We start from the raw sequence: 135294 nt of genomic DNA, 5'->3' as shown, positions 1-135294 counted from the left end.
ATTTCAGCCCAGCTGCTGAGTTGGCTTTATCACATTCTTCCTTATCTTGTGGGTTCTGCCAAATGTCCTTGTGTCTATAAATTCTGCCTTGTGTCCACCATCAGTGGTACATCCTTCTTTACAAGCTTCCTCAACCTCCCTGGGGTCTGAGGTCATTGAAACATGTCCAGCCCTAAACTTTAGCAAGGCAATTCCAAGTAATTTGTCCTTCTAACACCTGGACATCACTTAGAGCTTGTTAGGTGCTATTTGTTCCAGGGATTAAATCTCCCTTCTTGTTGATGTGGCTTGAAAGCATACAAAGATCAAGCACCAAAGAACACCCTTCTTTATTTTTAATTCATTCCACATTCTGCAACAATAAGGCAGCACCCTGTTTCATAACGCCCTTCTCATTCCGTGTTACACTCTGGACAAACTGTTAACTATTTATGACTCATGAAATGTCAGCGTTATTAGCAAGGTCACTCTACGCAACAAGTAATCGGCCTTTGAACACCTGGACATCACTTAGAGCTTGTGAGCTGCTGTTTCACGGACACACCCTTCTGGTTGATTAGGCTGGAAAGCAGACAGAGATCAAACACCGGTGAGCACCCTTTCTTCAGAGATGTTTTACATATTCCACATTTCGCAGAGCAGGACCCCCCGCGCCCCCAGTGCCCACACGGGACCTCCCGGCCGGGCGGCGCTCTGCGCGCGCTCCATGGCGGCGGGGCCGCTCTAGCCGCGCTCTATGGTGCTGCTGCCGCTCTGGCCTCGCCCCGTGCCGCCCGTGCCGCCGTATCCCCTCTCCGTGGCGATGCTGCCGCTCCGCCCGCTCGCCCTGTAGCCGCCCTTGTCCCCGCTGTCCTCTGTGTGCCCGCCGTGCCCGCAGTCCCGGCCCGCCGTGCCCCCGCCGTGCCCGGCCGCCCGCCCGTCTCTGTGGCCCGCGCGTTCCGGCGGGGCGGGCGGGATGTGGCGGCTGCTGCTGCCGGGCCGGGGCCGCTGCGCGCCCACCCCCGCCCGCCCCGCCTGTGCCCCCGGGCTGGGCGGCGGCCGCGGCCGCAGCCCCGAGCGGTGAGTGCGGCTCAGGTGTCCCCCGCCCCGGGGCCGGCGGCGCGGCCCGGCCTCACGGCGCCCGTGTGTGTGCGCTTGTTGCAGGGAGCCCGCGTGTCAGGATGGCCCGGAGCGACGAGGACGGCGGCAGCCGCTGCCCGGCCTGCTGCCCCGCTACTCCGTGCGGGAGGCCGTCACCTGGGTGAGGAGCAGCGCCGGGGACACCTCGGGGGATCCCCGAGCAGAGCCGGGGAGAGGGGCCGAGCGGGAGCGGGGCCGTTCGCTGACCGTGTCCCTCTCCACAGGGAGCTGTGGGCGCGCTGCTGCTGCAGCTGCTCCGGCAGATCGCGGGGCTCAGGTCGCTGCAGGACGCCCGGACAGAGCGAAGGCTTCCCTGGCGTTCCTCGCTGCCCCCCCAGCCCGCAGGTCAGCGGCTGGGCCTGGGGAGGGCGGCGCGGGGGCTGCCGGCTGGGATTCCTGCCTCGTGGTGTGCTGGGTGAGGCTGGGAGAGGCTGGCACCGCTCTCCGGCCCTGGGGAGAGTGTCAGGAGAATCTCTGCTTCTTAACGGTTTGCTGCAATCCCACTCTGTGTGCCCTTACCTTTGTTTTCCCTTCTGGATTCTGCTGCACGAACTTTCCTCCTGCTTGTCTGTGTGGTGAGAGGACACTGAGTGCCTGCACAGACCGATGTTGTCACCTGGAGCAGACACAGCCTTTGTGCTCTGTGTTACAGTGGTGACTGAAGCCTCAACCAGCTGTCCTGGCGAGCAGCTGGGGTCCCAGCTCCTGCAGAAAGCAAGTCCAGAGGCTGTAACAGAGAATTCATCCTCAGGCATCCCCTCGGGGCAAGGAGAGAGGCAGCCCTGGGCAGAAGCAGGTATGTGCCATGTGCTGCAGGGCAGGATACTCCTGGCAGAAGGACCTGGGACTTCCTCCAAGGCAAGCTCGGAGCCACGGACTGTGTATCCATTTATTGACATTAGAAGAGGCAGGTGAGAGTGGAAAGGCAGAATTTCAGAGAGATGAATCAGAGTCCAGAGACAGGAGGAAAAAACCTCCTGAAGGCAGAGACAAGGCTGTGCTGTAACTGCAGGTGACAACAGCTTTCCCAACAGTGCTCTGCCTTAGCAGACTGATTGCAGCATCCAGTCCTGTTCTTTTATTGTGGACAGATGTTTGCAGCCAGAAGGATTCAGGAGGATGCTGCACCATTGATCTGGGAGACTGGTGTACATGGTGTGAAACTGGAGGAATTATTCTCTTCCTGCAAGATGAGGATGCATTTCTGAGCTCTTATGCCATAGATAAGACAGTGGAAGGAGGTATCAAAGACATTATTAAAATGAGTTTTATAAAAATAGAAAGATAGACTCCAACGAAATTGAAGTCTCGCCCAGGAAAGTGTGTCCTACATAGGGAATTTAAAGTCACACCAAGGAAGATCAGATGAGGCCTGCAGCTCACTAGATATAGAAACACTGATAATGGCCTCAGGAAAGTGGTTGGAAGCAGGAAGCCTGCTGGAGCAGGTGGTAAGGGGACAACATTCAGTAGTGGTGTAGAAGAGGCACATCAGGAAACCAACCACAGATGTAGGCTAAATCACAAGATCACAGACTGGTTTGGGTTGAGAGGGACCTGAAAGCTATTCTTGTTCCCTGCCATAGGCAGAGACACCTTCCATTATCCCAGGCTGCTCCAAGCCCTGTCCAGCCTGGCCTTGGACACTTCCAGGAATCCAGGAACAGCCACAGCTTCTCTGTGCCAGGGCCTCAGCACACTCACAGGGAAGAATTTAAATAATGAAGTGCTGCAGAATAGGTCAGAGCTGTTCCCCATTTTCTGCTTGCTTTCAGAATTTTGGCTTCCTTCTGTGCTGATTTCAGCTACTGCCCATCACTGCTTATCAAACCTTCTCCTGCCAGAGGTTACCATTCCCATCAGTTGGCAAATGGAGCATTTTGTTTCCATGTCTCCTAATTAACTCCAGGAAAGCAGCCAGGTTAATTTACCTAAACTGCCAATTAGACTGTTTAACCCATCTGCTTTAGCCTGGAGCATATTAAGAAGCACTCCAGCACTGGCAGGTGACTGGACATGGACCTCTGGGAGGAGTGGTGGGAAGGAGTGGAGACAGCAGTGCCTGCAGTTGGCACAGCTGAACGTCCTGGAGTGACTGTGTGTCTGACAAACAGCTCCTACTGAGAGTCAATAGGAAGAGCTTTTGGGCAAACTGATAAATTGAACAGTGACAAGGCACAAAGGCCATGTGGCCTTTGTTCAGATGTTCTTCAGAAGCTGGGAGATCACTGAGCCTCCAAGGATGATCTGTAATCCCATGCTCAGACCTGCTCTGTGGCCAAGGGAATGAGCACTGACAGACTGCACAGCTCGACTTTTAAAAAGGGGTGGGTGGCTGTTGGTTTGAGGCACAAAGCTGCAAAAAAGGTGATTCTAATTTGGTAGAAACTCTGTTACAGGAGAGAGGTGTTAGATGCTGGGATGAGTGGGCTGTATCAAAGGTCTTGGAAGGATTTAGGAAGCCATTTCTCAGGCCAGTTTGCTCCCTTGCAAGAGACTTGAGAGAGTTGTAAATCTATTAAGACTTCTTTGGAGAAGTCAACAGGCATGTGGAGCAAGATAATCCAGCTTTTAGCTTTCTGAAAATCATCCAGACAAGACCTAAACCAAAGCTGTCTAAAGAATTAAAGCTGATGTAAGGGAACATGGAGGAGTTACTCTTGGGCTGGTAACTCCTTAAAGCACAAGAAAGTTTTCACAGTGAAGAGCCATTACTGTAGGATTCCCCTGTCCTTTGTTAAACCTGCTCTGTTCAGCAGTGGTTTGGAAAAAAGAGGTGATGAACGAGGCAGCAGAAGCAGCAAATGGTAGAAAATTCTCCAGGACAGTCAAATCTGAAAGTCACAGGCAAAGGCTGCACGAGAGGCAAAGCCACGGTAATCCCCAGGTGGGTTAAGCGACTGTGCACAGGGGAGTGTGGCTGTAAATACACATGCAGAGTGAGGAGTGTCAAATTAATAATTGTCTTGCAGAGGGAACATTTAAAGTCACTGTGGATGTGCTTTTGATAAGGTTAAGTCAGTGCTCGGCAGCAGTGAGGCCAATTAAATGTTAATTATGGTGAAGGAAGGATCTGAGGACAAGGCAGTGCTGTGGGTTCATGTGAGTCTGGGATGCAGCCACGTCTTGAGCACTTAAGGAAAAGACACTGCCTGAAACACAGGGACAAAACTGCAGAGAAAAGATGACAGGGAGACAATTACATCCAAACACAGGCTGACTCTTCCTCTTAAAAAAAATGAAGTGGCAAAGAATGTGCTGGTGCTCTGTGAAACTGAAAGTGTTGAGAGAAAGAGAATAGGGACAGTCTTTTTCATAATGCTGATATAAAAATGCAGCACAGAAGGGTCAGGTGGCCAGTTTGGAAAAAAGCAAAAGGCATTTTGTGTTTGGCCAGTGCCCAGGTAAACTGTGGAACTCGCTGCTACAGGCCAGAAGTACAAGTGGGTTCCAAGAAGTGATTAGGTAAAATTACACATTGAAATGAGACTTAATTGGTCCAGCCAAGCCTCCTGCTCAGATCACAGAACAGCTGATTGCTGGAAAGTTCTGCCAGGGAGAGCGTGACTGTATAATCCCTGCTCCTCACCCTTTCTGCCCAAGCATCTCCAACTGTCACTTGTCAGAGATAATATATGTCAGAAATAATTTGATTTTGTTCTGTACATAAGTCCTCGGGTTACATTCCACATTTTGTTGTGCCTCCATTTTGTGGGAATTTATGGAGAAAAGTCAGGGGGAAGAGATTTGGTAATCTGCACTGAAGAGGGGTGAAAAAATGCAGGGTTTTGTCAGGTGAGAAGTCCTGGGAATCTTTCCATGGAAAGTGAAGCTTGATGATTGCTTTCTTTCACTACATTTTGCTTTCTACAGAAAAACCTGCCTGAGGTACAGGATTTTTTTTTTTTCCCTGGTGTTTAGCTACTGAAAGAGGGTGAGGCGGGCAAAATGAGGATGCAGCAGGAAGCTGGGGAGAGCAGAAGGAAGGGAAGGACAGACGCCTGGCAGATGATGGAGGGGAATCTGGTAGCAAAGCCTTGCCATGAGAGAGCAGAGCTCAGAGTGCAGCAGAATGTGCCTTCCCTGCTCCAGTTTGCTGCTGCCAGCAATGGCAAGGGATCTTCTGGAGAGAATTCCATGTCCTTTCCCTTTCTCCGGGTGTTTCAGTTCATTTCCACACTTGCTGGTGCTGGTGTCCCTGTGCAGTGACAATCTGCTGTTGTGGCAAAGATCTGTGGGATGGATGCTACCATCTCAGCTTTCCACAAGAACTATTCCAATTTTATTGGAGCACAATAGGATCAAAAGCTATTCCTTTGTTTAAAAAGAAAACTTCAGGAAATTAACTTAAAGCTTGCTTTAAGTAGCATTCTGGATATTGCTACCAGCAAGTCCTCAGCTCTGTGTTCACATCTTACTTTTTCCATGCAATTTCTGCCTCACTCAGAGGCTTTTTGCTGCAAGTTAAAGGCACAGAGTGAGCAAGCAGGTGATTACAGCCAGTCTCAGTGTTACAGCAGCTGAATGATGCCCTGGGGAGTTGTATTTTACCCCTGGCAGAACTGTAAAATTCGTTATTTCAAATTTGAGATTACAGACATTGCAAAAGTGTGTTTTCATTTCAAAGCACAATGAAACCAATTGGAAACAGTGAAATTTTCCATGAGGCAGAAATGCTGGATTTTGGCCAGCTCTTGTTGTGACTTCGTTCTCATGGATGTTTTGGGATGAGCAATCTAGGCTGTCTAGGAGAAGATTATTAATTCCTCATTTGGAGCTAGCTGTGAGCAACACTTGATTAGTCCAGGATGAACAGTGGAGAGAGACAAAAATATTTATTAACTGCTGAAGATGTGAGCGTTGGGCATCCAAAACACTGAAAGCTGCAAGACTGCATGGAAAAAAAGAATGTGCAGTCATGTTGCATCATAGCATGGGTTTGAAGAAGTAGAAATAAAGTTGCACAGAAAATTCCAGCTGTGATATTCCCATCTTTTAAACATAACCTGAAGAACAATTTAGCTTGCCCAGCCTCAAAGGTGATTCTAAGGGAATCCAGGTCTCCCAGAGCAGCTGTGGCTGCCCCTGGATCCCTGGAAGTGTCCAAAGCCAGGTTGGACAGGGTTTGGAGCAGCCTGGGATGGTGGAATGTGTCCCTGCCCATGGCAGAGGTGGCATTGGGTGAGCTTGAAGTTCCCTTCCAGCCCAAACCATTCTGGGACTCTCTGATCCTTCAGGACTGGGGCTGGGTATCAGGTTAAGTTGTTCCCTGTGCTTTTTTCCAGATGTTCTCTGGGATTGGTAACCCTGATCTGTGGAGATTGGAGTGAGGAATGGTTTCCCATGGTAGAGAGGCACAAGGTGCTTCTGCAGGCTGACAGAATTCAGAATTCGTGGCTGTTTATTTTTCATGGTTCAGTGGTTTGTCCAAATTGCAACATTTTCCCAGTAAACAAGGAGTCTCTGATTTAGGAGTAGACACCCATGCAAAATGTACAGTTTCTTTAAAGTGTGGATGTACTAATGCTGTTTAAACAAGTAGTGGGAGAATTCTTAATACAGACCATTTTTTTCCATGGGATTTGCAGTTGTTTGTGTGGCAAAACCCCAAATTACATCACAAGGGAGATACACGATAGAGCCTTACAGTGAGAAATATCAGATAATTTGATGCCTGCTCTGCAAAGAAACAGAAAGCACAACTAATAAATTCACAGATTATACTACTTTAGGTGGAATGCTGCATAGAAGTCATGTTTGCCACAGTGATGTTGCTTGTTGGGTGAATGGGGCCTGTTCAGATAACACACATTTGAATACAGCCAGGGGGGAATTGTTTGTCTGGGAATAATGAGGCTGCAGCTGGCACACAGGCCAGGGCTCCCTGCTTGCTGTACAGTGCAGGCACTGCAAGGAGCACTCCTGCCTGCTGCACACCTCATTGCTGCTGCTCCTGGAGCCAAACAGTGCCAGCAGTCAAGGAATCAGTCCCTAAAAGGACATTTTGTTTCACTTGTGTTGGCTCTCACAGCTTGAGAGGGAGTCACAGGGAGGGCCCAGCTCTGGCTCAAAGTGGTTGAGGCTCCAGCAGCTGGAGTTCAGTGTTCAGTGGGATCCAGCTGCTTGTGGTGACCCAGGTTAAAATCCTTGGCCTCAGGCTGTCTCCTCTTTGTGGAGGTCATTGTCCTCTTACACAGTGGCAGGAGTGAATGCCACTGTAACCACTGCCAGCACAGTCCTGCTCTGAGCAAGGTGGCTCAGCTCAGGCTGGAGATGCTCTGTCAGATAATTCTGATTGAAACTAGTGACAAAGTGCTGAGCACATGGCTGTCCAGTGTGCCTGAGAGGGCTGACAGAAGCAGGGCTGTAGCCTGCAGAGGAGTTACCTGGAGAAGGAGATGGTGAGGCGGCACTTCACCTGAGGGTTGGGTGTGGTGCCCTGGGCAGCTGAGAGCTGCAGCAGTTCTGATCCAGGCAAACTGGGAATGAGGAGGCAATGTCACCCCTCCTGTGACACTGCTGAGGGGCTGCACCTCAGAACCCTGTTGGAAATTCAGGAATAGTAGCAAAAAGTCATAAAATTAACCAAGGCTGGTAGAAAAGTGCTGCAGTTGAAAGATGTGAATGGTGCAGTCTTTTTAGAATCACAGACAGGAATCAAAAGGGGCTGATTAGTCGTGTCAGGAGTTTCAAAAGGAGGAATTGGCTTTTTAGTAAAGAAGAAAAAACCTAGAAGAGCCAGTGCCTGGGAGCAGAAACCCAGAGTAGAAGTACTTTAATTTGAAATGAAGCACGGGGGTTTAAAGCAGTGATTACAAGTTACTGGAACATTTAGGAGAAGCAGAAGATTCTCTACTTTTGGTGTCTTCAGATCAAAACCAGGGGCCTTTCTGGAGGAGCTGCAGCCACAGGGCTGTATTCCAGAGCTTGCTTTTGCTCCAAAGGTCAGATTGGTTGGGATTCCTTCTGTTCCTGATGTCCTTGACTGAATGGGAGATCAGATCCTTAGAAAAGAGCTGTGGAATAGAGAGGCTAAGAAGAGGCAAAGATGCAGCACTGCTAAACTTTGCTTTTTTGTTGGATTTTTTTTTAATGCAGGGGAGTTCCAAATCCCTGTGAGCTCCAGGGTGGGGCCAGTTCTCCACAGTGCAAAGGTAAGGTTTCATTTTCCACCTCCTCTGTCTGCACCTTCCCTGCAGGAACGCATCCCAAAGCTACCCTGAGCACAGGCTGAGCAACACTCACACACAAGACTGGGAAAAAAAAGGGAGATGGGATATACTGACCTCTGCTATAGCCAGAAAATTCCAGGATTTACAAACTGCCATTCCCATCCTTTGATGTATCTGTGTAACAGGGCTGCTGGCAAGGAAGCACTGAAAGAAAATGGTGAGAAACACCAAACCAAGCAACCAAACAAAAAAAATAAATTCAGCAGCACCAGTGTGTTGCTGTGTATATGCATTTTGATGCAATCTTTCACTAGGTGATTACATGCTGTTGCTATTTTGGTGTTTACCAGACAACCCATGACTGAGGAAGGTGGTGTCACTCCAAACGCTGCAAATCAGGGCTGGCTCTTGTCTGGTAAAGAGGGAAGCACTTGGGGCGTGAAGAGAGTGCATCAGCTCGAGAGTCACAAGGCCATAAATTATATTATTGTTCTTGTTGTGATTAAACCTGCCAATTTTTTGCAATTCACATCTTAGATGCAAATAATTCCCTTTTTAAGATAATCACTCGGCTGAGCAATCGCTCAAGGACATTGTGAGCAGAGTGAGGTAAATTCAGTTTTTAGCAGAGTGAGTTCCTGCAAAAGGCACCAAGGAGGAATTTGCTTGATCTGCTGAGGGGGTGAGAATGGATCTCTCCATCCTGGGAGGTGCCTCTTGTGCAGGGCTGGAGGAAGAGCCTGTGGCTGGGTCAGGGAGGGGCCTTGGACCTGTCTTGGCCTCTTGGGAGTAGCCCCGAGCTCAGCAGTGGAGCTGTGAGTGCCAAGGGGCATTTTCCTGATTCCCTGTGTGCACTGAGCTCTGCTGCCACTCGATGGCACTCGGGGTGTGGGGCTGGGCTGGGCTGAGCCTCCTCTCACATCCCAGGCTGTTCATTGTCCGGGAGGAAAGGATTTGGCTGTGCCCTGCAGGGTTTCAGCAGCACTGGGCAGTGCTCAGTCCAGCTGAGGGGCAGCTCGGCTGCAGCTGGGTAAAGCAAAGGTGTGAGGGTGTTTTGGCAGGGACTCTACTCTGAGCACGATGTGGGAGGGGGAACAAGGGGTAATGTTATTTTTGGAGGGGGGAGCTATCTTAGAATCATGAAATATCCTGCTATGGAAGGGATCCATGAGGATCATCAGTCCCAGCCCTGCCCAGACCCCCCAAACAATCCCCCCTGTGCATCCCTGGAACAGTGTCCAAATGCTACTGGAGGTTTGGCAGCCTCAGGTCCGTGCCCATTCCCTGGGGAGCCTGGGCAGTGCCCAGCACCCTCTGGGGGAAGAAACTTCTCCCAAAATCCAGCCTGGCCCTGCGCTGCCCCTCGGGAGAAGCTGCAGACTGCTCTGAGTAGGATCAAGTGCAGACTGCTCTGAGTAGAATCAGGGATTTGCTGAATTCTGAAAGGCTGCACCAAGCTCCCTGGCCAGAGGGCAGAGGAGCAGTGTCTATACAGCTTCCCCCACGAGGTGGCTGTGTAGGACAGGGAGGGTTTTGTGTGTACACATGCCCTCACCCTTCTGATGACTGAACTACCATACAAACAGGTCTCACTGCTTGGTTTCCAAGCCAGAATCTCCTCTAGGGTTGATATGATTTAGCTGTCTTTAATAGCTTTTCTCTCTGACTCCTCAGGGTGACCCAGCTCAGCGAGGGCATTTGGAGGAAGCCGCTTTCCAATTGCAGCAGATTTTCCGAATTGATATTTCCATTGCATTGAATATCCTTGGTAATGTGGAGTTGGTTTTGTTTTGCCCTTAAACCACAGGTTTCTCATTTTGGAGGACCTCCAAATGGTTGCAGGTCCTGTGAGAAGGCAGGGATGGCAAATACCCAAGCTGAAGCCTCCTTTCAGCAATTTTAACTGTGCTTGGAGAGATTTATTGCCCTTTGTCCCATCGTGCCACCTGATTTATCTCAGCATATTTCAATCCAGACCTGCTTGAAGCCTAGACTCTTGTCCTGACATCTGTAGCTGGAAATTAAGCCATCTCTGTCTTTTTTGCAACACGAGATGTCATATCCTTGTATCCTTCTTTTATTGTCTGAGCTCACAGTTTTCCTGGCAAGCTGAAAAAGCAATTGCAGGATTGCAACTCTAAGAAAAGCAGAAGGAAGATGCAATGAGCTAAGAAAAGTCCCTGCCCTATATACACCACTAGTTGCAGCACTGAAAAGCAAGTTGTTTCTGTGTGAGCCATACGTTGTGTTAGCCTGTGATCCCTCTCTGCCATGAGCCCAGAAAAATCCCTAAAATGCAGTGTTGCCATTTTTCTTACGGAAACTGTGGAGGGAGGATTGGTGAGCCAGCTGGAAGTGGCCCAGAGCACTTGGCGTGAGCCAAGGAAGGCCCAGTGGCTGTGGGGGAGGTTGCTGCATTGGAGGCTGGGTTGTGGCTGTGTGCTTTTCCCTGTTTTCCATGGTTTTAGGCTGTGTTTTCCTCAGGGATCGAGAGCATGAGGGCGGGGCACTGCCGGGTGGCCTTCACCTGCTTCAAGCTGGCGGCAGATCGGGGCTACAGCAAAGCCCAGTTCAACGTGGGGCTGTGCTACGAGCACGGCAGGGGCACGGAAAAGGACTTGGAGAAGGTATCCAGGGCCTGCCTGGGGGCTGGGTGTGGGCAGCACACATCAGGAGAGGGGTCTGTGCTGGGTGCTTGGAGCTTTGTTCCTTTTAGGGTCTGGGAAAGTCATAGAATGTCCTGAGCTGGAGGGCACCCCCAGGGATCATTGGTCCAGCTCCTGACCCTGCACAGACACCCCAACAATCCTCCCTGTGCATCCCTGGTGTCCAAAGGCTCCTGGAGCTCTGGCAGCCTCGGGCCGTGCCCATTCCCTGGGGAGCCTGGGCTCTTGAGACTCAGTAGAAAATGCTGGAAATAATAAAATTGCAGCTCTGCAGAGCTGCTTTCAGTGTCACCAATCTCCTCAGAGAGGTGTTCTGAGATCCCTTTCCCACAGCTTCTGAGGGTTCTCCAGGTGCACAGGCTGTGCTACCAGCACCCAGCGGGGTTCCAAGGAGAAACCTGTCATGTCGCTGTATTTAAGACACCACTGCACATCCCAGCGCTTCTCAGATCTCCAGCTTGGCTCCCGTAACTCCAGCCTGCCACCTAGTGCACGCTGGCCAGCGGCTGCTGGAGCTGGGAAGAGCTGCAAAGGCAGCTTGGTTTGAGTCATGGTTGGCCCAGTGCCACCCCCTTCAGCTCGGGCAGGGTGCTTCCAGGGCTCTGGGGTACTCACAGCGCAGTGTCTCACCTGACCCAGCTGATGTTCTGCTGTGGGAGGGCTCTGGGATGGGATGCAGCTTGTGATGGGTCTAGCCAGAGAGGTGAAGCTTGAAGGGAGCCATGTCATGTTGAGGGCATGCACCAGCTGGGTTTCTCTCTCTCTCTCAGGCAGGTTTTTATTACTGCCAGGCAGCCAGCAGCCGTCACCCCATGGCCCAGTACCGCTACGCCAGGTACCTGCTCCAGCACGGCCCTGGCAGCCTCCAGGACAGGCACCACAAGGCTGTGGCACTCCTGGAGCAAGCAGCAGGGGCTGGCATCACAGAGGTTGGTGTCCATAGACTGAAGGGTTGGAGCCACATCCTAGACAGCACTGGAAGGGAAAGCCTTCCAATGTATTTATCCCTGCTCACAGCACAGAGGCTGGAACTAGAGGATCTTTAAGGTCCCTTCTGACCCAAACCATTCTCTGATTCTCTGTTTATATTCCTGACAGTGTCTGGGAGACAGCCCTGCCTGCAGACAGAGCCACTGTGCCACACTTTGGCTCTTGTCAGTAGGGCTCTTACATTAAACCTTTGGCTGGGAGAGCTGACCTGTGCTTGAAAACACAGCTCAGTTTTCATCTCCTCTCAATTCCAACAGTACAGGTCACTGTACCGGAGGAACTTCCAGTGCTTGAAGCAAGAACAGATCCTCATTTTGTATCTGTGACTTTCTGAGATGACTCATCTGTGCAGATCTGTCTCCTGCCTTCCTTTCCAAGTCCAAGAGATGCATTTAGGCATGTGCCATCTCGCCCTGGGAATGCCAGGCTGGCAGTGCCTGTGCCTCCTGGAGCTCAGTGGCCAGGGGGTGCATCTGCTGGATCTTGGGGACAGGACACAAGTGGGAGCCATTCCCTGGCCCTGATTCCCAGAGGGAGTTTGAAATGATACTCTGGGTCTCGAATGTGAATTCTTTGTGTTTACAAAATCATACTGAATTTTCTTAGGGCAGCCCTGCCTCTCCTAAGAGCCCCTGCCACAGTAACCCCAGCATGTGAACAGCTTGAAAATCAGTAAAAATACCAAATAATTAAAACCCTGGCTGATCTGGACCATATGGTTTTGTTGCAGGCACAGGCTTATCTTGGAGTGTTCTACATGAGGGGGCTGCAGCCTCAGGAGAAGAGAGGTCTGAAGTACCTGCTGCAGGCAGCAAACAGTGGGGTAAATAATCCTTCTGCCAGGGATTGTCCTCAGCTTGGGATCTGCAGGTGGAGGATTGCAGGGTTTCTTGGAAACGGGAGCAAGTGTCAGGATTTTGCTGCCCAGTGTAAAGGGACAGAGTGGAGCCTTGGTGCCTGTTGGAGAGGAGATAGGCCCTGGGCACAGACCCTACAGAGACAGCAGGAGAAGTTCCTACAGCACCAGTGCCTGTATCCAGCTTCCAGCATAGTACAGCTTTCCCATTATGGAGCATCTACACCCTCTTCAGTCAAAATCTTTCACTACTGCATCATTTGGAGAACTTCATTGTGTTTATCTCAAATCTGTTCTTCAGAATTAGCCCATTGTTTCTCTCCTTTTATAGAGAGGATGGAAAGGGTGTTTCTGGATTTATTTTTAAATTCAGGCACCTTTAACATATTTAATCACTTGAATCTCCATTCAGCCTTCCCCCATTGTTGCTGTTTCTCTTCACAAGTCATGTTAGATCCCCAAGAATCTTCTTGTATGCACTTTCCCCAAGTGACCCAGGCTTCTCTTTCTTGAAGGGCAGTGCCACAGTGTGGGCACAGCACCCTCCTGAACTCCCACCAGCATTTAGAGGAGAAGTGTGGATCCCATGTCTTGCAGCCAGGTTTCTGCATCCCACAGTTCTGTTTCTGGCCATTGTCTCCTTGTTTTCAGCTGCATTGTAATGGCCAGGGCTTTTTTTTTTTTTTTTTCCCCTGAAGAACTTGTTCATTTTAACTCCAGTTCCCACAGCTTTTGTGCAATGGAAAATAATGAATAGCTATTGCCTGTTCTGCTGGCTAATAGTTGTGGTTGTGGTGCCCTTTAGTGTGTCCTCTCTGAGTCATTCCTTTTGCAGGCTGCAGAGTGCTGGTTTAGTTTGTGTCTCTGTGTAGTTAAGCTGTTCTGCTTGGCTTGTCAGTCTTCTGTCTATTTTTCTAATTCTCCTTTGACCATTTTAAGATGCTTGGACTAAAAGTGGACTCAGGATGGAGGTATGCCATGGATCTCACATAATGAGCTCCTCTGCTTTGTTCTGCATTCCCTTCCAATAATTCCTAGTCCTGCTTGCCCTTTGCCTGGCACTGAGCAGTGATGAGATGGTCTCAGGGAACTATCACAGTGTGATACCCAAATTTCTTGCTATCAGCACTACTTTGCATTTGGCAATTCTTTTTCCTCTGTGATTGTATTGCCCACTCCTTAGGTGTGTGAGATCTTCTTTAATTAATTCTTTATAGTAAGTTTGACCATTTTGAATGGTCATTTTTACATCATTGTAAACTTTGCTACTTGGGTTTTCACCCTCTTTCCAGCATGGAGACACTCTCAGTCTGGTGGGACAAGGCCTGACTTGCCACAGCAGCTCAGACATCACAGTATTTAGTTCTAAATCTGCTTAAGATCTCTCCTAAGCTTCATCCTTGGCTCCTTTTTTCCAACCTGGAGTCAGAAGTTTATGCTGAACAGTATCACATTGATCAATCCCATTAAATAGATGATTGGCATTTACTGGTAGTGCCTTAACAACACAAAATCTGTCAGGTAACTGCAGGTCCTCAGGTGCACCCTTGGTATGTTTTGGTCAGAGTTCTCTGACCCCCAGCATCCTTCCCCATCTCTGCTGCTCAGAGGATGCTGTGGATGCTTCAGAGCCTCAGCCTTGAGGGCAGACATCCCAGGCTCCCTGGGATGTCCCCATTTTCTTGGGAGAGGGGCTCCATAGACAGGTTCACTTCCCATTACCCTACAGTTGGAATTTATGTTTAGTTGGCTGAAAGAACACTGGGCATGGATAAAGCAAGGACAGCATAGTTTAGTACAAATCCAGAAAAAGGAAAATAGTACAAAAAGTCACGGATTCAGCGTTTCTCTGGTTTTTCTCTCTGCTAGAGCTGAACTGAGAACTGACAAGTGTTTTTCCAACACCAGAACTGTGTTCTGCTTTGTTTCCCACTTTTTATCCTCCCTGATTTCCTACATGCAGCCACAGAATATAAGCCCCTAATAAAGAGTTCTGCTGGAGAACTGAGCCTGACCTGCAGATTTCCAAGGGTGTCGCAGTCACTTCTGCCATGCTAATTTGGGGATCTCCCCTCGCTGCAGTCTTGGCTCTGAGGTGTTCATCCTGTGAGAGATGGTGGTGCAGCTCTCCTGATTGAACCCTATCTCTTGTCACAGCTGAAGTGCCAATCCTTCAATGTGTTTATCTCATCTCTAAAGGAGTTTATTGCTATCATAAGCTGAGACTTGCAACATTTTGCAAAGCACCCACTCACCGGCTTCTTCACTTGCCTCTACCAGCTACATCCTAGACAGCAACACTTGCAATATGTTCTTTTCTAGTGGCTTTATTAAAACTTGCTACTTACTTGGGTTTTTTTTTTCTTTTTCTTCCTTTTTGTTTTTGCAAAGCCTTGTTTAGATTATGTTTCTAGCAGTCACACTCTTCAGGCTGTGCTGCTGGCTTTGTTGCTGGAAAGGTCTGTGTGACCACAAGTCTTTTTAATGTCTTCAGGAGTGTCATCCTGCTTTCCTGCTCTCTGAGACCCTTTGCCTTCCATTGGATCTCAAGGATAAAATGCACAGCTGACACATAAACATGTCATGGGTTTGCATTTGGCTTCACTGCAGTGCCAACCTTTGCTTTCCAGTTTGTTCCCAGCAGTTACATATGTCTGAGTGTTTCAGGTGCTTTTTCTCTAGTGCATATTTGCTTCATTTACTTCATTTCTGCTGCCTGAGATTTCTTCTGGAATAGAATGAGGTGAGGCTGAGCAGAAGAGTGCTGCACTCTTGTGTTAAAGGGGAATTTCCCAACCCTTGGCAGCAAGTATCTCTGTGCCATTTGTGATGTTTTCACAAGACTTGGGCTTGAACTCTCTTAGGACAGTCTCAGGGCATGCTCGGAGTTTGGGTGGGATCAGGATGTGGCACAGTCAGGGCTGCCCAAGATATCTCAGCTCTGACCTCTGAGGCAACTGGGATGCTCTGCAGAGCCAGCTGCTCCTTTGTTCCCCAGCCACAGCCCTGGGTGTTGAAGGGAAATCAGTGAATTTAATTGGAAAAGGATGGGAAGGAGCAGAGCCAGAGATTATGCTTCTCTCCAGGGGACTAAACTACTGAAGATACAGCCTGAGGGATGGAGCAGTAAACTTAGCAAGGTGACCAAAGATAGAGCAGTAAACTCTGAAGAAGGTGCTAAAGACTCTCTGTTTCCTTTCCTGCGTGCTTGCTGTGCCAGGATGCCCAGAGCAGGTTCCACGTGGGCGTTTGCTACGAGCAGGGCCTGGGAGTGCAGCAGAACCTGGCGGAAGCGCTGAGGCACTACCGGCAGTCGGCAGCCGCGGGGAACAGGCAGGCCCGGGACAGACTGCGGGCCTGGCAGCAGGAGCTGCAAGGTACCAGGGCCAGCAGGGCACCAGGGGCTGGGGGACTGCATGGGCAGGTGGCCCCGTGCAGGTGGGGCCTGTATTGCCAGAGGAGTGCTCACACAGGGCCATGGCACAAAGGAGTTCTTTGTGCTGAAGGGAAGGCACCACTTTTCCTCCTCAGTTCTTTCCAGTCCAGCTGGAGAAGCTGTTCCCATAGTATGATGTGTCACAGAATAATTTCTGTTGAAAAGACCAACTGTGTCCTGGGGGACACCAGGCCCAGCATCACCAGCTGGGCCAGGAGGGGATTGTCCTCTGCTCTGCGCTGCGGCAGCCTCACCTCTAGTCCTGCGGGCAGTTTTGGGCACCACAGTATAAAAAAGACATTGAGCCATTAGAGAGTGTCCAAAGGAGGCCACAAGGATGGGGAAAGGTCTGGAGGGGAAGCCTTGTGAAGAGCAGCTGAGGGCACTTGGTTTGTTCAGCTGGAGAAGAGGAGTCTGAGGGCAGAGCTCATTGTGGTTTTCAACGTCCTCCTGAGGGGCAGCACAGGGCTCCAGTATCTGCTCCCTGTGACCAGGGACAGGACCTGAGGGAATGGCTGGAGCTGTGTCAGGGGAGGTTCAGGCTGGATACCAGGAAAAGGTTTTTCACCCAGAGGGTGGTTGAGCAGTGGAACAAGCTCCCCAGGGCAGTGGGTACAGCACCAAACTTGTCTGAGTTCAAGAAGCATTTAGACAATGCTCTCAGGCACAGAGTGGGATTGTTGCGGTGTCTGCGCAGGGTCAGGAGCTGGACGTGATGATCCTTAGGGGTCCCTTCCAACTCAGGATGTTCTGTGATTCTATGGTTGTATGATCAAGTCCAGCGTTTGCCAGTGTCATTAATACCTTGTTTTTCTGTACTTTCAGATGTGCACACAAAGCATCCATTCCCTTCAGGATTAAGAGCCTCCTCCTCCAGCCCTGATTTCTGGACTATTGAGCCTGTGTCTGCAGGTCTCCACAGCAGCCAGCCAGGACAGTGTGGCCTAACCCTGCCCCACTCCTGGAGCACAGGCACACTGCACATGATGCTGCTCAGCAGTGCAGGGTGGAGCTGTGCCTTCAGAGCCAGGACAGTGCCAGTGGAGCTGCAGGGCTGGGAGCCCCAGCACTGCTGGCAGTAGAGCAGGCAGTGACACCAGCAGGCAGAGGGCAAGGCAGCCCTTGGTGTGGGCTGGAACCAGGCTGGCAGTGAAAGGAAAGAGAAAACTCTGTTCATGGGACAGGAGGCATTTTTAAATACCTGGGCTTTGAGAATTAACCTTGTGATATCTCCTACACCACCAAGTCCTCTACCTTCCACACAGGGATGTTGCTTCTGCACCTGCATTTCTGTATTAGAGCCAAGCTGTGGCTGCCCCTGGATCCCTGGAAGTGTCCAAGCCCAGGCTGGATGGGGCTTGGAGCAGCCTGGGCTAGTGGAAAGTGTCCCTGTCATGGCAGGGGGTGGAATGAGATGAGCTTTGAGCTTTTTTCCAGCTCAAATCATTCTGTGGTTCTGCACCACAGTGGTTTGATCTGGGGTTCTAATTACAGTAGCCCTGCATGTCTTACTCATGGTCCCCCAGGGAGGTTTGCAAGCCACCATATGGGGACGTTGGCAACTAACCCTGGGCTTGTCCTGGCCCTCACCCTCTGAGGCAATTTCCTCTCTCTTCAAGGCAAGTCCCCACAGTGCCCCTGCTACCAGCACAGTGTAGGCTGGCTCTGTGTTGCCATTATGGCAGTTTAGTCTGCTTTCAGACCTGGGCAAGAAGAGAGTGAATTCTCATCATGGGGCAGAGTTTTTTATGGGATGTGACAGATCCACCTGTAGCAGTGAGGTGACAGCTGTCCCTGGCCGTCCTGCACCGTCAGTGTCCTTCTGTCCCCACTCCTCCTCCTGCAGCTCTGGCAGGGAGCTGCTCCCATGGGCACACCTCTCTGAGATACAGTGAGCAAGGTTTGCTTCAAAATCCATCGTGTCCCTGTTTGCTGAGCACGCCAGCTCATTTTCAGCAGAGTGGATAAGGGATGCTCCCAGCGGGAAGGCACCACTGGCAGGCAGCAGCAGCAGGCAGCTGGTGTGATAATTTCTTCCACTGGGGCAGCTGAATCCGGAAAAAGGCATTTGTTCACACCAGTTTCAACTGGTTCAAGGGCATCTGTGCAAGCTGCCCAGCTTCCTGTGGCCCTGCTGCTCTGTGTAGATCAGGCTCTGCAAAACAAAGGCAATGGCCCCATCCTGAACTTCTGCAGCAAGGGAGGGGCGCAGCCAGCCCTCAACACATCTGATTGTTCTTCTGGTCTGCTCTCTCCTTCTGCTCAGACCAAACTTTCTTAGACCATTTCCTTTATCAAGCAGGATACAAGGAGCAGGAAATTCCTGGGGTGGATTTCCTATGCTGTGATAATCCAGAGCGCGCTTACGCATCGGTCAGGATGGGAGAGGGGCTGGAGGGGCTGAAAGCAGTTTGCAGAATCAGGAAATTGAACCAAGAGGGAGGAATTTGTCTCCTTTTAAACCTGCTTGTTATAAGGTATTTTTGTGTAAGGATTTTCCTCTGACATGAACATCAAAGCAACTGTGCAGAGGGAGATGTGAGGTTGTGCTGGCTGTTTGTCCCTCTGCCTGTGCTCCCAAGGTGCAGAGGACTCCCACAGGGCTCAGTCACAAATGCCTCCCTCATGGTTTGCACAGCTGCAACTCAGTTAGAATCTGGCTCTCTGACATTGTTTTGGTGCAAGAACCTGTTTTGTTTGTACAACAAACCAGCAAGAGATTTGTGTTAGCAGAGGAGCAGCACGAGCAGGCCAGGCCAAACCCATCCGTGGATCAATGCCAGACACAGGTTCATGTGCACAAGCATTTTGGAGACTCAAAATAAAACAAAACATTTTGGATATTAAAAAGTCCACCTGGGGAAATCTCACTCTATTGCTCTTGTCATTTAGCCCCAAGAGCAACAGAAAGGGGCAACTTTCTCATTTACTCTGTTTTAAATGATCTGTGTGATTGTCTGGTGCCGTGGCTTGGGTGTGTACACACCTGAAGCTGGGAACTGTCACCTCCAAGTATGTGGAAAAGAACAGGGGTAGGATACCTGAGATGGTCCAGGAGAGCCCAGAAGCCCTTACCTGCCACCCCCACAATGCTGCATGAGCCCATGGGTCAGCACTGCCCTTCCCTTCTCCAGGAGTGCAGAGGCACAGACACCTGTGTGCTTCTTCCTTTGCCACCAATATCTTGGTTTTCCTACCCATGCTATTATCTCAAAACTGTCTTACAGCTCCCAGACAGACAGATCAAAGTGAAAACCCATAAGAAGGGTGAAGCTTGTGACTGAGTATTTCAAAACAGCATTTTCACACTTCCTTTTTCCCAGGTTACCTTTGGCAGACTCCAGCCATCTGGTGTCTGCTTTTGGATAAGGACTGTGCTCCAAAATCCAATGGCCTCAAAGGAGAGAACAGAATAGAATGGAATCATTAAGGTTGGAAAAGACCTCTGAGAACATCAAGTCCACCCTGTGATTGATCCCCACCTTGTCACGCAGCCCAGAGCACTGAGTGCCACATCCAGTCATTATGGAGAAGGAAGTGGTGGGCACTTAGAGCAGCCATAGGAGAGATTCCAGTGCTGATTTTGGGGGCTTTTACAAAATGCCAACTTCCCAGTGGCAGAACCACAGAAGCTGGAAAGACCCATGGGAGACAACAGGCTCATCTCCACTTCCCCAGCTGCCACTTCAGGCTTTCTGCACATATATTATGTCAGCTACACTGCTGACAGAGAGGGTAGTGTTAGAAAAAAACGCTTTTATTTAAATAACTGAAACCCTGGAGCCCAGCTGCAGCAGTGTCCGTGACAGGTACTTTCACAGTCTATGATCACATGGATGTATCTCACTGTGCTGTGGTTGTTCTCACAACCCCCTTGCCTGGGCCTGTCCTGGGAGGAAAGGGCCCTCCTGCTGCTGGGTGGGATGGGAGGCTGGCAGAGCACTGGGAGAGGGGGGGGGGAGAGGAGGAAGGCAAGGACAGGCAGGTAGAGGGGAACTAAAGGTGAAATCAGCTGTGGAGAGATTTGGTGGAGCAAGGCAAAGGAAGAAATACACCTGTCTAGGCATGGATCATACAGTGACTCTGCTGGGACTGGGGATAGGGTTGGGTACCCCAAATCTCTGACTGTTCTCTCCCTGCCACAGCCACCGAGCTGCTACAGCCCTGGAGCAGCGTCCCCCAGGCCGAGGCTGTGCCCGCGGGCCGACAGCTGCCGCAGCAGCCCCGCTCCCGCCTCGCTGTGCTCCTGCACCTTCTGGGACAGGATCATCTCAAACAGGGTGCTCATCTCCGACAGGAAGGTGCTGGCCAGCCTCGTCCCACTGCCCCCGGGGTCAGCACCAGCACCTTTGCCAAAGGTCTCAAAGGTCCTTGGTTTCTCCTGCCTTGCAGCTTCCTCATCCTCGGGGGAGCACGGCGAGTCGGGGCAGAAGACGTTGTCCTTGTAGCTGTTGGTGAGGGGCAGGGACAGCCGGGCCACCCACTCTGGGTCTGCAGCTGTCAGCCTCTTGAGGGCCAGCTCTGGGGAGGGACAGCACAGCAGGGAAGAGAGGGGGGGAAAATAAATTGATAAAAATATTGATAAATGAAAATATCTAAAACCAGATGAGAGGCATGATTGTGAACAGATCACCGGTGACACCATGCAAACCAGCAGCTTAAAAAAGCCAAACAAAATAGAACTGGTTTGAAACTATTGGGGGTTTTGTTTTGTTTTTAATATAATAGCCATCAGAATCACTGTGTTCTCATTTGTTGCAGTCTCAATTGGCACTTCACTAAATCGTTAGCAAAGCCTGAGAGAGGGAGGGTTTAGTACTGGGTGAAGGGGAGCAGACAATGAAAAGCTTTCCAGAAGGAAGTGTTGGACACAAAGATAGTGGACTTCCCTTCAGGGTCACTCCAGGGTGGGAATTTGCTGCTAAGGAGGCAGATTGAGACCAAAAAGAAATGGGTTACTGTGAAAACAATAATACCAGAATGAAATTCTGGATTATAAAATGCACAGCTGGATGGCTGGAGACTGGGACCGAACAATTGAGCGCTAAAGTAGTTGCTCCTCGATTGGAAACAGCTGAGGAGCAGGGGGAGCCTGGGCTGGGGGCTGGGGCAGGCTCGTTAGTGCACCAGTAATCTGATTGTGGCCCACAGTGGGCAACTGGAATCACACAGAGGACTCAGGGTATTCCCGGCTGGCAGGGAGACACAGCCAGGGTGGATTGTTACTGGGTCTGATTAGGGGAATTACACACAAATCTGATTATCCATCTCTGGGAGAGGGAGCTGAAACGACACCAGCAGGGAAAACTCTGGAGATGAAACCAGGAGTGATCCAGGCTGACACAATGGAGACCCCAAGAGCTGGGGGTTGCTGCTCCCAAGGAAGCAAGTGCTCTCCAGGGATTTGACTGCAACCTGTCATTATTTTGAGGACATATGCGCCAGCAGAGGAAATCTTTATGCTTAAAATAGTGTTGGCAAGAGAAGAAGTGATTATAGCTGTCCATGAATAAACATCTCCTGGAAAATAAAGGAAGGACCCCATAGCAGGGAGAGCCTGGAATAGCTTCCTCGTCAGACAACAGGAAGGGGAACAGGGATTCTTGTTTTTTGAGGTAACTGGTAAACAGGAGTCCGTGCTGTGGTGCACAGAGGCTGCATTCCAGCCCCTCATTGTTCCTTCCCAAAGCACATCCCAGAACCTCACGGGCGTTCAGAGCAACCAGCCAGTTTAGGAAAGGTGTTGGGAGCAGCAAAATCTCACTGGTAAAAAACCCCAGCAGTCCCAGAGTGGCAAGGACTGGTGTCACTATAGTAATAATAATTGTGTGGCTCTGACTAAGAAGTGGCATCTGAAAGGAGGGTCCCCATTCCAATGCTCTCATCCTGCTAATTCCAGAGGGTGGTCAATACCCTGCCACAGCTGGGACCTGGGATCTGCAGTCAGTGACTGAGACAAGGCTCCTTCCTTAGCCATCCAAGCAATTGCTCCTTCTTCTCTGGAAAACAACTGCCCTGGTATGGGCTGGGGGCAAGAGCTGGGACTCCAGCCTGGTAAGGAGAGAAAGGCAGGTACATCCCTTAGATTTTTGTTTCAGCTGGAGCCCCAAAATTCTTTTGTGTTGCTTCACATCCAGGGTTTCTTTCTGCAATCTCAGTATCTGAGTTGCAGTAACTGTTCCTTGAGATATCACCCAAGTGTGCTGCAGGTTTAGCTGTAAAACATGCAGTTTTCTCCTCCCCAGTCTGCAAGAAGCCACCTCATTCCCTGAATATTTGGCTGCCTCAGCTCTGGAGCAGGGCGCCACTGGTCTGCTCTCTGCAGGGAGAGCTGGGCTGATGGTCCTGTGGCCATGAAAACCTCATAATTAGGTATGTTTAATTTGACCAATAACTCTTGACTGCCTTGTTTTAATGGTGTTTGGGGAGCAGGGGTTGTTTTTATCATCCATAAAGTTCTATCTCTCATCTGCTGCTGGGAGTGCTGTGCTGAGCTGCTGGGGAATCAGAGCTAACAGACGGCGCTGGGAGTTCATCCCACAACATCAACAATCCCAGAGCTGCCTGGGATTGCAGTCCCCCCGCTGGGAACAGCACAAAGGCCCAGCCAGCCTCAGCCAGCTGTTAGGATGCTCCTGAGCACCAGCAGTGCTTCCTTCCTCCCTCTCAGGATGCAAGTCCACGGCTCTGTTTGTGTCTGGGAGAGGAGGAAGGAGCCCAGCAGCTCCGGCAGCTGCGCTCGGCCGCCTGTGCGGGCAGGTCTGGGCTCCTGGGGAAGCTTTGGCAGGTCTGGGACAGATCAGCCTCTGGGCATGGCCAGCAGGAATCCACACAGCCTCAGCATTCCCTGCTGGCATGGAGCAGGCTGCCCAGAGAAGTGGAGGAATCATCATCCCAGGAATGGGATGTGGCACTGGGGACACGAGTCACTGGTGGACATGGCAGTGCTGGGGAACAATGGTCTGGGAGGACTTTTCCAGCTCTAATGATCCCATGGAATTCCAGGACTTTGGCCAAAAGGATTTTTTTCCTGTCAGATCCAAGGATCACGGGAGATGGCGTTTCATGGATCAGCCTCACCATAGCCCCGATTTTTGTGTGGGCAGGACTGGATCCAGAGCTGCTGGGCAGCTCCACCAGTCCCTTTTCTGGGATCAGGGCGTGTCAGTGCACCTGGGATAGAGCTGGGCTCCTCTTTGCTCCCTGCTCTTGGCTGCAGGACCTCAAAATCCAAGGAAACTTTTAGGTCTCAGCCTTTCCTTCATTTGTTTCTTACTGGAATAAAAGAGAGGGGAGGCAAAGGGGGAGAAGCAGCAGATTCTGCCCCAAAAAAAGGGCACCAAAAATGGTGGCCAGCTCTGGTATTCAAACCACCAGTTTTGAGCAGCAAAGCTCATTGAGTTTCTCTTCTGTGGAGGAGCACAGAGGCTCCACAATGAAATTTCTGCTACAGGACATGAGTCAGCCCAACTCTTTCAAATTGAAATGCCAAGAGAGGAGATTTTTAGAACAAATCAATAAAAGGAACATGTAGAAAATGTCAGGCCCAGATGGTATTCACCCCGAAGTGCCAGAGGAACTCAGTTATGAAATTGCCTGGTTTATTAGCTGCTGTTCATTAACTACTGCTTCAAATGAATGCAGGATCAGAGAGAGGGGAGGTGGAAATGGTGACAGGAGTTTTTAAGCATGTGAAGGTGAACCCAGCCCAGGCAGATTCAGAGAAATCCTTCTGTGCAAGGCTCAGCAGAGAGAGCCATGGAGCTGCTGCTCCCAGAGGAACCACATGACATTTTCACATGGGGAATTGTGTTCTGGAAATTTGGAAGGGCTGCATGGAGAGTCCTGGATGACTTTGGACAAGGGTCTGGAGTGCCAGGACAAGGAAATGGCATCCCAGAGTCAGAGGGCAGAGATAGGTGGGATATTATGAAGGAATTGTTCCCTGGGAGGGTGGGCAGGCCCTGACACAGGGTGCCCAGAGCAGCTGTGGCTGCCCCTGGATCCCTGGCAGTGTCCCAGGCCAGGTTGGACACTGGAGCTTGGAGCAGCCTGGGACAGTGGAAGGTGTCCCTGCCATGGCAGGGGTGGGAACGGGATGGGCTTTAAGGTCCCTTTCAACCCAAACCATTCCAGAATTCAGTTCTGTGAAGGCAGAGGTCACCTGAGCTGATGGAACAGCACCAGCCAGGCTTGCAGGGGACCTGAGCCATGCCTGAATTTACAGCCAGGTTCTGTAGGGACTAATATGTGTTAAAAGCTGGGAAGTGAGGGTAGGAATAATTAATCTTCCTCTCCAAGGGAGGTCATTAGCAGAGTCCCAAAGTATCTGCTCAACACAGTGATAAATGATATGGCAAGGGGACAATGTTGGTGTTGACTCCACTAAAACACCCAGAAGCAGAGGGTTGCTGAAGGACCTGAGAATGCTGAGTGCTATGAGCAAAACATGGCTGGTGAATTTCTGTGTCACCAACTGTCAGATAATTGTCCCATGGAACAACAACCTGTCACGTGTTGATGGCTCTCCCACCACACAGAGGAGGGATTTGGGAGTCACAACAAACAGGGCTCAGCATGGAGCTTGGGCAGGACAGGAATGAGGAACACACCAGAAAACCTCCTTGTACCCCCAGCAGATCCTAAACACTGTGCACAATTCTGATCATACATCTCAAAAAAGATAAAATTAGCAGCAGGTTGGTCACAGGAGATGAAGAGGAAGGAGGACCCAGTGGGGCTCTGAGGGTAGATAACATCTTGAGGGGTTTGACAAGAAGAAGTGTCCACCTTTCTCACTCTGCATGGACCAGGAGACCACAAAGGGAGGGCTCAGCCAGCGTGGGAAGCAGTTCACCAGCTGCAATGTGAAACTGGACCTCATCCCTCAGCAATGACAGAGGCCAAGCCCACACATCACTAAACCCTAAACCTCAGCATACACATCCATGGGAGGGAAGAGCAGCCATAAACACATGGCAAAATCCAACGTGAAGCTCAGCAAGTCCCTTGGCCTGCTACCAAGAGCCTGGGATGTTCCAGACATGCTGCCCCAAGCGCTGCCCCTGCCAGAGCCACTCTGGGAGATGCAATGTGCCCTGGCTGCTGCAGGCCAGCAGGACCTCCTGGATGGGGTTAGTGTGGGTTACCTGAGGAGGAATCACTGCTGGAGCCCCCAGCCCCACCCTGTCCCAGCAGCGAGGTCACCTCACCTGCCTGTGGCTCCAGGAGGGTCTCCAGCTCCTCTCCCACGAGCTGCTGCACGGAGAGCTCGAAGGCGCTGTCGGAGTCGCGGTCCCCGGCCTCGCTCTCGCCGTGCCCGCTGTCCTTGGTGCTCAGGCAGTCCGTGTCCAGCCCCGTGTCCAGCCCTGCAGCCCTGCCAGGGGTCACAACACCCAGGTCACTTCAGCCCCAGTGAGCCCTTAGAAGGGTCTCTATCTCCCCAAAATGTGCCAGAGAGCGGCTCTGGGCACCATCCCCATGCATCACTCACAGCACCAAAGGCATTTTGAGTGCCCATCAATTAATGAGTTTTGGGAGGTTGCTCCACATTTCTTGCCTGAAAGGGTTTTTATCCTTCTGCAGCAAGATCAGAGAACCACAGAAGAGTTGGAAGGGACCTGAAAGCCCATCTCATTCCAGCCCCTGCCATAGGCATGGACACCCTCCATACCATCCCAGGTAATCCAAGCCCCATCTAGCCTGGTCTGGAACATTTCCAGGGATCTAGGGGCATATCCTGAGCAAACAGGGGCCTGCTGTCCTCCCCATTAATTCAGAGGATCTTCCCCCTGCAGGACCAGGTGAGGAGCACCCCGGATACCCTGGAGCTGCTCTCCTTCCCTCTCCATCCTCTGCAGCTGCAGGTGAGAAAGGTGGAGAAACTTGTGCCTGCCCATGGCCTGGCCAAGTGGAGACAGGAGGATGAAGGCAGTGATGAAGACTCAGCATCCTCAGGAGTGTGCACCCAGAGCACACAGCATAATTTAATGGGAACACCACGAAGCTCGGGGATATCTTTGGCACACAGCTGGGATATCTCAGTGCCTCCAGCCCTGCTGCAGTTCCTCGTTCATCTGCCCCCTGGCACAGGGTCAAGTGTCCCAAACTCATGTTGGCCAGCATTAAGAAAGCGTCCAGAGCCATGAGAACACTCATCCTTGTGCTGCTGCCTCCAGAGCTGGGCCCCTCTGTGCTCCTGAGCACCCAGAACCATCGGAGTCCTTGGCAAGGATGGTTCATGGCCATGGGGGAGCTCAGGTAAGTATGGAGGGACCTGCTAAAGGTACCCCGGGAAGGAGTACCCTGGATACCTTTGGGAGCCAAGATACCTGGATACCTTTGGGAGCCAGGACCAGAGGAGCACAACCTGCCCCTGAAGGGAGAACCTCCACTCTCACAAGATGAGGCTTTTCCTTGTGTGTCTCTGCCCCCGGAGGTTTTGGCCTGGTGGGGCTGGAGCAGGGGAAGGGGGTGTGGGGAAGGGAAGTGCTGGGAGCCAGCCTTACCTGCTGCCATTCTTGGCCGTGTACTTGTTTCCCCTGTAGTTTGTTTTGGGCTGGAACTGGCCCTGGTGCAGCAGGGAGAGCAGCTGGGAGATTTGCTGCAAGGCAGGAAAAGCCTGTTGAGCCCCGGGCTGGCCACTCAAGCTGCTTCCTGCCAGGACGTCCCTCCGAGCCCCCCGGCCTTTTTATAGCGTTTCCTCCTCCTGCAGATGGCTCAGCATCCCCACACCGGGGAAAAAACAAACGCTGGGCAGCCCACCTGGGCCTGAGCTAGCCCTGCACCCTTCCTGCTGTTCCCTGTCCCTGGGATTGTCCCCTTCTCCCTGTGACAGCCCCGCTCCCGCCTGTCCTGCTGGGGTGACCCTGCTGGGTGGGGGGGGGGTTGTTCATCCTACCCAGGCCTGGGGGAAGAGGCAAAGCAAAAACCCTCAGGTTGCACATTCCCACCACCCCAGGGTGGGCACGGCCCAGGCAGGAAGGACTGCGGGTGCCCACACTCCGGGAGCGCCCGGAGCCGCTCCTACCTGCACTGGGGGCGACTCCATGGCAAACTCCCCGGTCGGGCTCTGCTCCGCCAGGGCCACCAGCGACAGCCGGACCAGGCTCCTGAGGATCTGCTGGTGGGGCTGGGGCTGCCCGGCTCCCCCCGCACCCACGGGCTGCTCGCCTGGCACTCGGGGCTCTCCCATGGGTGGCTTCACCAAGCTCTTGCCGTGCAGCGCTGCCTCCGGGGGGCCCACAGCCTCCTTCACCGCGTGTTTGGGTCTGTGGGGCTGGCAGGGCCGGCGCTGCAGGACGGGCAGCTCGAAGGTGCCCTGCTGCTCCTCTGAGCCTCTTTGTGTCCTCTGATTCCTCAGCGTCCTGTAGAGAGTGGGGGTGAGGTGGAGGGGAGCCTGTGGGGACCCCCCGGCCGCAGGGGTGGCTGTGCCGGGCTGCTCCTCCTGGCAGACCCGGGGGGGCTCGGGCTCCCGGGGGCGGCCCCGGAGCAGCGGCACCAGGTGGATGTCGGCCTTCTGGATCTGCCTGTGCGGCTTCTTGAGCTGCTGCTGCCTGCGGGCGTCCTCTGCCTCCCGGCAGTTGTAGGCCATGCCGTCCTTCTTGTCCTTCTTGCGCAGGGACAGGGTCAGCGCCAGCAGCAGCACGCACCCGCCCAGGAGAGCGGCCAGGCAGATGAGCAGCACCACGGAGAGACTGGGCCAGCCGGGATCCCACGCTGACATCTTGGAGAAGGCCCCGTGCCGCCGGAACAGCAAGCGGAGCCGGGCCAGGGTGTGCAGGGGGGTGTCCCCTTGGTCACTCACCCGGACCAGCAGCTCCCGCTGGCTGCCGGCCAGGCTGCTGGCATTGCTGGCGTTGAGGGACACCTGCCCCAGGAGGGGGTCCAGGATGAAGAGCCCGGCATCATCCCCACCCACCAGATCATACCGGAGAGCCCCATTGATGCCGGAGTCCACATCCTTGGCCATGACGGTGAAGAGGAAGGGGTTGGCAGGGCACGACACCAGTGTGGAATTGGTCACTGCCACAGCCCCCTGGGTGCTCCCATTCCCAGGGACCACCCAGCAGCACCCGGTGTCCACATTAACCAGGACAGAGAGCGTGGCCACCCCTTCCACCAGCGCTGGCGTGGTGATGATGGGTGTGTTGTCATTCCGGTCGAGCACAGCCAGCCTGATGGAGATGTTGGATGCCAGCTTGGGATGCCCTCCATCCTCTGCGGTCACCAGGAACTCCAGGCTCCTCACCTGCTCATAATCAAAAGCTTGGAGGGCAAAAACATCTCCAGTGATGGGATCGACTGAGACCAGCCCCAAAGCAGAGGGGTCCAGGATCCTGTAGGTGACTTTCCCGTTGGAGCCCAGGTCGGGGTCAGTGGCACGGACGGTGAGCAGGAAGGCAGGTGCTTCACTGTTCTCATCAACAGCAGCCTCGTAGGCGGCCTTCTCGAAGGCTGGAGCGTTGTCGTTGACATCGCTGATGCAGATGGTGAGGTGTTTCAGCACGGCCAGGGACAGGTCCCCCATGTCCCGCACCACCAGCGTCAGGTTGTACTCAGCGCGCCGCTCGCGGTCCAGCGAGGCGTTGGTCAGCAGCGCGAAGCTGTGGCTGTTGGTCCTCTTCAGCCTGAAGTGCTCGTACCCCTGGCTGAGGGAGCAGAGCACTTGCCCGTTGGTTCCCGAGTCGGGGTCGCTGGCTGTCACCAGGGCCACAAAGCTGTCCTTGGGGAGGGCCTCGGACAGCACGGGCTCCCGCGCGGCCCAGGTGACGTGGACGTCGGGAGCATTGTCGTTGACGTCCAGGACCCTGACCAGGACCTTGCAGTGTGCCGGGATGGGGTTGGCGCCCAGGTCCCGTGCCTGCACGTCCAGCTCATAGGTGTGGGTCTCCTCGTAGTCCAGAGGGAGCCTCAGGAGGATGCTGCCCGTGCGGGCGTCGATGCTGAAGGTGCTCAGCACCTCGGGGGGCGCGTGCCTGCTCAGGCTGTACTCGATCTCCCCGTTGGGACCCTGGTCGGGGTCAGTGGCTGTGACCGTCACAAGGAGGGTCCCAGGCTGGGCATCCTCCCGAACCTCCACCGTCAGGGAGCTCTCTGCAAACACGGGGCTGTTGTCATTGGAGTCGAGGACAATGACTTTAATCAAAGCAGTACCTGATTTTGGTGGCTCCCCGTGATCAGTGGCTGTCAGCACAAGGTCGAAGGAGGAGTGCAGCTCCCGGTCCACCTCCTTAACCACGACGAGCTCCGCGTGCCTCGTCCCATCAGAGCTGGAGACGACCTCCAGAGCAAAGTGCTCGCTGGGGGAGAGGGCATAGGAGCAGCGGGCGTTGGGGCCAGCGTCAGCATCCAGGGCTCGATCCAGCGGGATCCGCGTCCGCAGGGATGCGCTCTCTGAGATTTCCAGCTCCAGCTCGGGCGTGGGGAACCGCGGCGCGTTGTCGTTGACGTCCATCACCTGAACCTCCACGTGGATCAGGGCCGGGTTCTGGGCGGCCAGCACGTTGAAGGACACCCAGCAGGGATCACTGTGGCGGCACAGCTGCTCCCTGTCCACCCGCCCGGCCGTGCTGAGCACCCCATCCCCACTGCCCACGTGCAGCGGGAACCTCCCGGGGGTCTCCATCAGCTGGAAGGTCTCGGCCGCCTCGCCGCTCTCGCCGCCCTCGAAGTGCTCGGCCAGGCTCCCTATGACAGTTCCCGGGGGCACCTCCTCCAGCACCCGGTACTGCACCGTGAACGTGGCCACCTCCTGAGCATCGGCGCTCAGGAACAGGTACCACCACCACAGCGCCGGCAGCCGCAGCGCCGAGTGGCTCAGCCCCAGCACGCTGCTGGCTGAGCCCCCGCGGCCCCGCCGCGCTGCCATGGGCTGTCCCGCCGGCCACCGCATCCCCGGAGAGTCCTCAGGGCCACCGCAGGGCCTCGGCATCCTCTCCCATCTCTGAGGGCCGTGGGCTCCAGCCAGAGCTTGGAAAGGCGGGGAAATCACAAGCAGGGCTGGTGGTTGACCCCCGCGCTGCCATCACCGGGAGCTCCCCGGGCCGGGACAGCCCGGAGCGGAGGGACTGTCCCCGGAGCAGCCACCGGCCGGCTGGCCGGGCTGGGACGGAGCTGCCGACATCCTATGGAAACCCCACCTACAGGAAAAGGGAGGACCGGACCGGTACAATGCCGGGGCGGGGTGGGGGCTGCGAGAGGGTGTGGAAGTGCCCTCCGATCCCAGCCGGGGGGGACCGTCACCGCTGTCACCTGCAGAGCACAATGCCCAGAAGGTGGGACTCCTGCAGGCCCTGACCCACCACAAACCTCTTGTGCTTCAGGAAGAGGTGATGGACTCCTGCTCCTGCATTGACCCAAAGCCTTGTTCCCCACACTTCTACATCTCAGGCTTCGACATGTTCTCATTTTGTCTAAATCCAAGTGCAATCCCTGCTCCTTGCTCTGCCTTTGGAGGGCGATGTGCCCGAGTCACCTTTCCCAGTACAAAGGTGATGATGTCACCAGTTCCAGCTGGACACACCAAAATGAGCTGATGAATCAGCAGGAGAGTGACCACACCAAACACAGCCGGGAGGGCACGAGGGAAGGAGGGAGGTGCTGGCAGACACAGCCTGTGTCCGTTCAGGCCTCTCCCCATCCGCGCATCCGTCTGTCCTGGCTGCTCCCTCTCTTTGCACGTGCTCCATCCCAGCTTGGCTCAGTACTGATTTCCCTGGCATCACTCCTGCACCATCAAATCCCTTCTTGGCCTTATTTCAGCACCTCACCCCGAGCCCCCACCTTCAGGCTGCCCCGCTGTTGCACAGTATCACCACAGCTGGCCAGCTGTGCACACACGGGTAGCACAGCCTGAAGGTGTTCCATGTATTCCTCCTGAGCCTGCAGAGCCCCCAGACCCCAGACTGGGTTTGATTTGGTCTCGAGGTGACTGAAGGCATTCAGGACAGGGAAGGTCACGTGGAATTTTCTTTGGCTGTTATGGAGTATCCTCAAGGTGTGGTTGGAGCCCCACCAGCCACGTCATCTTTGTGTCTCCACACCTCCCAGGCAGCCTCCAGCAGCCTTTGGTGTCCTGTGCCCACCTCGCCCTCCCCTCCTGCTTTTCCAGCCTTGATGGGCACCCCTGTCCCCCCAGCCTATTCCCATCCCCCCAGCTCCCCTCATCGCTCTGGTTTTCCCAGGTGAGGCTCTGCTGTCATCACTTTCCTTTGTCATGGTGAATTTTGATGCCCCAAAGAGCAGCAAAGCCCCAGTGCCACAAGCTGTGCCCTCAGCACAGGGAGGAAGGGACGGTGCCACAGGGGGTGGCCAGAGCCCGGCACTATTCCTGGGCTCGGCCCCAGCTCCAGGTGACCTTTGCCAAGTCATTTCCCTGCTTTGTGCTTGTGCTTCCTCCCGCGCAGCCCGGGGCTCTCCCAGAGGGATGATCCCACTCGCTCCCGGTCGCTCCCGCTGTCCGCAGAGCTCCGGGTGGAGAAGCGGATGTCTCGCAGCCCGTGCCCGATTTTGGGAGGGGAGGTGGGAAGGCCACTTCCTTCTGCTGGGACTGTTACCCCTTCACCTCGCGTTTTTTTAATGCTTTTCCTTTTGAGGAATGGAGCGGAACAGAAGAACCGCGCTGGAACATCACAAGGGAAAGGGAATAAATATGACACCCCAGGACTGTGGGGGTTCCCCGAGGAGCCCTGCGTGGGGTTTCCTTCCCCCATCACCTCCCAGTCCCACTGCAGAACAAGCCACTCTCCCCGAGTGCCCCGTGTTTAACCCATCAGTGACACCACAGGAGGTGAATTCCCCCTGACTCCAGCACCCACCTGCCAGACTCCACTTGCTGCCATCCCCACCCCTCAGCTGGGAGGATTCCAAACCTCCAAACCACTCATTTTCCTCCCCAAAGACAGGGACCAGATGGGATTTTGAGTATCAATTTATTCAGGGAAAGGCTGGGAGGAGAAGTCACTGTCACCAGGCTGTGAGCCCCCTGAGCACTGTCCCCAGTCTGGCTGCCCAGATCCCAGCACTGGCGATAGGTCTGGCCTGCCCTGGAGGAGCTCCTGCATGAATTATTGATGATTCTTCAGGAATAAACCCCTACAGACCGGGCCTGTGACCCCCTGCCATCAGAACACTCCCAGCTGGCAGGAGGATGCTGCAAAAGCATGGCTGAGCTGCAAATCAGGGCCATGGAGGGAGATGGACAGAATAAAGCTGCAAGAAAATAGGAAAGAAAAACGGGGTCGAGCTGAGACTTGCCAGAAGCACAGGCAGGGAAATGAGATCTGGTGCTAAAAAGAAAACATGTTTCCTCCTGTTTCCTGTTCACACCCCGGCAGGCTCCCAGCGTGCTTCAGGACCTCCATGGACACTGCGGTGGCTACAAACACAAAATTCCCCCTCTAAGGTTTAGACTGCACCTGAACCCTTTCATTCAAAGCTCAGGAATTCTTAACAGCAATGTGTGAAATATTTTCTTCAGCTCCTGCCCGATGCTGTCCATGCCCAGAGCAGCTGGAAATACCTTTTTCAGGAGTGCAAACCTGTCTCCTCTGCAGCTCAGCTGCTCTCCAGGCTCCACAGCAGGACACGGGCACACCCTGAGCTCCCAGGGGTGCAGAGCTGTGCTGGAGGCACCACTCTCCCTGTCCATCACCTGGCAGAGAGCAGCACCACCAGGTTATTTCGAGCTCCACTGCACAGCTGGAGGTCTTCAAACTTTGTCATTTTGGGCTGACACGGTGTTAGCCTGGGACCAGGAGCTGTGCCATAACACAGCAGGGAGCAGAGGGCAGCTTGAAATGAGAGTGAAGAGGCTTTTTCACATCTAATAATTTCCTCTGATGAAGACAGGCTGAGAGCTGGGGATGTTGGACAAGAGGAGGTTCCAGGCAGACCTTGAAGCCCCTTCCAGTGCCCAAGGCCTCCTCCAGAGCTCCAGGAGGGTTTGGGCACCGCTGCCAGGGATGCCCAGGGTGGGATTGTTGGGGTGTCTGTGCAGGGCCAGGAGCTGGACAGGATGATCCTTGTGGGCCCCTTCCAGCTGTGGATTGATTCTATGAATTCTGTTGTGAGTCTATGAATTTTCTGCCCTTCAAAGACAGCCTTTGCTCCTCTAGAAGCGTCACTCCCTTCTCAGTGGGCCAGCAATCCCTCCCTGAGCTTGAGGTGTGTGAGGTGCAGCTGCACAAGGGAGCCCAGAACCTTCCCTGTCCTCAGCTGCCTGCAGGGACCTGGGAGGCTCCTGGGGGCCCTTTCTCAGGAGGAAGATTCTCCCTCTCACACCAGGTATGGAGCTCTGCAAGAGCTGGAGGGACCTTCCCTCGGGGTGGCCTGGCTCTCCCTGAGCTCATCTCCGTAAACCCAGCAGGTGACACCGGCTGAAGGTGACCTCCCCGTGCCACCCGCTCCAGCCTGGGCTGGGCTGCTTATCCTCCACCACCATCACCAACCACCCGGGTGTCCTTGCGGGCCCCTCCAGCGGTGCCTGCCGGGGCCGGGGCGGGCCGGGGAAGGCGCAGCCCCGGCGGTGCCTGCGCTGTGCAGTTGGATCCCTCCACCACGAGAGCCCACTGCTGCTCCGCGCTGGGCTCCGCCGCTGTCCCCGCCTGTCCCCGGCGCCGCCCGAGGGGCTAGGGGTGCTGAGCCCCCCAAACTCTCCCCACAGCGGGGCTGCGACCACCCTTCTCCCTGCGCACGGTCCCGGGGGGCTCCGCCGCCCCCAGCCCTGCAGGGAGGCTCGGGCGATGCTGCAGCTGCCTCCCCTCCATCCTCAGCGGGTGCTCTGGGTACCTCCCTCCGTTCAGCACGGTTTTCGTGTGCTTCCCTCGGTTTCACACGATTTTAGGTTGTTCCTCCGGTTTTGCACAGTTTCAGGGTGTTTCCCTTGCTTTTCTACGATTTTAGGGCGTTTCCCTGGGTTTTACACGATTTTAGGCAATTCTGCATCACAAGCAGAGTCTCCCCCAAACCCCGCTGTACCCCCCACTAAACTCTCCTCTGGGGGATTACAAAGGTGCCTCTCCTCCTGCAGGGCAACACCTTAATTAGGGGGGAAATAAAAGGGGGTGCAGGCGATCCCTGATGAGGACAGAGTTAATTATTGATGTGGCAGCTCCTGAAAGCTTCCCCAAGCAAAAACCTGGTTTTGAGCAAAGCAGCTCCTGCCTGCCAGGCTCCAGGAGCTGCCCTGCACAGAGGGGACGATAAGGAGAGGTATTGTTGCTCCGTGCTCATAAAAGGATTATTATTAAGGAGGGGAAGAAAGTTGTAAGTGAAGTAAATTGGGCCAGGCTGGGTGTTTGAATAGACAGGAATAATGTTATGGTAATTTCATGCACGGCTCTGCTGCTCCAGGACCCTGACGTGTTTTATAAAGCCCGGTGCTACAAAAAGCAATTCTGTGAGCAGAGAGGGGGAGAGCTGGCCAAAGAGAAACGAGGAGAAGATGTAAAAAATGATGTTTTATTGTGTGGGAGAAAGCAATGAGTCGAGATCTAACCCTTGATGTCCTTCTGGAGGAGAAAGCTGGCAGCATATTGTCACTCGCTTGTATGATTCAATTTGCTATTCTAAGTCTTACAGTAATTTCTTTCCTGTGCTCCAAAAGCTTGTATCTAAATTTCCGTTTGCAAATGAAACACATGGAAGAACTCCCCAAGGCTGGGGCTTCAGAGCTGGATCTTCCCAGAGTGCAGAGGCTGCTGACAGGGTGGGGGCAGGGGGCACCCAGCAGCACCACCTTCCACTGCCACTTTGATTTGATTTTAGTTTGACAACCCAAAACACCTGAACAGCAACCCGGGGTGGGCTCCCTGTGCTGCACAGGGTAAGTGATGGATCCAGCCCCGACACAGTGTGACATCAATCAGACCTTTACGAGTCCCCAGCGGCTGCAAATCAATAAGTGCCAGCAATAATTACCCATTTTGTCTTTCTCTTTATTAATATTTAGACGTTTTTAATCTTTTCTCTCTAAACGTGACGTTTCCCTGCTGTGGGTGTCCTTCAGAGGGAGCTGCCAGGAAAGCTCCTGTTCCTCTAACTAAAGGCTTTGTGCTGGATGGAGCTGCTCCCTGAGCAGGAATGACACAGCCACCAAAGCTGGGGACGACTCTGCTGCCTCAGCCTGGGCAGGTGACACCAGCTGATGTCCCCAAGAGGAGGGTGCAGCCTCTCTGGGTGTCACAGTGCAGATCTCGTCATGGTCACAAGGGGGTTTCTCCAGCTCTTCGTGGGGGTGACCACAACCCACAGATGTTATTTAAAGAGATCATGGAATGGTTTTAGTTGGAAAGGACCTTAAATCCCATCCAGTGTCACCCCCTGCCATGGCAGGGACACCTCCCACTGTCCCAGGCTGCTCCAAGCCCTGTCCAGCCTGGCCTTGGACACTGCCAGGGATCCAGGGGCAGCCACAGCTTCCCTGGGCACCCTATGCCAGGGCCTCAGCACCCTCCTAGGGAAGATCTCTTAATTAGGAGAAGTCCCTAGAGGTGATTATCTCCTCAGGGGTGCTGTTAGGGATGTAGACATTGCAAACAAAGCCCTCTTTTGACATGGAAAGGGGCGCAGGACTCCACGATTTTCAATGGAAATGACAGCCCTTATCTCCTCTAACACAAGTGTGGGAGAGCTGACAGAAGCCCTGTCAGCCCTGGAAAACAAATGGGAGCAAATTCAAAACAGAAAACAACCGTCCCTAAAAGTAATATAAATTATGTTTTTTGTAGAAATAAAAAGTTTCCAAAGTCCAGCTTTAAAGCAAGAGAAGGGCTGGAAATAAGTGAGAGGAGGGATCCTGGAACATCTGGCACATCGGGAATGCCTCCAGCACCTGGAGGAACAGCTGAAACTCATCTCTTGTCGAGCTGTGCCCACAGGGAGATGTGCCAGGGATCTGAGGGCAGACACAGACCTGCTTTTCCAGCGTGGGAGAGGTGGAAGCTGTATCCTGACTTTGGGGCTGTCCCTGAATAAATCCTCGGGGGGATCTCAGAGGCTGCTCCCTCCCCAGGCACTGCAGACACCGAGGTCCTGCGACCACCATGGGAGAAGAAACTGGGACTGCAGAGATCCCGGTGCTTCCAGCAGCAGAGACCCCAGGGCTGAACAGGAACCGTGCTCTGACACCCCCAGGAGCCTGCAGAGCTCAGGTTTCACCTCTCCTGATCCCTCTGTGTCGCCTCAACAAGGTTCTCCCCAGGGTGACAGAGCCACCTCAGCATCACCCCACTGAGGGTGACAGTGCCAACCCCACCATAGCTCCTTCCTTGGGACAGCAGTCAGGGATGGGGACAGACAGATGACCACAGTGAAGGTGATCACAGCGAGGGTGACCTCAGGTGTCCCCATCCCTTTGCACTGAGATGCTGCAGGCTCTGCCCAGAGTCACGTGAGCTTCCCCTCTGGTGCCAGCACCTCCAGATGTTCAGCCAGCTGTGATGTGCCATTATCACCTCTTGCCTCTGCTGTGTCACTGCTCTTCTCTCACCCACCTCCACTGGGGACAGGACACGTTGTCCCCTGTCACTGGCTCCACCCAACACAGAATCAGGAGCTGCTTCCTCTGCCCTCCTCTCCTCTGGCTGTTTGCCCGAGAGACTGGGGGGGTTGGCAGAGGCAGGACCATGTTCCAGCCCCCCAGTGTGGGAAAAGGGGCTGTGGCATGAGGCAAAGAGCAGCTGGAAGCCTCTCATATAAACAGTGTAACGAGGACACCGTGAGTGTGGAAACACCTTTCACTGGAAAACAATTCCACATGATGCAACTTCCAGCTACTGCCAGGGAGCTGAGCACAGCCCCAGAGCTCCCCAGATGAGGCAAGAACCCAGGCAGCCCTGCTGGCCACTCCCAGGCAGTGTGGGACAGGTAAAACCAGGGCAGGTAAAACCAGAAGAGATGCTGAAGCTGCCCCACGTAGGCTGAGCCAGCCCCAGAGCCCAGGCTGGGACCCAGCTCCTGCCTGGGGACAGTGGCACCCCTGGGCTGGACTTTTGGGGGCTGGAGATGGGTCTTGAGCCTCCTGGCTGAGCATTCCTGAGGCCAGACACGGGTTTGAGGAGGTGCAGCCTCTGCGTATGGGCAGCAGCGAGTCCCGGGATACACGAACATCCCATCCCAGCTTTTCCAGTGGGACGCGTCCCTCGAGCCCCGCCCGGGTGGCCCCGGGCCATGTCACAGGTAGGTGACCTCGATGACATTGGGCTCAGCACTCCCGTGGGGAAGGTGGTGGTTGCAGGAGCAGTGGAAGGTCACTCCAGCCGAGTCCATCTTCCCGTGGGCATCCAGGCGCCTCCAGTCCGTGAGGAGCACACTGTCCATGTGCTGGGCCATGGGCTCGTGGTGCAGCGTGACCTGCACCGTGCGCAGCTGCGGGCCGTAGTGCACCACCAGCACGATGCACACGGCCAGCAGCACAAAGAGGACGACGATCACCGAGATCACGGGCAGCGCGTCCGATTTCTTGGTCACGCTCTTGACGATGGAGACGGGAGTGAAGGCGGCCACGTCCTGGGGCTCGGGCTGTCTCAGCTGGCTGCCGGGCACTGAGGCGTTCATGGCTCAGCGGGGTGACCTGGCACGGGGACACGGGCGGTGACCACCGAGCCGAGTCCGTCCCTGTCCTCATCTCCTGCCCTCGAGCCCGCAGCTCCTGCCTGCACGTGCAGCTGCCAGGGAATGGGACGATCCCGTGAGCGTCCCCTCCCTCGGGCTCGCAGCACAGGAGAAGTTTTGGTGTTGAAGCCTGGGGCTTGCAGGATGAGGCAATCCCTGCATCCCCCTGTCGTGGGCACCTTTGGACACTACACCTGGCTCTTGTGGGGTCCCTCTCTGCCCTCCCCTCTCCACCCCCAGCCCCACGGTGCTGATCCAGGACCAAACCCCACGGGAACCTCCCAGGGGGACCCAACCCCGTCAGTCGTCCCTCGCCAGAGACAAGATCGCGTGGAGCCAGCACGGGTGGGAGCAGGGGGCAGTGGGAAAGGAAGGAAGGAGAGCCCTGCCAGCCCCACAGGGTACCTGGGCGTCCCTGCTGCCTGGGAATCATCATCTCCGGCGGCGGGGTTGGGAAGCTGCCGGCAGGGCGAGCAGGACGAGCTGCGGCTGGTTCTCCGGTGAAGGTGCAGCCGGACTCACCTCGGAAGTTGCCACGTCACGGCCCGGCCCCGCCGCCGCCGGGACTCCCCGGGGCACACGGGGAGCGCCCATTCATCCCGCGGGCAGAGCTGCTCCCGTTCCTGCCGCTGCCACATCAGCGCTGCTGCCCTGCGACCCTCCTGTCCCCCGCTGCGGGACAAGGGCCCTTTTGTCTGCGGAGAAGGACCCTCCCTCCCCCCTTCGGCTGCAGGAAACCTCCCGGCTGCCACCAGCGGGGCGTGAAAATTGAATGTGGTGAAGGAACGGGTGTAAAAAATCCCCTTCGGCATGTGAGCTGTTTGCACAGCCCCGCACGGTGTCCCCACGCCGTGCTCCGGGCTGGAAGGGCCCTGTCCCCAGGGGTGGCACAGCCCCGGGGATGATGGTCCCTGCCGGGGGTCCCACTGCTGCAGAATTTGCCCATTTGCCAGCATGGCTGTGGGGTGAGTCCATGGGGAGCTCTGGATGCTTTGGGCCTCCAGTTCAGTGGTTGGACTCAATGATTTTGGAGGCTTTTCCATCCTAAAGATTGTGTGAGCTGCTGGGGGTCACAGGCAGCAGCCAGAGCCAGGTCAGGGCTGGCACATCCCTCCCCTCACACGTGTCATACCCCTGGCCCAGGGGTGCCGTGTGTCACACCCTCTGCCCCAGGAGTGACCTTGAGCACATCGCAGGGCAGAAAATATGGATCCCTCCGAGTTTCGGCCATTACAAAATGCATCTTCCCATCCTTCCACCCCAAAACACCACTGCTCTTACCTGCAGGCTCTCAGCAGACAGGCTGGGGTGAATATCTGGGCTCTGTTCTTCCTGCACGTGGGGAGGACACAGTGGGAAATGCCTTTTCCCATCCAGCCGAGCATCCAGAAGAGATTCAACTGTGTGTGAGCTTCTGGGTATTTGCACTCATTTCAGGATTCAGTAAAACCTTAATCTACAGCATAATCTCTGAGCGTCACATCTGTGCAAGGGACAAAAGGATGGGGGGGCTGCTGGCAGGGGGTTTGTCCCAGTAAGACTGCTGTGGAAGCCGCCAGCCTTGGGCCTGGTGGTTTTCCTGGGGGGTTTGGAGGGGTTGGAAGAGACCCACAGAATGTGAGGAGCTGTGCCATGCATGGGGGATCATTCCCCCCAATGCTGCTGCTGTCTGCCAGCTGTGGGAACAAGGATTCTGCTGGCAGCACAAGACACTCTTGATGCTCTCCATGCGGTGAAGGAGAATCTCCTTGGCCTTTGGCTGAGGCTCTGTGGCTTTTGGGGGCTGTGGGAGGGGGCTGGACACTAAAATGCTTCTCCTCCTGCAAATCCCCACTGACAACCAGCACAGGATAAAGCAGAACCTCTGGGGTTCACACTGTGACAGGCAGGACCTGCACGGAGCAGCACAACACAAGGTCAGGGCCAAGAAACCAAATGCCTGAATCCCTCGGGCTGGACGGGGGCAGAACCAGGCCAGCTTTCCAGCTCCTGCCCTTCTCCAGGAACCGGGGATGGGGTAGGTCCAAGCCCAGTATGTGCTGTGTGTCCTGCAGGGTGCTGCCTGAAGAGGAGCATCCCAAAGCCACCATCCCAAAGCCACCATCTCAAAGCCACCATCCCAAAGCCACCATCCCAAAGCTGGCATGTCCCAGTGCCCAGACTCACTGGAGCTGCCCAGGGAGGCACAGGGTACAGGGCAGGCCCAGCTGCTGAGCTACCCTGGCCCCACAAGGAGCAGTTACTCCTGAATTTCTCACGGATGTGTAAGAAACCCCCTCTCAGGTGGCAGGGAGGCTCCTCCAGCAACTCTTACCCCAGGGAGGCTGATGTGGGGGGGGATGGGAGCTGGGGCACATCACACCACACACAAAACACCTCCCAAAAGATCCCAGCACCGTAAGGAAGCCGCTGAGACCCAGAGCAGGGCATCCCTCCGAGCGGGAGCCGAACCCCGGCAGAGCCCAGCGAGGTTTCCTATGCCGCCGGTGAGCGATGTCTCACATCCTCCCCGGCCATAATGGGCTGAAAAACACAGTTCCCCTGTGGATTGAGCCCGTTTCCTCCTATTCTTTAACAGGAAGCTGTGCGAGAGTCAGCCCAGGCAGGCGAATCGCTGCTCGCGGTCCCTCCCGGGATGGCCAGAGGCTCCGCGAGCCGCAAACCAGCGCGGAGATGCTGCTCCCGTCCCTCCATCCACTGCTCTGGCTCCTCCTGCTGCTCCCAGGTGAGCTGCTCCGCACCCCGGGGAGCACGAGGCTGGACGGGGGGATTCGGGGGGCCCGGCTTCACGGGGGGCTCCAAAGGCAACGGGGCAGAGGCTGGGAGCTGCCACTGGAAAGCTCAGCCTTGCAGCTCGGCCGGGCTGCTGGGGAAAACGCGGCTTTGTCAGGTTTACAGGCTTTGTTTGGCACTGCTGGAATACAAAGATTTGTTTGCAGGTTAATGAAAGGAGTGTTTCTGCTGAGGCGTTTGCAGTAAGTGACTTTTGTCAAATAAGAGTCAAGGTGGAATGTTTCAATGTACAGGACATTGTTTTCCTCAAAAATACTTTTTATTTTCACTTTTTGCTCTCATTAATATCAATACCAAGCCCATGTGCAAGGCTCGTGCAGAGCACATCTCATCCTTGCTGTAATAATTCTGCTGCTTTGGGGTAATTATTCTTTAACTTCTCTTTCCCATCTGAGTCGAGGTGTGGGATGAAGGAGCTGATTTCCTGCTCCAAAGGATGACAGGTTGCTTTTCCATGCATTGTCAGGCCCCTCTTGCCTTGCTGACAGCTGTAGTAGCTGGGAGCTGGAATACATTCAAAGGAATATAAAATAATGTGTCTCCAACTCCGAGGTTTTATCATTAAACCATAGAAGCTGCCTCGGGTTACAGCCACTGTGCTGGTAATAATGGGATTTTTAAAAGGCAGAGGATCATAGAATGGTTTGTGTTGGAAAGGAAAGATCATCTCATTCCACAGAATATAGAAAGCAATTCAGTTTGTAGCTGTATCATTCTAAGAAACGAGAGCACATGGATTGGAAATTTTGTCCCTTCATTAGAGGCCAACACTGCTGCCTTCAGCAGAGGGGGGATTTGTGCCTGGGATCAGAGCAAGGATCACATCAAGGGGCTTTGAGCACCTTGGCCACCCTGTGACACTCCTTAATGCCCACCCATAACGCTGCTTTCCCTTTTAAAACTGCTTGGAAGGGCTCTTATGAGACAGCAATGGCACAGAGGGGGTCAGGCCCCTTCCCTGGCTGGGCTGCACCACACCAAGATCCACAGAGTGAGAATCCCAGAGGCACTGCCCAGAATTCCAGAATTCCAGCTCCCAGCAGCACCTAGTGCTGCAGCACCAGGTGGAAGAGATGCCATCCTCCATCCTTCAGTCTCGACAGCATCACTCTGTCCTCTCAAAAGCACCTGTCTAAAATCAGGGACAGGGACCGTCCCCCTCCATGGTCACAGCACCGTCACACCTCTCCCACCAAACCGGCCTTCCCTGGGATGTCCTGCCTCCCTCTTCTGCGCTGATCCAACAGCCCCAAAATGGCTTTTTAATTTCATTTTTAATTTTACAGCAAGTCCCAAAGGTGGTGCAGCCCCTGGGGGAAGCCTCTGCACAAGGCAAAGCGGCAGCTTAGTGAGAGGGGCAGTCGGGCTCCGTGCTGGTTCCCCAGCACACCAGCAGCTGGAAAAGGGAATTAGGGGCTCTGGAACAAGGCTCCCTGCCCTGGGAGAGATGGATGTAACCTTGAGGAGACAGAGAATCAGCTTTGGCTGGACACTAACACCTGCCTGGTCCCACACAGGCCTTTCTTGCTTTTGCTTGGTGCAAATTCAGTATTTTACTAATTTATCATTTCCTAAATTAAAATTCTTCATTCTCATGGTTATTTCTGAAGGGAGGTTCAAATAAGGGAAGTTCAAACTGTTATTTTGAAATTGCTGAATTGGGAAGGTCTGGCACATTTCCAATTTGGTTTTCCTTCCCCTAGAAACACTTAGCAGAAAATTTGTCCAAACAAACCTCTTCCTATAGACCCTTTCCATTACAATGGGCAGGCGTTTTCCAGACAAAAGATTTCCACTGAAAAAATTCCTCCTCAAAGCTGATGAAAACCCAGCAGGATTTCCCACTGTTGTTGTTCCATCCACTGCTCTCCTTATCAGTGCCACAGCCGTGGATGGATAATGCCACAAGAAATGTGGTATTTCAAAAGCAGACATGTGTTTTGAGATATATTTTTGATATAATCAAAAAGATGGGTGCAGCTAAAGGACAGGCACCCAGATTCCAGACTTGCATCCTCAAACCAGGGCATCCTAAAGCAGATTTCTCAGGCAAGGGCGAGGCCAGCCCAGCCCTGAGGTGGTGAACAAGGAAGAGAAAGCAGGAGGTGGTTTGGAGAAATGTTTGCTCACACAACAAACTGCTCCCTTCGGTAACACGAAACCCCTCGGTGACTCTGCAGATCTGACTGCAGCAGCTTCCAGGAATTCTGTCCCATTTACAATAGGTGAGTCAACAACAGGTGTCCTTGCAGGAGGTGCTGCTGGTGTCCCAAAGCCAGGAACGTTCCTGCTGGGAAACCAGGCTGGAGAAGGGAGCTGGGGCTTCTGCAGCACCAGCAAAGTCCCAGCTGGGAACTCTCCTGGCCCCAGTTCCCAGAGGAGCCCACCCAGCACAACCCAACCACCTCAAGAAGGGAAGAGCTCCCATCTGAGTCCAGAGCAGGCACCGGGATGGTCAGAGGGATGGAGCAGCTCTGCTGTGGGGGAAGGCTGGGAGAGCTGGGGGTGCTCAGCTGGAGAAGGGAAGGCTCCAGGGAGAGCTCAGAGCCCCTTCCAGGGCCTAAAGGGGCTCCAGGAGAGCTGGAGAGGGACTGGGGACAAGGCCTGGAGGGACAGGACACAGGGAATGTCCTTAAGCTGAAGGAGGGCAGCTCTGCAGGCGGGGTCTCAGCTGAGTGAGGCAGAGGGGCAGAACCCCCCTGCCCTGCTGCCCACACTGTGGGGATATGAGATGTGGGGGGATACATGAAGAGTTAGGAAATGTGGGAGTAAAACCGGGGTCATTCACCCAAAATCTGGACTCAGATGAATTGTCAGGCCAAGATGCTTTACCTGACCTGTAGCTGTTGCTTCTGTGAGACTGGAACCTCTTCCAGGCAGGGTTATCCTTCAAGTGGTCCCCTGACACTCAAGCCAGGAAACTGAAGAAAAGCAGGTGGAAAGAACAGGATTTCTAAGAAATCCCTTAGCCACCAGCCCAGCCCCTTTCACACCTCATCTCCTGAACCAGTCTCAGCAGATCACATTCCTGCTTGGTGGTTCATAAACACCACAGAGCAGCACTCAAAGAAACCTGGGGAATCTCAGAATTACTGGAAAGAATAATCAGTTTGGGAACAGACTTGGAAAGTCTCCTCTGTAAAGTGCTTTGAGCTCTGCTAATAAATAATATTATTAAAAAACTGTAGGTAGGCAAAAAGCACTGGATGGGCTCCGGGTCCCATCAAGCCTGGATTAGTGGTGCCCCCATCTTTCATTTGCACTGGGCATGGAGTGATTTCCCCTCCAAAATCCCAGACCCAGCTCCAAACCTGAGGAGCAGCACGGCCAGGAGAAGGACAGGACCCACACCACCAGGAGCAAACCCAGAGCTGTAAAATAAGCAGGGTGGGAGGAAACTGGAACCAGTGAGCAGCTGCGAGGGTGATGGAGCAGCAGGCTGGTGGAACAGTGGGGGTGCAGCCAGGAGAAAAGTCAGGCTGCTTTTCCTTCCAGGAACAAGCCCTTCACATGGAGAAACCAGCCCTGGGCAGCACAGGGGTGCAGCAGAGCCACTCTGTGCTCGCAGCTTCCCCACATTGTTTGTCTCCCGGGTTGTTTCTACATCCAATTGGGTTTTAATTGCCTCCCACTAAGATCTGCTTCCAGACCAGCTCACCAGAGAGGAGCAGGGAATGTGGTGCTTGGAGAGGATGCCCAGGCCCAGCCCTTGAGGACAGGCAGAGGAAGGCAGCGATTAATTTTAATTGCTGATGAGATCCGGGATTAATTCCCGGCTCTCTAAACTTTCCATAACACTTTGACTGAGTCATTACAATTCAGAACAACTTGGCAGCCAGTTGCCAACCCCCCCATGCCATTTGGGAATTAGGCACTTGAACACTTCTGTGGATCTGGCCCTGATTCGGGCTGTCAGTTATCCACCCTGCAGAACAACACTTTTCCTCTCTCTCCTCCACAATTCCCACCCCACCTGTTCTGCCGTGAGACCCCCAAGGCAGAGACACCTTATTTAGCCATTTAATAAAACAGGACCTAAGCTTTGGCAGAACTCTCTGCTTTCCAGGTTTCCTAAAAGAGAATTTCTTTCCATGTGGAAGTCCTAAGAAGTGGGTGTTGCTCATTGCTGTGTTTCACCCAGGAAACAGCTGCACCTGTGTTAAGTGGTTGTTATTGTTTTTTTTTTTTTTTTTTTTGTCTTGGGTCATCTGACAGAAGTGCCAATATCTGAGTTGCAAAGCCTATTTTTACCTTGCTGGATCTCTTTTCTGAAAGCATTTTCAAGCACAGGGTGACACAGAGGTGCAGCACTGCAGGTGGGACATCCCCCAAAACTGCCAGGGAAGGGATAAGTCCAGGGTTCCTTGTCACTGGGAATAGATGCTCCCTCCCATTCAGCAGTTGTGAGTGGACAGGAGCAGTCCCTGTGACTCCACACCAGTGCCAGAGGTCCTCGCCAGTGACTCCAGCCCCCCATGAACACGGGATGGACACCACAAGCCTGTCCTGAGCCTGATCTAAACTCTGCTGAAACCTTTCCAACAGCTAGCTGAGGTCTCTATAGGAGGGCCTGGCAAAGTTTGGGGGTTTAAAGTAGTCCCTCTCTTTGGTCAGCAGCTGGAAAAACCATGCTTTAAATGTCTACAATTGCCAAAAATAATACTAAAGCAGAAATACCTAGAATTCACCCATCTTTTGGTTGACATCTCCCTCTTTGTGCTGAGGAGTGAGTGGGGTGAGCTGCTGACTTTGGAACATCTCAGCTGCCATGAGAGAAGGCTCCAGGTCAGTCTAGACACACCTAACCCCACAGAAAAACAACTGCCAAAAACAGGAATCCAAAATTCTCCTGTTTACCCTTTGGAAAAATTAACGGGGAAGCAGCAAGCACCGAGTGCAAAATGCAGCTGCAGCCCCGCCGCGCTCCTCTGCAGCCCCGCAGCTCCGGAGGCGAACTGGGGCTTTCCCATGACAGCACGAGCACAAAGCCGTATTTCCCATCGTAAATCCCTCAGCCAGCTCCCAGTCGCCACCCAGGACTGCACAATCCAGCTGTAAATCCTTTGCACCCAAACACGCAACGAACTCCTTGGCAGTGCTTGCCCTTGTGGAAGGGCTTTGATGTTTATTGCAATTCCAGCTGCGCCAGCCGTGTCCTGATTATTGCTGGGAGCTGTTTATACAGCCAGGGATCTCCGTGCTGGCAGCAGCCCTGGGAGGGAATGGTTTCCAACTCCAGAATCCCCTGGGATATCTGCAGGGAGCCGCGACACGTGGCGCGTTGTGTTCACCCCATCCTGCTGCCCAGCCCCACAATGGGAGCTTGGTCTCATCCTGGCTTGCACAGATCCATCCCTCTCCTGTGGGAGATGCTGAGCACCCTCCCCAAAAGAAAACACCCAGCAGAACAGGGCTTTTGCTTATTTGAGTTGGCAGGGAAGGCACAACAAGCAGCAGCGGCCAGAAGCCGGAGCCAGGCCTGCTGCACTTTGAAGTGAAGTGTGGATGTGTTTAGAGAAGGCAGGGCCGTTTATTCCGGAGCAGAAAGCCAGAAGGGATCTCCAGCCCTCAGCCTCTCCAGAGCAGGGCAAGCATCAGCCCAGCCACAGGAACTCTGGGAACTGAGCAGTAGGAAAAAACTGCTTTTTCATCCTTTTTACAATAACCACAATGTTTAGGTTTGCAGAGAACTTCAGAAGGCCTCCAGCATGACCCTAGTGACAGGATGAGATGCAGTGAAGAAAGTGTTGAGTACAATCATTTCCTCCTGTCCAAGGGATGCTGGAGCTGTCCCATGGATGGTCCCATCAGACATGGCAGAGCAGGGCAATGTCACCTCCCTCACCCTCAACTTCCTCCCACCCCCAGAGGCTCTGTTCAAGCTCTCAGATTTCTCCTCATCTGCACCAAAAATGCTGGAATAAAGGTCCAGCTCAGCACCTTCATTTCCCCTTTCCCTTTGGCAAAGGCTAGGTGCAGACAGCAGCTCCTTCCCCAGGGATTCTGGGTGCTTCCAGCATGAAAAAGTACCTGGGAGCATTTCCATAAGTGTGCCACAGCTACTTCTCCCCTCAGGAAAACATGACAATGGGTCCTGCAAGGGACGTTTGGAGAAAGGGGAGCTGTTTGAGTCTGGCAGCTGCTGGAGGATATTGACCCTCATGATGATCTCAGCACTTTATTTTTTGTGCTGAATGTAGAGAGTATCTTAAGGCATTTTCAAACCAAATCCAGAATCACACCCTTTCCTCAAAAGAAGCATCTCTACCTCTTGAGGAAGGGCAAACATATGCCTAAAACATTCTTTTTTTCCCATTATATTAATTGATTTAGTAGGTGATGGTACAGCTGCCCATAACCCTGTCTCTTACTACCCTTGATGCCTTGTGAAGGCTGACCTAGAACAGAAACTAGACAGAGTTAAAGAATAAAGTAGGAATTTATTAAAAGGCCTCCATGGATCCACCTTGGGCAGCACCAGAGCCCAGCCAGGGCTGTACCCAAGGTGAACCAAAATGGTCCCAAAATGCACGAGCGCTCCCGGGGGCTCTCACTGGGATCAGCTCTGCTCCATTTGCACCTTGCAGTTCATTGTCCCATTCCAGCTCCAGCCCATGCACTCCCATCCTGCTTGTTTTTCTCTCTCCAGCCCACGCTGTTTGTGCTCTTGGGCCTGAGATTTGGATCATTTGTCCTTGGTCCCCAGCTGGAGAAGGAATTGTTTTGTCTCCCTGCTCTGTGCAGAGAGCTCACCAACCCATAATATGAAGCCCAGACCCACACACTAAAGCAGCACAGAATGTGAAAAATAGAAAAGCTGAAAACTGAGGCATCACCCTGATGCTCCTTTAAGTTGCTCTTCAAAACCCACAGGGAAGGATATCCCATGAATTCTCCAACACAATCACTCCTAGCACCTCACCAGCCCTGTGCTAAGGCTGGTTCCTATTTCCCAGCCTCCCCTTTCCTTGCTGCACATAAAGGTCCTCATTTCCTGATCCTGCTCCAAACAGAGTTAGAAAATCAACGAGTCCCTTCCTCACTGTGTGATTAAAGACCTGATCTTGTCTCTCTTTCATGGATTGAACAGAACAGTTTTCCCAGCCTGCTGCCCAGTGAACCAGAACAGAAAAACATGGAAAAGGTCTGAAAAGTCCAGTCTGATTTTCACAGCCAAGCCGTGTCTGGGAATAAACCACATTTTATTCTGTATTCACCATGGGTTACACACTTCCTGTCTGGCTGGGATCATTGTCATAAAGCCTCAGACACAAAAACAATTATGGCTCCAGAGCAATTCCATGAGGAAAATGAGATCAATCAGGAACTCGCTACACCCAGAGGGTGCTGAGGGTAAGTCTGAGCCAGAACCACACTCAGGGCTCAGGGTCTCCTTCCAGACACCCCTCCCTGGCCGGGCCCTCAGCCTCCCCCAGGCACCAGCAGCTCATGGACCTCTCCCAGAGCTCATCTACACCACCCCTACAGCTCCTGGCATCAAATCCTGGAATCACAGAATGGTTTGGGGTGGGAGGGACCCTAAAGCTCATCTCATCCCACCCCTGCCATGGCAGGGACACCTTCCACTGTCCCAGGTTGCTCCAATCCCTGTTCAGCCTAGCCTGGGACACTTCCAGAGATCCAGGGGCAGCCACAGCTGCTCTGGGCACCCTGTGCCAGGGCCTGCCCACCCTGCCAGGGAGAATGTCCTTCCAGGAGAGCAGGTTCTGGCTGAAAACAGGCACTGCCGTGCCCAGGCTGATGCTGCCCTGGCTGGACCCTCCCCTGCAGCCCCTGCAAAGGGACTGCTCCCATCACAGAGCCCTGAGGCATCATCAGGGGACAGTGTGCTGGAAGAATGCAACCTTCCCTGCTGTCCCTCTCTGCCCAAATCCTTTTTCTCCCGTGGGACTCTGGTGAGATGGATCACCAGGGCAGTCAGATTCAGCTGCTTTCTGAACATGTAGTGTCACTTCTGTCATTAAACTTAACCACGGAGAGCACCAGGGTCACCAGCAATAACCATTTGAAAATCCCAATTAGGATGTACATTCCAGCAATGACAGACTCAAAGTCACCTTCCCAAAGTTAAACCAGCTGGGTTGGATTTGAGCATTTAAAGGTTATTTACATTTTCCAAGACTTGTCCTCATGTGTGGGACATTTCTTTCTCCCATTTTCAAAGGCAGTATTTTTAATTGGCATCTCATCTAACCCTTGGGGTTGGACTAGATGACTTTGAAAGTTCCCTTCCAAACCAAAATACTCTGCTCTGTGACTCCATGAGCACTGGACTCCGGGAGCCGGGGCTTACAGGAAAACATCACAGATGCTGAGAGTGGAAATGTGAGGGATTAGGGCAGGGATGCTTTGTCATGAATCCAAAAGAAAAGCAAACAAATAAACCAAACAATGCCACCTCTCAGTTGAGGAACTGGGGACCCAGTGAACACCTACAGCCTTGTATGGACCTGCAGGACTACCCAGCCCTACAGGGAAGGCAGCTCCTGAGGGCTGCAGCTCCCTGCAGACTCACAGCCCCAGGCTTCAGCTTCCCAGGACACTCAGGACAGGAAGGAGAACAGTCCCATCAGCTCCTGGAAGCCTTTACAAACCTCATCCATCCATTCCTTAAGGTCTCAAGGGAACAAAGTGTTCAGATGTGTGTCTTACCTCTGAACAGCTCCACAACACAGGTCACACACCCTTCTGTGCCAGGGCTGGGCTGAGGCAAACAGCTCATGGGCAGGGAATGACCCCATGGATTTATATGGACCTCCAAAGGGGAGGAGGACAGTTATCCTGGCTGGATAAACTCCACTACTAATTTACTCAGAGCCTGATAGTTTTACACTTAGTAAAACTTCTTTGCTACTACTTCTCTGCTAATGCTTTTGGGGCAATCCCATATTTCAAAGTTATTCCAACATAAGATAAGGAAAACCCAAACCCCACAAGGAACAAGAACAGCAGTGTTAGTGACCACCACAGATCAGCACCACTCACACTCTGCTCTTTCTTTTCAGGTTCTACAGCTTCCACAAACTCTTCCACCCCCGCTGGAACAGGTACCTCTGCCTTGTGATGTGCTTTATGTATCTGTTTGGATGTGGATGCACATGGAAATGGGGGGATGCAAATTTAGGGAGAAGCCCCACATGGGACCCTGATTCCAAACTCCCATCTGTTGAGTGATCTTCTCCTGGGATCTTGCCTCTGCCCAGATCTCCAGGGCACATGGAAAGCACTGTGCCCCAGAGGGTGACCAGGCTTGGCTCCCTTTTGTCCAGAAGGGAGCGAGGCTGTGTTCCAGGAAGCCTGGGGAAAGCAGAGGGATCCTGCCTCATCTTTGCTCCCTGTTCCCCCAGCTGTTCCCTAGCAGCAGTGGATCCATGGAGCTGGTCCCTACAGCCACACCAGGGGCAAACCCTCTCCTTGGCATCTCTTGTTCCCCTCACCCTTTCTGCTCTCATTGGCTACCATGGCCTCTTTCTGGCCCATCCTCCAACCCTCCCTGTGGGATCCCACCAGCCTGGAAATGTCACTTCCGTGCCTCTGCTTGTGTTCCAGGTCCATCCCAACCAACAGCACCCAGCCCTGAAGCCAAGAACCACAGCTCAGATAACGCTCAGCTAGAGACCGAGGAGGCTTTGGGGACATCCCAGTGGGGGACTGGTCTGACCTCAGTCCAACTGGGCCACCCCACAGTAACTGGGCTGTGCAGAGGACAGTGGTGAGGAGGAAGGAAATTCTGTGGTGTCAGGGCTTCTGATCCAGCTAACTCACCCCACAGAGATCAAGGCATGGGTGTGAACAAAACCAGGAGGAAAAAAATCACTGAGTTGGATAGGGAGAATGAGATGATCATAGAGTGGAATCCCAGAATGGTTTGGCTTGGAAGAGACCTTAAAGCTCATCCCATTCCCCATGGGCAGGGACACCTTCCACTATCCCAGGTTGCTCCAAGCCCTGTCCAACCTGGCTGATCTTTAAGATCCCTTCCAACCCAAGCCTTCCTATGATTTTTGACATGTACAGATGTCGCTGTCAAGCAGGACGGGAACAGAGAACTCCAGATCAGAAGGCTAAGAAAATGAGCTCTGATTTATTTCAAATATACCATTCTATATATAGAGGACATTGAGAAGACTAATTTCATTGGTCTTAGAGTAAAAACATGTCACACCATTGGTGTACAGTGAATGACGCACAGTGGCAGAGCATATCTATAAACAATGTGAATAACAAGATAGATTAGAGAATTATTTATATTCTTTCCCAACTGTTTCCCAGGCTCTTGCCTGGTTAGAAAACCTTTCTCTTTCTCTCTGACTGAGCTGAGAATATCCACATACAGAAAATTGATTACACAAGAAATTATCTCTCCAGCTCCATACCTGTTAGTGTCCACTTGAATCTTTGGAGACAGATCTCCTGCTACGGTTCAGGAAACAAATAAATCTAAGCATAGCTACCCTTCCAGAACGACCCCAAAAATATCAAGGAATAAGATCTCAAAAAGATCTCTGCTTCTGCTTCCAAGCCTTGCAAAAAAAAAAAAAAAAGAGAAACTTAATCCTAAATTCTAATATTTCAGTGAAACATTTGGATAAAGGGGAAAAAACCCAACCACACTAACCTTGAAACCATTTCACCATTTTCACAATTTATTGGAAAGCCAAGAGCAGTCTAGACAAGGAAGTTGCCTATAAATTCCCACCTGGTGATCCACTGTTCCTTGCAGAGGGATTATTGAAAGCTTTTCCCCTCCCATATTGCTCTGGATCAGGTACTGTTTGGAGCAGGTTGAGGCAGAGGATGGAGCCTCCAGACCACTTCAAGAGCTGAATTGTTTGTGCTTGGAGGCTGTCAGTGAAATGAAAGGTGAAAGCTGCATTTCAGAACACACAGAAATGATCATGTGGTGCCAGGCAGGTCAAGTGTCTGGTGACAAAAACACCTTCACTTTTCACAGCAGGGAAGGAAGCAGTGGCAAACCCTGACTTTCTCCACGTGTTTGCTGAGCTCTGCCAGCTCAGCATCTCCTCACAGTGCAAAGAGCAAAAGGAAATTCCAGACTACAAGAGCTCCTTGACTCTGAGCAGGATGAAGGCTTTCTCTAGCAGATTATTCCTAACTCTTAAGAAATGTGAGGGCTCTGCAATAGCTGTGCCCTCTTCAAGCTGTTTCTGAGCTGAACCTTTTGAAGTAACACCACAATTTCCCTACAGAGCCATCAGTAAAGCCAACACCACTGACTAACCTGAGCCTCACCTCTGTGGGTCAAACTACTACAGCCAAACCCTCCCCCACCACTACAACAAACCTGACAGCAACCACTGAGCAAGGTAAGGATGGAAAACTCAAATATTTGCTCAGGCAGGACCTGTTTGTGCCTCCCTCCTTATCCAAGCCAAACTGCAGGCACCAGAATATTTGGCCTAGTCTACACTATGCTGGTTATTCAGCAATTCTGCAAATATTGAATTTCTCAGAGTTTTTTGCTGAAAGAGCAGCTCATTCCAGATGGACACAGACAGGCCAAGCCCATATGAAAAAATCCAGATCATGCTTTATCAAATATTGGAGCAGCTCCAGTCTCCCCAGGCTCCCTCTCCCAAGCTCACCTGTCAGGTCCACTCTGAGCTGACTCCACACCTGGCTAACTGGGCATCCTGATGTCTGCCTGGAGGGAAAGTGTCATGAAAATAAAGATTTTTACTTCATGGACACCCAGCAGCTCTCCACAGTGGAATTTGTAGTGGCTTCCCAAGTTAATTGTCCTTTCCCATGTTTTCTTTATCTAGATGAAAAGTGGAAACAGAGCACAGCAGCTCCTTCTCCAACACCTCGAGGTACTTTGTCCTTTCAGAGACTAACAATAAGATCACATAATTTGATGGCAATCAATGGCACAGGTTCTCTAAGCATGAGTCTTTTTTGGGTGGTAAGCCATCCAAAATCACATCTGGTGTCTTTATAAGCAGTGATAAAACACAAGATAAATGCTCTTAACATCCTCTGCTGGGATGAACTTTAGCAGCCAAACAATGGATCTGTGTTTAGGAGAGGGGAGCCCTTTTAAAATCTTTTAAAATAAATATAATTTTGCTTTTGACAGTTTGCTTAACCCAACCTGTAAGTACAAAATAGAGAATTCAGTAAAAGTTTTCTCAGAATAAGGGCAGAGTTCAAGTGACTGGAAAACTGAAATCTGACAACTGAGCTGATTCTCCATTAAAAATTCAGCCTCAAAAATCTGCAATGGTCAAGAAACTGCTCTGCTTCTCCAAGTATCTCTCAGATGTCTAACACAAGCAAGGTGAGGAAGCTGTGGTCAGCTGTGCCCACACAGATGCCCACCCAGCAGGGCTGTGCCCAGCTAAGCCAGGAGCCCTTTGCTCAGAACAGATTGCAGACTGTTCATTCCAGCCCCGATTTACCACTGAGGAGCTCCACACGTCTTTGAATAAAGATGCTGATGCTTCCAAAAGCCAGCTCTCCCATTGTGAGAGACCCAACATTTCCCAGGGATGGGGTATCTGTGCCAGGCTCAGCAAAGCACAGCTTCTGCCTGTGGCTAGAAGAACAATTTCAGAATTAAACAAAGAATTTGATGAGTGGGGAAAAAATGGTACAGCAGCAGACCTTGCTTCTCCAGACTGTTCTGCTCCTTGTGGCTTCTGAAATGGCTAGATTATTATTTCATGCCTTTTCCCCTTTTTCTTCTGGCTTTTGGCAAAATGCCATTCCAAATCAGGGATATTTGCTGTGGGACAGGACCTGGGTTCAGCTGCTCCCCGGGCAGTGCCAGGAGCTGTGCACACCTCTCCAGGCACCACATCCCCTTGGCCAGCGATGGTGCTGGGAACCTGGGCATGGGAAAGCAGGGAAGAAGATCCTACTTGACCTACAGATGATCTTGTGAAGCTCTGAAGTATCACTTTGAGTCTCCTGATGGGGCCTGTAGCTGCTCATTAAGGTCGATGCAGACACTCTGGCTGTTCAACAACAGCCTGGAGGCAGCAAAGGATGTTTTTTCTCTGTACAAGTGAAACACAAGGGCTGGCTTTACATTTCCTTGCACAGGCACTGGAAGCAGCTGTCATAAAGCAAGCAGTTCACACAAGCCAGTTTATCCCACTGAGAACAGGAGTCCCTGCTTGGACAAACCTCTGTGCTGCTACAGCTAGACTACACATGGTGCACAAGTTAGTCCAACTCAAACAGGTTAATTACTTCTAGATAACCCAGCATAGCAAATCCACTCATTTCAAGTCCAGGGACAAGCCAAACACTCAATCCACACCCACATTCTGCAATATTTTTTCCCCTAATCAGACTTTATTTAAAAGTCTCAATGTTTATGACCTACAACACATCTATAAGCTCAGCCTTCCAGCCTTGCCTTGCTGTTTCTGTCCCAAATCTGTACCTGGGACTGCAGGCCCTAAAGAGTTCACAGAAGGGTATTTGAATTTTGGTTCCCTAGGTTTCCATTTAGACATGGAAAACAGGACAAAGTATGTTTGGTGGGAAGCTTTTAGTATGGAGGTGGGAGTATTAATTGCAGATTTCCCCAGATATCACTGGCACTACAGTGAATCCATTCTCCTCTCCATCAATTCCTTTGGTTCTTGAATGTCACGGGAGGTCAAGACTCACATTCTGTGTCTCTCTGTGCAGGTCAGGATCCCATGAGGAATGAGAGCACCACAACATCAGTGACTCGAGGTGCTTCCTCCTCACAGAGAGGTGATTCCTGCTCCATATTTTATATTCCTCTGCACAGCCAGCAGCAAGGCCATCACACAGCTGTCTTTAAGGCAGCATGGACACCAAGGATTTCCTGAGGGGTGCTGAACATCCCATCCAACCCTTGAAAAGCCTGTAACACTCTGCAGAAACAGCACTGCAGGGCAACTTCTTGAGCCTGGGAACAGCAGGAAAGGTACCATTATGACAACAGGTTGTAAAAGCAGGAAGGCTGGACAAATTCCCTCCTCAAACGCAGCGCCAGCGCTTACTTTGACCTTTCCCCACTGGGGTCCCTGAAGGAAACCCTGTGGGTGCTCTCAGCTTGTCCATAAAAGGGGCCCCACCAAGACAATGATTCCACACAGGTCTTGCTCACTTTAATGTTAATATTGATGGACCTGGCCAGGATCCAAACTTGGTCTCTTCAGTGAAGTACAAGTGAGAGTTAGGGCCTCTAGCATTGCTAGGAATCCTCTTCCCAGGCGTGGAAGAATGACTTTTATGTAAATCTACCTTTCTCCCCTCTGCAGGCGCCTCAGAACCCATCACCCCAACACCCAACTTCTCCAGCCAATTGCCTGAGCCCACCCCGACAGACGAGAAATCACCGCTGACAGTGGCAGCTTTTGGTAAGGTCTTGTGCCACCTGGGACAGGAGGGCGTTCTCCTTCATGCTGGTTTGGACACTCAACTTCATGAGGCCCTGGCACAGGGTGCCCAGAGCCGCTGTGGCTGCCCCTGGATCCCTGGCAGTGCCCAAGGCCAGGCTGGACACTGGGACTGGGAGCAACCTGGGACAGTGGGAGGTGTCCCTGCCATGGCAGGGGTGGAATGGGATGGGTTTAATGTCCCTCCCAACCCAAACCATTCCAGGATTCCAGGATTCTAAGTCCGAGGGATTCTTAGCAGGACAAATTTCCTGTGCAAAGAATTGTCTGATTTATTGAGCCCTATGTCAGTATCAAATCTACACTTGATTTAAAGTGCCTAAAGATGGTTTATGGGGCAGATAACATCACCCACAGCTCTAGCTCGTCTCTCCCTGTTACATTACTTATTTATCTGGCTTTACACACTTTCGGTATAAGATTTACCAACTGTAGCAGGAACATCCGGACTCTTATCAATCCCCAGTGTAATCAGCTGACTTCTGCCTTCCTGGCACTGCCTTACCAATTAATTATTTATTGATTAAGTATTCATAGAAGCCCTTTGAGGTTAAAACACAGGAGAATAAAGCTATTTGTTCTAACAACTGTTTACTTCTTTGCCTATTATGAACCATGCTCACATTAATGGAAATATTGATTTCCTAGCCAAGTTTTGATGTCAGAGTCTCTCTGCTACTCAGACAGTTCTTTCCTCTATCCCCAGGTGTCATCAGCTTTGTCATCATCCTGATAGTGGTGGTGATCATCCTGGTCAGCGTGGTCAGCCTGAGGTTCAAGTGCAACCACTCCAAGGATTCAGAAGGTATTTGTCTGGGAGAATCTGCGCTTCCCTAATCAACAAGTCACCAGTTTCCATGTGGATCTGGCAATTCCTAAAAGATGCATTTGAAAAGCTTACACCTTGGTGGGGAGGTTTGGAAGTCAGACTGGAACATGGACTGAGCAGTCAGGAATGCAGTGTGACCTCCTCGCTAGAGCCCCAGCCCAGCCTTATCTGGATGCAGCCTCAAATTTCCTGCAGCCCAAATTCCAAGAGGTGGGCAGCTCTTCCATCAAAAATCATGGAGTTTGACTCTCCTTTTCCTTAGGAATCCCATTTCCCACGAAGCAGTGCCCAGCAGAGGGCAAGGCTGCTCTGCAGCAAGGCAGAATCCCTCCTAAAGCCCGGCAGGACCAGCAGGTCCTGCCTGTACGTCCCCTTAGCTGAAGGGTTTTCTCTAATCAAAGAAAGAGATTTTCTCTCCCAAGTTTCCTCCACAGTGTCTCCAATCTCATTCAAATTTCATTTATATCCCTGCATGAAGTGATTCAGAATAGAGCTGACTTATTTTATGACTTCTCACCTCTACATCACCATGTGCTTTTCTCCCCCCAGACAAACAGAAACCAGGAACCTCCATGGTATCAGAGAGGTAAGGCTGCTCCTGCCACCCACATCTGATTGAGAGTGCCTGTTTTATCCCAGAGCTAATTTTAGCAAGGAAAAGAGTCTGATTTGGTTATTTCAGGTGGAAGGAAGCTTGTCAAGACATCTTTGAGAGAGTTAGAAAAGCAAAATCAGCTTTGATAGCACCTCATGCTCTGATAGAGACATAGATAGAAGATCAATATTTAGGGGGCTCATCTCAAAGCTGCACTGAGAGAAGACTCCCCACCTTCCCAAAGCAGATTGATTGTCTTCTTTGCCTAGATAGAGCCTTGAGGTCTAAACTCTAGTTTCTGGATCTCAGAGCAGTCTCAGATACCTCCCAAGATGCCCATTACTGTTTCCCAGTGAGAGCAGGACAAAGGAGCCCCAGTTCAGAGACTTCTGGAAGAGAAGCATCAAGCAGAGAATGGTCCATCAGAACCCCATGGTCCGTCACTGCTATTCCAGAGGAGAGGCTGAATGTGGGAAAACAGCAGGAAACAAGAGCTGGAAGGGACCAAAACATACTGCTGTTATTTTTCCATCTGATAGTTTCCTAAACCCTGCTTTGGAAAGGGACCAGGGACACAGGGAGCAAAGTCTGTGACTATTTAGGTGCCAAATTTGCGTCAGCATCACTGGTCACTAAATACCCTTAATGATCATGATCCAAGAGATCTGAAGCCACCGAGGCAGAACATGCCAGAAAACAGGACAGTGCCCTAGGTTCCCTGACCCCAAAGTCATCCAGCCTCCACTGGCAAGGAAAGCACATCCCAGCCCTCAAGGTAGGAGAAAGGGGGAATTCCACCTTCCAAAGCCTTGTAACTCCCTATAGATGGGCCTGAACCAGGACAGCAGCTCAGTGGGTGGTGGAAACCAGACCTGGTCCCTCACACCAGCTTCAGCCTTGCCTGTTTGTCTCCAGCTCTCTGCAAAGAAATTTTGTCCTTGGAGGTGTCCAAGGAACACGTCGACGTGGCACTCAGTGCTCTGGTCTGCTTGACCAGGTGGTGATTGCTCAAAGGTTGGACTCGATGATCTTGGAGGTCTTTTCCAGCCTCAGTGACTCTGTGATTCTGTGATTCCCTCTCTTGTTTCCCAGAGTAATTCATTATCTCCTTTCCTTGGCAGCTGCTCAGCAGACACAAGCCAGAAGGGAAACAGCATCACTCTGATCTCCATGAAGAACATCAACACCAACAACAGCATGAGCTACCCCCCATCAGAAAAGGTTTCCCTTTTCAGCCTTGCTTTTTAGGGAATCAGCTGGGGATCATTTCTCTGGCTAGATAAGAGCATGCCTTGAGGTATTTCTTTGCTCTTTTATTCCTTCAGAAATATGACAAAAACCACCTGCCACCAAACTTCTAAAGGTCCAAACTGCTTCCAGTGAGCCTGGTGAAAATTTGAGTGCCCATCTCAGGTTTGCCTGGGCTGGCTGAACTTGAGGTGCCAAGTTTAGCTCATGTACACAGGTGACATCACCTGTAGCCAGCTGCAAAGCTGGAGGGGTTTGCCATTAAATGGAGAGGTCTATGAGAAATCGAGGTTGCACCCTCCAGCCCAGCTTAGCTGCTCCTGCCCCACAAGTGGTTGAAGCACATCCCCATCAGTGCTCTCAGGTCCATCCCACATGAGGAATTCTTATCATTTTCAGTTGTTTTAAAGCTGGGACTGAGTTTGGGAGAACACATTGCTCTACTGCCTTTGTCAGCCCGGCCAGGCCACTGATGAACCACATTTTGTTCTTTTGGCAGGTGTTATGAAGCCAAGAGCCCAGAGCTTGAAGCTGACATGTGACAACCAGCAGTGGCTTTCTAGGTTCCTTTTTTTTTTCCTTTGGGGAAAGAGCAAGGGTGGACTTTATATATAAATTATTATGTCTTTTCTGATCAGTACATTTACAGTAGTGTCCTACATAGCTTCCCCACCTGGGGCCTAAGGGCTTTCTCCAGTTACAGCCTGCCACTCTCAGTGGTTGATATCTAACTCTATTTTTGATATGCCTTCAAACACTCAGATCATTCCAGCAGCAAGAAGCACCAAGGCACCATCCACTCCACTAATAAACCTCTGCCTTAGATGAATGGCCTTTATAGTCTGTGCCAGGCAGCCACGGGCTCATTAATCAGCATAGCCCCACGTGGAGCCAGACCCGCGCGTTGGGAAAGCCTGATCCGAAGCTGAAGGCCTGATGGGACTTAAATGCCCGAGTTCTGGGTCAAATCCCAGCACGACTGCTCCAAGCCCCTTATGCCCTCATTGTCCCCACAGCAGTGGGATGGTGACATCCCCCTACCTCACAGGGTTGTTGTGAGGCCTCATTAATCCCTGTCTGTAAAGCGTTTGGAGAGCCGTGAATTAAAGATGCTGCTGAAATGCAAATTGCCATCTTAAACACTTTATTATTATTATTAAGAACAACGGAGCTTCAGGAAGGCAGATCGTGATCTCTCCACGTGCTCAGCTGAAGTGTAAGGAACAAAGTCCCTGCATAGATCAGGGTTTATCTCAGTGTAAAATGAATGGCCACAAGCAAAATGCTGAGCGCCTTCAGCTCCTGGAGTGTGGCAGCCCAAGTCTGCCAGGAGAGCTTCCAAGAGAAATATAGGTTGGATATTAAGAAAAAGTTTTTTACAGGAAAGTGATAAAGTTCTGGAATGGGCTGCCCAGGGAGGTGGTGGAGTCACCATCCCCGGGTGTGTTTAAAACAAGACTGGATGTGGCACTGGGTGCCAGGGTTGAGTTGAGGTGTTAGGGCTGGATTGGACTCGATGATCTTAAAAGTCTCTTCCAACCTGGAGATTCTGTGTGATTCTGTGTGATCTCCACCACTGCTTCCCCAAATCTTCCTGGGACCAGGAAGAGCAGCATCCCCTTGTGCAATGCAAGAGGCAGCTGTGCTTTGCAGCTGGCAAGGAAATGTTCAGAAAAAAAAACAAAAATGCAAATTTTCAAAGCTCCTGGTAAGAGCCAACACACTTTTAACCTCCAACATCTGCACTGGGCAGTTTGCTAAGTTCTTTCTTAATAAATGAAGCTTTTCTGGTAACATTCATGAAAAGTAAAATGTCACTCAGCCAGGCTCCACCAGACTGGTGAATTTCCTTAACACAGAGTCCCAGATAATTCCCAATTAGATGGACCCAGACAGCTCCAGTTCCCAGAGACCTGTGACTCCACAATTCGAGCACAACAAGTAGATTTTTAGCGGAAGTAAAGCTTTAACAAATCTCCCTGGACCTCTGAGATTCCATAGGATCTCACCACTGCTTTAGTTTTCCTTCCTTTGACCTCCTTCCCACAGGTTCTTGAAGGTCTTAAATTGAGGGTGGGCAGGCCCTGGCACAGGGAGCCCAGAGAAGCTGTGGCTGCTCCCGGATCCCTGCAAGTGCCCAAGGCCAGGCTGGACACTGGGGCTTGGAGGAGCCTGGGATGGTGGAAGGTGACCCTGGCAGGTCACCAGGATGAGGGGAAACCACCAACAGCATTAGCAGCGATGAAAGCAACCAGGAAATGTCTTGTAGTGAGGGGCCAGACCAGGACACAGCCCTCGAGGTCCCTCAGCAGTGCCAGCACAGGGGATGGGCACTGCTCTGGCCTTGCTGCCACCCCGGGGCTGGCACAGCCCAGGGGCCATTGGCCTCCTGCCCACCTTGGGCTCGTGTCCAGCTGCTGTCACCAGCGCCCCCGAGGCCTTTCTGAAGCTGTTCCAGAGTGTCCAAAGGAGGGGCCGGGCTGGGGAAGGCTCTGCAGGGGCCACCCGAGGAGGGCTGAGGGCACTGGGCTGGTTCAGCTGCAGCAGAGGAGCCGAGGGCAGAGCTCAGGGAAGGAGGGAACGGCTGCAGGGGGAGCTTTGGGATGGACATCAGGGAAAGGTTCTTCCCCAGAGGGTGCTGGCACTGCCCAGGCTCCCCAGGGAATAGGCACGGCCCGAGGCTGCCAGAGCTCCAGGAGCCTTTGGACACCAGGGGTGCACAGGGGGATTGTTGGGGGGTCTGTGCAGGGCCAGGAGCTGGACTGGATGATCCTGGTGGATCCCTTCGTGCTCGGGACATTCCACAATTCCATAACTCCACAATTCCACCATTCCACGAGTCCCGCTCCCCTCAGAACCCCTTAATGACGTCACCGCCCTTCGCCGTGACGTCACGCGCCGCCGGGTCCGCTCCCAGCAGCCCCCGCGCACAAGATGGCGGCGCGGGGCGGCGGGCGGTGAGCGCGGGGCGGCAGCGGCCGCGGGCCGACATGACCTACACGGCCGAGCAGCTGGACGGGGTGCAGCGGTGAGCGGCAGCGCGGGGCCCGCGGGAGCACGGAGGGCGGCGGGGAGGGGGAGGGTGGAGCCCGGGGAAAGGCGGGGAGCGGGCCCGGGGCGCCCCGGCATAACCCCGTGTGCTCCCTCAGGATCAAGCGATGCCGGGATTACTACGAGATCCTGGGCGTGAGCCGGGACGCCGGCGAGGAGGAGCTGAAGCGGGCGTACCGCAGGCTGGCCCTCAAGTTCCACCCGGACAAGAACCGCGCGCCCGGAGCCACCGAGGCCTTCAAAGGTGAGGGGGCCCGGGGGGCGCCGTGAAGGCAGCGCCGCTGCAGAGGGGCCGGGTGGGGTTACGGACACGGCAGCGTCCTCACGGAACCGTGCTGCGGCTCGGCAGGGTTTGCATTTCTTTCTGCAAAATGCACGTCTCCCTTAGAAACGATGGGAAATGCATCCCAGGTCTCATTCCCAGATACTTCGGAGGAGCTTTACAAGGGTCTGGAGGGATAGGACAAGGGGGAATGGCCTCTACACTGTCAGAGGACCGGGATGGATGGGATATTAGGAAGAAATTCTTCCCTTTGAAGATGCTGAGGCCCTGGCACAGGGTGCCCAGAGAAGCTGTGGCTGCCCCTAGATCCCTGGAAATTTCCAGGGCTAACTTGGATGGGGCTTGGAACAACCTCGTCAAGTGGGAGCTGTCCATGCTGGTGGCAGGGGATTGGAATGAGGTGATCTTCATGGCTCCTTCCAACCCAAACCATTCTGGGATTCCATGATACTGAAGAAGGTTCAGAACTTGGAACTGACACTGCCCATGCAGGAGAATTGGGTGTTTGTCATCAATAACTACTCCTTGTCAGGAATAAATTTTTATTATATATATATGTATGGGAATATGAAATTGAATCCAGTGTGCTGTATCTGTTATGCTGCAGTGTTACTGTGTAAACTCATACATATTTCGCCTTTCCATGCAGCCCAGCACAAAGAAAGCCAGTGATTCATTCAGTCTGTTAAAACAAGGAGCTTCTGGAGGGCTTTTCTTTATTTGTTTGTGTTTGGGTTGTATTTATCTATGAACTTGTTCTGTCAGAGATCAAAGAAGATGAGCCGAACAAACCCTTCTGAGTGGTTGGATGTGAAGTGTGAGACAGATGTGCCACACAGCTTCAGGAGCATCTCAGCCAGCAGGAAAAACTTGGGATAGCCCTATGCATTTTATTTGTGCCTGCAGTTATTAACCTTGCGTTAATTGTCTGTGGGATATGGAGGTGCACTCAGACCGAACTTGCATTTGGCTTGAGCTGATAAAATGCTCCATTCTCACCCAATTTCTTGGCTGAAGTGAACTCTCATGTCAGTTTTACAAATATTTCAAGTCTCTACATATACTTGGACCCTTTGTGTTTCTCGTGGCATCAGTGACAGCAGGAAGTGGTTTCCATCACAGATAATGGCAGGGCTGTTACACATCTTTTGTAGAAGTGTCTCAATCTTTGGTCAAGCACAAATTTCCTAGGCTTGTTTGGGCTTTTTTTGCTGCTCCCCTTCCAAAAGTGTGAGCTCTGGGAATGTAACACTGGTTTTAATTCCCTCTCCAGCAATAGGCAATGCCTTTGCAGTTCTGAGCAACCCTGAGAAACGGCTCCGCTACGATGAACTCGGGAGTGACCACGAGCATGTCAGCACTGGCCAGGCCAGGCACTACAATTACTACACAGAATTCGAAGCAGACATCACACCAGAAGAAATATTCAATGTGTTTTTTGGTGGGCACTTCCCTACAGGTCAGTACCTGGCTGCAGTGGTTTCAAAGGGCAGTGGACTGACTAACCCTGAGGGAGCAGCTGGAGCTGGGCCAGGGCAGGCTCAGGCTGGATTTTGGAGAAGGTTCTTCCCCCAGAGGGTGCTGGCACTGCCCAGGCTCCTCAGGGAATGGGCACGGCCCCGAGGCTGCCAGAGCTCCAGGAGCCTTTGGACAGCTCTTTCAGGGAGGCACAGGGGGATTGTTAGGGGGGTCTGGGCAGGGACAGGGGTTGGATGATCCTTGGGAGTCCCTTCCAACTCACCATATTCTGTGACTCCACAAACCATGAGGAAGTTCAGCTTCCCTTGGGACTGCTCAGGGAGTTGATGATACATCTGAAAAGAGCAGAAACCTTTCCACATTTGATTTCTGCCTTTGTTTTATTCCCTCCATCATCTGAAGCCAGTAATGGTATGGGAAGTAACACAAGGTGTGAATGGGAAGGGATCAGAGTTGTTTTCCATGATGGTTGGACTCAGTGACCTCAGAGGTCTTTTCCAACATGAACAGTTCCATGCCTGGGTTGTACTTGTGGCATCTGACAGCATTCCAGGCCCAGCTCCTGGAGCTATGGTCTCAGGGGAAACAGGAGCTCCTGTGCCTCACAGCAGGCTGTGCTGTAATGGAATTACAGCCTGGGAGCTCAGCAAGTGCTGCCTGCCAGGAAGGGAGCCAGGATCCAGGGGGTGTGCAGGATCAGTGACACAGCAGTGAGAGCTGCACCTGGAGTAGCTCTGCATGTCTCAGCCCAGCCTTGGCATTTGTATTTGTAGGAAAAATAGAAAGATCCTGCAAGATCAGTGGATTAAAAGGAAATCTGAAGGTTATGAGGACTTCAAGGGCCTTCCTGGCAGCATCTAAAGAATTGCTTTAGCACTCCTGGGAACTTTTCACCTCCAAGGTGTCACAAAAAGCGAGGTACACACCACTTACTACAGCCTGAAGACACACAGATGAGTAGTTACCTACTAAAGCTTGCTGTGAGTGGTGCATCTTGCAGCTAAGGGGACCTCAGATCCCAGACTTGCACCAGTGGATATGCAAAGCCAACCCCAGCATGGTGTAATTCTAGCTGGAGTCTGCAAGTTTTCCATCTCTGACTGTGCAAGGAAGTGCACCTGGATGTGCCCTGTGTGGGACTTCACCTTCGTGGAATGGGCCTGTGGGGGACAGGGATGATTGGAGGAAATTGAGGAGCTGTGGGAGGATTTGGGTATGGAGCATGGCAGGTTTATCAGGGAGACTGGCATGAAGGAGAAAATGGGAATTTTTGGCAAAGCAGCAAAGAGTAAGAAAATAAAAACATAATTTTGTAGTAGTGGATGTTGGTAGTAAACAAGAGTTTCCTCACTGGCTTTTGAGGGCAGGTTTATGGATTTATTTTAACTGAGCAGTTTTCCTCTATGGCTATTCCATGGAAAAATAGTTAAATTTAAAATGTTAAATGTGATAAAACTCAAAGGACTTGACACTCCACTTGACAGAGTGTTGCAGTTGTAATGAAGAGAGGCTACAAGTTCTTGACATAAAAAATAAATGCACATGGAACAAAAGAAACTGCTGCCAGAAATCCTTGGAGAAACTTAAAATTTGGGAAAACTTTTTCTAGGCATCCCTATAAAAGTCATTCTTCTTTTCCCACATTGGCTGCTTCTTTCCAGAGCTTGATAAAATCCTGTCTGAGCAATGTTGAAGGATAGAAAGAAACTTGCTTTTTTCCTAAAAGAAACTTTCCTCCTTGGAGCCAGCCTGGCTTGGCTCACTGTTGGAGCTCTGACTGCACACGTGCCTGGAGCTTGGAAAATCCTTGAACAAGCAGTGGAACAGGGGTTTTGACACAACAGCAGAGGTCACCTTTGCCCAGGTTTCTTGCAGAATTCTTTGGGAAACTCAAAAAAAGGACAGGATAAGAGTATAAAATAATGTGACATCTTTCCCAAGGCTTAAAAATAGTTTTGCATTTCTGTTGTGATGATAAGCCACAGATTTCAATTCTCTAGCACAAAGATATTCTGAATTTCAAAAGAGGAGAGCACAGCTATTATTAAGATATTCATATGGTGATAAAATCAGATCCTGAGCTTCAAATTGAGGCAGCAAATGCAATTCTTCCCTCATTTTAGATTTTTTAAAAATAAATCAACTGCATTCCGTGTGCAAGAAAGAAAATCTTGAATTGTTCTCCTTTTTTACTCTTCTTAAATTCTTTTTCTTTATTATAAAATAATTAAGTGAAATTATTAATGGTTTGAAGGCAGAGGAATTAGAAATTAGGGTAGAAGACCACATTCAGTAATTATGGGAGACTATAATTCACAGCCTGAGCCTGGTGAAGCAAATTCATTTTCCTGCCACAGCCTTGCAAGTGAATGTGACACAAACAGCATTAAAATATGAGATACAATCATACAAATCAGAACATGTTTCTGCAGCTTGATTTAAATTAAGATGGATTGGAGCACACTACAATTTCTCTGGTAGGCTTTTTGGAATAACATTGTGGTGGTGTTTAATTCTGAGGTGGTTTGTGCTTTTTTTCTCTGAGATCTCCCAGCTGTAATTCAGGCTGTGGAGTATAAACCTGGATAATTCAGTAGAAGCTGAGGAATCCAGGTGAGTACCAGCAGCTGGGTGAGACATGAGTCTGTCCTGGTTTCTTTGCAGGGAATATCCACATGTTCTCCAATGTAGCCAGAGATGCTCACTATTACCCACGGAGGCACCGGGCTGAGAGGGCATGGACACAGGAGCCAGAGGAGGAGGAGCACAGGCCACAGGTAGCCAGGAGAAGAGATCTCCTCAGCTTAAATATTTAAACATCTCAGCAGGGTGAGGGATCCTCTTCCAAAGCCAGGACAAACCCTCCCATGCTTGAGTGCTCAGTGTTTGTCTTCAATGGGCCACAGCCACAGTGGATGCTTTCTTTGTCACTGGATTGGCTTTTATTAACCACTGCTGTAAAGATCCATGGTATTTATAGCCTCTCAGGCCCTCCAGTTTCTGTCACTGAGGGTTTTGCTTCTGCTTGCTTTTTGCAAGCCCCAGTGCTTGGTAATCCAACAGCAATGACTCCAAATGGGGACTGGTGGTGGATGTGGAAGTAGTGGTTTGTCCTCAAGGTGTATTTAATTCTTCAGTAAATGTGCACCCAGGGGCTGCACAGGCCTCTTCCAGCTGGGGACAGGATGGGCCTGGGACACATTTCTGCCAGCTGAGACTTCCAGATGAGACACAAGGTGTCCTTTGTTGTCAGTGCACATACGCACCTGCCACCTGCCTTGGCAAGATCTTCTTCTGGAGACAGGCTGTTAACCTCCAGGGATCATTCTCCAAGGAAAATGAGTTTTGCCTTGTGAGTCTCAGGCTCAGGAAAAAAAAAACTGGTACAGCTGACAGACAGCTAAGCTGGGGGAAGTGAATCCAGCCCCTCATTTCAAGAAAGACACTTGAGGGGCTGGAGTGTGTGTCCGGGGAATTGTACAGAGCTGGGAAGGGGCTGGAGCCCCAGGAGAGGCTGAGGGAGCTGGGAAGGGGCTCAGCCTGGAGAAAAGGAGGCTCAGGGGGGACCTTGTGGCTCTGCACAGCTCCTGACAGGAGGGGACAGCCGGAGGGATGGGGCTCTGCTCCCAGGGAACAGGGACAGGAGGAGAGGGAACGGCCTCAGGCTGGGCCAGGGCAGGCTCAGGGTGGGCAGCAGCAGGAATTTCCCCATGGAAAGGGGGGTCAGGGATTGGGAGGAGCTGCCTAGGGAGGTTTGGAGTGCCCATCCCTGGAGGTGTTCTGGATAGGACTGGAGGTGGCACTGAGTGCTCTGGGCTGGGGACAAGGAGGGGATCAGGCACAGCTTGCACTCGATGGGCTGGGAAAGATTTTCCAACCTCAGTGATCCTGGGATCCTGTGAATCCTACCTACTGCTGCATCAGGAATCCTTGTTGCTATCCCAGGGCAGAGGGCTCTGTGCCTAAATAGCTGCATATTATATTTTCCTCTGCATAATAAAAGGCATTTTAGAAGCCAGTTTAGAAAGAAATGGAAGAGTAGAAGGAAAGATCAGTGTTTTCTCTTTGATAGTGTTTCCACTCTTTTGTTCTGCTAAATGAATCCAGTGAAAAGCCCCAGTGCTTGCATCTTGTCTGAAGTTACACTGCATGGGAGCTCTTAACCCTTTACTGCTCAGGCATTAAATGCAGGGCTTGGGCAGAGGCTGAGGTCTTTACACTGGAGAGCAAATTCAGAGGCTGCAGGAAAGCTGTAGGCACACAGGAATTGCAGGGTGTTGCTGCAGGCTGGATTGGACACTGACAGGTACATTAGTGCAGTGGGTGCTGTGAAGGAAGGGGCAGAGGAAAAGATCATGGAAAGAAAATTGTCTTCAAGAGTGTTCTGATATTATTAATAAAGGTTATTTAGAAATTACAATGTCTTCCCTCTCAAAATCCCAAAGTACTTCCTCTTTTTTCTTCAAAGTTTACAGGTAACGTTGTTGATCTGTGACTGATCACAGATCAGTCTGTGAAGAAGCCTGGCTTCTGTGAACAGGTGCTTTTTTCCATCTCTGTATTTTCTTAACTGCTAATCTTTGTACTTTTCAGAATTCATACTCTGCATTTATCCAGTTGATGCCGGTTTTCATCATCATAATAGTGTCAGTTATAACCCAGCTGATGGCCACCAACCCACCCTACAGCTTATTCTACAAATCGTAAGTCCTTTAAAACCACATTTTTCTGCTGCTGCTGTTTGCAGTATGGAGGCAGATGGAAGTTGGGTTTGATAGCAAAATGCACATTAATGTTCTGCTCTTTATAGGAAATGTTACCAGTTTGTAAATAAGGAAATACCAACAGCCTGCACTGGTGAGTTCTGAGCACTGTGAAGTTACCTGTGGGGAGATTCAGTGCACAGGGTGCTGAACTGTGAGGGTCAGAATCCTTCTTCAGCTGACATGGAATGGTTTTGCACAGTGATACAGGATGGGGAGTGTGGATGTAGATCAGCCTCTCATCTGACCAAACCCTAGAATCTGTGGACCACCCCTGAGGTTCCTCTGGAAAGCAACTAAAAAATGAAACCTGTGGTTTGCAGTACAAATCCAAATCTTTTCTGGAACATGAATTCCACTGGAAGCTCCAGAAATCGTTAAAGCCTTGAAATGCCCTGGTTTAACCTCTCTAGAGAAGCAGGGCCCTGGGGGCTGGCGGGCTCTGGGAGCAGAAGGATCCCACCAGAGCTGCTGTGCTGGGAGCTGGTGGGGCAGAGGAGTACCCACATGCTGCTCTCAGCTTCCAGGGCTGGAGGAGGGAAAGAGCTGACCTGGGCTGGCCCTTACTGAGAGAGGAGTGGGATTGGCAGGTTTGGGGCAACTAACAGAGTGCTCCAAATAGTCCCCTTGTTCCCTTCTAGGAGTAAAACTGCTCAGGTCCAACTTTCCCCTCCTCTCCTCTGCCAGAGCAGCCCAACACCCCTCATTGTTTTACCACATTATGTCAGTGTGAGGCCCTCAGTAAAGAACAGGAGGGTGGATGTTTTTTAGGGTTTTTTTTTTTTTTTTTCCCAGGGAGTGTTTTTGCTATCTGCCAGTCCTATGTGAAACCTCCCACACTGCCCCCACAGCAGCTGAGCTGCTTTTCTTCTCTACCTCCCCTTCTCCTGTGATGGGAGATAGTCAGGCCTGAGCCTGGTTCAGAGTTGGGCTGTTTATCTAGATCACAGCCTTAAAACACTGAACAGCCTAAAAACCAAAAGAAACTGGGGACACCTCTGAGACACAGGGAGAAGGAAAAGAGGAATCCAGGAAAAAGGGCCAAACAGGATTCTTTTGAGTGTAACCTTTGTGTTTTGGCTGCCTGCCTCTCTCTGTGGGCAGTGATTTGAGCAAAGGCCTTGGGTATCTGCTCAAGTAAGGAAATTCACTCCAGGAGTGTGGTTTAACCCAGTGACTCTGTCAGAGGGGCTAATTCTTCCTACAGGGTATTTTCCAGCCTGTTCCATGCCTCATTTTGCTTACTTATGATTATAAAACCCTGAAGAAAAGTGTAACTAGAATCCCCCCTGCTAAGTTTTATTTCTACTAAAGGATCCAAAAAATGGGAAAATCCAGATCCAGCTGCATTGTGCCCTAAGTTTTTATAGACTCTGGGATATTTTCCTGTGGTTGTAGCAGGAGGGTGGATTCTGTTTGTACTGCACAGCGTGCTGTCCCTGAGATTGTAGTTTCTTGACTGGATGGTTGAGGGAGCCATAATCCTGCAGAAATGAACTGTACAAACATTGCTGTAAATGTTTTCCTCTGGAAATGCTAATACGGAGAAATAGCTCTTGATATTTTGAGGTCTGAACTGCTGAAGCATCTGACTTCTCTCTGCTGCTCCCACAGGTCCATAGGCCACGTTGTCAGCAGAGAAACAGAGAACTTGCAGGTGCCTTACTACGTTGATAAAAACTTTGAAAAGAATTATCAAGGAGCAGAACTTCAAGAGCTTGAGAAAACAGTTGAGAAAGATTACATAGACTATATTCAGACCAGCTGCTGGAAGGAGAAACAGCAAAGTAAGTTATTTCTGTCTCAAGGGTGTTTCAGGGGCTGGAGGGTGGCTGTGCTTCACAAATCTCTGCTGTTTTTAGCCTCAGTTTCCAAGCCTTGTAACATATTGGCCTTGCACTGGTTTAAGGTGTCTCACATCTGCTCTTAACACCGAATTTGCTATTCTTGAGATCTGTCAAAATAATTTTAAGTGGTTCTGAGAGATGAGTGGAAAGTAGTCTTCACCATTTGAGACAGTTTTTTCCGCTCAGGTTTTATGCTTGAATAATCCTTAGTGATGTTTTAAACATACAACCCACCACATTTATCTAGCCCTGACAGATTGCTAGGCTGGAAAAGATCTTGAGACAGCACCTATTCCATGTTTCCTGTGCTGGAGCAGAATCAGTTTTGCTTTGACTGGCTCCACAAAAAGTTTCTGTAACTTTTTCCTTAAAATTTCTCCAGGAGAGTCCAGAGTGTGTCCAGGTGCTTTTGGCTCCCTTGCAGTGGGCTGTGCTCCTGGTATCGGTTTTCAGAGCATGCTTCTGTGGTTTGGGTGTTATTTGCATTTTCTATCTTTAACTGAGTTGGAGATCATGTTTTTCACAATTTTCAAGTCTTTCGAAAACAAGAATTGAATGCAGAAAGGAAGAACACAGATGTGAGCATTCAAAATCATTATTCTCACTCAGCCCTTAGTGGATCAGTGGCACAAATAAAGGCATGTTAACTCCATATTTTATTGCTTGTTAATTGCTACTAATCTGGTTCGTTGAAGAGACAGCAAATTCCTGCTGTTTGCAGAATGATAAGAAATAACAGAAGTCAAATCACAAGGAGTAGCTTAGGCTGGGATGTCGTGACTGGTTTTATTCACTGATTTTATTCACCTAAAGAGCTCATCACCTTCAAATGAGTCAACACCAAATAGTGCTGTGTATAAAGGAAGTTGGAACAAGTTGTGTGAATGTACAGTAGCAGCAGACAAGCTGCTTTCACACACTGCTTTTAATGGCTCTGTGCAGAACAGTCCTCAGCACACTACTAAAAAGTATCTTTGCACTTGTTTTCAGTTTCTTTACCAATTTATCTAAAGAAGGCTCATTTAATCTTAAAGGAGAGGTAACAGTAGTGTTGCTGACTCCAGGCTCTTTACAGGTGTTTGATGGGAAGGCTTGTTTTGGCTTACTTTATATAAAAATTGCCAATCCTGCTTTTAAAGAGAGATAAAAATATGTAGGCTCTGAAGTTAAAAAGGAAAAGAACATATAATATAAGAGCATAAAAGCCCTGAAGTTTTTGGTGTGTTTGATATGTGAGCTTTGAGTGTCTGTGTCTCCAGGGATAATGTGGATGTTCATACTCATAAATGTACGCTTGCTGAAGGGGAGAGTTTATTTCTCACAGAAAAGTCCCTTTAATTGAACTCGTGCAACTGAAAGCCACCACGCTGTCTCTTTCACAGGGAGCTGGAGCTGAGGAGAGCCCAGCCCCAAAGAGGGGACAGGGTTTGTGAGTCTGAGAGAGCCCAGGAGTCAGGGAGGGGAGATGATCCAGCCTGGAATGCCAAGTGCCTGCCAAGCCGTGCTCCTCCAGAGCTTTGTACACTCAGGGTTGTGTTAGTCACCAGCTGCAAATACATTCACAGCAGCCACAGTAAGCATAGCCTGAGGCCACTGCTGTCATTAAAAACTCACCACTTTCAGAGTGCTTCCCGTCCTGGCCATAGCTGAGACTGGGCTGACCTTAGGACAGTCATGTTTGTAAAAATAAACTCTGAATACAGGATGGACTGCTGGGGAAATGTTCTGCAGGTGCTGAGGCAGTTCTTAGTCAGCTGTTGCTGCACAGTGTTAGTCCCTTAATCCTTGCTGAAGTGTTGGACTTGATGTGATGAGCTTTTTGTCAGTTGAATGTCTATTTATAGTACATTTGTTGTGTTTACGGAGGGCACGTTTCCCTTGAGCACCAACAAAACAGACAGAGATGAGTAGTTCAGGAACAGCTTGGGTTTTAAAGTCCTTGATTTTAAGACTTGAAAAAGCATTACCTGGTGTCCAACAACCCTAAGGAAAACTTTTAAAATAATGGATTGGTTGTGCATTGTTCAGACAGTCAGTTTTACAGTGCTGCAGCAGACTCTCAGCAGAGCAATGTGTGAAAGTTGGGTGTGCTGTGGGTTTGGGTCTTCTGAAATCTGGGGCACAGTTAAGCTCAAAAAGCACATGCCAGGTTTTACAGGAGATGGCTCAGTTGTAAAGTGAGGCTGCAGAGAGCTCAGGGTCACAAAAAGGCAACTGAAAACCAAATCAGGATAGTGTCAGAGAATCATGGAATGGTTTGGGTTGGAAAGGGCCTTAAAGCTCATCCAGTTCCACCCCCTGCCATGGGCAGGGACACCTCCCACTGTCTCAGGCTGTTGCAAGCCCTGTCCAGCCTGGCCTTGGGCACTGCCAGGGATCCAGGGGCAGCCACGGCTGCTCTAGGCACCCTGTGCCAGGGCCTGCCCACCCTCTCAGGGAGGAATTTCTTCTGTATATCCAGTGTAAATATAGTTGGAATGCAATATTTTAGAATCTCCTTAAAGAAAAGGCTTCAGAAGAGCTACTCTGCAACAGATTGAAACCCACAAGGAGCAAATGTGATGGAATGAACGCTGTCAAAAGTGCAGGGAATAATTTTCCTCAATTGGATAAGTGTAAACTGAGATTCTCCACTGCACAACTCCAGGGACTCTGGGCTCAGGGACAACTACCTGAGCCTGTTTTTTACTGGAGGGTTGACAAGGCTGTGCCTAGCACTGCTTGAGTAGCATTTTGGTTATAAACCTGTAAATGTATTCCTGCTCTGAAATGAGCTGTTCCTGCCTGTCAGTTTGTGAAGCTTTTCAGTGAGTGGGAGGAGGGTTAAATGGCTTTAAATTTCAGTGGGACAGGGACAGAGGACGTAAGGCATGAAAGGATCTATTGAAGTTCTTTCCACTCTGAATAATTTTGTAAAATGAGGGGCTTGTAAGGTGTATAAAAGCTCTTTGAAAAATTGAGTGTCATCAGGTAGCCTGTGCTTACGGAGATGTTGACCTTTTCAGGAGTAAATTACTGCTGTTCTCCTCGGTGCATCTAATCCTGCAGCCAAATTATTCTGCAGGGAGAAACCTATATTAAGACTTCCTCAGCTAATCAGCAAAAGAAACTTCTCTGAATTACTGGGAGGAAATAATTTAAACAATGGGATTATTTCAGTTTTATGTGGCTTTTGAGAAGAAGGGGAACAAAATGCAAAGTACATTTGAGATTGTTAATGAAAGGGCAGGGAGGCCTTTCAGAGGAGTCCCTTGGGTAGCTGTTCACCTCCCTGGCTTCAGTACTCACCAAAATTAAAATTTAAACGTGCCACAAGGATAACAAAGTGCTTAGAAGCAGTTCTTTAAAGGAGGCTCAGGACTTCATCCTAACACATCTGTTTTTTTCATCTTTCAGAGTCTGATTTGTCCAATTTGGCCAAGCTCTACAGAGATGAGCGGTTAAAACAGAAAGCAGAGTCCCTGAAACTTGAGCACTGTGAGAAGCTCTCCAGTCTGATTGGGATGCATAAAGGGGGCTGACCGGGACATACACGTTCCATACTTTTATTTATTGGTGTTTTAACTTATGTTTTTATTTTCCTCCATGTGAAAAGGAAGGAGTCTGTTGTAAAGAGTCTGGATATTGGAGTCCTTCTGTAGGCAGTGCAGAGAGGGGCCGGCACGAGCTGCAGGGCTGCTGTTTGCTGTAATATATCCTGTACATTAGATTTGGTTCCTAGGACCAGTGGCACTTTGTAAATTCATTTTCCAGGACACACTCTGAGCTCGGACCCCAGCTGCGTGGGTGGTTTGTCTGCCATCCAGGCTGTGTGTGCTTCCCAGGAGAGCAGGCTCCTCTCTGCTTCCCGTGTTTCCTGTGGATCTGCAGCTCTGGATCCCCGCACAGCGCCGTGCTCGGGGCTGGGTGTCACCTTCCCCTGTCCCTCCGGGCTGTGCCACAGAGCTGGGGTGGTTCCAGTGCAGGAGGGACAGTCCCTGCCTGAGGGGGGCCCCGAGCACATTCCCAGCTCTCCCACTGTCCCAGGGATCAGGCCAGTGCTGCTCCAAGGGAGGGCTGTGCCCGTCCTGACACCAGCATGGGGGTCTGGGAATTGTACCCATCCCAGTGTCTGCCAGACTGCTGGGAAAGCAGAACTCTGCTCATTCCCTCCTCTGTTTCCAGTGGCATATTTTGAAGCTGGCTGTTCCATTCTGGTTTTTATCTGCACACTCCCCCAGCTCTCCCAGGATCCTGCATTTTCCGGTACAGTTCTCATGTAGCATATTTTTACTCTGTTGAGCAACTATGAATGTTTCACTATAGACATGATATTGCAGAGAAAAAGATCCATGTGGCAATGTCCTGTTTTTTCTTGATCCTCCTTCACACAGCCAGGCCTTGAAGGGCAGGTTGATGCTGGGTTGTCCTGGTGAGCAGCAGACCAGTGTTAGACCGGTGTTGCTCCAGCTGAGCACCATGAACCCCCCGAGGCACTCTGGTGTGTGCCCTGCATGGAATGAGCTGCTCTTCCAGGGAGTTCCTGCCCAGGGTGGGGGCTCAGAGCAGCACTGCTCCCCTCTGCCCTGGGAATGGGAGTCACTGACACCTGAGCAAGGCTCTGCTGTTGCCACGTGCCTGAAACTCGAGTCACACAGGATGCACAGGTGGCCTTGGCTGAAACCTAAGGAGTAAATGCTCAAAAGCTTGGGAAATGTCAGGATTAAACCTGCCTTTAAAGCTCAGACTGTCCATGTGCTGGGCACTGGTGCAGTGGTGTAGGAGTCCCACTGGATGGAACTGGGAATGTTGGTGCCACAGTGTGTCCCCTCCATGTCCCTGTCCCATCCATACAACCCTAGGAGGTTTGGCAGGAAAGGAAGCTGGGAAAAAACCCTTTTCTGTGGTCTGCATGAGGATGAGGGGTTGGTTTGAGGCCCGGTGCTTCTGCACACGAGCCCTAAACATCCCAGCTGGGAGGAGAACATGCCAGGGGCAACAACAGTGCTGTGGTTAGATGTCATAAAAAGGAAAAAAAAAATGACACAGTGACTCTGAATTGCATTTTTATGCCCCATTTGTAGGAAGCTTCGTAGGAATGTGGGGGAGTTGAGTAGAATTCTTGGGACACCTGGAACAGGAAAAGCACCGGTGAAAAGGGCATTTTGAGAGAGTTGGTGTGGAACATTCTTAGTGCCAGGGTTTAAGGGCAGGAGTGGATGGTGATTCCAGGTTGGTGGCTGGCAGCCCTAATTCTGATATTTCCCACTTTTGAGCACATGAGTGTACAAAAAGTTAAAATAATGTTGCTTTTTATATATTAAATAGCTTGTAGAATATATTAGAAATCTATTTAAGTGGTTGGACTTTATTCCAGGGTTGGGATCTTCATTCCTGTAGAGGGATGCAGGTAGGGGGACCAAATCCGGCGACTTCCTGGACTCACAATGTCCTGCACGGAGCTTGAACTCCTCCACAGCATTTTGCACTGAAACAAGATTGTACCTTTCATCCAAAGAGCTCGAGTACTTGATGGAGACCTCCTGTGGGAAGCACAATCAGCTAGGAAACGCAGGAGGGAGGTAAAACATCCCCAAAAGCAATAAGTGTTCTGTTCCTAGCCAGGGTCAGGGTGCTGTCCTGGTGTGTGCTGTGAGGGAGGGCGTGTGGCTTGAGACCTCCGCGGTGACAAACAGGACAAGTTGTGTTTGTTGGGTGCTCCTCAGGGAAAAGGAGAATCCTCTCTGGAGCCCCTGATGTGGAAATGCATCGCTGTCCTTCTCCAGAAGGTACTTGCGGTTCTTTGTGGGGCTCTGACGGGAGGAGAGGGTGTTCCTGGGTGCACCAAGCACTTGCACATGGGTTTGTGTGTGTATATATATTTATTTATTTTTAAATAAAGACGTGACATCGCTGTGCCTGTCGTGGTGGTCCAGCCTGGCGCCGGGAGGGTTGCGGGGCATGGCGGGGACGGGCCCTGGGCGGAGGAGGCGGCTGCCATTGGCCGCGGGGTGCGGGACGTGGCCTCGGATCGGGATCGGGGACTGAGCCCTCCCCCGTGTCTGAGGGGCCGCAGTGTCGGTGTGGGCGGGGCTTGCGTTCCCTCCTTCGCTGCAGGGGCGGGGTCTGCGCGGACCCCGCCCCGCGGCCTGCACGTGACGTAGAGCCAGGCGGGAACGGAACACGGGATCGGGATCGGGAACGGAACTCGGGAACGGAACACGGGATCGGGATCGGGAACGGAACTCGGGACCGGGAACGGGACACGGGATCGGGAACGGAACACGGGATCGGGATTGGGAACGGGATCGGGAACGGAACACGGGATCGGGATTGGGAACGGGACCGAGGGCTGGGAACGGGGCTTGGAACGAGACAGGTGCTGGGAACGGATCACAGAGCTGGGAAAGGAACAGGGAACGGGGCAGGAAGAGGGAACTGGGAATGGGGCAGGAGCAGGGAACAGGACAGGCTTGGAACGGGACAGGGGCCGGGAGCGGGGCTTGGAACGGGACAGGGAACTGAGAACGGGACAGGGGCCGGGAGCGGGGCTGGTCCCTGGCACGGCGCCGTGCGGCCGCAGGACGCCCCTGCCCCGCCGTGTCCGGCCCGGCGCCGCTCTCTGGCCCGTGGCTCTGGGGCGCACAGCCCTGGCACCCACCCGGGCATCGCCCCTGTGCCACGGCCCCGGCGCGGCGGTGCCGGGGAGCGCGGCTGTCCCGGGACACCCTGGCACGGGGATGTCACACAGCACCCCGGGGTGTCCCCGTGCCTGAGCTCCCAGGGGCTGCCCCGTCCCGGATGCCCACATCCCTCCTGAACCCGAGGCGGCTCTGAAAGCCCCCGCCAAGCCAGGCCGGTGTTTCCTGCTCCTCCGGAGCTGCAAAAAGTAGCTCCAGCGTGGGAGAGGCACAACCTGCTTTCAGCAGCCACCAGCAGCCTTCCTCGTCCTCCTCGCTGCCTGTGCCAGGCTTGCCAGCACTGAGGGGAGCACGCACCGAGCTGGCACGAAATGCAGGTTAATAAGCAAATGCAGTGGTGAGGCTGCAGGCAGTATCACGCTGGCTTAAACATAAATCAGTGTTTAATTAGCAAGTCTGGCTCAGCCGGGGTCCACCCACTGTTCTGTAACGTGTTTGTGCCCCACAGGCACAGCCCAACCTGCTCTGGGTGCTGGGAGCTGCAGGTTGGGTTTCAGGTGGCAGGATAAGCCCAGGGGTCTCTCCATGCCCTCCACAGTGAGGGCCAAACCCGGGAGCAGCAGGAGGAGGTGCAGGTGCTGCAGCGTGGCTTGGCTTGGTGGCAGCCTGGAGCTGCAGCCAGGGCAGTGACAGCAATGCCTGGCCAGTTCTGCTGCTCCCACAGCACCCCCAGAGGGGCATCCTTGGGATCCCAGAATCACAGACTGGTGTGGGTTGGAAAGAACCCCAAAGGCCACCCCCTGCCATGAGCAGGAACACCTTCCACTGTCCCAGGCTGCTCCAAGCCCTGGCCAACATGGCCTGGAACACTTGCAGGGATCCAGGGGTAGCCACAGCTGCTCTGGGCACCCTGTGCCAGGGCCTGCCCACCCTCCCAGGGAAGAACCTTCCCAAAATCCCACCTAACTCTGCCCTGTATCAGTATGAAGCCATTCCCTGTGTCCTGTCTCTCCATCCCTTGTCCCCAGTCACTCTCCAGCTCTCCTGGAGCCCCTTTAGGCCCTGGAAGGGGCTCTGAGCTCTCCCTGGATCCTTCTCTTGTCCAGGTGAGCACCCCCAGCTCTCCCAGCCTTTCCCCTGCCTCGCTCCAACACTTGTGCTTGGCACAGTCCTTGCTGCTGCTGTGACCCAGGTCACCCAGGTCCTGCTAAAACCACAATGGTCACAGTGACAACAGCTGTGACAAGTGACACAACACCACCGGAGGCTGCGAGGGTGGCAGGAGAGCAGCACCGGACACCCGGCTGCGGTGTCCATCCGCTTCCCGCACCCACTGGGAGTGCTGTGGGGGGTGGGATGGCCCCTGGAGCTCTGTGGAGAAGCAGGGCCAGGGATGGCAACTCCAGCACTGCCCTGGCAGTCTGTGCCTGTGCCTGACCTTGAAGAAAGGGATTTGGGGGTTTGAAATCCCACAGACACACTCCTTCTTGCACAAGGCCACCACACCAGTGAGTACTGCCCACGGCAGGTCCCCTGCAATCCCTGTGGGCACAAATGCCACCTGCAAGCCCAGCCCAGCTCAGCAGTGAAGGGTTAAGTGCCAGCCCAGCTCTGCGGGAAGCTTTCCTCTCCTCCTTGCCAAGGTTTAAATTTAGTCCCTGCATGAACGCAGAGGACGTGGGCATCGGGTTGCTCTGGGATTGGCAGTGCTGGGGAGCACCTGCTGCTGCTGTTTCATAGCAAAAATTCCCCCAAAAGCTGGGACTGGGCTGCAGCAGCGCTTGGGGTGGGCAAGCTGCAGAGACCCTTGTGCCATCCCACCACTGGCTTGGGGTGTCCCCAAAACAGACACATGGTTGCAGTCCTTCGGTCAGCTCCTGTGAATCCCAGGGGTGCTCCATGCCCGGATTGATCCCAAGCCTTCAGTTTGCTCCTGGCTGCTTGGATTGGCTATGGGGGAGCCCCTGCTTGGGGTAGGGTGTGTCTAGGAGAAAGCCCAGCGTGGACACACCATTGCTGTGGCGAGGTGAGCAGTGGCACCGGGAAAAGAGCCGTGGTGAGGAAGGAGCTGCAGCTCGAGATCCTGCCGTGCCCTCAGCACCAGGGATGGGACGTCCCCAGAGGAGTCTGCAGGTCTCCCCCGCTCCGGGGCAGCCCAGGCCGTTCCATGGGGTCACACACCCGGGAGCTGTATGGGATGCCCTGGGACCTGTCCTGCGGTTTGGGGAGAGCAGGGCGGGATGAGGGGCAGGGATGAGCCGGCGGCCCCCCGGCAGGTCCCCGAGGCTGGGGGCGGCGGTGGCATCCCTGCAATGCGCTTGGCATCGGCTGCCCCGGCTGGCGCTGCCCTAGTCCATGTGATCCGGGACTTGCCCTGCGCCGCCGCCGGGTCCAGCCGCCGGGACGGCGAGGGAGCCAGAAGGTCGAGCCAGCGGCTCCGGCAGAGCGGCCCCAGCCCCGAGCAGAGTTCCCCAGCACCGGCTGAGACCCCCGGGCTCCTCCCTGCCACCATGCCCCGCGGGAAGAGGGACCCGGTTCTGCTGTCCCCCGCCGAGCTGCCCGGCCCCGAGGGCGAGGGGCCCCGCGCGGCTGGGGACGGCCAGCGCTCCGCGGAGGAGGAGGATGAGGACGGACACCTCCCGGGGCTGCCCCGCGACGACCTCACCAAGAGCATGTCGAGCTCCTCCGTGTCCTCCTACCACTCCGCCCTGTGCTCGGACGGCACGGAGACCTTCAAGGACTGCCTGGAGTTCCTGGACGAGGAGGGATCGCCCGGCCGGGCTGCCCCGGGCCGCTGGGCTCCGGCGGGGGCCCCCGGCGTGCCCCCGCCGCCCGGCCCCCTCGCCCGCCCGCAGCGGGCTCAGCTGTCCAGCGCGGCTAAGAATAGCCCAGCGCCGGGCCAGGGGGGCAGGATGGGTCCCCTCGGTGGGGACCGGCAGCCTGTGCCGGCCGCGGCCGCCGGCGGGGAGCCGGCCGTGCCCCGGCAGCCCGCGGCGATGCTCGCCGGGGCTCCCAGCGACTCGGACGAGGTGGACGGCGAGGTGCAGGCGCTGACGGCCAGGGCTTTCCGCAGCCTCTCGGGGCTCCCCGGAGCTCGCCTCGACATGTGCAGCTCCCACACTTCCTCCAGCCTCTCCAACTCGCTGTCGGAGGACGGCGGGCGGCCGCGGCGGTGGCCGGCGGGCGCCGGGGATCCCCGGGGCGCGGCGACAGCTCTGCATGGCAGGGTGGGCTGGCCTTTCCCCGCCGGCGTGGACGGGGAGCTGCTGGGCAAGGAGCAGTTCGAGTGCGTGGACGTGGAGCTGGAGAGCTGTGAGGCCAGGAAGGGACACGGCAAGAAGAGGACGGTGCCCAAACGCCAGATCCTGCTGAAGAGGAAGGAGAGGAAGGAGACGGGCTTTGGCCCCCGGGGAGATGGCCCAGCGCCCCAGCCCCCTGCCAGGAAGGAGCCCCCCAGCAAGGGCAGAGCCGTCGGCGAGGACTTCAGGCTCAACTACCAGCAGTTCATGAAGGCGGCGTCCCTGGAGGCCGGCACCGACAGGACCAGGGCGGCCTCGTGCCTGGTGAAAAACGTCCTGGCCAAGAAGATGCAGTACGAGCAGCGCATCAAGATGGAGCAGAAGGGGCTGCGGGGCAGCTCGACCTCCTCGGGGCCGTCCTCCGCCGGCACCGACCTGCTGGGGGATGGTCTGGAGGGTAAGTCCAGCTCGCTGTCCCGCTCGGACTGCAGCTTCTCGGCCGAGGACCTGCGGAGCGGCGGGATGCCGGCGGCCGCGGGGAGCACCGCCACCACCACTCATCCCACCAAGGGCGTGGTGCTCAGCGAGGAGACGAGGGAGACTGTCTGCAACCTGAGGAAGACGTTCAACGAGCTCAACCAGAGGATGAAGTACCAGGAGGTGCTGGAGGGCCGCTGGCTGCCCGCGGCCGCGGAGGAGCACGCGTCGGAGAGGATCTGCTACCAGCGAGCCCGCGCCTTGTTCGAAGCTCAGCCCGGGGTGGGGAAAGTGCTGGATGTCGCCCCCCGGTTTGCGAGGGCGCCGAGGCCGTGGCCCAGCTTGAAGGAGCGAGCCATCGGCCCCATCCATTCCCAAAGCCTCCCCTTCAAGGCCGAGAGCCGGGCGCTCCCCGCCACCCCGCCGCGCCGCCCCTTCGCCTCCTCCCGGGCCCAGGAGGCGAGGACGCTGCCGCAGAGCCAGCCAGAGAAGCCACCAGCAGTGCCCCGCCGGCCGCCCAGCCCCGGCACCATCCCGGCACCCCGAGGGTCCCCGCCAGCCGCGCCCCCCAAGGCAGAGGAGAAGGGGAAGGGGCGCGTCCCGCAGCCCCGGGACGTGCGCAAGCTGGTGAAGAGCAGCTACAGCCTCAAGTTCGGGACTGCCGGCGCCTCCCGCGGCACCGTGGCACCGGCGAGCAGCGGGGAGCCGCCGCCAGCCACCCCTCTGGTCATCCACTGCACCTCAGTCCGCCGGGAGCCGGCGCCGGAGCCGGCGGGTGAGGAGGCGCTGGCAGCCCCCGGCCGAGAGCCAGCCCCGGCGTGTGCCGAGGGGCCCGCAAAGCCCCCCGGAGGCCGGCCCGCAAAGCCCCCCCACAGCTCCCCCATCAACATCACGAGGGTCCAGGCCACGCGGAGGGGCGCGGCCCCCACGGAGGAGCCGCCGGCATCGCCCCCGCGCCGGGAGCGGAGCGAGCTCAGGCTGCCACCACGGGCCCCGGCGGCCGAGCGGGTGCCGCACGTGGAGACCCATCTGCACGTCCTGGTGGGCCGGCCGGGCCCCGCGGCCGGGGAGGGCTCCGCGGCTCAGAGCAGCGCGGTGCTGCGGGCAGAGAAGACCGTTCTGCTGCCGCCGCCACCGACGAGTCCCGCGGAGGGGAAGGAGGTGCGCGGCCGTGGCAGCAGCAGAGCGCTCCCCGCCGCCGAGGGGCCGGAGTCGCTGGGGCGGCGGCCCAGCAGCGGTGACAGCCGGGACCCCCGAGCCGGAGCCCCGGGCGGCAGCAGTGCCCGGCCGCGGCCTGCGGAGCCGGCGGCGAGGAGCGCGGCAGAGCCCGGTGCCAGCGAGCAGAGGCAGCAGCAGCCCGGCGGCCGGCGGCTGTCGGTGGGCAGCGGGGCCTCTGCCGGTGGTGCCGGCCCCGCCGCCCCGCTCCGAGCCCCGGACAGCAGCGAAGGCCTCCCCGGGCGGCTGCCGGAGCAGAGGGAGACCTGGGAGCACTCGCCGCAGTGGCCGGCAGCTACCGAGCCGTACTACCCACCTGCTGCCCCGGCAGAGAACTCCAACTACTTGGCAATCCCCGAGAGAGCCTCCAAATCCACGCTGATGCCAAAGCTGTCCTCGGTCCCCAACCCAGGCAGTCCATCCTTTGGGACCCCCTTTGTCCCCAGCTCAGCCAGCGCCTCTTTTGGGGCTCCATCAGCCCCCAACCCAGCCAGTGCCTCTTTCGGGACCTCCATGGTCACCAACGTGACCAGCTCATCCTTTGGCTTCCCATCAGCCTCCAGCCTGGCCAGCACATCATTTGGGACCCCCTTAGTTTCCAACTCCAACAAGTCTTTTGGGGCCCCTCTGGTCCCAAACCTGTGCAGCACATCCTTTGGGAACCCCTTGGTCCCCAATCCATCCAGCGTGTCCTTTGGGTCCTCCTTGGTCCCCAATCCATCCAGCGTGTCCTTTGGGAACCCCTTGGTCCCCAATCCATCCAGTGTGTCTTTTGGATCCCCAGTGGTTCCCAATCCATCCAGTGCATCCTTTGGGAGCCCCTTGATCCCCAATCCATCCAGTGCATCCTTTGGGAGCCCCTTGATCCCCAATCCATCCAGTGCATCCTTTGGGTCCCCTTTGGTCCCCAATCCATCTAGTGCATCTTTTGGGTCCCCGTTGGTCCCCAATCCATCCAGTGCATCATTTGGGTCCCCTTTGGTCCCCAATCCATCCAGTGCATCTTTTGGGTCCCCGTTGGTCCCCAATCCATCCAGTGCATCATTTGGGTCCCCTTTGGTCCCCAATCCATCCAGTGCATCATTTGGGAACTCCTTGATCCCCAGCCCAGGCAGCTCATCCTTTGGGTCCCCCTTGGTCAGCAACCCAGTCCCCACTTCCCTTGGGCATCCATCAGTCTCCAACACGGCCAGCTCTTTCTTTGGATCCCCTTTTGTCCCCAACCCAGCCAGCGCTCCACTGGGAACCGGTGCCTATCCCCTTCCTGGTGGGGAAGTGCCCTGGAGCAAGCCCAGCCCTGAGCCCCCCCTGCCCCGACCCACTGAGGGCTCGGCTGCTGTGGGGCCCCCAGCCCAGCCCCACCTGGAGGATGCTCCTCATTTCCTCAGGGGGACCGATGGCCCCTCGCACAGTGGGAGGAGCAGGCAAAGCCCCCCCAAGCCCTTCTCCGCCGCCGTGCCCACCCAGCGGAGGATGCTCGTGGATCCCAGCAGCGGGAAGTGCTACTACATGGAGCCGCCGCGGCAGCCCCAGATGAAAACGCTCTACGACCCCGAGACCGGGCAGTACCTGGAGGTGCTGGTCCCACCGGTGGCATCACACACCGGGCTCTACCAGGCACCTTTCAACCCACTGGTCATGGCCCCGGGAGTCTATGGCCCACCCTACGCACCCTACGGCGGCTTCCCGGGGCTGCCGGCACCGCCGCCCTCCGCCCCCTCGCCGCCGCACCCCTCGCTGCCGGCCGCCGACAACCCCGGGACCCCCGGCTCCACTCCCAAGGGCGAGGGGCCGTCCCCTGCCGGGGGTGCTGACTGCGGCTACCTGGAGAGCCTGTACTACATCCCCACGGGCATGCGGGCCAGCCCCGGCCCCGAGCAGCCCCCGGCCCGCGCCAGCCCTGCCGCGCCCGAGGGTTCGCTGCTCCGGATGTGACGGGATGGACCCGCGGGGATGTCCCTTCCCTTGGCCCGGCTTAGCCCTAAGTCAGCATCACCCCTGGCACGGGAGAGCCTCCCTGGCCACGGCTGAGCTGGCAAAGTGCCGAGGGGTAGCGGGCGCTGGTTGGACTTCACTGGCTTCTCATGGAAACGGGGTCAAAAAGGGTATTTTCCGGTGTGAGCACCTGGCAGCCCTAGGGGGACATGGAGTGTGGGCCCCAGCAAGCAAAGGGACCACAGAAGCCCTGCTTCCCCCTGTCCTGCCTGTCCCATCCCAAGGATGACCCAGGCTGGTTCGCACAGGGGGGTGATGGCCTGGCCACCCCCCGCACCCACAGACACCCCAAAATAGTAATAAAAATGCTGAAACAGCTTTAAATCTGCTTATTCATCCTGTGCTTGTGTGGTCTGTAAAGGGAGGCGAGGGGCTGAGGCACTTGGAACCTGCAGTCCTTCTGTCTGTCTCTCTGCCAGAGAAATCCCAGTCCCGAGGAGCTGAAGGGGACTCTGCAGCCATCAGTGAGCACTAAACCCCAAACCCCAGCCCTCAGCGCCAAACCACAACCATGAGCCCCAACCACAACCCTGAGCCTCAAACCCCAGTCCTTAACCCCAAATCGCAGCTCTGAACCCCAAATCCTCACCCAGCCCCAACCCCTGCAGGTCCACACCATCCCAGGAAGGACTGAGGTTGAGGAGAAGGGATCAGGCTGAGTTACAGGATTGAGTTACTGCAAAAACCTCCTGGAGAGGGGGCACTCGGTCGGGGACACCCCATGCACAGCCCCCTTCCTGCCGCGACGCCCGGGTCGGACGGGCTGCCCCAGCCGGATGCAGGTGTGTGCTGGCTGCGCCTCAGCGCCGCTCGCCAGTCCCGGGGGGTTTATAGCCCGCCCCGGGGTTTATAGCCCGCCCCGGGGGTTTATAGCCCGCCCGGGGGGTTTATAGCCTCCCCACGCCTCCAGCCCGCACTTTCGGAGCGCGGCAGGATGCGGGCGGCGCTGGCAGCGTGGCTGGTGCTGAGCCTGCTGGGGGGGACAGGGGCCGAGCACACGTGCGGGGACCCCCCCGCCGCCCCGTCCCGCTCCGTCCCCGCGCCCCAGCTCAGCCCCGAGGAGCGGCTCTCGCCCCACATGCCCGAATCCCTGCGCTGTGACGCCTGCCACGCCATCGCTTTCCAGGTGGGGACCGGGGACACGGCACCCCAAAAGCGGCAGTGAGAACCCTTGTGGAGAGGCTTCTGCCTGGGGAGATGCTGCTCCTCTGGGGCACGCCCCTGATGGATATTTCCCGTCGGCACCTAAAAAAAGTCTTTTGGGGCTCCTCATGGACCCTCTGACCCAGATGTGCTTCCTCTGCCGGGGCTGCACAGAAGGGGGTGCAGAGCCCAGCCCCGCTCGGGAGCAGGGTCAAGGACAGGCTGCCACTCTCACTGCCCGGATTCTGCCTTTTCTCACCGCAGATTGAGGAGCAGCTGCACAAGGCAGAAGGGAAGGTGGGCAAGAAGGCTCTGAAGGAGTCGGACTACATAGAGGTGCTGGAGAGGAGCTGCTCACAGGACTGGGAGAGGTGAGCAGGGTGTCCCTGGGATGGGGGTGTCCCTGCGATGGGGGTGTCTCCGGGGATCAGGATGATCACAGCTACAGGCGAGTCCCCAGGGGTCAGAATGTCCCCAAGGACGGCGGTGCCCTAAGGAACAGAGTTCTAAGGAACAGCGGTGTCCCCGGCGACCATTTTGCCTCCAATCCCCCTCTCCCCGCAGTTACGGGGTGCTGGAGCTGGACGGCGAGAAGCGGCTGTCGGGGCCGGGGCTGCGGACGCAGCAGCCCCTGAGCGTGCTGGTGTCGGGGGGACCGTGGCCGGGCAGGTGAGTCGGGGTTTGGCGGCGCAGGGGCCCGGGCACCGTCCCCTCGCCGCCAGGTGACCACCGCGGCGCCTCGCAGGCTCTCCAAGCTGTGCCACGGCTACGTGGGCGAGCGGGGCGAGGCGCAGATCTACGGCGCGCACCGGCGGGGCCCGGCCGCGCTGCGGCAGCTGCTGTGCCACGGGGACAAGGGACCCTGTGCCGGCCGCAAGGAGCGCCCGGACCCCCGCAAGGCGCTGCAGAACGAGCTGTAGCCCGGCGTGGTTAATGCTTAATGCCCCGGTGACCTTCGGAGCCGACTTCGTCCCCAGCGGGAGCCGACACGTGCCGGGAGGTGGGCGCCTTCCCGGTGTCGCCTGTCACCGATGTCGCCGCTGTCGCTCGACGCCCTGCCCGGCCGTGCCAGCAGCAGCGCGGACTCCGTCCGGGCGAGTTGGGAATTACTCTGTAACCCGCGGGCTCTAATGTTTCACCTCGGCGCTGCTTCGGGCGGGTGCAGCCCCAATTAAAGGAGTTAATGGCTGATCCGTGCCGGGGCTGCGCTCGCCGGTTTCACAACCCCCAGCCAATGGCCGCCCTCCCCCTGCCACCGCCACCGCCCGGCCGGGGACTAAAGTCCTTCCCACGGCCATAAAACCCCCCGAGCGGGGACAGCGCCTCCGGGGACGCGTCGGAGGATGGGGACCCGCTCAGGAGACCTGGCTCAGCCCCAGGTGAATGCAGGCGCCGTCCCTGTCCCCATCCCCATCCCTTCCTCGGTGTCATCCTAGGGCGGTGGGGAGGGAGGTGGTGGCCGGGGACACTGACCCCAGCGATGGCCAGCTCAGGGTCAGGATGCCCTGCTGGGGCTGGCAAGGGCCAGGGTGAGCCTGGGAACTGCCATGAATCGCGGGACCAAGGGGACACGCTGGAATGCTGCGGCTGGGCCTGGCTGTGACACCTTTCCCATCACCTGCAGGGGGGATCCCCTTCCAGACTTTCCAGGAACAGATACCACGTAGGGATGGGTGGGTTTGGAATCCCAGACCCCTCCTGGGGGTCAGAGCGGGCAGCGGGTGGGACTGACAGGAAACACGCTGGGCCATGGCCTGGTGTCACCCGCATCCCTCAGAGCAGAGCCCAGCCCCTCTCCCGTGGGACGCCTGGGTCCACCCTGACCCAGCTCCCCCCTCGTCCCGACTGCCAGAATGGGAACTTGGCTCTGGCCCCCGCGGGCTCCCTGCACACCCCTGGGAAGGAGCTGCCTGCGGCGGGCAGGGTGAGTACCGGGGCACCCCGTGGGCAGCACCACACCCCAAATCCATCTGTGACACACCTGCGGATGGAGGTCAGTCAGCCAGGACCCCTCCCATCCCTGCGGGCACAGGGGCTCCCATGGGGCAGGTTGGGGTGCCCGTCCCTGCACACAGCCCCAGGGTGAGACAGGCTGAGCTGTGTCCCCACAGCAGGACCCTGGCACGGGCACCAGGCCCCCCCGGCCAGAGGTGGACATGCTCTACAGGATCGAGGACGTGCCCCCCTGGTACCTCTGCATCCTGCTTGGCTTCCAGGTACAGCCTGGAAAGTGCCAGACCCCAAATCCCCGTTCCCCGCAGTGTGGGGCACCCCCAGCCCCGCTGAGCCCCCCCTCGCCCCGCAGCACTACCTGACCTGCTTCAGCGGCACCATCGCCGTCCCCTTCCTGCTGGCCGAGAGCCTGTGCGTGGGCAAGGACCAGCTCACCGTCAGCTACCTCATTGGCACCATCTTCACCTGCGTGGGCATCACCACCCTCATCCAGACCACCGTGGGCATCAGGTAGAGCCGCGGCCCCGCAGGCCCCCTGCCCAGCCCCAGGCCCGGGCACAGGCATCCCTCTGTCCCCGCAGGCTGCCGCTCTTCCAGGCGAGCGCGCTGGCTTTCCTTGTCCCCGCCAAGTCCATCCTGGCCCTGGAGAAGTGGCGATGCCCACCTGAAGGTGAGGGCAGGGGGGTGCAGGGGGTGTCCGGCTGCTCCCCACCCCCCGGGACCACCTCACTGCCCTTCATCCCCAGAGCAGATCTACGGCAACTGGTCACTGCCGCTCAACACGTCCCACATCTGGCAGCCCCGCATGCGAGAGGTACATCCTGCCACCACCCTGCCACCACCCTGCCACCATCCTGCCACCACCTTGCCACCACCCTACTGCCACCCCAAGGCACCCCGACTCCCTGGCAGGCTGCTGACACCCTCTCCATGCCCTGCAGATCCAGGGGGCCATCATGGTGTCCAGCCTGGTGGAAGTGGTCATCGGGCTGCTGGGGCTCCCTGGGGCACTGCTCAGCTACATCGGGCCGCTGACCGTCACCCCCACCGTGTCCCTCATCGGACTCTCCGTTTTCCAGGCGGCTGGTGACCGGGCTGGCTCCCACTGGGGCATCTCTGTGCTGTATGGCATGGGGACACAGGGGACACAGGGGACAGGAGGGCAGGGTTGTACAGCACAGAGCCAGGAGGATGTCAGAGGCACAAGGTGATGCCTTGTGGAGGCTGACCTAGAACAGAGACTAGACAAAGCTAAAGAATAAAGTAGGGATTTATTAAAAGGTGTCAATGGATCCACCTTGGGCAGCACAAGAGCCCAGCCAGGGCTGCACCCAAGATGGATGCAAAATGGTCACAGAATGGATGACCACTCACGGGGTCTCTCACTTTTATAAGTGATGGTCCATTTGCATATTGGGGTTAATTGTCCAATTACAGCTTCAGGATATAATGTCCCATCCTCTTTGTTTTTCTCTTTTCATTCCACGTTGTTTATGCTCTTGGGCCTGAGATTTGGATCATTTGTCCTTGGTCCCCAGCTAGAGAAGGAATTGTTCTGTCTCCCTGCTCTGTGAAGAGAGCTCAGCATCCCCTAATATGAAGCTCAGAACTGCACACTAAAGCAGCACAGAATGTGAAAAATAGAAAAGCTGAAACCTGAGGCATCAGAGGGATGCCTTTCTGTCTTTCTCTCCAGGACCATCTTCCTGATTGTCCTGTTTGCCCAGTACCTGCGGCAGGTCGCCATCTGCCTGCCTGGCTACCGGCGGGGCCACGGCTTTGTCCTGCTCCGCATCCAGATCTTCAAGATGTTCCCGGTAGGGACTGGCTGAGAGCATCCTGGGGCGGCCCCAAATTCCCCCGTTTACCCCCACGTGGGCTCGGGAGAGGTGCAGGAGGGTCCTGGTGTGTGCCCCGCAGATCATCCTGGCCATCATGCTGGTGTGGCTGATCTGCTACGTGCTGACCCGCACCGGAGTCTTCCCCAGCCAGCCCGAGGAGTACGGGTACAAGGCCAGGACGGACGCCCGCGGGGAGATCCTGTCCGTGGCACCCTGGTTCCGCGTCCCCTACCCCTGTGAGTGCCCGGCAGCCCCGTGGCGCCCTGGGCCCCCCGATACCCCTTTGTCCTGGGGGATGTGGGGCCCTGGTGCAGCATCGCCGGGGTGGGGAACGCCCGGGGGGGTCCCAAAGTGGCACCGGTGAGCACCGGCTGGGGAGTCCTGGGCTGTCCCCAACACTGCCCTGCTCTGCCCCCGGGCAGGCCAGTGGGGGCTGCCCACGGTGACCTCAGCAGCCGTGCTGGGCATGTTCAGTGCCACGCTGGCGGGCATCATCGAGTCCATCGGGGACTACTACTCCTGTGCCCGGCTGGCAGGAGCGCCCCCGCCCCCTGTGCACGCCATTAACAGGTACAGCGGGCTGTTCCCCCCTCCACGGTAGCTCACTCGCACCGCGGCATACCTGGACACCGGTCAGGGATGCTGCCGGAGAGTGGGATGGGCACCAGCTCGACCGTGTTGTTCCCCAGGGGCATTTTCACCGAGGGCATTTCCTGCATCATCGCGGGGCTCTTGGGAACCGGCAATGGCTCCACGTCCTCCAGCCCCAACATCGGCGTCCTGGGCATTACCAAGGTACCGGGGTCGGGGAGGGTCCCGGCTTGGCCGGCGGGTGCAGGCACCGTCACCGCCTGCCGGTGTCTCTGTGCAGGTGGGCAGTAGGAGGGTGATCCAGTACGGCGCCGGGATCATGCTCCTGCTGGGGACCGTCGGCAAATTCACGGCGCTCTTCGCCTCCCTGCCCGACCCCGTGCTCGGCGGGATGTTCTGCACCTTATTCGGTAACTGTCTGCCCCAAACGCAGCCCTGGGCCACGGACCCGGAGCCGCGGGGGCCGGTGAGCCAAAAGGTGCAGGGCGGGTTTGGGAGGAACGGGGGCTCCTCGCACCCTCACCGGGGCTGGGGCAGCCCCGGGCCCAGCGCGGGCACCTCCGCCTGCATCGCCGCGTCTCTGCCGGCAGGAATGATCACGGCCGTCGGCCTCTCCAACCTGCAGTTCGTCGACATGAACTCTTCCCGAAACCTCTTCGTGCTGGGCTTTGCCATGTTTTTCGGGCTGACGCTGCCAAACTACCTGGATTCCCACCCCGGGGCCATTAACACAGGTACCGCCCGCCGGGAAGAGCCGCAGTTTTGGGAGTTTGGAGAGACAGGAGGGCAGATCTCCCGGCATTCGCCCACCCGGGGGAACAGCGGGGAAATCCGGCTCCTCACAGCACCCCTGGGTCCATCCCACGCTGTCGCAGGTATCCCCGAGCTGGACCAGATCCTGACGGTGCTGCTGACCACGGAGATGTTCGTAGGGGGGACCATCGCCTTCGTCCTGGACAACACCATCCCGGGTAACCGCAGCACACGGGCCGGGGAGGGGGAAGCAGCGGGGCTGGGGCAGATTCCTGTTGATTTAGAGCTGCCGGAGGGGATGGCAGGGCCGGGGGGTGACACTGGACACCCCGCAGGGACGCAGGAGGAACGAGGGCTGGTGCAGTGGAAGGCAGGAGCGCACTCGGACAGCACGAGCAGCGCCAGCCTGAGGAGCTACGACTTCCCCTTCGGCATGGGCGCGGTGCGGAGGAGCCGCTGGCTCAGGAACGTGCCCATCTGCCCGGTGTTCACCGGCTTCAGGGCACGGCCGAGGGGCAGCGGCAAGGCGGCCGCAGAGGGCCCGGACGGCACGGACGGGGGCTCGGTGTGCACCAAGGTCTGAGCGAGGGGAGGCTCCCGGGAGGTCCCGCCCCAGCGCCGGAGGAGCCGAGCCGAGCTCCCGCGGGGCTGTCGGGGTTCGGTAGCGCCCACCAAGGTCAAAGCCAAAGCTGCCGGTGCTCGGCTCGAGCGCGGGGCTAGGGAAACACGACACTGCTCTTGGGGGACACCCCGAGCTCCGGGGTACAGCCTGGGGACCGCCACCCCGTGCCGTGCTCCACTCGAAGCTTTAGCTGGCTGAGACTCGTCCAGCGCTTGCTGAAGCCCATCAGCCACATCGGAGCCAGCCGGGGCCACCAGCTCCCACCCGGGGCCACGGATTTTCACGCTGTGTCCTCGGCTCCGGCACGGTGACCCAGCAGCTGGCACGGGCTCTGCATCGGGCAGTGTCCAGACCAGCGTTAGGATGCCTAACTTAAGACAATACATTAAAAATGATCAAATATTCAAGTACACGTGCCCTGCTAGTGTCTGTGCTGCCTCCTGCACTGTTTCCTCGTCCTTTGTGCACCGCAAAGGCGTCAGCACCTTTGACCGTGCTCCTCCTGGGCTGCCAGGCACGGAGACACGCTGGATTTCTTCCAGGTGGGCTCCGCCTGAACCCGGTGCTGTGGGAGAGGCAGCTCAGCACAAGCCCTCGGCACACCCTTCCTGCCCCGGGAGTTCGGGAGCGCTGCCTCTGTCCTGGCCATGCTGGTGACACTGCTCCATGCCACCGAGGTGCTCTCAGCTGCAGGCACAGAGGTGGCTGACCCCCAACACAGCGGGGTCAGGCCAGTCCTTGGCCTGGATTTACCACCAAAGTTGAGCTGAGGCAACATTGCACAACCCTGTCACAGCCCGGGGTGGCACCGTCACACACTCACTCCCAAGCCTGAGCAGGGAGAGAAGTGAGAAAATCTGTTAAAAGTGAAGATGAGAGAAAAAAAACCACCCCAACTTAAAATAAACCTCATGGGATGCAAATACAATCACTCCCCACCTCCCACGAGCACCAGCCTGGCTCTGAGTCCCCTCTTTGGCTGCTGTCCTGGCGCTGGTGCCCAGCACGGTGTCACAGAGTGTGACACCTCTCTGGCCAGCTGGGTCCCCTCCCATTTCCTTGTCCCCCAGCCCAGCGCTGGGGCTGGAGCAGGACTGAGAGGAAGCCTGGGGCAGTGCCAGTGCTGCTCAGCGCTGGGTGCCACCACCTCCGCTGCAGTCACACCCCAAACCCAGCAGGGTTGCCATGGACAGCGGCAGCTCCTCCCCAGTGAACATCCCAGGGCTGCGGGATACAGGAGAGGGACAAACCCAGCTCCAGGAGGGCAGCCACGGCCAGGCTGGCTGCTCCTGGCTGCTGCACTCAGCTGCCACCACCCCGAGGTGACGGTGATCATGCTGTGGACAAACTGCAGCCACGCAGGGCAGGACTCGCTGGTGGAACTCCCACTGCAGATAGAAATCAGCTGTGTGTTATTTGCTGACCTTTTTATTTAGGAGCTCGAGTCTAAACTCTCCCCAGGTCAGTGGAAATCCTGGAGTTTTGCCAGCTCTGTGCATGGGAAGGGAAGGCAGTGCCCAGCTGGAGCTGGGGTAATTCCATTATCATTTTGCAGAACAGCAGCAGAAGGGGTTGGTGCAGCTGAGCTCCCTCAGGAGGGAGAGGCTCTCCTGACACAGCGAGGTGGTTCTGCTGCAGGGTAACACCGCAGGGTAACACCGGAGGGAAAGCCCCGCCTCACCCTGCCTGTCCTGCAGAGCTGCAGCTCCAGCTGGGCCCCTTCGGTTTCATCCGAGCTTAAAAAGGAGATACAAACGGCGAGGCTGGGCTGTCCTGAGCAGGGTCTGGGCTTGATCCTCGTGGGTCAAACTCAGGATATTCATTCCATGAAACAAGAGTAGATGGGGCTGGAGAAGCTGCTGCAGCCAGCACTCAACTCCAGCTCTGGGGCTCCTGTGCACCAGGCAGCAGCTTCTGAGAGCCCTCAGCTGCTCCCAGGGCTTCCAGCAGGGCCAGGCTGGGAACAGCCACAGGGAAAATGATGGGAGAGCACGGAGTGGGAGGAGAGGAATAAATTCCCATCCCTGGAAGCGTCCAAGGCCAGGTTGGACATGGCTTCAAGCAGCTTGGGTCTCTGAAGTCTCTTCCAACCCAGAGCAGTCTGTGATTCCATGAAGAGTCCAGCTTCGGCCAGGATCCAGGGCCATTGGGTTGCACAGTGTCAGCCCTGTCCTCCACATGCTGCCAAGTGAGTTCCCGTGCCAGATGCCCAGTTATGAGACAGCCACCACATCATTTCTACTATTATTTATTTTTTTAAATATTTTTGAAAAAATATAATTTTTTTACAATATTTTCAACTTAAACACTATTCACACTGAACACGTATGGCAGCTTAACCTACCCAAATATGAAGTTTAAGAAGCCAAAACTGTTCTAGCTTTAGTAAAAGAAAAAAAAAAAACAACAACCAAAAAACCAAAAAAACCCAAAAAAGTCATTGTGCTGTAGACTATTGTGTAGTGATGATTAAACAAAGCAAGGGAAAAGCACCACTCAAATCACTAATGCTGGGGTTTGCCTGGTTAAATCCAGCTGTGGGGAAGTCGGATGCTAAGGGCTCCATAGGCAGTGCTATGTGGGATGCCTGTTCTTGGCAGGAACTGTGATGGATCTCACACCTCCCTGAACAGCACGAGAATGGAGGGTTTCTAACATGATCACACACTGCAAAGGACAGGTAACTGCTTCCTCCCAATTGCCTGGATGTTAGTTCAGGAGCTGAGATCTACGACTCTGTACAGGTCTGTGAGATTTGGGTTAAGCTCATGCTGCTTCCCAGGATCAAGATGTTTTGTAAGGGGGGAAATTAACATTAGTAACAACACTGATACCTCAAAGGAAAGTTAGCTAATTTGCATAACAATCAGATCTCCTCACTTTCACTTGGAAGTTAAGGCATTATCAGGTGCAAGCTAGCACCAGTTAACAAATCTTTAGTTAAAAACAGATCATTCACCGCAAATTCCAAGTCCTGTTTAAAAAGTCAGAGTCTGCAGAAGGTTTTATTAAAGTGGTACTTTGTCTCAACTTGACTGGTGCTTCTTACCTCACTGCCTCCTTCGCACAGAGCCAGGGCCCAATTATGTTTTCATTAAACTTTTGACAGATTTACTTAATAACAGTCTCAGCACTTTTATTGAGCATGCAAGACTAACAAAACTTTGGCAATGCATAAGTGTAACACAGTGACAAGAAGAGAGAGCTTTTACAATTAAATCTTCTAATACTGGCTTCACAGTGTGGAAATTGTGCTACATCCACCAAAAGAGGGCCCAGTCTACTCAAATGTTTAAGTACTTCACCCCAGGAACAAACTCCTTTGCGTTTGGATTCAGATTACTCTTGACCTGAGGAAGGGAAGAACAGAAATTGAGGTAAATAGTTATTTTCAGCTTCCATTTTCAAGCTGAAGACAATGAGAGGCAAAGGTTTATGGATATAGAGTAACAATCAGGTATACAATAGGCTTCTGACACTTAGCAGCAGTCTATAATCCCCAGAAAAGCCTGTTCCTCTGTGCTACTCCCTGAGTTATCCAACCTTCCTTAGCACTACTGAAGTTTCAGCTGGATGAGGGCTCAGGGAATAAGCAGCAAACCACAGGCATGCACCAAACCCAGCAGCTTCCCCTCATGCTGAAATAGCCTTTTCTCAACTTGAGATGTTAAAACGTGCCATGAGGTTTTTAAATTTTGCTTATTTAAGCAAGAGGTGACTTGTTCCAGGAACTTCAGCCACTTCTGGGAATTTCTTGTGTATGAGCACTGTATTGATTTTTTACATGTCTCTGACTATGCCTCCCCTGTCCTGTCCCAAGCTGCTGCTGCTCCATGCCCTGCAGTTCGAGGTGGGCACCAGCACCTTCAAAAGGAGCTCTTTATCACAAAGAAATGGAGAATTAGGCTTTTCTGATCTTGACTGAGGCTGAAACTGCTGCCTGCAGCTGCTTCAGCTTGGGAAAGTCAAGATCTGCATCTGAATCTCAGAGCAGTTGTGTGACAGGATGGTCTGTGGGGTCTGTGCTTTGTACGAGGAACTGTGGGAAATTCTGTGAGGGAAAATAAGCACACACAGCCCTTTCCTTTGGGTTGAGCTCTGCACGGAAGTCACATGGCAAAAAGAGGGAAATAATCACAGTTTAGCTGCTTTCCCCTTCCCTAGAATTGCTCCAGGGATCTGCTGTGGTTCTCCCAATCCCAACCCTGGGACAGGGCTCAGACCAGCCCAACGTGTCACTGCTGGCAGATGCCCAGTGACCCTTTCCCAGCCCTGGCTCCACTCAGTGCCCTTCTTTCATAACATCCCACCCACTCCTGGAGTTGTGCCATGGGAAAGGCTGCACGTGGGTATGAAGAAAGCCACCAAATAGGTCACTGGGCATCTGCCTTCATCCCATGAAGACACCTCCTTCCCACCTACCCTGCACAGCCAGGCAGGCTTTACCAGGCTCCTTCCTGCTGGAAAGAACTTTCTCTTACAATAAGCAGCAGTAAACCCCAGCCTTGCACAAAGACTTGAGCTTTAGCACTAGAATGAGCAGCTGAGCTTACCACCAGATCCTCCAGCGATGAGCTGTCACTGATAACAAGGTCATTGAACTGGTCCTGGATTTGATCCATTGTTTGTGGGAGATCACGGGCTGGAATAAACCATTCATGCTCCTCCTCCTCTTCCAGCATCTCCTGGAAACAGCGCTCAATGAATTCTTCTTCCCACAACTCCTCTTCAATCTGTGCAATGAAAAGAAACTGCTTCAGCAACAGATCTGTTGAGCTCGAGGGGGGTTTATTCCCAGGTGTGTGCACCCAGCTGACCTTCCCAGCTGTCCAGCAGCACCCCAGCCCAGCACCATGTCCATGCAGCAAGGAGGACATCGGTGCTTTGTCCAAGGGATTGGGGCTGCAGCTGAAAGGAAGAGGCAGGAAAACCCCCAAGCCCCAGCTGTTTTGTTTGCAGCTTGTTATGACCTAAAGGAGAAGGAAAATGTAGGTCCCAAGCAAAAATTTCAGCTGTACCAACTAGTCTGGACTGAGCTCACTGCAAGTATGAGGAAGGGAGCTGTGCCAACACACAGTCAGGAAACACTCCCCAGGAAAGTGTCCTGCGGGACTCCTGGGGAAAAAATAACCCCTACCTGTCACCTGGAACAAGCAGCCTCTCCTCGCTGCCGGTGTGTGCTCACCCACTGTGCTCTCCTGGGGAACCCCACCTGATCCCAGCAGCTGTGAGGAATGCAGCCCTGCTGTCCTGGGAGCAGGACAAACCAACCCAGGCAGAACTGACACACAGTGCAGACATTAAAGCAGTTTTCCTTGGTTGTTCAGTAAACAAGCTTTGGAGTGAGTTCATCTTACAAGTTTTCCATGTCCTGCATCAGTGTTTAAGAGAGGAAAGCAGGGAAACAGAAGCTGGTGTGAAGGACTTGCCCAGACACAAGGGAATGGAAAACTGATTCAGGACAGATTTAGAAGTTCACTCAGTGGAAGCTCAAACAAGTTTTCCCATCTACCCTTCTCTCTGAAATCAAACACCTCCTCAATCCCAGAGTAGAAATTCAGTTACCACAAACACCAAATCAAAAACATTAACACGAGATGATCGGGACTGCTGTGCAATCTGGGTGCTTGCCCTTGGGGCAAACACACCCACGAGCTCACCTGGTGCTCTGGGGAACAGGGACTCATTCCCACATGCCCCGAGCCACCGCCCAGGCACTCCAGAGGCAGGGAAGGCTGACTCAGTGATTCCCCCAGCAGCACGCCAGTCTGGGTGGCACCTCCAAGAGGCACTGCTTCCCTCCTGCTGTGGGCACGCTGCCACAGGCTCCTGTTACACAGGGCTTGCCCAGCTCCAGGGGCTTGGTTACAGGCCTGTGCCCCTACAGGTGCCTCCATGGCAGCTCCAGCAGCACTACATAACGTTCAATTCCCCAAATAGCTGGAAATTAGGACTGCCTGCTTTTATTTTCCAGCTCCAGTTTAACTTGCTCTGGCTGCCAGAGGGCTGTGCCTGCAGCAGCAGGTGACCAGGCTGCCCCAAGTGTGTCTGTCTGAACAAGACCCCTCTCCCCTCACACTCCCACCTTTCCTCTGCTCTGACAATGGAATCTGTGCCTGAAAAATCATGGCACAACTCAGCTCCTTTGCAGAGAACTACACTCCCTGTATGCTGTGGGACAGTTCCTGGGAGAAAAAACCACCAAACAGGAAACAATGCATGAGAGGAGAGAGAATGGAGGTGCTGTGAGCAAACCTGACTCTGAATGAGCTCAGAGCTGCTGGCAGCCTGAGGATCCCATGCTGGCAGCTCAGCACCCAGCACAGCCACAGCTGCTGGGAGCACAGGCAGCAGCTATGGAGAGCACAGAGCAAGCTGGGAATGGGAAAGGGGTGTGGAAAGAGGCGGGCTGTTCCCAGTCTCCAGAGCAGGAGAGAAAAGGAGAAAATGGTGACAGAGGCAAGGTGGCAGAGGAAGGTAAGGCTTCCTTCCCACCTGAGAAGGGAGCTGTAAGACTCAAGTTTTAAAATGAGCAGCTGTCACCCAGCACCCTAGGGAGCAGCAGTGCTGTTCCCAAGGCAGGTGTGCACCTGGAATTCCCCAGCTCAGCACTGGGGCACTCAGCATGTCCACACACGCACGCCTCCAGGCCAGCCCTTCCCAAGTGCCACGTACTTCTGTCAACTCTGTTCTCCCCTCCCTCCTGCAGAAGCAGGGAATTAATGGATGCATCAGAATGTGCTGCACTTCCTGTATTTTCCACCAGGACTACAGAAGATCAGCATTTAGTGCCAGAGCAAGGGAGACCTGTTTGTTCCCCAGGATTACTCCAGAGAGCCGATCTGAAACTCCCTCTCCAAAGGCCTGTCAGCGGAGGAGCCCAGCTCTGTCCCTTCAGCTGGGAAGTGACACAGGACAGACGGGCCACTGAAAGCAGGGAATGACTTGCCTGCCTGTTAAACTCCTCCTCGTTCTCCATCCACATGTACTCAGCAAAGGGGTTGTCATCCTCGTGGGAGTGCCCGTTGATGATCACATCCTCACTGATGATGCTGGGGCTGGTACTGCTGCGACTCGGGTCCTTCATGGCTGCCACTCCGATCCCAAACCTGCAACTGAGCAGGGCAGCAGTTAACACCTGCAGATTCCTCATTCCCTGCCCTGCACAAGCCCAGCCCAAGGGAACGGAGGCTACACCTGCATTTGGAGGTTCCAGGCAGCCTTGCCCTGACTGCAGCAGAGCTCTGAGATCACAAGGAATGGCATCACAAGCACCATTCCCATTGTGTGCAGATTCCAGGGACAAATTCATTTCCCAAACTGAACCTCACCAAAGCCAAGCACCACGGCCAATGAAAAGTGACAGGAAAAAACAGGAAGAACACGTACTTGCCAGTAGGAAAATATTTAAACACTCAAAAGGAGAATTTGTTTTCCAAAGCACTTTTAAGTGTTGTGTGTGACGGCACGAGCCAGGTTTCACAGCCCTTTCCTGCTGGGAAACCTTGCATGGAGCAGAAACCACGAGGAACTGACCCTGCACCTGGAAATCTGTGTGCTCTGAGGTGACACAACATTGCTGCCCTTCTGTACCATGCCAAAATACACAGATCAACACTGGAAAAGCTCAGTGTTTGTTGGATACTATGTCTGGTAGTATCAATTTTCTTTAAACAGCATGCAAAATGAGGCAACGTCTTAAAAGAACAAAAGACTTAAAAAAAAAACCTGACCAAAAAATCCATGACTCAAGTAAAATTTGAATGTTTTTCTCATGTTAAAATTCACAATGAAAGTTGCAGCAGCGAGTGAAAATATTTTTATTTTATTAACAGAACTTTGTTGTCTGCATATCAAAAAGTGACTTCTTCAGAGAGGAGGGTATCAAAATACAGCCTTGCTGCTACTAGAGTACAAGGGCTTATCACCTCACATTTTCTCTTTGCATTCCAGTTGGTCCTGTTATCTAGGGAACTAATGCAAGTTTTGGTTCAAAACTCTTGATAATACCAGCTAAAAACCTGCCACATCTGAGTGACCAATTAAGAAAAGCACAAAGAAGAAGGAACCTGCCTGGCTTGCTCTGTTCCACAAATCCTTTGATTTATTTCTCAATCAAAGGCAAACCCCAGCACAGAAGTCACTGCAGCTCCCTGGGAAGTGCCACAAACGGGAGCAGATGCCTGTATTCCAGTGTGTATTCCACCGAGGGAAAACAGGTTCTTTTTGATGTTCTTTCAAAACAAACTTGCTGAGGATTACTGGCAACATTTACATAAAACAGGAAAGGACGTTGCATTTAACACCCCAATTCAAGCTTGAAATTGCTTTAAGCCACTTCAGCTGTCCCCAAGCCAACACATGGGATGGAGTACAGGAAATAAAGCCTAAAAAACCTAATTTCTTCCCCTGCATTATCCCCCTCCCCTTTTTACTGGCATGTGTTTTCACCTTATCTTTTGTGGAGCTAGTCTTGATATTATTATTTTCCTGAAAGTAACTGCCTCAGCAATGAGGAACTCAGGCAGCTTCTACACAAAGGTGACTGTACACAAGTCCAGAATGGTAAAAATAATTTAAAAAACCAACCCAAACCAAACAAACCAACCCTACTCGTTTGTGTAAAGCTTGGAAGGGTAATTTGTTGAATCATGGGCCAGCTTTCCCATTCTTAAGTGTTCCCACCAGACAGGAGCTCTAGCTTTAGGAGGGACAGAGGGAAGTCCAGCTTGGACCAAAGCAGCTTTGCCCACCACTGCCCAAGGAGGATGGGGATATCTTCAAGAAGGACCCAGGCTCAGCCGGAATATTTGAAGTTTATCTGATGAAGCCCTCAGTCCATTCATGCCTTTCCCACAGGGAAACATGCCCACACTCACTTACCCTGCAGGAACACTGAGGAAGCCCCAGGCCCGCCCCTCACTCACAGAACTCCTGATTTAATTTTCTGCAGCTTCCAACAGAACAAATAAACCTTCCAGAACAAATAAACCTTCCAATTTCTCCCCTTCAAGACACACACCAGGTTTCTGTGCTCACGTGTGAGGACAAGCTCAGTCTTGTCTCACCAGTACTGGTACAACCTTTTCAGTCAGGGAATTCTGAGGGGAAGAGCCAAATGCCACTTCAGTCTTGCAAAAAGTCCCAATCTAAGCAGGCTGCTGCAGGAAACAAGCCCCAGTGCCAGGCTACACTGCTGCTAGGAATAAAAATAACCCATTTTCCATCTGGGAGTAGGTGGGAAGCAGAGGAGTTCAAAGCTCCTCACTCTAGAAGAGGAAATGTAACGTTGGCAGCGCTAAGGAACAGAAAACAGGGAGAATTCTGCCACGGTGACACACTGTGAGGTTCTGACCCAAGCTCCTCTGGGATTTTGGTGTGGAGTGGGGGCGGTGGAGCAAGCACACTGCAAGTGCATAAGGAAAAGACACTAATAAAAATCAGGATTTGTATCTTTAGAATGAGGACAGAAATAAAAAATCCTTTAACAACAGCCTTTCAGTTAAGCCGGAGTTGTTTTCTGTATGCAGTGTGGAGATTGTTACTCCAGAACATCACCAAGGCCCAGTAATTCACCCATTTCCCTGAATTTTGCTGCAGTTACAGCCATGAAGAGCCCTTGACCGACCATCACTAAAATTCAGAGCTTTGTGACTGAAGAGTCTGCATTTAAAACCCAGTCACGAAAGAAGATTATCCACTGCCTTCTCCGGAGGTGAGGTCAGGCCTAATTGCATGCAGCAACCACGGGTCCTTACCCTAACCCGCCACAGAAAAGAAGAGAATAATTAAGTAAAAAAATTACGATATTTGCTTTAAGCACTTAAAAATAGCATGGTTTTAGTGGGAGCTGCAGATTAAAGGAAGGTGTTTTAGAGCAGCTCGGCCAGAAGTCAGTGACTTGTTTATCACCCGGTGATTCCTCCTGCGAGTCGGCAGCGCTGGCCCAGCTCCTCCTTATCTATCGAGATTAGCACACGGCTCTTATCAACGGAGCTGATTATAACCGTCTAATAATTACACTCGCCCAATAAACAGATTTCTTAATCAAATCCACGCGGGACGCCAGCGCTGACACAAACGCCTCCGAGTGCTGCGCTGGAGGTTACCGAACGCAGCCGCCTCCCCCGCGCGGGGCCGAGGCGGGGGTTGTGGGAGCAGCGCTCCGGCAGGGACGGGGCCCTTCGGCGGCTGCCGGACCCGCTCCGGGGCCGTGTTTCGGTAAAGCGGGGGCGCCGCCGCGAGGCGGTGATGTCGGTAAGCCTGGCGCCGGTAACCCCGGCCCGCGCCGCTCGCTGCCCCGGCCCCGCGCGGGCGGGAGCGCCGGGGGGCCGCCGCCCCCCCGGCCCCGCTTTGTTCGGCACCGGCCGCCCCCGCAGGCCCCGGATGGCGCCGCAGACAATACCGAGGGGCGGCCCCGCCGCGGGGGGTGGAGGCCGCGGCCCGGCGCCGCCTCAGGGGAGGGGGCGGCGCCCTCGAGCCCCCGCGGCGGTGCCGGCGGTGCGTGCCCGGGGCCGTCCCCCGCCTCTCACCTGCGGTGCGCAGAGGAGCCGCCGCTCCGCCGTGACCCGCCCGGACCCCACCGGACCCACCGGCCCCGCTCCGCTCCGCCCGGTCCGCGCTCGGCCCGGCCCGCCCCGCTCCGCCACACACCGCCGGACCTGACGTCACTTCCGCCAACGCCGGGGCCCGCCGGCTCCGCCCCCTCTCCCCCGGAAGCGGCGGCGGCAGGCACGCGCCAGGCCGCAGCATCGGCGGGGGGGGGGGGCGCGCTGCACACCGGGACGCGTAGTCTTTCCCTTCCACCCCTCCCGGCGCGCGGCATGCCGGGAGCTGTAGTCCCGCACGGCACCTGGCCGCCATTTCGCGCGGCGGCGCGGGGCACGCCGGGAAGCGCAGTCCGGCGGGGCGGCCGCCATCTTGTGGCAGCGGCGGTGAGGGGCGGGGGCCGAAGATCCCCGGTGCTCACAGAGGGATCGCCGAGCGCCGCGGGGCTCTCGGAGGGGGATGCGAACACTCCCCGCTAGCGAGCTCCCCCCGAGGCTCCCCCGGTCTCCCTCGGGGGGAAGCTGACCCGGGAGGCGCAGACCCCTCGCCTCACTGAGGGAGGGGGAAAATGGAACACTGGTGGAACACACTTCACTAAGTGGTGTTTCTAGACGGGCTCGTGCATTTTAAGGCTTTCTATCAGGAAATGGAACACAATAGAGACTCTTTTTCGAGTACGTGCCGAGGCTTCAGCCCCATTTACAAAATGGGTTCAGAAAGCCATTTTTATTCTCTTTGCTTCTCCTCTCCCTTTTCCTCAGGGGAAGGTGGAAACGCCTTTCCTGCCCTGCTGTGCCCTCACTGTTCCCATTCACAGCCTCACGGAGGCACAGGAACCAGCCAAAATCTGGAGCCACAAACCCTCCTTGAGCCGGCTGCCCCAGCTGCAGCCACGCGTGGCACACAAGCGGCTGGAACTGCCCAAGTGCCTGTGAGTTTATACTGATTTAATCATCGAGTTTATACTGATTTTATCAGCCACCATCACCAACTTGTTCCCAGGGCCCAAGGGCTTCCCCACAGTCCATCAAACACTGCAAAATACCCCTGCAAGCATCATCCTTAGAAAAACAACACCATGCTCTTGCTACTCTTATTTCCACAATTTCCAACTCTACAAATCCAGCAGGATGTGGTTTTCTCATCTCTAAGAGGTCCTCACAGCTGAAACTCATGCTTGAAGCGCAGAGCCCAACATTTCACACTCACCCTCGTGCTCTGGGATTTCCCTCACCTTTCACAGTGCAGTTATTCCCAAATTAGCAGCCCACGACACCAGCGTGTGTGTCTGGAATCTGTCCTCAAGATCAGTTTTTTCTGGCACCTTTTCCTCAGAATTTACCCTAAGGGCTCTATTCTCCCTGCCCTCTGCATGGGAACAGAAGACACTTTGCAGAAGCAGTAGGTTTGATTTAACTTCTGAGGTGTAAAAGCATACTTACACTTACAATCACTCACACCTGGCAATGCTTTATGTTTAAACACTAAACATTATGTAAACAGGTAAACACATGCTTATCTGTTCACAGGTCAGCACTCAAACAAGTTACAAGATCAGCACAGGTATTAGCTAAAAAAAGGCTACTTTAAAAACTGAATGTAGTATTTTGATACATTAATCTTAAATGCACATTGTAAGGAACCTTAAAGGACCTTTGAAATAAATTATCTGCCACCCTCAGAGAGAAGGGGTGCCTGGTCTGCAGCCACGGCAGAGGGACTCAACAGCCTCTTGGTGACAGATGAGTGACAAGTGCCACCTAACTGGGGCTCCAAGCCCATCCATGACTTAGTTCTGCTCCTAAGTGCAGAGCTGCTGGTGCCTGTGATTTTTTTCAGGGGCCTCAAAGCTTTAAGAGTCTATCAGTGCCTGACATTTAATCCATTTCCTACAAACCCAAACATCACTTTGCATACTAATGAGTGTCGTGTACAGAGCAGTAACTGCTCTCTGTACAGGGATGAGTCACTGCATGGTAAAACTTTTTAATTGGATGTGCTATTTCAACAAACCCTGCACTGGAGCTGCTCCTCAGCACTTCTCCCCTCTCCAGGCCCCTCACAGAACCTGCTGCCCTCGCTGGAGATGGCTCAAGCTCTGTGAGGGACTGCACCCCCCCAGGTGAGGGTGCAACACAAAGTCACAGCTGGAAAAACAAGATCTCGAGGCTTGACCTTGCACACAACCAAGTCCTGTGTCTGCTGGGTGTGTCTGCTTAAGGAAGGACATTTTAATTTCATCAACACAGCCTCCAGCATGCCAAACCCCTTCCGAGTCCCAGATCCTCCCTGGTGGAGGCTCAGGCTGGAAGAATGGGCCCCAGTCTGTTTTGTCTGCATGAATGGGATGTGGCTTCAGCTTTGATGAGAACACCCCAAAACTCCAGAAATAAAAGTGTCAGCAGAATTTACCTACCAGGGTTTTATCAAGTGATATTTTAATTTGTTTGGAAATGCAAGAGGGTTTAGGGAAGAGAAAGAAGAGTTATGCAGGAAGCTGCTGAAGCAAAGGTGTTAAAAACATGCACATTTTAAAAAGAGCTCAAGTTTTGGTGTGGTGACGTGACACAGGATAAAGAGTTCAGCAGACACACTGGTTAACATGCCAAACATCTATAACAAATCACTGTGGTCTAGCTTTGTTTATTGGGAATCACTTTAGTAACCTGAAGTCACAAATAAGCAGTAAATAACAAAAACTACAGATAAACACAGGTTACACATGCAAATTCCTGTTCACATCTCACATGTGCAGGTACATTAAGTGCACAGTTCTAAAGAGTCTTGACAAAACCAGGTTTTAACAAAAAATGATGTTAAAATGCAGGTATGAAAACCTCCATGTGAAGAATATAAAGATACCTTTGTCCCTTTTAGGACTCCAATGCTGCTTTTGATATACCAGAGATGTACGACAGCGACGAGATTCAAGTAAAAGCAGGAAGAGCTCAAGGAAATAATACTGGTCAGAGAATGGGCATTTACTTCTCACTAAAAATACACGGAATAGCTGAATAGGAAAGTCTAGCAAGAGCTTAGGAAAAAAAAAAATCACGAAGTTGTAAAGCTGACTAATCACTAATTTTCCTATTTGCTATAGCTAACAGCAGTGACATTAAAAGAAACTGCAATTCAACATTTAAAAATGCAACTTACATTTAACGACTTTTCCAAAGTGAAATGCAATGACAGCCTTACACTAAAAATTAAACAGCTGCTAGGCTCAGACCAAAATACGGAATGTTCTAGATAAAATAAAAATACAGTATTACTTTTCATTTTTTATTCAGAGTGGAATTGAAAGACAATTTCTGAAGCTTTAAAGTAATAAGTTTCATTTAAACGCAGTTTTCTTCTCATAGATGAGCTTTCCACAAGGGTGCAAGATCTCTTTTTCTGTAATAGCTTGAAGTGTCAAATGAAAAGTTGTTGCCATTCTCACATAAAGAACAAACTGTTGTCATTAACTTAACTGCATATGCTTTTTGCTACAACATTTAACACATGAACAGACCTATAATGCCTACTGTATCTCACTAAAACAAAAAAGAATACAGTATTTCCATCTACTACTTGTACTGCTTTTAAAAAAGATTAACATTAAAAACAAAGCCATGTTTTCCTTACATCCTTCCTTCTTTTTAACCTTCTTTCTTTTGCCTGAAGTCTTCTGCCATTTTATCCAGAATTTTCTGTTGAAAGAAAGCAGTTACAATGGGGATATATTTAAAGAGTTTCTCACAGGCACAACATAAAGCAGGGAAACATAAATCCAATTTTCCAGTTTAAAATCTGTGAGCATCAATTGCAATGGCAAAGGTCATAACTAACAAGGCTGGCACTTCTCCCTGCCCTGGAGTGGAGCTCTCCTTGGCAAACCAAGGGAATTCCTTCCCCTTTTGTCATGGACTTGTGACATGACCGAGCCACTTACCTGGGTGGAATCTGCCCTCTACAGAGGCACGGACACAGTATCTCCCCTCCCTGGAGAAGGGTTAATTTGGAAGTCTGAGGAATTTGGTACCACTCTGATGACATTTGGCAGCAACATCAATTCACCTATTTCATTTTCCCAGCTCTCCAAGCAGACTTCCATCTCCAAGCAAGTGCCACTGTGAAACAGAAGCTGCATTCCCTCTTCCCTCCCCAATTCCAAACCCCACCACAGTCACACAATCACACACAAGCAGCTCACTGATCATTTTTGCCATGGAAAAAGCAAAGCAAATAATGTTTCATTCAAGTAATAAAGCTCAAAAATTTGCATTCCCCCCCTTTTTTACATCAAGGCTTTAATGTCCCATAAGCAGGTACCTCAATGGAAAAAAAAAAAAAAAGGCAAAAAAAGAAAAAAACACTATGGTGATGGATGAGGTGGATTTTCTTCCTACAAGATCCTGCATGGGAACTGATTTTCTGATCTACTCCTTCACAGTGTTGTTTGATGACAATTTTTATGCCATCTGCCTTCCTGGGCCCTCTGTTTATTTAGGGGTTCCCTGTTACTGCAAGAAGGTGAATGTTTGAATTATGAGGTGCCACATTCTCCTTCTCTGTAGAGCCCCTGGGGTTTGCTTTCAGCTCAGGGATCAACTGCCCTGAAATGCATTAATGTGACACTGTAGGACTATCAGAATTCCTTTGGGATTGCCCTTTCCTCGAGGTCATATTTGCAGCTCACAGTATGAGGTTACAGCAGCAGCATTGTCACTCATGCCATGCAATCATGTGATACCTCATCCACGTAGAAAATGGAAAAAATGCTCACAAAATCAGAAGTTGCAAAGGTTTTTGCTTTTTTAAACATATAAAAACTTCATCTTAAGCTTTGCTGACTGGTTGAAAACACTCTCAAAGGGACAACTGGAAGGGATCTGGGCCATCTGTATTTACTCTGCATCACTACTTTGAAGCCTGGCCTTATTCCAATTGGAATTCCCTCTTTAATCCAAATTTACAAGATAAAAAAATGCTGGAGCCACTCTTTAAATTGTGTATTCTGCATATTGTTTTCACAAGATGAAGTTTTGGAGAGATCTATCTAGAGTTATAAGTTACTGAGTAAGCCAATTTCCACTGCCTGAAAGGTATTTTTATTCTCAGTCCGGTCTCGTTGAGCTCTATTCCCCAGAAAGAATCAAGCCATTTAAAATGAACAAGTTTTTGCCTTACCTTCAACTTTTGATAATGAGGAAGGCTGCTGCAATGGGTCTTTTTTGCAACATCTTCATTTGTGTAGAACAGGGAACACAATTTGCAATAAAACCCTGTTTTGGGTACCACATAATTCACACCTAGAGGAGTAAACACCACAAAATAAACTAAGAGATCTACTCTACATCATTTCTTTTAATGTCATATGTCATTTCAGCTAAATCTTAAAACCATAATTCACTTTACATTAAAAGCTGCTTTATCTTTAAAAGTCTGTTTTAGTTTAGTCAAGCAGGGGCCTAGTAGTAACTAAATATGTGCAGGCTTTTTTTTTATTTTTAAATTTAAAAAATCAACCTTTCAGATTAAGGGTCCATTTTATTGGGTCCTTCAAGAACTCACAACGTTTTGTAATCAGTTTTGGAGTATTTAATATGAGTTTGAACTATTACCACTGTTGTGCTTTGTGCTAGCAATTGAATTTGTGTTGCTATAAGATACCTCTGTCAATTTCTGCCTAAGGGAAGGGTTATGAAAAACGCTATGAAAATAAGGAAAAAAGGAAGAAAATACAGGGTTTAGGGCAGGAGTGAAAAAGGGGGAGGAGACGAAAGCCCTAAAATGAAAAGCTATGGGGCAACGTATTGCCAAAAATAAAAGTCAGATGAAATGAGAAATGCTACTGCAATGCACAGAGACATTTTGGAAAATAAATGGAAACAGCCTTACCAACAGGAATGTTTGGCTGGTATGGCCCAATCCTAAACTCATCTGGAACAAGAGGTTTCTCCAGAACACTCTTTGTTTCCTGCTCGCCCTGGGGGTCTGTGTTTTCCTGGGTGTTTTTCTCAGTATCCTGTGCTGTTGTAGCATCAGAAGCTTCAACACTTTCAGCCTTGGCATTCTCTTCGCTTTTTGTTCCGTTTTCTAGCGTTTCACTCTCCTGCTCTGGCTCCTCAATCTTGTCCACCTTGATCTCTGCCAGGCTGTCCTCGCTCTTGCCCGCAGCCTTGGCTGCCAGCCCGGACTTGCGGAGCTTCTGGTGGTCGGAGTCCTCCTCGTCGCCCACCTCGTCCAGGGTGACGAAGCCCTCCATGCTGCGCGGGAAGCCGCCCACGTAGCGCTGCGGGGACAACGGGGCCGTGTCAGCTCAGCCTGAGTGCTCCCCTCAAACCCTCCTGAGCTTCACAACACAAACAGATTCTCCAAACTCCTCCTACAAGAGCTGCCTCGCTCAAAATGTTACTCAAGGTTTAACCAGCTCCTTTTGTACCCCACTGCCCCAGAATCAAGGAATCCCTTTCACAATGATTATTTTTTTTTTTTTTTTGCATGAGGAGTGGCCACTGTTTCACCACAGCAACACAATTTCAACTTAAGAACAGAGCCAAAACCACTAAATTCTCAAGATGGAAGTTCTTTTTAACTTTTAACTTTAAATGAGTACCTTAAGTGATTTGGAGTGCACAAATTTTGTTTTTATTTCAGAGTCCTGTAAGATCCTTGAATTCATGGCCTGAATAGAAGGCAAAACCTTAGCAGAAGTATTCTGCCCCACTAAGGGTATGAACGTTCATAAAAAAAAATGAAAAGCTCTTTTCAACCAGTAGAAAGCTTAGAGCATCCACATTAAAACAACCACTAAAACACAAACAAAACCAAACAAAACCCAACCCAAACCCACCAACCACCCAAACTGTGACGGCCTCTCAAAATTCAGGTTTCATTAGAAGCGGGACTGTCTAAATTCTGAATTTTTGGAAATGCTCCTGCTGATATGGAGATACCATTATTCCACATACTTAACAGCATCTCTGAGTAGGACTGAGGCAGCATTAGCTTTGTGAATGTGGGTCTTCAAGGAATGAAGTTTGGCTCTGAAGCAGTTTATCACAGCCAATGCCCACATGCTAATAAGGAACAATAAGAAAACTGGGAAATTCCATTTGCATGGTCAGTATCCATCTCAGCACCATTAACCAGGTTCCTGACAAAGATCCCCCAAAACTGAGATTGATGTACATATCATTAATTAATTAGGAACATGACTTTCTTGCAAAACAACATTCCAAGTCAACAAATTACTAAAACTTTGCACACAACAGAACTGAGTATGATTAACAAAGCAGGTAGGACATAAAACCCATGAGAGTGTGGGATGATGTGTTGAGAAAAAAGGAATTCACACCAAGTAGCCTCTGACTGGAAACATCTTGAAACCAATTCTTGTCTTTCTCCAGTGGGAAAGGGACCCTGGCTAACTGCAGATGGCCCTACCTGCCCCTCAGCATAAGGTGTAGCTGTACATCCAATTCTGTCCAAGCTCAGATTAGCCTCAAGCCCTCAGTACATTATTTTTTGAACATAATTTTGAGGCTCAAGGGTAACTATAGGCAGCTTGCTGAGAAACTGCTCGGGAGAACACAGTTCCTGGCTAAGTATTAGTCAAAAAAAGGGTGAAGAGAAAAGCAAGCAAAGGCAAGCAACAAGGGTAGAAGCCCACAAATTAAAGCTTCTGTCAAAACAGAATCAGGGATTTTTAACTGAATCCATGTGCAAGTTACATCCAGTGAGATCTTCCATTTTCTTCACAGGTGCTTTAACACCTGTTTCTCTCTAGACAGGTGTTTTAAAGACCCACAGAGCAAGGTCTGCAACAGAATGCACATGGTGTGCTACTTAAGTTAGACTGGGCTTTCCCCATCTCACAGTGTGAGTTACCTTTTTAAGCTTTTTCTTGGCTGCTGGAGTGGCTGCAACATTCCCCTCAGTTTTTACAGTCGCATCATCAGGTGTGTCCTTTTTTTCCTCAGTAGCCACATCAGCTAAATTGGCAACATCTGTATCCTCTCCTGCTGAGCTGCCACTTTCCAACAGTGCTGCTGCCTCCTCCTCATCCACCAGCAGCTCATCTTCAGACTCCAGGAGTAAACTGGGCTCATCTTGCTCTGTCTGTTCCCCACTTTTGGCACTTGAAGGCTCAGCAGTATCCTCCTGTTTCTCCTCTTTAGCCTTTTCTTCTGCATTGCCACTTTCAGGTTTCTGAGCAGGTTCTGTTTTGGACTTCTTATCACTGGGAGAATCTTTGCTGTCTGGGGAATATGTTCTCTTTCTGTAAAGAACAAAGAAGATTGCTGCTTGCAAACCTGGAGAGAGCCCAGAAATTACTAAAGAAGAAGATCATATTTCTTTAGACAAGCCTGGAAACTATTGTGTTTCAGTTCAGAAAATGGAAGGCTGAGGGAAACCCTGAAGGACATCATTCTTCAAACATACAAAAGGCTGCTTCAAGGAGAAATTATCCTTACAAGACAGGACAACTGCTTGTGGGTTTAAATTGCAGGAAGGCAAGGCTAATTAGGGACTGCAAGGGATTTCCTGAGGAGCCTGAAGAGACTGTGAAATCTCCATCATTAGAGGAAGAGGGTGGGTAGCATATTTGAAACAGTTAATCTCTGGGCACAATCACCAACCATTTGATCTCAAAGCTTGCCTGACTCTTTTGTATTGTTTCTATACTCTGAATAAGGTATTTTCACATTTCCTTTAAACAACATGCTTTAACAACAGGAAATTACCTGGTTTTATCCTTTTTCAGCAGTTCAACTCCTTTGTTGGGAATCTAAAATAAAAAAAATCTGTGAGTCACAGCAGACTATGACTTACCAACTGCTACATTAATTCAGACCAGAATCCAATCCAGCCAAGTGCTTCCAGCTACATTAACCCTCAGGAACTCAGTCCATGCCACCCACCAACTGATCAGTAAACCTTTATTTCATGTCAGACAGGTCCAGACCAACCTAGAAATCCCCTGCCTTTATTCAGAGTAATTATTCAATACAAAACAAATGGGATATCCTGCTCCGGAAAATTCACATATAATTCCTGGTTTGTTTATAAACCAACAGCATGTAGTGCAGGCATTGGCACAGATCAGTCCCCAGCTGTCCTTTTCTCCATCATTAGTGGAAAACCTTTAGCAGACTCCCATCACTTCACCTGTTTATCCATTACTGAACAGGAAATGTCACTTGTATTCAAGTGATTCAATCTATTCAAATTGCCACTAAGTGCTCATTTTGCTGCACTAGCATGTGCAACAGTAAGATTTGTTCATGCTCCACAACAAAGCTGATGTTTCTAGGAGACAGCCTGACAGTTCAGATTTCTCCTGCTTTTATTATCACAGAACTTTATTATCATCACATAATATTCTGAGTTGGAAGGGACCCATAAGGATCATCAAGTCCAGCTCTTCAGTGAATGGTCCAAAAGGGTGGAACCCACAACCTTGGCATTATCAGCACCATGCTCTGACCAGCTGACCTCCTCTTGGTTTTCTACCTACTGCCCCAGTCTGATGAAGAAACATCTACAACTGCATGAATATTACCCTGGTGTTATGTAAAAAACTCCCTTTAGTCAGCCTTTCCCTCCTTTATATCAGCTGCAAAGGCAGAGGTGCAGTTCTGATACATTTTAAGTTTTCACAAACCTTCTTTATTTTCATAGATGAAGGGAAAAAAAAAGGATCCCACAGTAGAGAATGTTCTAAATGGAGTAATTTTAATTAAAATCTACATAATTTACTCTAAAATCTGAATTTTAGTAACTGCTTGGGTTGTTTAATCTGAAAGGAATATCCTTTAACTTGTCCTCATAACACCACACTCGTGCCAAGTAACTGCACTTGAGGAGCCAGAGATATTAAAGCTAACTGTTCAATTTTACATGCAACACTGAGTTTTCAATAAGCAATAGCTGCCATCTACTTCCCTTTATGTCTTCAGCTACAATTAAAAAAGTCCTTACCCTTAACACCAGTTTCTTGTACTTTTCAGATAAATCCACTTTCACACATCTGCCTTGGAACCAAAGTGCTTTGTTGGCACAATGCTCAACCATGGCCAAAGCATCTTCTCTGGTCTCCATCTCAATAAAGGCCTGAAAAGATTAAAACACACATTAAAAAAGACTCTGTAACACACAACACGTTCCCAGGCAAAGTGATTTAACTTAAAACACAGCATTTCCAAATACTGAAACAAAACTATGAGGTTCAATTATATCCATCCTCACCAAACACTTTAACATTTACCCAAGTGCTCTGCAAACCCCAGCTTTCCCATTCAGAACATCTGTCCCAGGGACAGTTCTGAAATTAAACAGGCATTGGAATAGTCTGCCAAAAAAAGTCACCATAAAGTAAAATATGATTTACATAAAAACTTATCAGGACAACAAAACTCTTTATTTAGTATTTATGTACCTGGGAATTTCAGGGGAGCTGTGTGACTACCTCCGTATTTTATTTTTGGTTTTTGAGAGAAGGTTGAAACAGAAAGGCAGCAACTGCTGCTCCTCCAGCTTTGTGAGGAGATCTCACGAGGCTGCTGAATGAGCTTTAAACAAACACATCTGGGTTGGAGTATCCTTGCCAAAAAACTGAAAGCTGCTTCAGCAGCCAACTTAGACAGCAAAGGGATTTTGTTTTTCCAGTGAAGTAAGGTCAAGGAGGACTTCCTAGGGGGTCACACAATAGTTTAGTAATTTTTCACTTCTCAAGTGTGGCATTAGGGGATTCAGACACCCACCTCTTTGTAAAAGCAGTGGAACTTCCTTTTTTAACTCAAGGGAGCAATGAACTGGGACAGTAAAGCTTAAAAAAATTTAGAGCTAAATAGTTTAAACTCCTGTGTATTTCTAGAAATCTTGTCCATGCATATCCAAAGCATTTCACTATACACATGCAATGGTCAGTCTTCAAACCTTTCTCTTCCAAGCTAGAAAAGCACAGGACTGCTTTTGTTTAGTTTTAAACAATGAAAAATAAAGGGTAAATAAAAGGAACATGTAACAGTGGAATATATTTATGTTTCATAGGTAATGGTTTTTCAGCCCTAAGAAAACAATCCCAAGGCTCCATGGAATCTGCATAATCAAATAATTAAACTTCCATGCTAAAATACCTTTTTTTTCTGTTTTTAAATCAGCTCATATTCCAGGGACACAGGAAGCATCAAGGAAGCTTCACAGGAAGCTCCAAAGCAAACCCCCAACCTAGACAGACCCTGGATCATTTCCAAACTTTGCCAGAGCACAAAGTCCACACATGCCCCAGCTGAAGGTATAATTTCTTCCCATTTAAAACCCCCTTGAAGCCCTGCCCCAGGGGCTCCCCTGCAGTCACCTGGCTTTTCATTCTCATGAGGATGTAGTTCTTGATCTTCCCGTAGGGCTCAGCCAGTTTGAGCACGGCGTTGTCCGAGTAGCCCGAGTGGGGCAAGTTGCTCAGGTGGATCACACGACCAAGCTCTGGTTTTGGTGGCTCAGTCTTTTGGTCAGGTTTACCCTCAGGTTTCTAAGATGAAAAGGGAAAGACATTTTTTAAGACCTATATATAAAATATACATGGGTGACTGAACCTTGATTAATCTGATGCACTGGAAAGTTCAGAAATTAGGAATAACTTAAATGCAGCAGCCTCGTCACACTGACTGCCCCAGATTAAAATAAGGCAATGCTAAAAAAAAGCAGAAGTATTTTACCTTTATTCTCTTGTATTTCTGTGACAAGTGGACTCTGACTGGTTTACCAAACACCAGGGCAGGTGTTGTTGAATAATATTCCACTGCAGCCTGGGCATCTTCAGTGGTTGACATTTCAATAAATGCCTAAAATCATAAAAATCAAATTAAGTGCTGCTCTTTCAGCAATCTAATTTTGTTTCAAATTTCCAAGCTCTTCCAGGCTTCCTTTTAAAAATAACTGGATCAGAAATGAAAACTGCTTTTTGGTTATGGTGTGAACTGACCTGCAGAACTTGGCAGATACTTTACTTAGGTGCCCAAACAGAACTATTTTTTTGTTTACATTCCACCTAGATTTTGATTCAAAACATTCAATTGCTTACTGCTTTTTTCACTTCTATGGTATTGCTTTTTTTCACACTTCAAAATAAGAAACACTCCATAATACAAACTAAAATCAAGTAAGTTTTCAGATTGTTTTCAAACAAGAGCAGAATGTGGTGTTGTTGAGAAAGCAATGAACAACCAACCAGGAGGATTTTTCAATATTTAAGTGAAAATGCAGTAGTGCAGCATTTCTGGAACCACACTCCTCCTTTCCCACATGTCCCTCATGACAGATGTGGCATCTCATTGGGTGGCTGAGCAAGTCCTTCTCAAAAACAAAGCTCAGGCAGTGAGATGAAGCTCACCAGAGACACCAGCCAGCCCCACCAGCAGTGCCCTGGGACCCAACCTTACCTCATTGATTTTGTTTAGAATCAGGTGATTTGTGATTATCCCAAAGGGCTCAACGAGCTGAAGCAGCTGATATCTCAGGTTCTTTCCCCTCTGGAAATCCATGATGTGCACAACTCTGCTTGTTTCCTGTTGAAGACAAAGCATGTGCAAACAGCATGAAAAAACCTGAGTACCAGCAAACCTATAGTCTGCCAAGGCTTTGCTCTACTGGTGTAACTGTTTAAATTTTTTAAAACTATTTTTATCTATCTTCACTAGTGACCACAACAAGATGCATCCAGAAAAGGCACAGAATTTCTATGGATTTCCAGAGCAAGATGCCTGCCATGCCAAAGCTGCCTTTCCCTAAGTTCACTTCCCACAGCTTCATCATGAAGAGAATGTTTAAAGAAGTTCTGTACAGTTTTGGAATAAATATTTTGTAGAGTACTCAACACAACAAACTCCCAATCTCATGCCAAAGCTTCAGTACTTATACAAATTGCAAAATCTCACTTCTAAAGACAATCAATTCATTAAACAAACTAACAAAATCCACACCTTAAGAAAACACAAAAATTATACAACAAAAATGGGAGTTAAAAAAAGAAGAATTTCAATACTAACCACTCTGCCCTTCTGCATGTGTCTGGGTCCTTGCATATTTCCATTTCCAGCTCCTTTAAGAAATTAAGGGAATGAACAAGCTTAGTTCAACCTGTAAGACTGAGATTAACATGTCTCATCATGAGTTCTTGAAAGATATGTCACTTGTAATACCAGAGTGAGATCAAGTTCTGAAAACTAATTATTTCATTGTACTCTGAAAAGGCTTTTTATTTATTTCAGAACTCTTATAACTCAGGGTCCTCATTCCTGCTCCTTCTCTTCATTATAGCATTAGAGAAAGAGCTGCATTTATTGCTGTTCAAGAACAGCAGAGTAAGTACAGCCCACTGGAAAAAAAAAAATCACCTGTTTTAAACAAGATTTGCCAGAGGAAAACTTCTCTGTACACAAAGGATGTGAAATGTCTTTATCTGAGACACTCTTTATACAATTGAGGATTTAGGTTCTAAAACACCACCAATTCAATCACAATACCCATTGAAAAAATAAAAAAACCCAAACATAAACAAAACCCCTTTCAAATAGTTTGGCCTATAGTGAAATCTGAGATATTTTGAAAAATTAACAGTGTTATTTTAATGTAATAAAGTATGAATGCATCTATAATCTAAAGTGTCTAAAATACTTGTACTCTGTCAGGATATCCAGCTCAATTCATTAGTTTTGCTATTTTAGTCATTTGAACTATCTAAAAGGTAGGAACTAAGAGCACCAGGCAAGAATCTGATTCTTAGCCTGCTTTCCTGAGAGGAATAGGCTTGCATCATCCATCTTTCCACTTCTATTCCCATTTATTTCTCGATTTCACTTGAAAATAAGGGGAAAAAACACTTAGGACACTGAATTCTTACCAGAAAACTCCACCAACATGTAGCTACTCAGAAGACAGATAGAAAAATCTCCTACATAGGAAAAAAAAAATCCAACTGCTCAACACAAGTAGATTAATCTCAGTTAAAAATCACCAGCCATAGGGAGCTGGCAGCTGGCAAAAAGGTGAAGTGTGGGAACTCAGTACCAGTCTTTAGTCCCACCACTGCCAAAGTATTTCAGTTCTCGTGCTGAGAAAAGCATTCTCCTTTGTTCTTTTAAAACACTGGTAACAAATCAAGAGTTAAAAAAAAAAAAAAACCAACAAAAAACCTAGCAAGAAACTAAGCCTGGTGAAGGTAGGTGCCTGCTGAGGTTACCTCTGGGCCCAACAGGAGGTCCTCCAAGGTGGAATGGAGGTGGTGGTGGTCCCAAAATTCCCGGTGCAGGGTTTGTAGATTGCTGCAACATAAAGGGATCACCCCTAGAAAGAGAAAACACACTCATTTTAAGGCAAGAAACTATGAATCTTTAATTCACAAAATACCCTAATTTCTGCAGAGCTTCTATGCAGACAACTCGGGCTACTTTTACTGCTGCCCTTCAGCTGGAAACCAAAGGGAGGAATCCATCTAAACCAAAGGAAGTGTGTTGTGGCACATAAAATGTTTGGAACTCCCTCTGCTTCAAATAAACAATTATAAATACTCCAAAATTAATTACTACTTACATTCCATGTCCTGAATCACTGTCAGGATTCCATTCTGGGTATCTTAAAAGAAACAAAATTAAAAGAAAAAGTAAGAAACATGCAATCTCCCTTAGCTGTGTACACAAGCAGCAATACCTGGAGGTGTAAGACAGCTGCAGCATAGGCAGCACTCCAGGCCCAGTGCCAGAGCCATGAGCAGCACTGACAAAAATGCAGCTCTTCAGGACAAACTCCCTACTCTGTTTGCAGAACTGCTGGTTTTACAACAAAAATGTACAAGTTGGTATCAGTAACTACAATTACAACAGATTCTCAACTGCTAAGTTCCAGCTGTTACATATACATCAGTAGGATTCCAAAGCTAGGATCCCCTTTTGTCCTGAAGATGCTCCAAGTTGCTTTTATTCCCTAGAAGGCACAGTAAGTTTTCTAAACCTGCTTTGTGCAACTGTTATTTAGAATCAGGGAACATCTTGAGCTGGAAAGGACCCACAAGGATCATCCAGTCCAACTCCTGGCCCTGCACAGGACACCCAAGAATGGCAGGCTGTGCCTGAGTGCTGTCCCACGCTGAGCCCTCCTCCCCAGTTACTGTACTTCCAGTTCATACATTTCGAGCAGCAGCTGACAGCGGCGGCTGTGAGTCGCTCCATTGATGTGATGGTTCCACTCCTGCAGCAAAGTAAACAAGGCACAATTAGCAGCCACACATGGGAGTCCTTCCCACAAAGTCATGGCCTACAGCAGTGTCTTCTCTGCTAAGTTGGAGTTTTGCAGATCCATAGAGAATGGAATCTGCTGGTGGTGCTTTGAAGAGACACTGACACTGGACCTACCTCTTCCCTGCTAACCTGGCTGAAAAGGTGTCTGATGGGAACAGGGCTGCTCCTGCCTCAGAGTGCAAAGCTCCCTGGAAAACTCCAGCCCTGGCACAGAGGGCCATGGCAGCCTTTGGAACTGAAGGCTGTTGGTATGTCTTCAGGCATTGTAGAATTTCCTCTACTCTGCTTCATTCCTCAGATTTCTACAGATTAATATGAAGTAAACACTCCAATTTTAGAACCATAAACAGGCCAAGAAATTGCACGGAATTCAGAAAGGAAAGACTAAAAGAAACCTAAGTGCATAGCTAGGACAAACTACGAGTATACAGGTAAAATATATGACCACTCGAGGGGAATAATAAATGAAAAATGCAGATCTAAACCAAGATGGTACAAAGGAGAAATAATGAAATTGAACCAAATAATCGGTAAAATTCCTCCTGGTTCTGGTTTTAGCACTAGAAAGGAATGAGGGATTTCTACTTCTTCTCTGCAGACCGTTTTAACTACATAGGGAGTTACTTTAGTGCCTGATCTCTATATCTTTATATTCTTAAAAGTAAGAGCACAAATCTGTGCTTTATTCACATTTGTGAAGTGACAGAAGCTCTGGAGTTTCCCTGCTGCACATCTGGGAGCCACAGTCTGACCTTCACTCTGCTGCTCCTCAGGGAAGAAAAGCACTAGCAGAGATAAACGGGGGGGAAAGTCATTCAAGAACCTTGGGGCTGAAGGTTTTCTCCAACTGAAGGTTTTTTCTTACCAGCCACGTTTTCAACTATGAAAACAAAGTGCACTCGCAACTGCTTTATGTGGCTCTTCTTACATGTCTGTTTCTACTCAGCACCCACAAAGGATTTATTGCCTAATCCCTGATCTTTCCAGATTTTTGGTCCCTGCCACACTACAGCCATCCTGGATACAATGAGACATTCCCAAGGCTCACTGCAGCATTTCCATATGTTAAATGCCTACCCTGCACTTCCTACAAAGGAGAAAAATCTCAGTTTAAAGTCTCTCAAAGTACTACAATATTACTCCATGATGCTCCTGACATGGAACAAGATGAAGTCATCCCTTTTATCAAGATGTAAAATGAGAGCGCCACTTTTTCTTGTTAACTGCACAAGATGTAGGCTCTGCAACTATAAATAGGCTGGCAATTAGGATGAAAAATACCCACCAGAAAAAAAAAAATCTATCCACCATTCAATATGAATTTTCTTCAGTTCAACACCTGCTAACAAGTGTTAATATTACACTCTAAAAAAATAGTCCTTTAAACCCCAAATCCTTCTAAATTTGGGGGCACAGTCAGTAAAGCCTCAGTAGCTAGTTCCACCAGCCATAACATGCTTTCAATCTATCTCAACACAAAACTGATGTAGAAGTTATCTGCAAACTACAGGCAAAATTCAGATTTAATTCTCATTCAAATGCTTCTAAATTGGCAAAAAAGGGGGATGCGATTGTAACTTCAGATTTTTCTTCTCCCCCTACAATGGTAGGAGCTACAATGGTAGCTCATCTACATTAATTTTTTAATTACACAATTCTTAATCTGGATTCTCTTTGCTGCCTGCACCCCTTTGGAAGCATCCCTTCCCCAGGGTTTTGGGGCACCAGATTATTTGCATTTACAGCAACTCGTTAACACAAAGGCCCAAAGTTAAGCAAGAGAAAACCTGAACTGAGTTTCTGAAAACCCAGATTCCCCTTTGGTTCGGTCGATGCAAGCCAGAGGACACGCTGTTCCTCAGAAAATGAGGCCACACTTGAGCACCTAATTTTAGCCAGCCCTCTCCCAGGGCCACAGCCAGGTTCTCCCTCTGAGATGTACCAGGTTCATGCGTTTCACCTCCAAATTCATCTGCTCGGGTTGCATCAGCCTTTGTCTCTGGCAGGAAAACAATCCCTCCACATCTAAACACCTCACTCCCTGATAAAGGGATCAGGATTGACAAAATGCCTCAAGTAACTGGGGCACAATTTACTTCACGGACAGAAAATAAACTCGGTCTTAAAATATACACACATCAAATTAAAGAAGCAATTAAGAACATCACTAAAAAAGAAACACCAGAAGACTACTCTGCCAATTTAAGTTACACTAAGGATGCTTAACACCTTGCTTGCATTTAAAATACACATGGCTTGATCAAATACTTTTAAAAATCGCTGATCGTTTTATCTAGAGGTGGGGAAAATGATATTTTCTTACTAAAGTAATAAATTTACATAGTCCCAGCTATGAAAAGCATTCCCTTTCTGCTTTCCATAAATTTCTGTTCAAATCAGATTACTTTAAAAGTTATGTTTTACTTGATTTGATTTTGTGGAAGACACAAAATAAGGAATTCTGTAATGGTTGGGTATGCAAAGCAGAGGAAAGAAGGAGAGAAAGAGAAAAATTCTTGTGGTGACATGATTTCTGAAATCAGAAATAAAGCCCCAACTTGGGTCATAAGAACCAGATGATCCAATCACAAATATTTTACTGCGTACTAGCAGTTTTAAAGTCAAAGTATGTTCCTAAAAAAAAAAAAGTTACAGAAGAGGTCAGCCACTTAGGTTATGCTGTTAAAAGAATTTGGTATTTCTCATACCTGGAAAGGTATTTCCATGAGGATATCCTTTCATTAGATCTGCACTCCAAAGCACACTAAGAGCCATGAGCCTTTAAAATAAAGAGCTAAAAAGACCCCTACTTACAGGATTACTGGTTGCCATCTTCAAGGGCCTCAGAAGTTAGTATGTTCAATCTAACCAAATGAAGTCCTTTTACAGAACTGAGCATGGCAGCTAAACTGTTAACACTTAAAACTTTAGTGAAAATAAATGTCAAATACAGGAGACAAGAAACCTGGATTACTGTATTTTATATCAAAAGTAATTAAAGCAACACAAGTTCATAAACTGTCAGATCAGGTGGAGCCATACGGCGAGTGCTCTAGAAGTGGTTTGATCCTTTCCTTGCACGGACAGAATAATTCTTGTGTTTCAAAAAGATCAGATGAACAGAACAGCACTTTTTGAGAGGTAACTGTAAAGAAATGGTTAGTAACAGCAATTCCACATTGTATCAATTTTACAGTAATAGCACTTATTATGTTTTCAATTGAAGGCCTTCAAGCTAATTAGCCACTAATTGTGACAAGAGGGGCACTGTATTAGCCAATTAGCCAATTAAATTGCCTAGTATACTGGAAATCAGCAAGATGAGTACATTGGAAAAGGTGAAAGTGAGAAGGCTCTGAAAACACCATCTGAATCATGTTGAGTAACCTGCTCCCTTTGCAGAGCTGCACTAGGTGTGGATAACTAAGAGGGAAGTTTCAGCATCACCGAACACACCCGAAGATCCACTCTACTCGTGAGCCAAGTAAAGAACACTACTAGGAACACAGAGCAGGATACTGCAACAGCAGACTGATTGCTCGGAGAGTCTACAGGGATAGATGCAACATGTGACAATAAAAAGTGAGTCTGAAGTGTTCTAAGAAAGTTGTGAAAAAAGGAGAAAAATGACGACAAATTTCAGCCATAGTATGAGATAGAGTGTTAAAGTGAAATTAAAAAGGCAAGAATGAGCTAATCTAAAACGTGGTTTTTACTTTTGCAAATAAGTTCCAGGGCTCTACATTAACTCTTTCCCTCTGGACAGGGAAAAAGCAGAACTGTGCAAGAATGCATCTTAACTACATATAAATCAGCAATCAAGACAGATGTGGAGGAGAGCTGAAACTAGCTTCCAGAATGGCACAGTAGATACACTGCAAAAAAACCCCAAACCAACAAAAAAATACCAAAACCCACCCAAAACTGCTTGAATGCCAGATGTTTGTGGTTAAGAGAACATGTAGATGTAAAATATAAACAAGACATCCCAGTAGATGATAGCTGTTTGACTTGAAGTTAAGCAATCTGGGCAAATAAAATACATTAATGTAAAGCCCTGGTTTACAATGTTTGTCAACAATTACCTTGCAAATAAACCAAGTGCCTTTTTCACTCTCAAACCAACTTTCAGATCATTTCAAAAGCAACCAGGCCATAGAAATAATTAAAGAAATAGGTAAAAAACAGAACAGATACTACAACGTAAAGGAAAATAGAAGTATCTGGTGCATAACTCACCTTATTAGAATGAACTGGCATATCACATATAGAGCACAGATGGGGATAACCCTTCGGTAAGAATCCATGGAAGTCTTCAATATTGCTATTTGGAGGAGCACCTCTCTTTTTCTCAAAGAGAGATCTCTCGGGACCAGGACCACGACCCATTCTGTCATACTCACTGTCAAATTTATGATAGTTATGCGAAGTCTCACCATAAAAAGATTCATCCCTACACCTTTCTCCATCTCTCAATCTGTCATCTTCATAATCCATTCTGTCATAATAACCAGATTCTTGAGAACGACTTCCATGGTCATAGTCAACCACTGGGTTGAGACTAGGACCACGATCATCAAAGCTATCTCTTCTAAAATGCCTTTTTTCTTCCCAATCATCCCTAGGTACTCTGTATGGTGGTTCCCGTGTGGATGATCTGCCATCTCTACCATAACCTTCTTCAGCTCTCCTCCTTTTAAGTTGTAGAAGGATCTGAGGCAAGTTTTCAGGAGTGATCTTGTCCTCGGGATAGCGACTCAGTTCATCTAAGTCTCTAGCAGACAGACCAAAGCTGGCCAAAATGTTTGTGGCCTGGTCTGCATCTCCACGGTGCTGAGAAGACAAAGGGAGCGGACCTCTACTTCCAATGTTAAATATAGACTGCAAATTATGGGAAGAGGTACTACCAGAAGACAGTGCACTATGAGATCCTTGTTGGTTCAATGAAGAACTCATTCCAAGATTCATTAAGCTAGCAAGGCGTGCAGTACCCTGGTTCATCCTTCCAAGAGATGCTGGCATATTTAAAGACTGGGTAGCAGCAGCAAGAAGGCCTATTCCTGCAGAGAGGTCACGCCCATGACCTTGTGAATCCCTACTCAGAGATGACTGCTGGAATGACTTGGACATTGTAGAACTAGAGCTTGTCTACTTTATGGATCAAAAAAATTCTTTTGGTTTAGTTTTTTTTTTTTTAAGATGGCTGCAAAGAGAGCTCACACTAGAAAGCTAGGCAAACTTCACTTCAAAAATGGTAACGCCAAGAAAGAGGATCAATAATGACTGCAGATCTTCTTCAAGCTGAGAAACACCAGACAATTCTGTAGAAAAACAAGCAGTTTTAGTCATAAATCCCTTTAAACAGATGCAGTTTTAAACTTATGCATCATGTTGAGCTAAAAAAACATTAAAGATCTCAATCTTACAAGGCTTTTATCACATAACAGATTCAAGAGTTACCCAGAACCTACATATATTATTGCAGATAAAAACACAGTAGTGTTTCCTATACATACTACTCTTCTTCCACAAAAAGCTACTTTCACACTGAAGAAAAGTGAATTTCAGAAGTTTGCGATGTCTGAAAGCATCTATAAAGTTTACTGACATGTAAGCCTTGATCTCTGGTTAATGGCTTTGTTCATACCCTACATTACTGTACTATGTCTGTGAGAAGAACACAAAAAACTTAGGCCCATAGAATCCAAGATGACTTTGGCATATAACACATATTTGAAAATGAAACCTCTACCACCATAGAACAGGACGAAAGGAAGTTAAAAGTAACTGAAGTCTGGGCAAAAAGTTTCTGCTATAAGATCTGTTATTAAGACCAAACATAATAGTCAGTCTTTATGCAGTAAAATTCCAATTACTGATGTGAAGACAGATGTGAACAAGAAAAACAAGTTTTACATTTTTCAGGAAGTAAACAAGACCTCTTGTTCCAATTGCAGTCACACTGCTAACAGCCTTTCTGAAGGGATTCTTTACTCTGTTACATGGCAGCTGTGACATCAGCCTGTACTCTCAGACCTCAAACTAAACAAGGTCAGGCTTAGTGCTGGGATGGGAGACCCAAGGAAAACCCTGCTCCTGCAGGAAGAGACCCCAGTGAGTCAGGAGATGGCACCACATCCCAGTGGCACTGCCTGCCTGGGGCTGGCACTGGCACCATGACCACGTGTGGGAGTTAAAGATCCTAAAACACTGCTCACAAGAGAGAAGTGACTCTTTAGTGTCCCATTAAAGTACTAATCTAGCACTCAAATATTTGGTTCAACTGCGTTTACACAAAGTTTTAACTAAACAGTCTATCAAAATCCACAGCACGCTGCAATGAATAAATTTCATAAAATGTTCTTTTAGGGCAGAGCAGAAATAACTGTAACACTTCACCCCATCCTCCTCCAGCCTTGGGACAGATACACAAAGTTTAAAGCAATTCAACACTGAAAATATTCCAGCAGGAATAATCTGCTCTTGGGTCCCCAAAGCCCTTTCCAGCGTGGGCAGAGCAGTTCTGCTTCTCCAGCACTGTCACCAAGGAGCACATCAAACACAGAATCACTGGGAAAAGAAACAGGCACAAACTGCACAGCTGCAAACGAAGTCAGCTCCCAAGAGAACAGGTACATTTGGGGAGGAATGGAAAGGACAAAATGAAAGCAAGGACTTCTCCTTGAAGAGACCAGCTCTGCAGAGGGCAATGGCTCTTGTACTGGAAGGAGAAGGAAAAAGGTCAAGGTTAGAGGTCTCTAGCCCCACAGCCTGCTTAATACACAGCCTGTTCCAACAGTGCACAAAACTGAAAAGCACTTGGTTTTTTTTCCTCTATAGCAGCATTTATGTAAAAAAAAAAAAAAAAAAAAAAAAAAAAGATTCCCTGAAAAATACACAAAACTTTACCTCTGCAAAGTAACTCCTTTATACATTTTGCTACAATTTATACTCCTTTATTCAATCCAATTTATATTCCTTTCTACAATCTGCTACAATTTGCTTGATCTGTTATCAATGCATCTAAAGTAATTTCAGCTACATTTTTAAGATTCAAATACACTCGAGTCACTAAAAGGAAGCTTAACTGTGTGACATTTGTTAAGAATAAGAGATTGAGAAACATGGGGATGAAAATAAGTTTGAAAGTTCTGAGGCAGAAGACAGAAAAACACTGCAGAAAGCTTCAGAGGAAAACAGTAACACAAGAACACAGGGGGAGCATACCAGGTGAATTCTAAGGGAGATGTCCCAGAGAAGGGGGCCACACTGGAGGACACCTGAACAGAAAGCACTGAAGAGCTATATTGTAAAAATCAAGAGTCTCTTGAGTTCAAACAGAGAGGTACTCTAATATTCACCTGGGTACCATGCTTTTATCTTACATTCATTCAGTATTCTTCGAAGTACTTTTATGACAATTTTACAAGCTAATCTTTACGCATTCAATTTTTACACCTAAATTTCCTCCTAGCTCATTCACACACTTTCAGAAGGGTTTGAAGCTGAACTTACTGGGTTCTTCATAAAATCAGGTATTCCAGAGGGCTTTCTGAGCCTGACCCAGCAGCAATTCCACAGATACTCCTGTGGTCAGGACAGGCTTGCTGTGTCCTGCTGTTAGTGCAAGGACACACACTATTCAAGTTTCCACTAAATCAGGAAAGTTCTCCACTTTTCAAAAACACCCTTTATTTGAACAAATGCTCCCTAATCCTCTTGTCACAGCTGTCAACTGGCAGTTCATTGTGTGCTGCTGCAGAGATTAGCAGGGAACAAACCCCATGGCACCCCAGCCTGGCAGGACCAGAGCTGCAGGACCCAATGGTGCCATGCTGAGACCCCACACCAGAGCTTTACAGAATGACACCCAGCTCCTGCTGCTGCAAACACCCAGAGAAGGGGCAAAGGGAAAATAAAAATAGGAAAGATGGGAGAAAAACCAAGACAGACACAGAGAGGGACAATCTTATGGAAAGGCATGAAGTGGGACAGTGTAAGACAAGTGTATGATGAAGACAGTACACCTCAGCAATTGGTGCTAGTCAGGAAATGCCCTACATCCAATTAGGTACTTGAGTACTTAATAAGTTTGAATATCATCAAAAAACTACTATTTATCACACCACTCATCTTGTAACGGCTGCTGCACTCTACTCCTAACGAGCCCTGTCCTTTAATATAACAGAAAGAGGTGGGGGAAGAGCTCTACCCTCACACCAAAGATGTTTAACTTCCACAGGGTCAGGTTTAACGTGATCCTAAGGCAGCGCTTCCTGTGCCGACGATTCCATGCCAGTATCTGATAGAGACAGGTTCCCATGGAGCAGGGCCAGCTTTTGAGAGAGGGTGCCATCAACTGAGTCACAGCAACAAGATGGGTAGGATTGAACAGAGCTGCCTCGAGAGCCAGACATGAGTTAGTTGAAAGTGTTATGCTACTTGTTCTCCATGTAACTTCAGCTACTCTGAACAGACAGGCTTTCAGATACACCTTTTTTTAAGATCTGTGGACAGAAATTTGGCCATATTAAGATTTGAAAATATATCATATTAAGCAATCTTGAAATAAGTTGAAGGTCAAAATGTTATTGGATTTCCAGACAAATGCAGACAGTGAAAACAATTTGTATCTACAAGTTGCAAAAGAGTTTTCTATAAAGGCAGGCAACAAAAATAAGGAATTTGAATCCTACAGAGTTATCAGAGCCCAAAATGAGGCTGATTTTCAAACACTATAGAAGGTTTTTCTCTTAGTATAAATCTGAACATATCTTTTCAATAAAGCTTATGAACTCTTGCTTCAATATTAAGTTTGACCTGCGAACCGAGTTTAATTCAGTGAATTTTTGGAATATATTGATCATGCTGAACACAACCTCAGCTTGTCACCTTTTATGGAACACAAATAGGCTGAAAAGTCCCCAGCTCCCCATTCCTTCTGCCACTCTCAGGGTGTTTTAACCTATGCATAGTTACTGTAATTTTAATGTTAATCTTGTTCTTAGAACAACACATCTTTTACCCATTTCTCTTCCACTATTTACAGGGAAAAGACTTAAAAATGAAAAGTAACTGTTTTCACTTTCTAGTCAGTTTCACTTTCATTTCAAAACACGTTGAATTAAAATAAATAAATTAAGTTCTGGTAAAAACATGAAATTATCCACAAGCTGAAAAGCACACCCTCATTTTGTAACAACACAATGCTTTTGCAAACCATACACCCTTGGGAAAAAAGTAACACAAGTTTTTGGGAGTCTGCTCTTTGGATAAACATCTATAGGTCTTCCTCCTCTCTTACACATCATACTCTGTGTGGCAATCCCTTCTGCCATGGGAGAATTCTTCTGCTCCTTGGCAAAACTGGCTCCAGCATATCATGGCAAAAAGGGCTATTGAGGGAAGAGATCTGGAATTTGGACACACAGCCCCCCCCCATGCTGCTCAGAGAATTAATGGTAGCAAAAACAAGAACTTGCAAGTAAATTAGAAGCAGATGTTATCTAGTTGCTGAATGATCAAGTACAATGCATTTCAAATCCAAGGGATTAACTTTTGGACAATACAGAAAAGGTCACTGTATTGTCCAAAGGCAAAGGAGACATTGCCCAGCTGCCTTAAATAAATGCAGATTCTCGCTCATTTCAGCTCCCAATACTCAGAGTGGTTATTTAATATAGCTGTTCCACATGCAAGAAAAGCACTCATCCTGTTCAAGCCACCTCAAAGGTCATGCCCTTCATGAAACTTCAGGAGCACCTGGCACATAGGACTCGTGCTTTTTCTGGGCACGGATTAACCAGTCTGCTTCAGGCACAACAACTGGAGGAGTTTCAGTTCTTAGGATTATGTTTATCTTCATCCCAGGGACTTCTTGATCAGAGGAACACAAAATAATCTGAGAGTTGAAGTGACTGTAACAGAGGATTGTTTCAGAACAAGGAAGTGTGACATCTGAACAGGCATATTTACAAATGGGGAATTAAAATGACTGATTTAGCAATCAAGAATCTTAAAAGAACTTAGTTTTCAACACCTGAATGCAAAAAGGAACACAAAAGAGGTTGGTTTCCTATTTCTTCTCATTATATAATTTAATATATTCAACCAGCCCTCTTTTTTAAGAGGTACATTTATTCCTTTACAGAAACAGAAGTAGAAAAAAGAAGATTCAAGAACAGTAGAGAAAAAGGCAAAACCCATGTATTTTTTGAAAGGGAAAGAAGTAACACCCAGAAACCACAGGTAACTGTTGCCACTGTGGTGACCACACCACAAACACATATATGGCTTCCAGCCATTCCTTTCTACTGCTTTCAATCCCACTGACATCTTCAGAGCCACCACTCTCCAGTAAGACAGATGCACACAGGCTCCTGCAGCTCCAAAAAGCTCCTTGGAGTCACTAACAGAGGGGCTCTGCCAAAACCAGAGTCTCTGTGGAATGCTGTGGGATTTCACTGGCAAACTCTGGCAACACAACTGTGTCCTCATGCACAACAAGGACACAATCCTCCTTCATTCCCAGCAGGTGTGGGGACCAACAGCCCCTCAGACACCAACCCCAGAACAATTCACGGACCAATTTTTACCCTTAAAAAACCAAAAAAAACCAAAAAAAAACCAAAAAAAACTCACACAGAACAGGTCTGTGTTCTGATCTGGTAACCTGAATTTCCATCTGCCTCCTGGCATTTGCAGGGCTGGGATAAAATCCTGGTCTTTCCCAGCTGAAATCCTGCTTGAGGTTGCAAGAAGTATGCTAGCTGCAGAGAAAAATCAAAGAACTGCTTCATTGGTTCAGTGCTCAAAAAAAAAAACAAAACCCTTTTGTTGAAATTATGACTGCACAATATGGTACTTAAACCCTCACAAACTAAATGAGTTCAGAAACATAGTGAAGTATTTGCTTTTGTTTTCAAGACTTGTTGACTCAGAGCTGATGAAAAAAGGAAGCAACATTGAAAAAAAACCACTCATAAATTAACAAACTGAATGGAAATAATTTCATTGCAGCTCTGCTTGCAACAGATTCTGCTTCTCCCCCAGATTTGCTGAGCCACCCAGAAGCCTGTTGAGTTACATTATAAAATACCTTTGTATTCACCAAATATCTCAGCAGAGACGTGTGCAAGTCACAGCAAAGGGCAGTACACAGCTTTTCCTGATTTCTCACCCAATTAATGAGTGTTTTTATTTAACTGCAGTCCTGCATAAACCAAATGGCTATAATATAACAGCTATATGAAACTTCAGTCTGGAGCCCCAAACACTGACTCTTCTTCCCCCTCTTTAATTGATTTTCAGTTTTTATCTGTAGGAACATGGATATCCACATTTTAAGGACACATTTAGGAGTTTCTCTGTGGTTCTTTTCCCATCATTTAGTTCCAGGATGTATGTAACACCAAGTGCATCATGCAGAAGTACAAACACCGGCTTGTCACTTCACAAACACGTCCAAGGCTTGAGTGCCAGTATCTTCATTCAGAATTCAGTAATGAATCATTTTGGAAAGTTTTTTTGACAAAATTCAAGACAGAAGTACACTAATTTCCTGGGAACATAATAAAAATGTTAGTATGTTCCACTACACTTTATAAAAATAATTTACCATTTTAGCACATTGAAAACTTAAAACATTAACGTTTCAAAATATAAGAAGATTAAATCACTGGATCAACAGATTCTTTGTAATGAAGATTCTGAAAATGCACCCTTTTCTTCTCCCCACGAAAACTACGCAGACTGCTTTAAGAAACTTACATTTTTGATCAGAACTAGTCCCTACTTATCTAACTCCAGGAAGTCAGGACCACCTACAGTTTAAAAACCCTGAAGACTTTCAGGCTGAGTAAAAAGAATAAAGATTGTTCAGCAGCTTGAACCCCTATCAGATACTTTTTTCCCAATGGTCTGCATCGTGGAAAGAAAAACAGGCAGACTTTTGGAATCTGAGGGATGGTTCAGCTTTCTTTCAACAGTGTAAATGCCTCATTTATCATTTAACAAAGCAGTTTTTCAGGCGCCTAGAAAGTTCTTTTCAACTTCTGGTTGTTTTCAGAATAGGTGAACTTTATATCTCATTACTCTGACTCTGGAAGCAGAGTGTGTACATTAAAGAAACGGAATGTTATCAATCCACCACAGGAAGAAAAAAAAACATCCCTGCAGCTTGATTTGTAAGCACAGCCTAAATTATATGAAAGTGAAACTGAGTAGAAAGAGAGGCCAAACGGCTGCCTGCACTGTCAGGATTCTTGTTGCTCACTTCATTAATTCCTAAGGCCAGATGGGCATCAAAACCAGCAGTTTTAGACTCCAACGGCCTTCAGAGAGTTAAGGAAGGAGGGAGGAACAAGGCCGCCTGCGAGGCCGCGCCTGGCGCCAGCAGCGTAGGCCGGGGAGAGCTCCAGGCGGCAGGAAGCGCGGTGGAGCTGGGTCACGGCCGCAGCGCCGAGGGGTCGAGCGGGGGCCGCTGTCCCCGGGACCGAGGAGCGGCGGAGGCGGGGGGAGGGGGGTCGGGGCTTTGTTCGGGCCCGGCGCGCCCGCAGTTCCGGCTGGCGGCGGGCGGGGGCGCCCCGGGGGCCGCGGCACCGGCCGGGCCGGGCCTGCGCGTGACCGCCGCGCGCCGGCCCGCGCCCCCCCCGCCGCGCGCTCCCGCCTCGCCCCCCACCCCTCACGGCGGGGCGGCCGCCGCCGGACCCCGAGATGGCGGCGGGCCAGGGGCGCGGCGCCGCTCCTACCTGCGGGCCGGTGGGGACGGAACGCGGCGGCGGCGCCTCCCGCTCGGTGCGGCGCCAGCGGCGGGGGAAGGGAACGGACGGACGGCGGGACCGAGGGAGGGAAAGAGGGACTGAGGCGGCTGCGCGAGCCCCGCGCGCGCTTCGCCGCGCTCGCGGGAGCACGCCCGCCCGCTGCCCGCCTGCTCACGTGCCCGGCGGCGGCCGCCCCGCTCGGCTCCGGTATCGCCGGTGAGTGCGCGCCGCTCCCGCCGCTGGCCGGGACCGCCCGCCCCGCCCGCCGTGAGGGATGTGGGGTGTGGGATGGGGACGGGGAGGAGGCGCAGCCGGTACGGCTCTCGCGAGAGGTGGGGGCCGCTCACCGTGCTCTCGCGAGAGCGCCGCTGCACCGCGCGCCGCCAGCCCGCCGCCCGCGCCCCGCTCATTGTCCGCGCTCCCGCGGGGCAGCATGGGAAGGCGTGCGGGGCGGGGCGGGGCGGCTGCCACGCCCCCCGGGAGGAGCGCGGGGCCCGGGGCCCGGGACCGCGGGTTCGCGGCTCCCCTCAGCCGCTTCCGGGGAGCGGCGCCGCCGCTGCGGGGCGTGCCCGGGGTATGCAGGGTGTCCGGGATAGCCACTGTATCCTCCGGTCCCCACGCTGTTCTCTGTGTCCCAGGGCACGCTCACGCGCAGCCAGCCCCGCCAAGCCCGAGGCCGCTCTCCTCAGCACAACGCAGGTGTCACCATCGCTAAAATATTCAAAACTCTGGGCTCTCGCTGGCTGTGAGGCTCGTTAGAAGATTCTGGTAAAAAGGCCCTGCAGCCGATGTGCAAGGCTGTGCTGTTCCTCTGGTCCAACATTGCCACCTTGTGCTGGATGAGGAGAGGTCCCTGTACTGGTGCCCTCCTGAAACCCGTGAGTTGTGACCAAAGTACTCCTACAACCCCTCAAGTACTATTCGTTATTTGGATTTATTTTGTAGTCAACATCTTTCTTCCCTATTTAATTTTGTGGCTAAAGAACCACTTTGTCCATTAGCCTGGAAACCGCTGTGCTCCAGCAGCTTTACGAAGGTGAGGGCGTGAACGTGAATTCAGGGAAAGCTCCAGGGGAAAGGAAAAATGCCTCTTCAATTGATCACAGTTTTTCTTCTCTGTAAGTAGTTGAAGAGCACAATGAAACAGTAACACAAGGTATTTTTTAAAAATGGAAGTGGTACAATATACATGTTGAAATAATATAAAAATGCTCAGAGTACAATCACAAGAAATCCAGCTCTTAACAAGCTCAAGGTAAGAAAACAATTAAGTGCTCAAAAACAAGCCCATAAATCTCAGTTAACAATCCTCCTGTGCTGTAGTGCTGCAGAGCCGTAAAAGCAGAGCAAATGTAAAGCAATCCAGCCACTTTTACCTAGCAGAAGTCATATATAGATTGCAAAATGTATGGTGCTCCTAAACAGAACCATAAATCACGTTGTCATTTCCCAAGTACGAAGGCAGGTCCTGCTCCATTTCCTGGCTTTATTTCACTGCCAGTCTTGGACCTCATGGGCTCTCTCCCAATTCCCTTTGCTATCTGTGCTCGAAGCACCAGAGCAGGGCCAAGGTGAATCATTCTGATCTTTATCGATCGCCTTTGTGCTGCAGAAGGAGCTGCACGGTGCTGACTGTTCCCTTCCTGCTGGAGGTGACACCCTGAACTCCAGAGCCCCGAGCCTGTGCTTGTGCTGACCACTGGAGAACCTTCAGGACATCTCTTATTTTTTATTTTCCAGTTGTGCACAAAGCTGGAAGCTGGACATGCCCTAGAACCCAGAAGTCCCCCGTGGCCTGGGCTGAGCCCAATGTGGGCAGCAGGGCTGGGGGGATTCTGCCCCTGTGCCCAGGTGAGCCCCCACCTGCAGAGTTGCCCCAGCCCTGGGCCCAGCACAGGGAGGAGCTGGAGCTGCTGGAGCCAGGCCAGAGGAGGCTCCAGGATGAGCAGAGGATGGAGCAGCTCTGCTGGGAGCAAAGGCTGGCACAGCTGGGATTGTTCACCTGGAGAGGAGAAGCTTTGGGGTGAGCTCAGTGTGGCCTTGCAGGGCCTGAAGGAGCCCCAGGAAACCTGGAGAGAGACAATTGACAAGGGATGGAGGGACAGGACACAGGGAATGGCTCCCAGTGCCAGAGGGCAGGTCTGGATGGGATATTGGGAAAGAGCTCATATTCCCCATTTTTTGCCACTTTGGGGAACGTCTGCTCCAGCAGCAGAGCCCCTTGACACAGTGAGTGTTCCTTGGCTGCCAGCAGGCAGGACCCCCCCACCATAAGGGCAGCAGGCACCCAGCCCTGGGAAAAAGGAAAATTGCTGGGCACAACATAAATCCATGGGGAAACCCTTGACTAGTTTTGCAGGTAGGACTTGTTCCTACAGAAACAACACAACTCAGGCTTCAACCAGGAAAAACCTTTATTCCCCAGTGGTTAATATTTTAACAAGTATGTGCAGTACAAAAAGTGTGTATTCAAAGCTCTGGATATTCAGGTGGCAGAAGGGCTCGGCTCATGGCTAAACTAAGTGTCAGGGACATTTATGGAGTCTGGATTATTTCACAAACCCAGGGTTTCCTAGATGACTGCAAGGAATCCAACTCTCATCTTGGAGAGCAAAACACTCCTTTTGTTACAACTTTTGCATTTAAACACCATTTTTGTCTGAATCCCTGATGGTCATCCTGCCCCTCCCCACCAGTTCTGATGTATTTTACATATTCATCAGCCTTCTCCAACCTTCCTTTGTGGGCTCACTTCCCCCCAGGCCTAGGGATGAGAGCTGGTGCCTCACTACAGCCTCTCCAGTCTCCCACAACAATTCAACACCACTCTCAAATCCTGCTGCACCCAACAGCCTTGTAAGATAATGAAAAGCAAAGTGAGCAAGCTTAAATATAAATACATTTAATTGAGGTCATATAAAAATGTATTTCCAACAAGCAATGAGAGGAGATTAACAATGAATTGTACACATAATTGTTGTTATATCTTGCCCCAAACCACCTTTGATTTTTCCAATTCTACATCCACATTCTGAAAACAAATTCTTCTCCAGCTGCCCTGTTTAAACTATTGGCTCCAGGTTTCCATCTTCCCAATGCCTTTCAAACAAGGCTCTTCAAAGCAGCCTTGACAGCTTTACTTCTGACCACTCCTGCTGCTCCAGCAAGCCCCACACCAACAATTTACCTGTAATAAAAACCCAATAAAGACAGTTGAAAAGAGGACCTCTATTCAACTCTTAGCACTGACCAGTTAATTAGCTGACATTTACTTTTATATAAAAGATGCACATTAAAGTATCTGCAACAGAATTTTCCTTTTTCTGTGTGTTGTCTGCATCCAATCTAGGCTCTAACTCCACGGGCAGGAGTTACTCCACTCTCAGGCATGCAGAGTGCTGCCAAAACCTGGCACCACTGAGCACCAGGACGGCCCCACTGGTGCCAGGAAAGCTAAGCAGCACCTTTCTCTCCCAGCAGCATAACACTGGCACAGGCACTGAGCAGCCATGGGCAGCTGACTACTGCTGGGAGAAAGAAAAAAAAAAAAAACCAAACAAAACCGGAGGGTTTACAGGGCAGAAAAAAAGTGGAGGCACCTCTCTGATGATGCCTACTCTCATCAAGGCTTCATCCAGCAAGAGGAATAGATAAGCTAAACCTATTGCTGGATAGACCATATAATTTCCACCCTGAGGACCTGATGCTAGCACAAGAGCCAGCAGACGCCTTTTAGTTAATTCAAGACAGCAAAAGAAATACTTCTGCCCATTTCCCCTCACTGGCTCAGGGTCACACCTCACCCACGTGGCTCCAGAGCTCTCCCTTTGTCTCATAGGCAGGTTATCCCTTCACATCTCTCCGCAGGCTCTAGTGCCCTCCTGGAGAGCCTCCTTGGCTGTCCCAGCACAGCACAGCTCGGGGGTTTCACACACGGCGCGGCCGGGCCACCTCAGGGCTGCTCCTTCGGGCGGCTCCCGCCCCCCACGGCTGCGGGTCACCGCGATTCCCCCATCGGCCGAAGGCCTAAAGAGAGGACAGCAGAAACATCGCAAATAATCCATTAGTTCCATCTGTATTCATAAAGCTCAAAAGCAGCGGCCTGGCTTGTAGCAGAGGACAAAAGCCAGCAAATCGAGCGAAAGGCTGAGGAATTAATGCGGAACAGCACTGCTGAGCAACACCCCCAGTCCCGGGGCACCGCGGGCTGCAGCGCTTGCCGGCCGTCAGTAACAGCGAAATTAAGTAAGGTGAATATTTCACGTGACGCTTTCCGTCCCCTGAGCGCCTATCTCTAGCGCCGCTGCGGCCGCCACCCGTGCCCTGTTCCCCCCTTACCTCATGGCGGCGGTGGCCCCTCATGGCGAGGGGACCCGGCCCGCCAGAGTCGCTCCTTGCCCTCTCGGCGGCGAGCTGAGGGAGCCCGGCCCGCCAGAGCCGCTCCTTGCCCTCACGGCGGCGAGCTGAGGGAGCCCGGCCCGCCAGAGCCCAGAGCCGCTCCTTGCCCTCACGGCGGCGAGCTGAGGGAGCCCGGCCCGCCAGAGCCCAGAGCCGCTCCTTGTCCTCACGGCGGCGGGGGCGCAAAAGGAACGAGCCCGGCCGCGCTGCCGAGGTGATTCCACAGGCACCGCCCCGCTCGCTTCGGCCGCTCCCCCCGGGGCGGGCAAAACCCCTCGATTATCAGTCACAGGGCGGCTTGGCTGGGAGGGACTTTAAAGATCGGCTCTTCCCACTCACTGCCGTGGGCAGGGACACCTTCCCCTATCCTCGGTTGCTCCAATCCCCGTCCAACCTCGTCTTGGACACTTCCAGCATTCCTGACAGAGCCAGAGCAGGAAACACAAGATCTGTGGAGTTGGGAGAACTGAACTCAAGCACCAGCTTATGGGAAGCAGAGGGCTGGTAAGCTGCGTCTGCTTTCCCCTGATGTGTCCCACTTCAGGCACAGGAGGTAGAAGTGCCAGCTCAGAAACAGCTGCCAGCAACAAAAATCCAGCCCTGAAAAAAGCAGAGCAAAAGTTGTGGTGCTGCCAAGTGCCTCGCTGGGAGAAACACAATTCCACACCTTCCCTGGCCTCCACTGGATGCCTTAACGTCAGCCCAGGGCTCTGTTGTATCCATGACTGGGCATAGCAGTGAAACTGTGACCTCCCTCGCTGGGGCTCCATTCAAAGGAAGTTTTTCTCTGGGCTTTGTGCTCCAGTGAGACATTTCAAGGCCTTTCCAGAAAGCCTGGCATACCTCCCCCATACTCCTTGTGCTTCTGCTCTCAGAGCTCAGCAATGAACTCAGCTGGAGCTGTGCCTTGCCTCAGGCAATCATCCACTCCAGCTCTGTCTTCTTCAAATATTTCACGGTCTATTTTCAGCCCAAGGCAGGCAGCTATTCTTCCTGGACGTGGGGTGCTCCTCCCCAGCTCAGCCTGATCCTGCTTTGTCCCGAGAAGCTCTGGGCTCGCTGTGCCCAGGACACGGCTGCATGCAGGGAGAGAGGCTGGTGCTGAGCAGAAGGAGCTTGGTGCTTCCCCTGTCAGTGATGAATGAACCTGGTGAGGAACAGATTTCTCAGCTATGCCCAGTGCAGCACAGCAAGAGCTGTCTGGTGGAGAGACAGGTAAGAGCACAGAGCACTTCAAGCTCTTGTTCCAGGAGATCTCACCGCCCGTGGCCAAGGGCACATGCCCACACAGGGATAGATGATGACTCTGCCGTGACCCTAAGCCACAGCTTCAGTCTGGAACTGTTTAATTCATTAGTGCAGCATGGGGCCCAAATTAATATGCTTTGTCTCTTTTAATAAGACATTTTCAGCAGGATTGGGGAGATACTTCAAAAGCTTCCTGAATGCAAAATAGCAGAACTCAGCAACTCTCAGTGCCAGAACCAGTCTCTCACTTCCCAGTATAGATTCCCTCTGTGTGCACAGCTTTTCCTCTGCTTGCTTGCCTTGGAGGGGGCCTCAAACAAAGACCTGCACATCACATGTGAACTTTAGGTAAAAAGTGTCGAAGCAGATGAAACACAGCAGCTCTGCCATGGGGCAGAAGCCCTTTTCTGTCACAGGAGTGTGCTCTCTGCATCAGTTGCAGGCAGTCCCTGTTGTTCATCTTGGCTTGATGAATGCTAAACAAATCCTCCTTTTCTCCTGCAAGTGTTATGGCGGGCCTGAAGGGACTGGAGATGCTTTGTTCCAAGCCAGATTAGAGATATGAGTTACTACAAAACAAAAGCCCAGCTAGCCTTCAGGAGAGTTCCTCTAGTCTAGACACAGCCTCCCCTGAGCTCCCTGCATCCCAGCACAGCCCTGCAGCTTGCATTCAAAGCAACTCAACAGGCTCCAGAAGCCTGGGTAGCCTCTGTCGAGTGAATGTTCAGTTACAGCATAAAGGAGGAATCACATCTGAGTGATTCTGCTCCCATAAATTAGCAGGATGGGTTAAACCAGGACATGAGCACTGTCTGCTGGCACAGTGCATCCACTCAGGAGATCTGCACTGGCATGGAGCTGTAATGCTTCAAAATACGTGTGCTCCAAGCCTGGAGTGGGACATCCCCCCACGTAGCCAATGTCTGTGGCTTCTGTGGCAGCAAGAGAGATCCTTTACTGTCACCTCAGCCCTGAACACACCCCTGCCCAGGGCTCACTGCCTGCCTGTCACTGCTCACCTCCAGCTCTGGCACCACAGGGTTGGTACTGTGATCCCTCAGCACCAATCAGATTTTGGCTCAATGCCATTTGGCCACACTGTCAGTCATTGGAGAAAAAGACAGAGTAGTACCATGGGAAGAAGAAGAAAACTCAGTAAAGCTATGGAAGAAAAGATTTGTGGATGTACATCATCATTTACCATGATGGTCACCTCCAGCCCCACAGCCAAGCAAGTTCAGGCTCTGGTGAGAAGAACTTTTGTCCCCTTGGTGTCTATCACAGCTGGGGACCATGATGATGACACCTTGTGGGTGCTGATACTTGCACTGCCCTATGAGTGACACCAGCCTTGCTCGGCTCCCACACAGCAGAGGTGGCGGGGCAGCTATGGCCTCAATGGTGCCTTTTCCTCTTTTGGGAGATTCAGCACTCTTTGAGG

At 51.4% G+C, this 135294-nt stretch overlaps 11 protein-coding genes, 1 long non-coding RNA gene and 1 other non-coding gene across 29 annotated transcripts; 7 read left to right on the top strand and 6 right to left on the bottom strand.

Annotated features, from left to right (window-relative positions):
• Positions 1–875: 875 nt before the first annotated feature.
• On the top strand, positions 876–19109 carry DELE1 (DAP3 binding cell death enhancer 1). Its single transcript, XM_053956580.1, has 11 exons — positions 876–1059; positions 1144–1240; positions 1344–1464; positions 1772–1915; positions 8218–8273; positions 9966–10059; positions 10776–10918; positions 11728–11886; positions 12678–12770; positions 16024–16180; positions 17065–19109. The coding sequence occupies exons 1-11, from the start codon at positions 956–958 to the stop codon at positions 17319–17321; spliced, it is 1425 nt and encodes a 474-aa protein (XP_053812555.1). The 5' UTR covers positions 876–955; the 3' UTR covers positions 17322–19109.
• A 636-nt stretch (positions 19110–19745) lies between these two features.
• Positions 19746–30277, bottom strand: PCDH12 (protocadherin 12). 2 transcript variants are annotated; one of them, XM_053956578.1, is made up of 4 exons: positions 27269–30277; positions 26748–26842; positions 25452–25615; positions 19746–20760 (listed from the first exon to the last, which is right to left on the bottom strand). In XM_053956578.1, exons 1-4 carry the CDS (start codon positions 30170–30172, stop codon positions 20396–20398), a joined length of 3528 nt encoding a protein of 1175 aa, XP_053812553.1. In that variant the 5' UTR covers positions 30173–30277; the 3' UTR covers positions 19746–20395. The 2 variants fall into 2 exon arrangements, with proteins under 2 accessions (XP_053812553.1, XP_053812554.1); XM_053956579.1 differs by having other exon boundaries at positions 26748–26809.
• A 4411-nt stretch (positions 30278–34688) lies between these two features.
• On the bottom strand, positions 34689–38499 carry SMIM33 (small integral membrane protein 33). The gene is made up of 2 exons (XM_053956678.1): positions 38260–38499; positions 34689–37813 (listed from the first exon to the last, which is right to left on the bottom strand). The coding sequence occupies exon 2, from the start codon at positions 37795–37797 to the stop codon at positions 37414–37416; it is 384 nt and encodes a 127-aa protein (XP_053812653.1). The 5' UTR covers positions 37798–37813; positions 38260–38499; the 3' UTR covers positions 34689–37413.
• A 2000-nt stretch (positions 38500–40499) lies between these two features.
• On the top strand, positions 40500–58331 carry ECSCR (endothelial cell surface expressed chemotaxis and apoptosis regulator). Of its 2 annotated transcripts, XM_053956424.1 has the most exons (11): positions 40500–40579; positions 49674–49715; positions 50218–50269; positions 51880–51995; positions 52455–52502; positions 54334–54402; positions 54936–55034; positions 55780–55878; positions 56452–56488; positions 57619–57718; positions 58245–58331. In XM_053956424.1, exons 1-11 carry the CDS (start codon positions 40528–40530, stop codon positions 58251–58253), a joined length of 723 nt encoding a protein of 240 aa, XP_053812399.1. In that variant the 5' UTR covers positions 40500–40527; the 3' UTR covers positions 58254–58331. The 2 variants fall into 2 exon arrangements, with proteins under 2 accessions (XP_053812399.1, XP_053812398.1); XM_053956423.1 differs by lacking the exon at positions 58245–58331 and having other exon boundaries at positions 57619–58219.
• Positions 58332–60348: 2017 nt separating this feature from the next.
• Positions 60349–75065, top strand: DNAJC18 (DnaJ heat shock protein family (Hsp40) member C18). Of its 3 annotated transcripts, none has more exons than XM_053956419.1 (7): positions 60349–60773; positions 60895–61040; positions 62353–62538; positions 65223–65335; positions 67152–67261; positions 68936–69108; positions 72565–75065. In XM_053956419.1, the coding sequence occupies exons 1-7, from the start codon at positions 60349–60351 to the stop codon at positions 72687–72689; spliced, it is 1278 nt and encodes a 425-aa protein (XP_053812394.1). In that variant the 3' UTR covers positions 72690–75065. The 3 variants fall into 3 exon arrangements, with proteins under 3 accessions (XP_053812394.1, XP_053812397.1, XP_053812395.1); XM_053956422.1 differs by lacking the exon at positions 72565–75065 and adding an exon at positions 67369–67415 and having other exon boundaries at positions 68936–69028; XM_053956420.1 differs by lacking the exon at positions 62353–62538.
• Positions 75066–78028: 2963 nt separating this feature from the next.
• On the top strand, positions 78029–83038 carry PROB1 (proline rich basic protein 1). The gene has a single exon (XM_053956896.1). It carries the CDS (start codon positions 78029–78031, stop codon positions 82652–82654), a length of 4626 nt encoding a protein of 1541 aa, XP_053812871.1. The 3' UTR covers positions 82655–83038.
• A 610-nt stretch (positions 83039–83648) lies between these two features.
• Positions 83649–85006, top strand: MZB1 (marginal zone B and B1 cell specific protein). The gene is made up of 4 exons (XM_053956803.1): positions 83649–83840; positions 84122–84228; positions 84422–84526; positions 84603–85006. Exons 1-4 carry the CDS (start codon positions 83649–83651, stop codon positions 84775–84777), a joined length of 579 nt encoding a protein of 192 aa, XP_053812778.1. The 3' UTR covers positions 84778–85006.
• Positions 85007–85167: 161 nt separating this feature from the next.
• On the top strand, positions 85168–89666 carry SLC23A1 (solute carrier family 23 member 1). 6 transcript variants are annotated; one of them, XM_053956961.1, is made up of 15 exons: positions 85170–85236; positions 85710–85781; positions 85972–86073; positions 86163–86320; positions 86392–86480; positions 86557–86624; positions 86752–86933; positions 87507–87627; positions 87731–87887; positions 88074–88221; positions 88341–88446; positions 88523–88652; positions 88833–88976; positions 89118–89213; positions 89331–89666. In XM_053956961.1, the coding sequence occupies exons 1-15, from the start codon at positions 85201–85203 to the stop codon at positions 89576–89578; spliced, it is 1857 nt and encodes a 618-aa protein (XP_053812936.1). In that variant the 5' UTR covers positions 85170–85200; the 3' UTR covers positions 89579–89666. The 6 variants fall into 6 exon arrangements, with proteins under 6 accessions (XP_053812940.1, XP_053812936.1, XP_053812938.1 ...); XM_053956966.1 differs by having other exon boundaries at positions 85202–85236; positions 85635–85781; positions 85969–86073; XM_053956963.1 differs by lacking the exon at positions 85710–85781 and having other exon boundaries at positions 85176–85236.
• Positions 89667–92736: 3070 nt separating this feature from the next.
• PAIP2 (poly(A) binding protein interacting protein 2) lies at positions 92737–100300 on the bottom strand. 4 transcript variants are annotated; one of them, XM_053956848.1, is made up of 4 exons: positions 100279–100300; positions 96567–96732; positions 94171–94350; positions 92737–92967 (listed from the first exon to the last, which is right to left on the bottom strand). In XM_053956848.1, the coding sequence occupies exons 2-4, from the start codon at positions 96702–96704 to the stop codon at positions 92902–92904; spliced, it is 384 nt and encodes a 127-aa protein (XP_053812823.1). In that variant the 5' UTR covers positions 96705–96732; positions 100279–100300; the 3' UTR covers positions 92737–92901. The 4 variants fall into 4 exon arrangements, with proteins under 4 accessions (XP_053812823.1, XP_053812821.1, XP_053812822.1 ...); XM_053956846.1 differs by lacking the exon at positions 100279–100300 and adding an exon at positions 100150–100232; XM_053956847.1 differs by lacking the exon at positions 100279–100300 and adding an exon at positions 100150–100232 and having other exon boundaries at positions 96567–96726.
• On the top strand, positions 97264–100644 carry LOC128795828 (translation initiation factor IF-2-like). Its single transcript, XM_053956895.1, has 2 exons — positions 97264–97270; positions 99656–100644. Exons 1-2 carry the CDS (start codon positions 97264–97266, stop codon positions 100642–100644), a joined length of 996 nt encoding a protein of 331 aa, XP_053812870.1.
• Positions 100645–102792: 2148 nt separating this feature from the next.
• Positions 102793–128626, bottom strand: MATR3 (matrin 3). Of its 5 annotated transcripts, none has more exons than XM_053956841.1 (15): positions 128555–128579; positions 119686–120767; positions 115335–115396; positions 114743–114784; positions 114393–114496; positions 113200–113252; positions 112594–112719; positions 111871–111996; positions 111513–111683; positions 110135–110266; positions 108898–108941; positions 108041–108431; positions 106049–106442; positions 105338–105459; positions 102793–103857 (listed from the first exon to the last, which is right to left on the bottom strand). In XM_053956841.1, exons 2-15 carry the CDS (start codon positions 120574–120576, stop codon positions 103807–103809), a joined length of 2709 nt encoding a protein of 902 aa, XP_053812816.1. In that variant the 5' UTR covers positions 120577–120767; positions 128555–128579; the 3' UTR covers positions 102793–103806. The 5 variants fall into 5 exon arrangements, with proteins under 5 accessions (XP_053812816.1, XP_053812815.1, XP_053812818.1 ...); XM_053956840.1 differs by lacking the exon at positions 128555–128579 and adding an exon at positions 128196–128407; XM_053956843.1 differs by lacking the exon at positions 119686–120767 and having other exon boundaries at positions 128555–128626.
• Positions 128627–131093: 2467 nt separating this feature from the next.
• On the bottom strand, positions 131094–132862 carry LOC128795790 (uncharacterized). The gene is made up of 3 exons (XR_008433636.1): positions 132546–132862; positions 132006–132233; positions 131094–131394 (listed from the first exon to the last, which is right to left on the bottom strand). It is a non-coding gene; the product is annotated as an uncharacterized LOC128795790 (long non-coding RNA).
• LOC128795931 (small nucleolar RNA SNORA74) lies at positions 131537–131739 on the bottom strand. The gene has a single exon (XR_008433667.1). It is a non-coding gene; the product is annotated as a small nucleolar RNA SNORA74 (small nucleolar RNA).
• Positions 132863–135294: the final 2432 nt, after the last annotated feature.

This window comes from Vidua chalybeata, chromosome 15 (assembly GCF_026979565.1).
Source record: "Vidua chalybeata isolate OUT-0048 chromosome 15, bVidCha1 merged haplotype, whole genome shotgun sequence".
Lineage (NCBI taxonomy): Eukaryota > Metazoa > Chordata > Aves > Passeriformes > Viduidae > Vidua > Vidua chalybeata.
Note: the sequence above shows the minus strand (reverse complement) of the source record. Positions and strands in the feature narration are given on the sequence as shown.

Bases quoted from the DNA above. Each gene is read 5' to 3' on its own strand.
- SLC23A1 (XM_053956961.1), top strand. From the start codon at position 85,201: ATGGGGACCCGCTCAGGAGACCTGGCTCAGCCCCAG. The intron at 87,888-88,073 runs GTGAGTGCCCGG...GCCCCCGGGCAG, and splicing joins GTTCCGCGTCCCCTACCCCT to GCCAGTGGGGGCTGCCCACG. The intron at 88,222-88,340 runs GTACAGCGGGCT...GTTGTTCCCCAG, and splicing joins CCTGTGCACGCCATTAACAG to GGGCATTTTCACCGAGGGCA.
- PROB1 (XM_053956896.1), top strand. From the start codon at position 78,029: ATGAGGGGCAGGGATGAGCCGGCGGCCCCCCGGCAGGTCCCCGAGGCT.
- MZB1 (XM_053956803.1), top strand. From the start codon at position 83,649: ATGCGGGCGGCGCTGGCAGCGTGGCTGGTGCTGAGCCTGCTGGGGGGG. The intron at 83,841-84,121 runs GTGGGGACCGGG...TTCTCACCGCAG, and splicing joins GCCACGCCATCGCTTTCCAG to ATTGAGGAGCAGCTGCACAA. The intron at 84,527-84,602 runs GTGAGTCGGGGT...GGCGCCTCGCAG, and splicing joins GGGGGACCGTGGCCGGGCAG to GCTCTCCAAGCTGTGCCACG.
- ECSCR (XM_053956423.1), top strand. From the start codon at position 40,528: ATGCTGCTCCCGTCCCTCCATCCACTGCTCTGGCTCCTCCTGCTGCTC. The intron at 51,996-52,454 runs GTAAGGATGGAA...TTCTTTATCTAG, and splicing joins GACAGCAACCACTGAGCAAG to ATGAAAAGTGGAAACAGAGC. The intron at 55,035-55,779 runs GTAAGGTCTTGT...CTCTATCCCCAG, and splicing joins GCTGACAGTGGCAGCTTTTG to GTGTCATCAGCTTTGTCATC.
- DNAJC18 (XM_053956419.1), top strand. From the start codon at position 60,349: ATGGACATCAGGGAAAGGTTCTTCCCCAGAGGGTGCTGGCACTGCCCA. The intron at 60,774-60,894 runs GTGAGCGGCAGC...GTGCTCCCTCAG, and splicing joins CAGCTGGACGGGGTGCAGCG to GATCAAGCGATGCCGGGATT. The intron at 62,539-65,222 runs GTCAGTACCTGG...GTTTCTTTGCAG, and splicing joins TGGTGGGCACTTCCCTACAG to GGAATATCCACATGTTCTCC.
- PAIP2 (XM_053956848.1), bottom strand. From the start codon at position 96,704: ATGAAGGACCCGAGTCGCAGCAGTACCAGCCCCAGCATCATCAGTGAG. The intron at 94,351-96,566 runs GCAAGTCATTCC...TTCATTGCACAG, and splicing joins AGGAGGAGTTTAACAGGCAG to ATTGAAGAGGAGTTGTGGGA. The intron at 92,968-94,170 runs GTAAGCTCAGCT...TCCCTTCCTCAG, and splicing joins CATCGCTGGAGGATCTGGTG to GTCAAGAGTAATCTGAATCC.
- SMIM33 (XM_053956678.1), bottom strand. From the start codon at position 37,797: ATGAACGCCTCAGTGCCCGGCAGCCAGCTGAGACAGCCCGAGCCCCAG.
- MATR3 (XM_053956841.1), bottom strand. From the start codon at position 120,576: ATGTCCAAGTCATTCCAGCAGTCATCTCTGAGTAGGGATTCACAAGGT. The intron at 114,497-114,742 runs GTAAGTAGTAAT...TTCTCTTTCTAG, and splicing joins AGTGATTCAGGACATGGAAT to GGGTGATCCCTTTATGTTGC. The intron at 106,443-108,040 runs GTAACTCACACT...TTGTCCCCGCAG, and splicing joins CCAAGAAAAAGCTTAAAAAG to CGCTACGTGGGCGGCTTCCC.
- DELE1 (XM_053956580.1), top strand. From the start codon at position 956: ATGTGGCGGCTGCTGCTGCCGGGCCGGGGCCGCTGCGCGCCCACCCCC. The intron at 11,887-12,677 runs GTTGGTGTCCAT...GTTTTGTTGCAG, and splicing joins CAGGGGCTGGCATCACAGAG to GCACAGGCTTATCTTGGAGT. The intron at 16,181-17,064 runs GTACCAGGGCCA...CTGTACTTTCAG, and splicing joins CTGGCAGCAGGAGCTGCAAG to ATGTGCACACAAAGCATCCA.
- PCDH12 (XM_053956578.1), bottom strand. From the start codon at position 30,172: ATGCCGAGGCCCTGCGGTGGCCCTGAGGACTCTCCGGGGATGCGGTGG. The intron at 26,843-27,268 runs GTAGGAGCGGCT...CCTGCCTTGCAG, and splicing joins TGGAGTCGCCCCCAGTGCAG to CAAATCTCCCAGCTGCTCTC. The intron at 25,616-26,747 runs GTAAGGCTGGCT...GACCCCTGGCAG, and splicing joins ACGGCCAAGAATGGCAGCAG to GGCTGCAGGGCTGGACACGG.